Source organism: Dipteris shenzhenensis, chromosome 33, assembly GCF_047967505.1.
Source record: "Dipteris shenzhenensis isolate YYH24624 ecotype China chromosome 33, Dip_SZ_1.0, whole genome shotgun sequence".
NCBI classification, from domain to species: Eukaryota; Viridiplantae; Streptophyta; class Polypodiopsida; order Gleicheniales; family Dipteridaceae; genus Dipteris; species Dipteris shenzhenensis.
In genome coordinates this window covers 10,471,155-10,615,333 of record NC_141628.1, presented here as the reverse complement: position 1 = coordinate 10,615,333, position 144,179 = coordinate 10,471,155, and the positions used below count along the sequence as shown (strand labels likewise).

Below are 144,179 nucleotides of genomic sequence, written 5' to 3'. Positions count from 1 at the left end.
GCCAAGCTAGTAGATTGGGAACTGGTGGAAACATTGAACTTTAGATATCATCTAATCGCTAAAAAAAAGAAAGGTTTTGTGTTTGACCATATTCCTAAAAATTGGCCATCTAATTACATCATTTCTAATTCATGGAGAGGGAATTAATGGACGATGGGGTATTGAGTAAGGCCTCTTCCAAAGCAATTTACAGGAAGCTTTTTTTGAAGTAGAATTTAAGATGGGGTTGAATGGTGGTGAGATAAATTAGTGAATGTTTGGAAGGCTTGTCAAGTCGGTAAAACCAAGTTTATTTTGTGGAAAATATGCATAATTGGTTGCTAGTGAGAGGGCATCTGGCTAAATGGCTTGATGCGAGTCCTTTGTGCCCCCAATGTGGGCCTATTGTGGTGACTTTGAGGCATCTCTTCTAGATTTTGCCCATAATTCGAGAATTGAGGCATGTGGCAAGGCTCAAAAAGGGTCGTGAGAAGTTCGGGTTTGATGATGACTTTTGCTTGTGTTTCTATCCATAGAAGAGGTTAGTTTTCCTTGGGTTAATAACCCTTGATTTGCTTCTACTTCAAGGCATAAGCCTCGAGTTGTTTACCCATAATCAATTGGCCAATTTTTGGACTAGTTTTCATAATATAAGCTAGCATTACTTTTTCAAAAAAGGTTTTAACCTATAACTTTGCAAGTGAGAAACCTAGAACTTTCCATCTTGTAGGTTTTCCCTAAAACTTTTGAAGCATAAAGGCCAACCGTATAACTAAAACATGAAAAGTTTTTGAAATTACAAAAATAAATTCATCATACAGACTTGAAAGCAGTTTCATTGTACATCGTTTGTCGATTTCCAGTAACACTGCTCCCACTCCTTTCTTTTAGCATCAAATTTTACATTATGGTCAAGAATGATTTGCATCATCCTTCCCACATATCTCACTTAGGATTTCCCCATACCCTTGTTGATTTATTAAATATCTCCATTTATCTCAACCATAGCTCCCCCTTCATTACCACAAAATTGATTGGAGTTACCCCCAAACATGTCATGGGAAATTTATTTTACAATGATGCTTTGCAAACTTCCAGGGTAATTATCATGAAGATGCCATCAGTATAGTTTGCTACAGCTCACTATGATAACTTGAAGATGCACTAAAGCTAGGATTTCTATTGATATCATGATCAAGAATAAGGCATTCATCCTTCAAGACCATGGCCTCAAAAATGTAATTATATACTAAGAGAAAAAAGATTGGGCATAGCAGCAAAGCTTTTGTAATTGAACTCAAATTCATATTGGCCATTTCCTTTAGCTCACCTCTCATAGCCAATGCACAACTCCATCAACTAGCTTAGTCATCAATACAATCACCTCTACTCCCACCCTAATAAAATCTTGCAGTGAGCTCAAATTAAGAAACACTTGCTACAATTTCACCTCACATTTAAAATGTCAACTAAGATTTTGGGTAACTTAGTGTAAAACCTAATAACCCCTTCATGGGTTTTGAACTACACGTTAACTTCAAGCGTCGTCTTTATTTTAATTGCTTGGGAAAAACATTTTTCACTAGCACCCAACCACACCTACCCCCTTTCTTATGACTTCTCGACAAGTTTTCCATAGTTTGGCACTCGTAGCAACTTGTTCACATGCCACTCTATGGCCACTCAATGCACGTTCATCATTGGCTCCTACAATCTCAAGGATTATTGGTACTCCATCTATTTCTGGCTGCAACTCATTTTGCCCTTTGCCTTGGCCTTCGCTTCACCCTTTGCTTTATTGTACCTTCACTTTGGGGTTCCATTATCCTCGGTTCTTGTTGAAAACATGTTCTCATGATCCTTGCTTGTTCCATTTGTCATATGTTGCTTGGTCTTTTCAACCCATCTTGGAATAGGGGTTGAGGCTTAGTTCTCTAATACTAGGACACTTCATTTCAAATTGGGCCTTTATGCAAAGACTAGGTCTCTCTCTATCTGGGCTTCATCATATTGACTATGATGTCTAAAAAGAGCATGCGATTCTTGGCCAATACTACCCTCTTTTTAGCCTTCTATATATTGTGTTTTATTGCTCTTGTCGAGCTCTATTCTGTGATCATGGGCATTTTGAGAGAGATAGGGGGCAATATCTCTTGTTTGCACTTATGTGTCCCCCATTTATGAAGCACCTAGCAATGTTTGAGCTTTTACCTGAGTCATAATTGGTCGACGTGGTAGTGTCTAGACCATGTTCTCGTTTTCATCTTATTAAGTAAGGTTATTGGCCATCTCCATCTCTACCTTCCTCTACTTTTTCCTATGTCAACTCTCTTTGGCTTTGTTTATGGTGATTGGGTGCTCTTGGTTAACTTGCTTGGCTCGAGCTTTAAGCCTCAATTTCTCCTCCATAAGTAAAGCACAGAACTCCTCAAATGACAATGGTTAGCACGTTGTTCATGGCCTCTACTTGACCATTTTTTCTCAGATAGTAAGTGGTAGAGTTCTTATGATCTATTAGATACTCCTTCATCATGATTTATACTGTCAAATTAATGAATCGAATCCCTTGATTTGACATGAACCTAGACAGGATATACATAAAAGACCTTGTTGTGCTTTGGAAAATGTTGTCCCTTAAAGCCTTTTCTTCAGTCCATCACTTGCCACCACAATGTACTTGTTCTCGTCTTGGATGCATGGGGACTTTGAATGGTCCAATGAAATCCACCATGTAGTATTTTCTTGACTATGGCTTTGGTTGAGAATGGCATCCCACAACTCTTGATGAGATTCAGTCATTGCCTCATCTTTTCATGTGAAGAAACACCCTTTCATGTGAAAGGACATTATCCTTGGAGGATCATATCCCCACCTATCCTATAAATATGTCCTATAATCAATGTGTAAAGGGACATTTGTTGATGGAGCTTCAAGGAATGTTGCTATGGAGGGACATTGGATGATTTCCTCATAGTTGTCTTTGTTCCATTAAGATCGATTTTTACTTTTAATGCATTTTCAATTGTTAGAAATGTTAGCAAATCAAGTAACATCTTTCATTAAAGGCAAATTAAGGGAAAAAAACTGAACAAAGGTTTATGACTTAACTATCTTTAGCTCCTATATTCATGAAGACAAATTTGGCAACTTTCCTTAGATATTGATGTTAAATGTTGGTGTTCTAAGTTGTACAAGATAATTGTGCAACAAAATATCCATCTTAAAGAATTGACAATCATCTTAAAGAATCAACAAACCCAGTTTCATAGAGTAAAAACTAAATGCCTAATCATGAAAGAGATACACTTTTGAAAACGTTTAATGGTAAAATGTGAGTATGAATACTAATAGTAAACCTTCAATTACTTGAGGCATATATTAAAGGTCATTACACCATCAATATTATAAGACAATCAAAGAGAGCTCATTTTCAAATTTCAAATTACTTAGTTTCTACCATGTTGATTCAATCTCATGGCTATGCAATTGATGTAAGCCTAAATAAAGATGTTTTGAATGACATTTAATCTGATTATAAAACACTCATGAACACATGATTGAAACTAATTCTTCATTTCAAATTTCATATAATAAATTATGAATTAGAAGGTTTGATAGATAAATTCCCAAAAGATTTGTCTTTGGGATTTCTTTTATGACACTCTTTCAAATAAAGGGTGATTTAAAGTAAGGATGAATAACAATTAGTCTCTCAAAAGATTTGTCTTAGGATTTCTTTTATGACACTCCCATGAATTGCCTATGCACTCAACTATATACCAATAGTAGTCCCATAAGTTATCACACAAGATTCACTTCCCCACCAGTTTGTTTCCCCAAAAAACTATAGCGTCCTATTTGATTGATAGAAGCACTAGGATTCAAATCATTTTCCACACTAGACCCAATGTAGAGGGTAGGCCAAAGACATCACCAAACAAGCATCTTCTAAATGAGTCCTTGAATTTCAAGTCATGCACCAGTCCTAACTCATCTAATAGCATAACCAATAACCCACCAAACAACAGATAGGGAAAAATTTTAGCCGTAAACTAGTAGAACACAAAAACTTGACTAATGTAAACATTTGGCTCAAGACTTCTTGGATTGGAAACACATGAAAGAGAAGCCTCCAAAGGGAAATCAACGACTATAAAGGGTGGGTTACTACTCAATTTTATATATCTCCTACTCAACTAAGTTGAATATAAGTTGCTTCCTACAGAATCACAATGTTTGTCAACCCAACATTTCATCCTCGTTTCATCAAGCACAAAAAGAATAAATTAAAAGAGTGCCTTATCTAAAAAGGACAGTTGAAATTGCTTACTCATCTCTTCAAAAGAAGATAATTTGGTCTTTTTAAGAACAAATAGTATTCTTGAGGCAGAATCGAGTGTCAAGTGCCTGCTGAGTGTCATGGATAGATTATGTTGGGCCTTAGTTCATAATGTGGTCTCCCTAAAACCTTTGTAATTAGAACCAACCTGGCCCCCCGTCGGACTGGTTTAGAGATTCACGTAAACCTTGTCTCTTAAGAGGTCAAGTTATTAGATATTTAGGGGCCCCATTGGGCTTAGGTCTCTCAGTCAAGCAAAGGTTTAATTTGTTCGTGGATAAGATTAAAGGAAAGTTAAAGGCTTAGAATGGCCTCTAATTGAGCTAGAATGCAAGGGTCTTAATTATTCAACATATCTTGTTAGCGACTATGGCATTTCTCTAAATCAAATTGGGATGAGTTCGAAAGGCATCTCCGTTCATTTCTTTGGATTGAGTTTGCATGAAAGAGAAAGCTTCATCATATCCAGTGGGATCCACTTAAATCCCTAAAGCGATGCCAAGAGGGTGGACTGGTGTGTAGAGTAGTTGGCTGAGCGGATGCCCCTGAACTGAGGGGGAAAGGACATTTTGTAGGTTGTCCTAAATCGTCTTCTGGAAAGGTGGCCCACAAATACAGTGCCTTCACCACAATGGCAAGATGACAGTCGGGAAAATGCACCTCAGAAAAATCTCCACTAGGATAATGTACCATAAGATATTGTAGGAAGTCTCAACTCAATGGCCAACCTAAATAAAAAATGGGGGTGGAGAAAGGCTAGGCCTGGTGGGCTAAAAGGATGAAGACCATCTAGAAGAGTTGTGTTGTAGGGAAGGCAAGACTTTTGCTTTGGAAGGTTGTTCATAAATGCTTGCTAGTTCGAGGTAAGATCTCAAAACACCTCCCAGTCTCTCCTATTTGCCATCTATTGAACAAGCATTAGAATTCATGAATCATTTGATGTGGCATTGCCCTATCACACGTGAAGTGTGGTCCAAAGTAGAGAGAGCCATTCATGGATCATTCTAGGAAGGATGGTGAGGGTAAGGTGACGATGATGGCAATGCAGGTCAAGGCCCTCTTCCAAGATTTTGGTTGGATCCTATCTCCCAAAACCCCAATGGTCAACAAAAACCTCTTATTGATTGGCAGCCACATTAATCCATAAATTCTCTTATTGCTTGTAGTGTTGGTGGAGGGCGTGTGGCCCATTTTGTACTTGGTTCTTTTGGGGCCTAACCAGTCCCCTAATATGTTCGACACTTTTTTTTTTCAAAGAACAAAATAGTATTCCACTTTTTTTTTAATAAACCAAAATCCTGTCTTAAGAGGGTTGGTCACACCCACAAAAAAGACTTGATTTACAAAAATTGGTCGTAAGAAAAGAGGGTGAAACCCACAGCCTATGCTATAAAGCAACCTAGACCCTCAGATGGGCCACAAAAAGCATTAAGTTCCTACTGATCACTGGATCCTTAGAGGTCCCAACATACCTTTCACCTAAATCAAGACGGCGACCTCATTGTCGGATATTACTTCACCCTTGAACACCACAATGTTTCTCACATGCCACACTTCCATCATCATTGCAACACGTATATAAGGCGAGCATGCAATAACAGCCGATGGTAATCTTGCAGCTTCACCTAGTAGAACTAGTCTCCACTTGGAGCCTAGATAGAATCTGGCCATCAAGCCCAACTCACAAATCGAGCGTTCTACCTTCCTCCACACTTCACATATGGTCTGGTAGTGCCATAAAAGATGTCTTATTTCCATTGCCCTATTACACATTGGGCAAATTGAAGAAACTAGGAGATGCTTGGCCAACCTGGCGCAGACTGAGATCCATTGATGAAGAACCTTCCATAAGAGAAACCAAGCCTTTCGAGACACATAGCTCGTTCAGATGGTATTAAGGCATGGGTGCCACCAAGCCTCGCCTCTTCTCAAAGACCATTTTTTGTTCAGGTCCTAAAACAAAGGGGTTTCCTGTAGTAGATGGCGATAGACACATCTTGACATGATTTTCATGAGTTGGGTTTTCCCTAGAATCCATTGATCCTCCCTTAATGACTCAGCAGGGAAAAATAGTATTTTCGCTTTGAATGCCCAAATTATGCAACTTCTTGGCCCTATAATATGAGGTAATATAGATCACTGATTTTTCCAAAATGGCATCTACCATTAATCTGCCCTTTCCAAATAATTTAGCAAAGTCTAGAAAATAAAACTCTTGCAATCTATACAATAAGCCCTTAGCTCCACTAAGATTATTTAGAGTAGTTTTCTCAAAATTCCAATCAAATTTTTGTTTTGGATAGGATACTAACCAAATTTGGTCTTTCTCCCCAGCGAACTAGAACCATAGAAAGTTTTTCTAACCTACAAAGACCCAAAACGATTATAGACCCCAACAACCAACTACATAAAGGCATCAATAATCTCTTTATTGTTGCAATAACAATGTGGAGTCTTTTGTAAAGGGCTAAAGGCCTATTTCTTCTCCAAAAGGCATTGTAAGCCTAGAACAAAACCCCATTTCTAAGCATCTTTCACTAACTTGATCAAAGGCTAAGTCACAAGGGAAAAAGACAAGGGTGTGAGAAGGCATCCATACCTAGTTGACTGATAAACATAATTCAATGGGATTTATAGAGTTATTCAACTTGTTATTTGGAAAACATTAATATTTGGCTGACCTACCCCATCTATAAGAACACTTATAATTTTGTATAGAGAAAGTAATAATTTAAAAAGGCCTCTTCATATAAACTTTCATTCTTTATTTTGAAGCATGCACTTAAGAGATTTTGAGATTTCTATAAGTAGCACATTTTTCTGATTAAATTTTAGGAAATGGTGCTCTATGTGTGCGAATTTTTAAGAGGTATAATAAGAACACATAAAACAATGGAGGTGGAAATCTATCAGTATTAATACATTATTCAGTCTTCTTTTTAGACATTTTCAAGGCTTAATAATGGGTTCATACATTACGATGATCATTTCCCTATTTAAGAACCTTGTTTAAGAATCCCTAGTTTCACCACCAAACCATGCTTTGATTGCGCATTTCGACAAGTTGAATATTGCTCCTCTTTTTTTATCAATGTCCTTAGAATTCATAACTTTTTTGTTGGTTCATGATCATCACAATTTCTCAACTGCAAGTTGGCACTTGAAAACTTTAAATTGCAAGCCAGCATATGACAGCTCCGAATTGCAAACTGGCACATGACAACTAATCAAGTTCATATGAAATATATAATGTATATACTTGATGTGTATAATAGCATATGGGATCAACGTATTTATTATTTTATAATTTGCATGGTTGTCACAAATTGTATATTTTTATATTTAAACCCTTACAAGTATTTCTTTTCTTATATGCGAAGTCAACAAGTATGGTATTGAGGTTTAAAATTTTTATGGAGACCTTGTAAATAGTATGTATGATACACATCCTCCTAGACATTAGTCGTCCAAAATATAGTCATGGGTGAGATTTACGAAAAAGGTCAAACTTAAGAATGATTGGTATTGCAAAGGGGTGGAATATTTCAATGGAGGGTGAAAAACGTCTAGATATAAGGTTGCCTTAGATAAATAGGGCAAGCCGTGTATTCATCAATGAGAATCATTATGAAGTGATTTTGAATACATTTGCATTATTCTCAAGTGTGGTGATTAAAAGGGGGTATTAACTTGGAATCTGAAATAGAGTGAGACTAAAAAGGTCACTCTAGACGCTATGGGGAAAATAGGAGGGGAGGGGAAGTCATGTAAAAGATGTCCTCAAGAAGTAAACCTTCATAACTGTAAGTCCATTTATCGAGTGGATGCTTTTTAATAAGATTACTTCTAATTCTAAGCTAAGAATTTGACTAAAGTGCTAACTCACTTTGTTGGAAGATGCACCATAGAAAGGTGTAAAACAACTCCTTTGTAACCTTTCAACCTCATTTACAAATCAATAATATTTTCACCTCAAGCTGTAACTTGTTGTGCATTCTTTTGATTCAAATTTAAAAGTCAAGGGTCTTGTACAAATTTATGGTGGGGTAACATTGTGGGCGAGCAAGAGTTGTTTATTAGGGCCCTTTAGCACACCAAAAATGTAATTAAAAAAAGGGAACAAAAATAAAAAACTTTGTCCTGTATGAGATCTCGATCCAAGAGTTTGGGGTCACAACATGTGCAAACGTGAGTATGATGTGAGGCACTAACAGATGACAGGCTTGCGCGATCTCAGGAAACACGGTTTGGGGATGGTGAAGGCTACGGAGGTGGGAAAGTGTTGGGGGAGAGAGAGAGAGAGAGAGAGAGAGAGAAAGATCAGGAAACACGGTTTGGGGATGGTGAAGGCTATTGAGGTGGGAGAGAGAGAGAGAGAGAGAGAGAGAGAGAGTATAGGAATTTCATTTTAAGACGCCAAGTTCTATATACTAATACGAAGTAGAGGCTAGGGGGTTTGGGTGGCGGGAGTTAGGATTGGAACGTGGGTTGAAATTCAACGCGGGTTTGATTTTGGGGGGTTGGGACCCAAGGTGATTAGCAGAGTCCAGCTAAGAAGGTGACGGGTCACGCGCAAATGACTATACACAGCCGCGTTTTTGGCGAGACTCTCGAAACTAGTTACTGAAGAGCATCGGGCTTGGCGTTATCGGCCAACTGCCCTGACAGCTGACTATCTCTCGATTTCTACACCCACAGAAATTTTAGCAGAACAAAACTGGCGGTCCTCGATCCCGAGATTCTTCCCCGTGTGACTGCGAAACAGTTTACTTAGTACTGTATGCCCTTTGCCGCGGCCGCTAATTTAGCGGCAGCCGCCAAATTAGCAGCATTCCTGGCGCGCACTTTCACAAGGGCCCCCCCTTCACGTTTCACCATCGTGCTTGCCACGCACATGCCGGCCTTCCACGTGTCCTCCTCCCGACAGCTGTTGTCCAATCCTCCTGCACGTTGGATCCCCCTCCCTTTCCATTTCCCCCTCTTGCTTTCTTTTTTTGTCCAAGAAATAGCCCCCACACCTCAACTACCCTTATATTCTGACTTTATGCTAACACTTTTCATGTTCTTTGTTCTTTGTCTTCTTGATCACGGTGGAATATTTGGCTATTCCTCACACCTTTATGCTTGCACATGCACCCCCTCCATGGAAGGCAGCAAGCTAAGGTAGTTGATTCTTTGCCCTCATGCCCATCATTAAACCTCGATTCCAAGATGGCCCTTTCACACTCCACCTTGTCCCTACCCTATTTATGTTCCCTATGACATTCAATATCCACATCCGTTGTCAATTACCTAAGGAGGATGACCACAAAAAGAGTCATGTGCATGTTATTAAGCTAAGCAAAGAAAAGGGGAGGTAATCAAGGGGTGGATGGGGGCTAGGAGAGGTAATCATTTGAAACAAGCATGGGACTAGGGTGAATGAGACTTGCTTCAATGGCACCATGTTGACATTTGTCCCTAAACTCTCTCTTTCCTCCTTTATATTAAGGTTGCTACCCATTGAATGTTGGATCACATTGATGGAGCTAGTCTTAGTTTGTACCTCTGCACATATGTTTTGGTGAAAATAAATGATGTAGCCACCCTTTAGTGAAGGCTCTAAGCATTGAGCTATGTGAGCCATATGGTCCAGTTAAGGCTTTTCAAGCATTGGTTTGATTGAGCCATGTGCAAGGTGACGTAGGGGCCAATTAATGGAATAAAATGAAGGATGCCATTTGTCCCCATTATGTTTGGGTGCTCATGTTAAGGGCCTATGTAAGCCCTTACAATGCCCTTTCTCAAGGAGCTCGCACTTTGAGGATGTAGGAGCATAACATGTGGTAAGCTATTGAGACACATATCCTTTTTCATGGAGCCCTTTTCCTTACGACTTGTATCTTGCAAAAATCCTCCAAAGAAATCACAAAGAATATAGCATCACCACCCTCACTTTATGCAAACTCTATTATTGAATATACCTACTTTACAATTTTATACAAGAAATACCCTAGTTGGGATGACTATGATGTTCACATAAAGTCATGCCCATCATTGAGAACTCGAGATTTGCAACAATATCACACCCCACCTTATGTTCAAGGTCCTCTATTGCATGCTCTCAATGTTGAATAATTGCCATTGTGGCTGTCATTATAGTTTACTTGCACAAACTTGTGCAGGCATGCGCATATGCGTGCATATGTGTGTGCACATGTGCATGCATATGTATGCCATGTGTGTGAGCATGTGTGCATGCATCCATGCGTGTGCATCTACCATATATATGTGTGTCCGTGCATGCACCGTAATGTATGTCACATTTCATGCATGTGTGCATGTGAATCTGCATGTGCATGTGCATGTGCATGTGCGTATGTGTGTACGTGTGCGTGTGTGTGTGTGTGCGTGTGTGTGCATGTGTGTGTGTGTGTGCGCATGTGCATGCGCACGTGCGCACGTGTACAGGTGTGTGTGTGTGTGCACGCATGCGCGTGTGCGTGCATGCATGTGTGTGTCTGTGTGCGTGTGTGTGCACATGCATGCTTTCGTTCACTTTCAAATTGCAATATATGCTGGATAGCACATTTTACCAAGAATGGATAGCAATTTCATATAGTATTGTTTTGAAGTTCATTTCTTAGAAGCAATAAAGATGTCGATAAAGAAGAAACCATAATTTCAAAGTCATGGTAGGGCAAATTTTGATAATGAACTTTTGTCCTCTCGAGAACATACAAGAGATGAGCAATTTGTAGATGCTTCATAAAATTAAAAAAGGTAGATTTTTATCTTAAGAGATTGCCTTTGGTTTAGTTTTGAAGAAAAGCACACTCTCAATATATAAGTATCAACTTATATCATGGGTTTCTATTGAAAAAGTATCTACCCTCAACCATATTTATACTGTAAGGTGAAAAGTATGATCGAAAGCTCCTCAATGTTCCTTGACAAGATCATCTTAGATGCCTATCTTTTGCTGTTATGTAAGTGTTACCCAAAAGGAACAGTTTTATAGTTGTAGCTAATCTTTTGTTTTGATTAGATTCTACATACGCATTTTTATTTCATTTCTTGTAATATCCAAACACTTGAATCATGTCATTTATAGCTATGTCTTGTCAATCTATTTTGCATTATCGCTATTCATATTTATAGAATGCCTGTCCATAGTTTTATTTTGTTCTTTTAATATCCAAACACTTGAATCATTTTGTCTCCAGCTTGTCTTGTCAATCTATTTTCCATTATAGCTATAGTAATATTTATAGAATGGCACTCCCTTAAATAAGCATCTTATATTTGTATTAAATGTTTTAGATGCCAAAGAAGGTCATAAAAAATGTTTAAGAATGTCCTATGGCAACACTACTTGCACCTACTTTGTCTTCTCCTATATAATCACCAATGCTATGCCTTCTATTGTTCAAGTTTTGATGGCACACATTGAGCATCATTAACTTCAACATCCATTACTACCTTCCTATACAAGTAATATCCACAATTTCAAGAACTTCCTAATTTTTTGCTGGCGCACACACATCGCTATTCCATAATCATAAACTCTTTAAGTCTCATTCCAAGTCTCACAGTATCATCCTACACCATTTTGAAGATGAATTTTTTCAATGATATTGTTCTCGTTAAGTGATAGATATAATATAATATGATGTGGGTTGTAGGAAGAGAAAAGGGTGAAGTCAAAGAGTGCTCCATCTCAATGGATGAGTCACCACATGAGATGGCCAGGATTGACCAGTGCCACATGGGATGGAGCTCTCAATCCTACACAAGAGAGGTCAACTCATGCATTGGCCTCACATCAACAAGCCTCTAAGTCCATCCTTTCCCTCCTCCATCTTGAACTCTTAGCTCCATCTCACCCTTAAGAGGCCCCCTTCTCCCTTTTTGAACTTCCACCCCACCAACTTGCTCACTTCCACCTTCCCTAATCTCTCATTCACTTCCACCATGGAGCTCTACCCTATTCTTGGATCCTCCTCTTCCATCCTCACACCCCTCCCTCTCCCTCTTCCATTTGGCTTGGGGATGGCTGGTTTCCCTTTGTAATTGGATGAGAGTGCCAAACTCAAGTCCAACTCTTATGAGATGGTATCCACCATGGGTCATATGTATGCATTTAACTCCATGAGTGTGCAATATTTTGGGTTGATTCTCTCTTTCCTAGAAATTTAGTTGGAGAGAAGGAAGTTATGGTGTGGTTGTGGTTATTTTAGGTTTCTATCCTTGTGTACATAGGGATGCTTATGGGAACATGATGTAGTCATGAGTCTAGATTCATATGACTAATTTTGGTATCGAATGGTTTTGGTATGGTGACAGTTCCGTAACATAAGTCTTACATGGATTTGAATTATTGTGAGGCTACCAATGAGCAAGACTCCTCGAAGCTTAAGTTTCTAAGAATGCATGTATTTTTCTTTATTTCAACTAACAAGGGCCACAAGTACTTCCCATTCATATTGACATTTTGATTACCATCCAGTGCACTTTGTGTTGTGATATATTGTAGAGTATCATTCCCCCCTGTACTTTTTAAAGTTTCTTTTAAAAAGTTGAGATCACCCTCCCTTTGTGCATGTCCTATAGATGAGGGGCCGAGAGCCCCTCGTTTTGTGTTTTTTGAGTCATAAATTCTTTTGTGAAAGGGACCAAAACCCCTCTTTTGGGTGGAGTTTCTTTTCTTTCTTTGAGTATAGGAAGGCCTGAAATGCCCCACTTTGTTTTGGGTCTTTTCACACAAAAAAAGGCATAAACTTCCCCCCCCCACACGCCTCTCTCTCTCTCTCTCTCTCTCTCTCTCTCTCTCTCTCTCTCTCTCTCTCTCTCTCTCTCACACACACACACACACACACACACACAATCATGCTTAGCCACTTCTCCCTCGTCCCATCTTAACTACCCTTCTGTTGGCTCTTTCCCACAGCTTCTGCAGAGGAAGAACAGGGTATTCTCAATATCTAGGGTTCTGAGGCTTTTTGTCACCTACAGATATATCAGTGTCGTTGTTTGTGGTATAAGTGTAGCTTAGGACCTCGGGTCGTATAACGGTGAGAGTCGTAGGCTTAAGCATGGTAAGCAAACATAGTGCATGCATGTGTGAAAGGGATGTGCATCATCATGATTGGGCATTGGGGGGTGTAGGGTTTAGGAAGAGTTTGAGGGGTAGAGGGAGGTTCCAAGGTTTAGAAGGAGTTACAAGGTTTAGAAGGAGTTCCAAGGTTCAAAAGGAGCATCCAAGGTTCAGGGTAGAGTATATGGCGGAGAACTCTTCTCCCTCGTAGATCATGGAGGTCAAGGGTTGAGGGACTAAGGGTTTAGGGAGCATAGGAGTGGGAGAGGAAGAAGGTGCAAGAGCAGAAGGGAGGAGGAGAGGGTGGAGAAGGGAGGAGGACGAGGGAGGAGAAGGCAGGAGGAGAGGGAGGAGAGCGAGGAGAAGGGAGGAGGTGAGGGTGGAGAAGGGAGGAGGAGGGGGGAGGAGAAGGGAGGAGGAGGAGGGAGGAGAAGGGAGGACGAGGAGGGAGGACGAGGAGGAGGAGGGAGGAGGAGAAGGAGAGGATGGGTTGCAAGGTTGGAGGCGAGGGGAGGAGGAGTTGCAAGGTTGGAGGAGAGGGGAGCAGGAGTTGCAAGGTTAGGACATGCTTTTGGATGTGGAGTGCAAGAAAGCATGGACACTTGGAGACAATTGCTTGGAATACCAGAGTAGAACTCAACACAATGCCCCAAAGAGTGTGGGCTTCATTCCATTATGGGGTATTTATACAAGTTGGAGAGCTTTTCTCTCTGCATGTAGGAATTGTAAGACATTCTCTCTCTACATGTACAACTTGCATCTAGAAGTTGCATGTAGGAGTTGCAAGTTGCATGTAGAACTCGCATGTAGAACATGCATGTAGGGATCACATGTAGGAGTTGCATGTAGAACATGCATGTAGGACTTGCATGTAGAAGTTGCATGTAGAACATGCATGTAGGAGTTGCATGTAGGACTTGCATGTAGAACATGCATGTAGGAATTGTATGTAGATTTTACATCATGTAGAACATGCAAGTTGGATTCCTAAGAGAGATTTATTCCTAGCCTTATGCAAGTACAAGCGGATCTTTGCTGCTACTCTACACACACATTCCGTGCTACCTAAGTCCATGTTGGCATAGAAACAACACCTTCCCTTCTCTTCTTCACCTGCCCTCCTTTCACCTACCTAAGTCCATGTTGGCATAGAGATCACACCTTCCCTTCTCTTCTTCACCCGCCCTCCTTTCTCATCTCCCTTTCCCCCACCCCCTTCTTCCCCCTCCTTTATCTTATCCACTCTTGGCCCCTCTTGTCATCCAATTCCCCCTCTTCTCTATACTCTTTCCCCCCTCCCCCTTCGTGTTGCTCCCCCTATTGTCACCTTGCCACTACATCCTGCTTTCATCCACTCCCTTGCCATCCCCTTGTATTGGTTGTCCTCCCTTCCCTTTATTTCACTCCTTCCCTCAATTTCCCTATTCACTCTTCCATCTTCCTCTATCACATTCTCTAGTTGCAACCTCTCCACTTTTCATTTCGCACCCCCAATTGCATATGCTACCACATTGCACATCTACCTATATTTCTTAGTTCTTTACAAAATAGCTAGTGTTAGGAGGAAAGAGTACGGTAAATATTGTACATTTTTTTTGGGTATGTAACATTGGTAGTATCTTTAAGATTCAACAAAGAATACTTTAACCTTTCAATTTTTGCAAAATAAGTCTATATTGTTTCAGATCAAGCAGGGAAACATGAGCCAAATACGGTATATTGGTTCATATCTACAAATTATGCACGGACATCTAATTTGGTATTTGAGGATCAAGGGGAGGCGGAGTGGAGTACACATGAGATGACTAATTCTGAACCACATTTTATTGCAATGAAATCAAACTATATACATATCATATACATGTTCACCCCTTAAGCTTAGGTTTGGGGTTAAGACTTTTCCATATGCCCATCCCTAGGGTGCAATTTACAACATTCCCAACACCCCATCTAAATTGCACTAAATAAGTAGAGGTTGCTTGTACAAAATCTTTTTGGATTTTTGGTGTACATGATAGCAACCAAAACTAAAAAAAGAAATTTGAAAATATTAGAGCTTTCATGATACTTGAACGTTTTCTTTTCAAGGACAATTCAATGTCAAATTCATCATCATCATCCTCATCACTTGATTTTTCATATTTTTCATCTGCAACATATATTGATGGCTTACATTGTGCATTGGTATAGCGCTCAATATCGTTGAAATGCTTTTCCTTGCTTACCAATACACAGGCAATTAAGCCATCCATAGATCCAGTGACAAATATATCTGTAGTTTCAAAATTAAGGCAACCGAAGTGTATTTTATATTGTCCGCATGTCTTATTTAAGGCATTCTTCAAACATGATACATGATCCATGGTCAAGAAAACCACAAGAAGGAATTGCACTGGGGGAGAAGCGATTGTTATCAAGCTTTTCAACAAACACTCAAAGCGATCCTCATTCCAATTTCTACTTCTGCTTGGTCCATACATTACATCCAAAAAGGCAACCCCTATTGCCATTGGCTCTTGGTACACATTATGTATAAATTCCATTCCCTCCATGTTTGAACCAACTGTGTAGAACCTCCAAGGCCGGGTGGAATTCGGTCCATGACTTGCACCTTCACTTTGTCCCATAATCCACCTCAGATACCCCTTTGCAGCATCAGGCAATGGTGGAGTTTCCTTGCCCTGTTGAAGCTTCACTTTTAACCATGAGTCAGAGCAACCACGAATCCGATGATACAATTCTGGAGTAATTTTAAAATGTAATCTGCACTCATCCCAATTTTTTAACATTAAAGAAGGCCGTTCTGCGGATATAAACATATAAAGTTCTTCTTATAGTGCAGCATCTCTCTTGATCTGCATAGCTCGTCCTTCAATATCAAGAATCATGGCATCAGTCTTTGTTTTAGCTATGACTACTCTACCTTCTTTAATGTCATTTTGAATTTGACCAATTTGATCATCACTTAATCCACGCAGGCATCTAAACATTGAGACAGTGGGTTGCCTACGGCATTTTCCATCTTGTGAATATTTGCCTACAATGTAATCCTCAAGGATGGAGATCCAACCATCATAAATGGCATCGCTTGTGATTATCATATGTACATCCTTCGTGGCAAAGCTATTGCCCAATGTTACCTTGCCAGTGTCAATGAAAGCCTGCAAAATATATGAATCCATTAGAATGCAATAATTACGAAAACCGACTTGTAAAAAATGATTCATAATTAAAATGTGTACTTACATCCCAATTTTCACGATCTGGATGTCCTTTTGCAAGCCCTTGTTGTGCTTTCTTGGGTCTGTTAAAGAGAATCCATTGTCCCCTCACCTGCTTAAGTATATCAATGTATGGAGATTTTCTCAAGATATTTTGAGACTCCAGGTTTGCCATCTTTGATATCTCCACACAAAAGCGTGCGGGACACTTCACTACAATCCTCGCCTGGCAGGTGCGGTAGTAGTTCTTTCTTTGGGCCGTGCTGTTATCATCATTAGATGTGAATATTTTAGCAGCATATATTGAATGTTGTCCAGATAGTATCCAGTAGTGGCACTTGGTTAAATCCTTTTTATCTACCCTTTCCAGGGGCTGCTTTGTTTCAGGATTGAAAGGCATTAAATCCGCTACAGCAGCAGGAGGCCTAGAGTTATAACCGAAGTCTGCAGCAAGCTTCTCCACATGCTCTTTGTTCAACCCTCTATATACATAGCTTGGAGGAGCTTTTTGACATCTTGTAACTGGAATTGAAAATGTTGCATGCAACCCGAATGGGTAGTATTTTTCATATTCCACCAAGCCTGATGGTTTCTTTTGCCCTTTTTTTCCTATGACCTTTCCACTTCGCTCCAATTCACTACCACTGCTTCTTTCCACAACTGCTAGCATACCCTCTGGAGGTGTTCCTTCTTGTGGTACATCAACTATAGTTAGCTTTCCTTTCTTTGCCCCTTCTCCGCTACCACCCGGTGCTTGAACCACAATCGATTTTCCTTTCTTTGTTCCTTCCCCACTATCTTCCCCACTCTTACGCTTCTTTAATGTTGCTGAAACTTTGCGATATGATTCAATGATTGTTGTCACTGTGTCAATTTCATTTCCATCAATTGATTCAACACTTATCCAGCCTCTTGAGTGCATGTTGTCATCTACATTAGACTTCATACGAGATGCTTCATAATCGCTGGGATCTAAGAGAAACTTCTTATTTTGATTTATAATGATCAACAATCCAATATCTCCCTCTTTTCCAACCACATCTTCAGTGATTTGATGTACCGATCCAACACAAGTGTATGCACTTTTATTAGGTAACAAAACAAATAAGTGAACTCGTGTCAACTGTGCTCCCTCAATACTATATATGTCAAAGTACCAAGGTATGCTTTTTTCTGCAAATCCACTTACAACTTTCTCAACCTTCTTCACATTTGTGTCTTTCCTGTAAAAAAACCCAAGCAATATACAAACTATCATCTTTATAATCTTTAATGTTAGACAAAACACATTATCGATAAACATATCTGAAATAGAATCTAGAATTGACACTAGACATAGTAGTAGATTTGGAAAGCACTAGATTCTAGGGAGATTTGGCCGCACTAGGGAGATTTGGCCGTGCGGCCAAATCTTATGGGCTTCTTTTAAAGCACTGGAAGGGGAGGTTTGGATGTGTGGCCAAATCATATGGGCTTCTTTCAAAGCACCAAAGTTTGGGGAGATTTGGCCTTGTGTCCGGATCTTGTGGGCTTCTTTCAAAGCACTAGGGTCTGAAGAGATTTGGCTGTGCAACCAAATCTTGCTAGCTTCTTTCAAATCAGTCAAATCTTTCTAGCTTCTTTTAAATCACTTGGGTTTAGGGAGATTTGGCCGTGTGGCCAAATCTTGCTAGCTTCTTTCTAATCATGAGGGTCTATGGAGATTTGGTCGTGCGGCCAAATCTTTTCAAAGCACCAGGGTTTGGGGAGATTTGTGTGCGGTCAAATCTTGCTAGCTTCTTTCCAATGACAAGGGTCTATGGAGATTTGGCCATGCAGCAAATTCTTTTCAAAGCACCAGGTTTAGGGAGATTTGGCCGTGCGGCCAATTCTTTTCAAAGCACCAGGTTTAGGGAGATTTGGCCGTGCAGCCAAATCTTTTCAAAGCACCAAGTTTAGGGAGATTTGGCCGTGTGGCCAAATCTTGCTAGCTTCTTTCTAATCACGAGGGTCTATGGAGATTTGGCCGTGCAGCCAAATCTTTTCAAAGCACCAGGGTTTGGTGAGATTTATGTGTGGTCAAATCTTGCTAGCTTCTTTCTAATCATAAGGGTCTATGGAGATTTGGCCGTGCGGCCAATTCTTTTCAAAGCATAGGTTTAGGAATATTTGGCCATGCAGCCAAATCTTTTTAAAGCACCAGGTTTGGGGAGATTTGGCCGTGTAGCCAAATTTTTTCAAAGCACCAAGTTTTCAAAGCACTAAGGTTTGGGGAGATTTGGCTACGATGCGAAATCTTTCTAGCTTTTTATAAGTCACAAGGGTTTAGGGAGATTTGACTGTGCGACTAGCTTCTTTCTCATCACAAGGGTCTTGGGAGATTGGCCGAGCAGCCGAATCTTTTCAAAGCAGAACGATTTGGGGAGATTTGGTTGTGATGCCAAATCTTTCTAGCTTCTTTTAAATCACCGGGGTCTAAAGAGATTTGGCCATGCGGCCAAATCTTGCTAGCTTCTTTCTAATCATGAGGGTCTAGGGAGATTTGGCCATGCGGCCAAATCTTGCTATCTTCTTTCTAATCACGAGTGTCGAGGAAGATTTGGTTGTATGGCTAAATCTTTTCAAAGCAGCAAGGTTTAGGAAGATTTAGTTGTGATGCCAAATCTTTATAGCTTCTTTGAAATCACCAAGGTCTAGGGAGATTTGGCCATACGGCCAAATCTTGTATGTTTTGAAAGAAGCCAGAAGATTTGGCCGCATGGCCAAATCTCCCCATTTAAAATTTAAAATTCAAATTTCAAATCTAAAGAATTCAAAATCTTAGATTCAAAATTTAAAATTCAAAATTCAAAATTCAAAATTCAAAATTCAAAATTCAAAATCTTAGATACAGAATTCAAATTTCAAATTTAAAGATCTGAAAGTCAAATCATATATTAAAGACCCTACTTTCAAATCACACTTCGAGATTCCTACTTTTACAAGAGTCTTTCTTTCAAATTGTGGTGTTTTGAAATGGAGAACATGCATGAATTAGGTACACTTTCGATTTCTTTCGTTTTCTTACTTGGATGATTGAGTAGCCATTGTTGTTTGTGAGCTTGTGCTGTTTGGATTTCGTGAAGATGAGATCTCGTTTGGAAAGAGCTTGTACTGTTTGGATTTCGTGAAGATGAGATCTCGTTTGGAAGGAAACCTGCCACTGAAGGCAAGAGCAGGCCAAAACTGTCCAGAGGAAGAAGAAACAGCACGGAGGAAAGGTCGAAACTATGCGGAGGAAGAGGAAATAGGTCGAAATAGTGCCCCGCAAGAAGAAGCAGGCCGAAAATAGCATCGTGGGGGGAAGGAGTAGCGTCGCAGGCATGGTGGAGGGAAGGAGCAGCGCCGCGTAGGGGAGGAAGGAGCAGTGTGGTGGAGGAGGGAAGGAGGAGTGTCGCGGAGGGGCTGCAAGAAGAAGCAGCGTGAAGGAGTGTCGCGGGGCAGCATCGCAGGAAGCAGCAGCGCAGAGCAACGTCGCGGAGGGGCCGTGGGAGGGAATGAAGAGCGCCGCGAGGGGAGAGGTAGTGGGACCATGAAGGAGCATCACAAGAAGCCGCAGAGCAGCGCGGTGGAAGGAGCAATTCCCCCCAAAAAAGCATGTTTTGGGGGGAAGGAGCAATCCACCCAAAAGCATGAAGAGAAAAAAAAAAAAAAGACCTCTTTCTAATCCAACTATTGTGTGTGGAATCTATGGAGAGTTGAATTGGTAATGGAAGTTTAAAACCTACATAGTTAAGTACACATTGTTAGGAACAAATTGGGATGGGGAGCCTCTCGGGACCTCTCATTTTGACATAGTTTTGAACTTTTTTGCTTGCAATTAGCTAAGCAAGGGGGGAGGAGTGTTTTCCAAGAACTACCCCATCTAAGACGTTGTCCTAAAGCTCTCAAACCACCCTACGTACACATTGGAGATCTAGGAAGGGAGAGAACAAGGTGAGCCTAGCACTTGATCCCCCATGAAGACAAATTTACTTTTTATGCTTGGTTTAAAAGGTTTGTTTAGCTTTGCCTTTTAAAGTTTTGGTTTTTTAATAGTTTTAGATTTTCTAGTTTGCTTTTAAAGTAATAGTATGATTTTAAAGTGTAATAGCATGAATCATGAAAAGCATGTACGATTTTTTTGAAAGTAGGATCTCTAGATTTGAATTTCAAAATTTGAAACTTGAAACTTGAAATTTGAATTTTTTATTTTAAATTTTGAATTTTGAATTTTGAACTTTAAATTTTAAATTTTAAAATCTGGATTTTTAATTTTTAAATTTAACGTTTGAAGATTTATCCATGTGGCCAAATCTTCCTAGTGATTTGAAAGAAGATTTGGCCATGTGGCCAAATCCTCCTAGTGATTTCAAAGAAGCTAGCAACATTTGGCAGCACGGCAAAATCTTCCCAAACCCTAATGCTTTGAAAGAACCTGGTGATTTGAAAGAAGCATGCAAGAGGAGGTTGCACGGCCAAAACTCTCCATACCCTAGTGCTTTGAAAGAAGCCTACAAGATTTGGCCACACGACCAAACCTCCCCAAGTTTCAAAGAACGCCACAAACAAATCTTCTCAGTGCTTTGAAACCGAGGTCTCGAAGGATTTGGCCGTGCATCCAAATCTTGCTAGCTTCTTTGAAAGCACCAAGGTCTGAGCAGATTTGGCCGTGTGGCCAAATCTTATTGCTTCTTTCAAAGCACTACTGTCTTAGGAGATTTGGCCATGTGGCCAAATCTTATTGCTTCTTTCAAAGCACTACTGTCTTAGGAGATTTGGCCATGTGGCCAAATCTTGTTGGCTCCTTTCAAAGCACCAGGGTCTGGGGAGATTTGACCATGTGGCCAAATCTTGTGGGCTTCTTTCAAAGCACCAAGGTCTAAGTAGATTTGGATGTGTGGATAAATCTTGATGGCTTCTTGAAAGCACCAGCATCTCGGGAGATTTGTTTGTGTGGACAAATCTTGCTATCTCCCTTTCAAAGCACCATGGTTTGTGAAGATTTGGCCATGTAGCCAAATTTTGCTGCCTAAAATTCAAAGCACCAAGGATTAGGAAGATTTGGTCTTGCAATGAAATCTTGTAAAGCATTTTCATCCTAAGTCACACCATCAGATATCAATATTGAACTATAACAAATGCTATGTACTATGCAGGTGCCACATTGAAAGTGGGGGTTAAAGTCAACTTGCTTGTCAGTGGAAAGATTGTTGCCATTGGGACAATATTCTCTACATCACATGATGACATGTGCCAAGGTGTGCCCTTGGGAGAAAACAATGTATCGGTGGCGATCGATATTTGTATGGATGAAAGTGCACTTCTTCCATTTCCTACAATGGATGCATTCTTAGTCTATGAGGCTTTGGGTAGTGTTGTTTGTTGGAAAGCACGATCAATGAGTTGTGTGGACAATGTCAATGGAGCTATTGTACCAATGAATGATATAACATCAGATACCATTGACGTCGAACCTCTATGTGAATATGATGAGTTTTCCTCGAGAATCATGGAAGGACAAGAAAGTCTTAATATGGGATGAGCAGAAAACCAAGAGCATTGCAGAGGGTGTTGTTTTGTACGTCTACCCATTTGAACCTATAAATTTTGAGATGCTTGGTGAAGGTAATCTAGGTGTGGGAATTGAAAAGTATCATAGTGATGTATCAGGCATCGATACCATCCACTTAATAAAATGGCCCATTGCACAAATAACCTTTTTAGATGGAACTTCATTAAGAATCGATGACACCATGAATTCTTCAAGTGGTTTTGGGAAAAAGCACATGGAAGATGAGGACCCAATGGAAAAATCCACAAAAAAGAGGCGTTACTGCATGATAAAGAGAAAAGCTAAAAAACATGGCATGCCATTAGCATCATCTAGACTCACAAGGGATGCAGTCATAAAAGTATCTATGATTGATTGTTGTAAACAAAATTGTTGTCAATTTGCCGATCATCAAATGATCTCCAAATTAGAGTATTGGGGCCAAAGTTTGGAGGCTCGCACCAATTATGTATATGACACTCTTGGGGTTGCTTGTCGAAAAGATGACAATGGGCAGTTCAAATATGTCTTTTCATTGAATGGTATTCAAGTATGTTGTAGAGCATGGTATGAAATGCATGGTATTCCAAAAACAACATTTTATCGATACAGGGAGCAATTTGAAATTGGTATACGAAGGTGCATACATGGTAATAAAGGAATCGTGCGGAGAGGTTGGGACCACACAAAACTGGGTAGAGCCATAATCCAAGATTTTGTGGATAACAATTCTGAGCGTATGCCACACAAAAGTAGAACACTTCAGGATGGATCAAGGGAAACACAATTGGTGATACCAGATGTATACAAGCAGGTTGATATTCTCTATGAAGTTAACATGCAATTAAAGCATAGTTTGGGTTGTAAGGAGATGTCAACTTCCACATTCAACCGCATATGGAACTCTGAATTCAAGCATGTAACTTTGTCAAAAACAAGTGAATTCTCTAAGTGTGGTTTATGTAGTGCAATCAAGGCTCAACTTGCAGCGACAAAATGCCAAAATGAACGTAATAAGTTGATGGAAGATAGAAGAAAACACATGTTACAACAAAAAAGTTGTAGAAATGTGTACTACACTTGGCGCAGATTTTCTGAAATGTATCCTCAGACATACTTGTGTATTATCCATGATAAGATGGACCAAAAGAAGACAGCCATCCCTAGATTACGCAATCGTTCAAAGGACACAGACAAGTCCTTTCAGCTCCCAGTGGCTTTGACTGGCATGATAACACATGGACATGGTCAAGGACGTTATGGTCACTTTTCTTTATCCTTGTGGCCGTCGGATCCTAACTTCACAATTGGTTCATTGGCTTTGTGTTTGAGAAATCTTGAAAGATTTGATAACCATGCACTTGGAGATTTGGTACATGATGGGATGCCAAGGTCTGACAACACTCTGCTAAACGCACTAACCTCAAGAGAAGCATTGGATTCTCACTATGTTTCTAATGGCAAGCAGCAACTTCATCTTGGAGCAGTGGGTGGAACATTCAAAGACCTTGGATTTGGAAGTTCCCATCAAGAAAATCCTTATAAGAAACTACCCGAACACCTATTGTTGCAGTTGGATAATTGTGGTTCTGAAAACAAGAATAGGTACTTGTTTGCATACCTATCATTACTTGTTGCTCGAGGGATTTTCAAGTCAATTCAATTGGGATTCTTGATGGTTGGGCATACACATGAGGATATTGATGCAATGTTTAGCAGGTTTTCAGAGAGGTTAAGAACTAGCCAAACATTGACATTTGCACATCTCATGGATACTTTTAGACAATGTGAGGAGTCTTCTCCAACGCCATTTTTGGTAACGGAAGTCCCTGATTTCAAGAGCTATGTTGATGGATGCCTATGCGATGGGAAAGATTCTTTAGTGGGACACTCAAAGCCTCTCCAATTTCGGTTCTTTATGCGAAATGAAGTTCCTATCATGCAATATAAAGTGCATCCACGATCATTAGATTGGCAACCAAGTGAAGGTGGCATTGAGTTATGGAAGAGACATCCGGATGGTCATCCAATGCTACCAAGTGGAGAGCCGCCTTATGTAACCATGTTCAAGTATGTGAAGGATCACTTAGATGTGATAGTTGGTATCAAGGAGTATGTACGCTTTTGGGAAAAATGGGCACACCTGCAAGGTCCAGATGCATCTTTCACAAAGTTTTACAAGCCAGTAGTGAAGTACTGGAAGAACATGATTGATGAGCTTGATAAAACAAACAATAGTGTAGAGGGCATGTACGAGAGATTTTGGCCAAAGACGCAACATATTGATTGTGTGCAAGTATTTGATAATGAAAACGATGAGTTTCAAGGAATTGAAGAGTTGAATGATCATTACTGTGGACCTCAAAGGAAAAAGCCAAAACAATCATTTGATCCAATGGTTGATGTACAAAAAGGACACTTTCTTTTGGTCCGACCAGCAGAAAAAATTTACCCAATTTGGCTAGGCATTGCTCAAACTGATGTACAAAAGGATAATAAATCTAAAAATTTCAAGAAGGTTTTCATACAATATTGGGCACCTATATGCAAAAGACACAATGCAGAAATTGAGGAGGTGTATGCAGATTGTTGGAACAAGATTTGGATGTGCAATAAAGGTGATCCTCCACGTTGGGAATCTGTTGATGCTATTGTATGGTCATGGGTTCCAAAATGTAACCTCTCAAAGAAGGTTTCCTCGAAGAGCAGCAACCTCCCCATCAAGGTGAAGATACCAACCATTGCACGCAAGCGAGCTTTATCCAATTTGGCTCATAGAACAGATTCCGACTCTGATGCTGACTCCACAATGGAGTGAAGGTACTTGAAAAGCATGACTTTTTTTTCCTTGCACAACAATAATTTATTTGAATACTGACAAATATTTGGAAGGTATGACATTGATCTTTTTTCTTTATCTTTTTTTTTGCAGACCATTGCTTTGTGGTTGTGCAAGTTTTGGACACTCGACAAAATATCAAGGACTAGTGTTGCATTCTTACTTTTTCTCCAACTAAACTAAAATGGTGTTTTTGAACACCACCTTTTTTTGAGAAGAGGCAAAAAATGCTTCGTTAAACTCAAACATATGATGTTTTTTTCTCGGCTAATGCAGAACAGGCACACCCCAAATTGTGAATTTCATATACACGGCCAAATCCAAGGAGAAAGTCAATGGAGTGCACTCAATGCATTGTAATTGTAACCCCTCAAAAAATACCATGCATTGGTCAAAATTTCAACATTTGACATTTTATTTATGTTGATGCAAACCATGCACATTTGCAAGATTTGGATGGACTCCCAAATCTATGGGAAAAATCAATGAAAAACATTGAATGTTACATAATTACAACCCCTCAAAAGTTCCCAAATTATCAGGATTTTCCCAAATTCTCTAATATGGTGTTTAGCACCAATACACAAGATATGCTATAGGAGAGTAATATATATCGGAAGATGCAAGGCTACAGAAGACTACAGAGTAATGAGACAAAGCCTTCATATAATATAGTTTTGAGGAAGAACATGTGATGACACAACATATAGAAAGATACCTTTTTGGCAACTCACAAGCAATAGATAGAGATTATTTAGTAGTAAAACCATCCTTCTCTAACAAACACGATGACAACAACAAGATAAATCTTCCAACAACTCTGAGAAAACCTATAACAACTGGTAAAGTAAAAGAATAGAGAGAGAAACTGTTGGCATCTCACGAAGCAACATAAAGACTTCCTTGACAACCTTTTGTAACTATGCATTGTTTAGCATTGTAGGAGGAATGCAATGCTCAATAACTTCCTTTGATATAGAGACTTTAAAGACAACCAATCACAATGGTAGGGTATAACAACAAAAGAGCCACAAATAAGCCAACAATTCCTAGAAATGTATCACCATTGTTATCTAGATATGATTAGCTCCATCCTAGAGAATCTCTAGTGCCATGTGCTAGAGGCTTAACCATCACCATCAAGAGTGTGTATCCATGAGAACACTATGATGACTTATTGTGAGTGTTGGAGGCTCAACCATCTACCATCAAGAGCATCTATCATGACAACACTATGAGTACCCTAGGGTGTGGAATACCCACCTTGGATTTTTTTTCTAAATTAAAATTTCCCATTCAAGCAATTTATGTACAATTTACTTAATTAGTCGAAGCTATTTCTATCCGATTCTCCTCTCTCTATGAAAAAAAAGCCAATTTTTATCATTCCTAACTCATTTAAAATGTTATAGTGGATTTGATTGATTTTTCTTATAGAATCCGAAAGGTCAAGTTCTTTAGGTAAAGCGATAACAAGCCAGGGAATACAAGCATTACCTGTCTACCCAAATTCAACTTTATTGTTCTAAAAAATGGTTGGTTTGGATGGTGCCAGGTAAGTGGAGCCTGGACTATACTTGATGGATTCGACACTTTTGTACTAATTATTTGCTTAGATTTGCAAACTCAATTTAAAGAAAAATTCTATTGTCAATCCTGTTGCTCAAGTCCTTACCAAAAAATCTTTGGATTGCAATTTTGTCAAATGTTACATCAATTTTGTTTTTTATTTGCAAATTTTTATAATTATCCAAATGATTAAATTAATTGTATGGTTCATTTATTGATGGGATTATTAAATCTAACACACCCACACAATCTATGACAAGAGGGAGGAAAGTTAATACGTTTTATATCCAACTAAAATATTATGCATCGTAGAGGAAAAGCACCAAGCCCTTAATCACCCTAACATTAGGCTTAATCCTACATGGGAAAAAACTAATGCCAAAGTATCACATGCTTCAAGCCTTTATTTTTATTTTCTCAGATTTAGAACAAAAACATATAGCAATAAACACGGTCACGTCCATAATATATATCATTAATAATGCTCATGATAGCTTTATACTATAAGTCCAACTTGGAAATGACCCCTCCACAATGTTGCCATTATGATTGTCATAAACTACTCCAAAAATTCTTTTGAGAACCTTTTTTTTTATGAGAAACTTTTCCAAAAGTAGATCCAAGCACCTTGAAACTGTAAGGGATATCAACAATAGGAATCATATACCCATTTTGCAACATTAACTTTGCCAATTCATTAGAGTCACTTGATAGAGTTACGTGCTAGCTTTTATTCCCCTTCAAAACGCTTACGTCTCACCATTTAGAACTATTTCTTTTCTAATAAGATATTTTTATGTTGCTACTTAATCAATACGGTATTACTGATTAAATAATTTTCTCATTGTATGCAATTTGAATCCTACATTGAAACACACACACACACACACACAATCTAACCTCTATTTTTAACCCATAAGTTGTGTACTTATTGGGTTGATTAAAGTTGTCTTATATACTTAGTCAGTTAATTAGAGAAGCCTTTTTGCATGCATTCTGAGAAATGTCCTTATGATAAAGTTACACGTCTAATGCTTATAGATTTACGATTATGTGTACTTACAAACTTTTTTTTCTTGGCCACCATTTTGATTTTTTCACTTACTTTTACATAAACACTATAGTTTTTTACAATGCTATAGCGACAAGTTTTCCCTATATAGATAATGGATAGCTTTTGTGGGGTTATAATTTTCCTTATATTGGTAGAGTGGACACTTGGTAGATAATGGTCAGTGTTTTGACGCTTACTTACCCTATGTACTAACGAATGCATGTCTCCTTTTTAGGACACATTTGGTACTTGTGCCCCTTGCAAGATGTCCTGGAATGGTCCATTAACACGGATCTTGTCTTTATTGCCTTTGTCAATTAAAAAATGAAGGAAGCTAGAAAAGAAGGATTGATATTGCATCATGCATACACAATTGCTAGAACATGACCCTACTTCCTCGAAAAACCAAGAAAATGTTAAACTGAGATTACACTACTCGTGACCTAACTTGTCTCTTCCATGATCTATTAATATACTATTTTGGCCTACCTTATTTGAAGAATCCCCTGTTGCAACATGCACTTGCCATAAGTTTTTTTACTCTAATTTATTCCCACCTTATTATGTGTCGTGTCACAAGTTTTTGGTGTGTAAGCAACTACTTGTTATTTGTTGCTTTACTATAAGTTCCTAACACACTTACATAGTTAATGTTTTCATACCTCCTCCATGGAAGGCTAAATGATTTTGTTTAAATACAATTGTCCCTTCTAGTGCCTCCTTCTTGAAAAACTAATTGTGCCTCCTCTATGGAAGGCTAGGCCATTGTTCCCCTTTTTTTACTGTCTATTGCCTCCTACATGGAAAGGCTTGGATTTTTTTAAATCACGCCTCCTTTATGGAAGGCTAGGAATAATGTGTTTTGAAAATATTTATCCTTATTAGTAATGCCTCCTATATGGAAGGTGTGCACATCCTTTGCCTAAATAATTCATAATACCCATTATGCTATGACACAATTTAATGTGCAGATGTATGTCTAGATAGGCCTCTTACCTTTTACTTGGAAAGCTTACCTTTTTTATGCCTCTCCCATGAAATGCTAGGTCGTTGTCTTTTGTTACAAATTTCCTTCTCTGCCTCCTATATGGAAGGCTAGGAAATTAAGTTTCAAAATTATTGTCCTTCCTAATGCCTCCTATATGGCAGGCAAGCACTTTTGTCTTCAACATTTCATGATGTCCCCTAGCCTTTATACTATGTAATGTGCAATTATGAATCTAGATGTGTCTCTTTCTCCTAGGTAAAGCAATAACAAGCTGGGGTGTGCAAGCATTACTTGTCTACCCATTTAAAACTTTGTTGTTCTAACAACTAGTTTTCTCTGGATGGTGGCAGGTAAGTGGACCCCGACCATGGAATATTGGACACGTGAAAGATTCAACCTTGACTTCTTAATGTACTTGCAAGATTTATGTACTATTGTAATATAATACAATGATTACTTGTTATAATCTTTTAAGAGCTTCGAGTGCCATGTTTTTTGGGATATTTTGTCTACACACACACACACACGCACGCACACACACACACGCACACACACATGCACATGCACACGTACACACACATGCACGCATGCATATGCACACACACACACACACACACGCGCACGCACATTCACACGCACATGCACACGCACACACGCATGCACATGCACATGCACACGCACACATTTTTGTGTATAAGATCTTGTAATCCTCAATTGTGTAGGCCTTGTAGAGGGCTGGATCATAGATCCTCCTTCTCCCCATTTTCTTCTTCTATTCCTTCAGGGGGAGTGGTCCCCTTGGCCTTAGCCGACCTTTTGGATAATGGGAGTTTCAGACGTGAAGGGGGCTCTTTCATGGCACTTATAGAGCGAACTGGGGAGATTACCTTGCTTACCCTAGCTCCCCAATTGGAAGAGAACTCATGATGGGCAGTAGTGGCACCAACATAGGCTAGCCAGTGGAGGTCTGATTTGACCCTTACTATCCCCTTGCTCACCTCGTGGGATTTGAGCATGTTAAATATCCTAAGGGAAACCACCGGGGTCAACCCCTCGAGTTCGGGTGTTGTAACTTGGAACTCTATTCTCTCTGGAACATCATTGTTGGACAGGATGTGCATCCAGTTCTGAGAGAATTCAAGCTCAGGGAGTGGTGCATACCAAAATTCATCGGACTCTTTTTCATCCTCTTCCCTCTTATAGGGTTGGAACAGCTTCAGGGATGTGTTTGGATGGTTTTGTCAAATTCCGCAACAAAGAGTTGTCCTCACAATGGGTGGTCCTTGTAGGTGCGTAAGTCCACCCGCATGATTTGCTCCTCATGCCGCAGATAGATGTTATCAGAATGCCAGTCGTGTATGAGCCCGAACATTGGCAAGAAGGGCCTGCCTAGGATGGCTTCATATCCCAGCTTGCTGGCTAAAGTCCATGACTACGAACCTAATGGGGTACATGAAACCGAATACTTTGATGTTAATACTGGTGAGGACTCCCAAGGGTTCTGCAGTTCTACCATCGGCTAACTTCACCACCAGATGGGTTTGCTTGAGCGCAAGTTTTCCCCAGTTCACCCAGCATTCCTTGGTATAGACACTCACTCCCGCTCCCCCATCCAGGATAGCATCAACCTTTGGGTGCTGATAGGTTATGGGGATAGTCACGTTCGTGTCATCACCCTTGAAGTATTGGCCTAACTTATTGATGGGAAACTTTGTTAGCTTCTATCCCTCCTGTGGCGATTGATCAACCTTAGGGCTAGCAGGTCCTGGGGGCAGGGGTCGTCCATTCATCCAGTTGGATAGGTCTTGCCAGAGGATAGTATTCACTCCCAACAAGGAGGCGATCAGCATTTTTACCTCGATCGAGAGGAAGGATGCCAACTCGATGCTATCAGAGGGTTCCTATGAGGTCTCCCTTCCGACTGATAGCAGATCCTCGAAACCATAAAGGTCTCCTTCATCCTTTGACTCATACACGACTAGCCAAATGGGCACCTTGTGCATTTATAGGGTTAGGCGGGGCTAATGGGGGTCTTGCTGATACGTGGTTCCCCCATCTATGATAGTGTGCGGAATAGAGGGCAGGTGACACTATTGGAGGGATGGTTGCCATTACATATCCAGCACCACACATTGTCTCTCCATGGAAACAAGTGGGGGTTGCTTGGCACCTCATTTGGAGACCCCTGACATCCAATGTTAGTGTTGGAGTAGCATGGAGACAAGATGGAGATACCAAGATGATGAAAAAGAGTGTTTATTCATGAGAGATATGCCCAATATATAGCCACAAGTTACATCCAAGAGTGACATCATATGTGAGCTCAAGAGAGCATACAGATCCATAAATTTCTCCCAGTATCTCTCAATCAGGTCCATGATTCTCTCAATCACACCTACTAGAACCTTCTACCACCTAACCTAGTCACACTAACAACCATGTGGTGACACACAAACCTTGTACTCCTAGGTACACCCCATTACATTAATTTGTCCTTCAGTTGGCCCAGCTGATTCAGCAAATTCGAGGCCATCTCACTCATATCTTTGCCCTTGTGCTCGTTTCTCCTTCTTGGTTGGCTCCACATTGGAAGACCTGACCGATGGTGATACCTCTGATGGGGTTGGAGTTTTGTCCGGGGTAACCTTGTCCATCATATTATCACTTATACGGATAGCCACCTTGCTGCATAGTTCGAAGGAGGTAGGGTTCATAACCATCAGGTGGTCATGCAGCTTTGGGTTTACCAATCCAATGAGGAAGACGTTCATCGCTCATCCGCTCATATGGTTTGCAATGGGAATTGAGATGCTTGATTCTAGCTATGTAATCTCGAAGGGATTCCCTATCATTCTGCTTTACCTCATATAACTAACTAATCAGGCTCCATTTATGTCCACTGCGGGTGAACCGTACAATGAAGGCTTTTCTCAACACCTCCCAGTTGACTTTTCCTTCCAGGGTGAGAGCCCTATACCATTGGCCTGCCTTCCATCCAGACTGAGACCAAACGCATTAACCATTTCTAGATCTCTAGGAGCTCCAAAGGCTTCACATATCTGCTCAAATCACTCCACGTGGGAGACCAGATCTCCTTCCCCAAGGAATTTGGTCATCAACTTGGAGATGGATATGGGTCGACTCCTTGAAGGATCGTGATCCCTTTTGGAAACACTGGTGCGGGTGGGGGTGGTGTGGCCCCCTTCCTAGTGCATTCACTAGGATGCGCATCGCCTCATCTGATAACACCGTTTGGGAAGTTGGTGGGGGCAACACCATTGTGGGCCTGACAGGACGTAGGGGTGGCCTTCGGAGTCCCAGAGGAGGTGGGTCACAAGGCATTTGCATGGAGGTTCCTTGCATTGGGTGGAACTTGGGGTGCCACATAGCCGACAAAGGTCAGAGGCACCTAGAAGGTTGGGAGTTCAAAAGACACCCCCCCTTGAGAGCCTCTCGCATCTCCCCAACTGGGGTCTTGTCCCTCATCCTTGGGTCTTCATCCTCCATGCGTTCCCACTGAGGGTGCCTTGCGAAAGCTGTGGGCCCCGGGTCCACAAAGGTGGTTTCAGTCCCTATCTGCAGTTGTCTGCGGTTCGGAACCTGGTTGTTGTTGTCCTTCCCTTCCCACGAATGGCGAAGGGGTTCTCCATGTTTATTGAATCTTTTTGACCTAAATGCCCAAACATGTTGGTGATTGTTCCTCTTAACTTGGACGCTATAGAGGGAGTAGGAGAGTTGGGGGAGCCAAACTACTGAAGGGGGCTTCAGAGGCCCTCGGACCTATGGGGTCTTGCATCTCCTTGTTTAAGCTCTCCGTCTCGTCGGAGCTAGATGGATCCTCCTGTTGTGGTCCTATTATGGAGTGGGAGCTAGGAACCGAGCTTCCAGTTTGGACCGATCCCCAACTAGGGCAAAAGGTGGGCTGAGCGTAGCTAGAAGCACTGTCCTCCGGCACAGTTCCTTGGACAATATTCTTCTAGATCTCAAGTGCATGTATAAGACCTCTAAAAGGGAACACTCTGGTTGAACTTTACTTCTATATTTTTTTGGACTACCCCAAAGGTATCCCAACGGGCGTGGGGATAGGATTATCGCGATGGTCGTAGGGATGAAGCTAAGGTGACAGTCGTAGGGATGGGAAGTGACACGTGTCGGTGGAATAGGACGTAGGTGGTATCCCCACGATCATGGGGATGAGCTAAGACTACAGGCGGAGGGACGATAAGTTCGATAGGATAATGGTATGAGGCTTTCCATCTCTCCTCTATTGTTCCACTCTTGTGTGTCAGAAATAGCACTTGTGTTAACCATATAATAGCGCCAAATAACGCTTGTGTTAGGTTGGTGCCTCCAAGTCCTAAGCCATTTGAGGCTCAAAACTTGTATACAAGGCTCAATCTTGAAGTGGTGAGGCCGGATCTTGAGCTATTTGTGGCTCAAAACCCATGAGGCCTGGAGCCGCTTGGGTTATTTGTGGCTCAAACCCTATGGAGCGTACACTGTACTTCCTCCATGGCTACAACCGTTGAAGTAAATCATGAAGCCTAATCACCATTAATCACTGATTACCCTACATTCCTACGATTGTACTCTGTGGATGTTAACACACTTGATACTTTGCTAGGAGTTGCATAGGGTAGTGACAGGATGGGAAATTAATCTCTATTGATTCAAGATCATATGTTTCATCGACTTGCTTCCAGGGAGGGGCAAAGAGTTTCGGTCCCCACAATAGGCAAGGTGGAGGGGTTTGCATTTCTGCCTCCCAAGCAATGGCCCCATATGTGTTTGATTAGTGGGAGCTTATCACAAGTCAAGTAGTTTGGATGGGTCTTCGGGTGGGTGAGTCTAGCGTTGGGACCTTGAACATGGATGCGCCTGCTTGTAGGCAACATTGCCTAGTAGTTGACGAAGTGCATCCCAAATGTTGACTCTTGAAGGTTGGAGGTGCATCAACAATTGTCTAAGAGATGCCCGCAATTGAGAGGCATACAAGGGATCAATTCATCTTCACGATCAGTGGTCACGACCTGTGGAGAGATGCAGAGTTTTCCAGGCTTCCTAGCATCCTTATTTTTTTTTCGTCCTAAGAGAAGCATGATGGTCTACTAGGAACTTGACAGGTTTTATATGGGGGATTGAGCTATGCACAGAGTGAATTCCACAAGTATCTTAAGAGGTACAATGGTGGTACATTGATCTTAGATCATTCCTCGATTGTGCTTCCTATAGAGAAGCCCTCATGGACTCCCTCACAAGGGGTCTGTATTCATGATGCCTTATTTCAAGAGAAAGAGGTGCAGTAGGTAGTGTTTGACATTAGCCAAAGTATCCTATTGAGGGTGAATGAGCTATTTGATTGGATGACGTGATCTAGAGGAGTAGTGAGGAGCTCTAGTCCCAGGCCCTTCATCGGAGCGAGAGAGCATAATTTAGGATTAAGCATCCATAGGTCACCTCAAGGGGAAGGATCCAGTCTCACAGTGGCTCATAGACCTGTATGAGAGTGTGAAGCTTTGCCCTTCATCCCATAGAGGTCCAATGAATCAAGTTCTTTTACCACTCTTCCAGAGCCAAATGGGTACAGTAAGGACAAACCACACTGTTCTTCCAAACCACCAGACCACGTCCAATTGGGACTTATTTTCGATGGTTGAGGGATGCGAGCAAGCATATGCATATGGATACTCAAGAGATCCTTGAGACTACCACAACCCTCTATTGACAGTTGTTTTAGTTTGATGAGTTGTCTCCCCAGGTTTTTGTAGCTTAAAAGTCATGTGGGAACAAATCCCGATAGTTTTCTCTTTAATCTTGAGCAAGCAGTTAGAGGCACCATTGATTGATGAAGAGCTTCAAGGCCCTCCTACCTCAGAGGTGCCTAGGGTCAGTTGGCTTTTCAATAGACCTTTGACTCAAGCTCTCTTCCTCAGTCCTAGATTTGTTTGATCTCAAAGGGAGGGATAGGTCCAACATTCGTCAGTCATGACCAATCACCTTGTCGGATGCTACTTACAAGATCCTAGCCAATATCTTGATTGTTTGGTTGAGGCCTCATCTCATTAATATCATAATAGCATGTAGACAAGTTTCGTTGAGAAACGCATCCTAGACAACATCTTCCCCTTTTGGGAATTGGTCGAAGGGCACAGGTGGAGTCTTAGCGTATCGCAATCCTTCTTCTGAGTTTCGATAAGGATTATGACAATGTGAGAGGTCCTTCTCACAGTGCATTATGTAGAGGATGGTCTTCTCAGAGAGGTGGATTAGAGGGGTCTTAGCTATGTGTGTAGGGAGTACTAGCTAAATGCTCATTGGTGGCCACACGGGAGAGACCCTTGCTCTTTCTCATTCCATTTGGTAGCGCTACCCCCTTCCTCTTCCTCTTTGTAGCAGAGGATTTTTGCTACTTTCTACGCTTTCAAACAGTAAGCCTCATCAAGATGCAGCTCCTGATCCACCTCCTGATCCACAACCAGAGAAGTACCTTTTGGATCTAGAGTTTGCAGATGACATGGCACTCTTTGTGGAGGGCACAGAGGAGATCTTAGAGGGGGTACATGAAGACCTAGAAACATATTGTGTGGCCTTGGGGCCCAAGATAAACTAGATCAAATTGATTAGTTTCCTCATGGCGACTAAGGAGTTCTAGGAGAATCATGATTGGGGAGCAATGCTTCGATTTTGTTGGTTTCCAACGGGACATATCGTGATATATCTAGGCTTCTAGATTGGCATTGACATTTTAGCAAAGCAGCAGATTGGCCTATTATTGGAGAGTGTACAGCACAAGATTATGTGATGGGTCTCGACTAATATTTCTCTAGCAAGTAGTCAACCAGATCCTCTTGATAACGGCGTGATACATAGCCTCTTGCTAGTGTTTCCACAAGGGATGCATGGGGCAGCTCAAGCGCTTAGCACACAACTTTTATGGGTAGGATCAAATGGTATGAGGAACACTAGCAGCAGCAAGGTGCTTGGCAGATGATGATCCTACCACAGTCACAAGGAGGACTAGACATCATCGACCCAAAGATGCAGAGCATGTGAAAGCTAGTGGTATGAGATCTTACCTTATTCCAACGAAGGATTCATAGGAAAAACCCCAGCAAAGGAAGTCAATGGCAACAGTACTACATATGGATTTTCTCATAGGCTCCCCTCATAGGCAAGGCTCCCCCCATGATGCGGAGAATTCACAGGGTTTGGTAGCGTTTGTTTAGCAGACTCACTCAAGACAACTCATTGTGTCCGGAGGAGCTAGAGAGGCATCCACACATGTGACACCCGTAGATGTGGGATGTGTTGGGTAGCAAGCACACATTGGTTGGGCACAATTAGACAGTAGCCTAACCGTTGAGAAGTGTGGTGCCAAAGTGCACGTGGATGCATTTTTAGAGGATAGAAAGAGTGGTATTGGGAAGAAAAAGAATGATTGGATGTGAGTGATTGTGACAAGCAATTATTGGCTAGAACCATCTAGAAGGATGAGATGGATTGGCCTATATACAAGCAGCTTTCTAAAGTAAGATGATGAGTATCATGAGGCTTGTCTTTGATCCTCCCTAGATTTTGTAACATGATATCAGAGCTCCATCCATAGCTCTTCTTCCATTCTCATCCCTTGCCATTTGACCCTTTCCATTTTAGTGCCTATGTTTTCTTCCTAATCTGAACACTAGATCCGGCTACCTTTTGCTGGTGGACATTTGCCAGGATAGCTTATTTTGTGATTTCTCCATTTGGATGCTCAGGTGTTATTTGATGTGATTTGGTCATCTTATATCTTCCAGAAGCACTCGTCTGATACTACTGTAGCACACCTGGCACAAAGGTTATCCGATTATGACCTCGATCTTTTGTAGCGTGCCCAAGAAAGACGTGTTTATGCAACCAAATCGTCACATTTTAAATATAGTCTTCTATACTCTATTTCACTAGTAGTTACTATTGCGGCCTCTACATCTCAGGATGTTCTTTATGTGCCTCCTTGCTAAGCTTGTCAAGTTGTTTGGCATGGCTATTCTCAAAGGAAGTTGGTTTTACGTTTCCTGTGGATTAGAAGAACATATTGCCAGGCTAGGCAATTGTGACGCTTCGGCGTTGATTTCCTATTTGCAATAAGGATATCTTGGAGTTGATGGTCTCCATTGTGCATAGTCTCTGAAGGAGCACCTTGTTGTCGACGATTTCTCAAAACAAGCTATGCAACGACTCTATGAGGCAATCTCGTGAAGCCTTCTGCACTGATGTGCGACCTCTGATCTTTCCTTTTTGCAAACCTTTCAGCTAAGGTTCTTGAAAATAGCCATGTGGCACACTGCAATCTTCCATGAAGCACACTTTGCATATTGCACATGAACACACAATGTCAAATTAGTGAAACTTTGAGACTTAATCCATTAAGAATTGGCATGAGGTTCAAAAGACAAAAGTCCTCAAATTTTTGAGCTCTCGTAGGCAAAATTTTTGAGCTCTCGTAGGCAAACGAAGACCACGTACACATTGATGAGAAAGGCTTTATGGGAGTCAATCAAGCCAAGCGAGGTGAGAGCGCACCAAGCACCACAAACAATCACAACGCACTTGGCATAATAGCTCAAGGGCTAGGGGATGAGGTTATACATCACATTGCAGGTATCAAAGATGCAAAACAAGCATGGGAGGAACTGATGAATAAGAACATTGGAAGTGTGACTAAAAGCTCAAAGGTGAATCTATTAATGCAATTATTTCGGTTGGATAAAAAAGAAGAAGACACAATGATGGCACATATCAACAAATTCAAGGCATTAAAGCAACAATTGGCAGGTAAGAAAAAGATTAAAGAAGATGAAGCTGCAGCTGTACTTCTCAATAGTGTCGACAAAAAATCCATATGGTACTCTAATATCCACACTCAAAAACTTTGATAAAAGTCTCAATGAAATTGAAGTGGCACTGCTGGAGCATGAAGCAAAAGTAAAAGACAAAGTACTCCCTATCCCATCAGGTGATCAAGCACTCTATGTCAAAGGAAGGAAAAATAACTCAACTCCACTAAGAGGTTACCATTGTGGGACGCTTGGGCACACCAAAAACAAGCACAAACCAAAGTTGGAATGCACATTTTGTGGAAAGATTGGACATGTAGAAGAGCAATGCTATCACAAAAAGAATCAAGCCAGCTACTCCAAAGCCAAAGAAGTAGTCGAGGATAAAGAAGGGCTTCTATAAGGGCCATGGTATGTTTTCACCCCTCTTTCTCTACAAAAAGTGTTGTAATCCACCGTCTGAGGCCATATGACGCACTCAAGGTGGAGACAAAGTAGCTACAAGGCCAAAGTTGCATGAACACATAGGGAGAGTGAGGAAGAGTGAAGATAAAGATTGTAATCTCACATCAACCACCTTGCTGTAGCTGCGTTGGCACCAAGGGGGGGTGTTAAGAAGTGTGATGGCACATGGATGCATTCCTAGAGGATAGAAAGAGTGTTATTGAGAAAAAAAGAATGATTGGATGTCAGTGATTGTGACAAGCAATGATTGGCTAGAACCATCTAGAAGGATGACTTGGACTTTGTACTTGGCCTATATAGAGGCACCTTTCTAAAGCAAGATGATAACGAGTGTTTTCCTCCTTTCATGAGGCGTGTCATTGATCCTCCCTACAATTACCAACTAGGTCTTTTGGGACTTGTAGATGCCTTCCCATAGAGGTAGAGGCACAAGAGCACTCACTTTCTCATTTGAGGGACGCAGGCACACATATGACAAAGACTTGAGTCCGCAATCCCTAGGGATTGGTGGGAGGGATTGTGCAAACCCTCATCGCCCCCACCACTAGTACGGGCAATTCACAAGGATCAAGGTGCTTGTCAAGATTCAATTTGTGCAGTCGTCCCTTAGCTTCTTCCAACATAGACTTTATAGAGCAGGGCCTAAAGGCTTTCTCTAGCAAGAGACTATCAGAGACTTGGAGGCAGATGGGTTTCAGATTTGCTTGAGTGTAGAGAGTCAGAGTAGAAGGCCACTTGGGCAAGAACTGGATCCCTAATCTAGCAGGATAAGAGGTGTGGTGGCGCCTTTGGTTATAGGAGGGCTGGCTTTATAGAGAAATTCAATGAGATCTGGGAGCAATTATGGCCAATCCCATAAAGCACTCAGACAGAGTTGAAGAGGTGCCACAGAGTTGAAGAGGTGCCCTTTTTCTCTTAAACCACTTGGATTGGGGGGACCGACTACAGTTGAAGGTGTTAGCTTGGTCCCCCTCACAAGAGGGCCATTGTTTAGAGCAGCAAGTCCCCTTGGAGATGATTTCCCACTTCTGGCCACTTTTCTGGGCTAGCCTTAGGCCCTTGAAGATCTCTTACTTCTTTCGGATGGTGTCCCATAGAGGCCTTCCCATTGGTTCGTGGTTGAAGCAAATGGATCATAGATGCCTTTGTTGTGTAGGCACGGTCCTTGAGACGATTTCACATTGTCTCTAGGGCAATCTGGCAACACAAAGGATATGGGAGCCCTCCACCATGCAAAGGATGAACAGAGACTTCAATTGGGGAATGGTTGCTTCGCTATCAAAGGAAGGACAGGCCTTCTCTATTGCCCTGACTCCCTAGCCTATATGATTCAAGGCCAACATGTTCTCACAATAGAGGTGTACGATGTGACCCTTCACCTTCACCAGAGTACAACGTTTGGGAGACAATGTCCCAACATCACTCCTTGGAACATCTGGGTGGCCCTCTGCAATTTTCTAATGGGAAAGCATCAAGTTCCTCCAACAACCACCCTATTCGCCATCTGGCAGGTATCATTTACACTCTACACGTTGTATGGGAGCATGGGACTCCAAGTTTTCTAGAGCGACCGACAACAAGTGGGAGCATTTCTACAAGGCTTGGCTTGTAGGTATCTTTCCTATTATCACCACGAGAGGTATTCACTGGTTGTATACACCTCCTCCCTAGTTGTTAAACATTGTTCCAAAGATTCCCTGGCCAGTGAGTTGGATTCTCCGAAAATAAGCTTTTTCTTCCCCTAACATCCAGTGTATCTTTACTATTTTCCCACATGCTCAACACCCTACGAATTGCTAATTTGTATGCCTAATTCTCAAGTTTTAATAGAAGTTTTGTTTCTTTGAAAAAAGAAAAATTAATGCTTGTCAATCAATTTTTGATAGGACTATAAGATTTTATACCACCCCTATGGCCATTAGTTTCACCTTATTTGTTTGAAATGAACCTTCTGAATAACTAAGGTGTGGCCCCCATGTCTGCTAGACATTCACCTTCATTATATGGTACTAGGACTTGGCGCTTTATTGTGGATTAGCTCAAAACAATCTAAATGTATCATGACTTGCAAGGCTAGGGCCAACCAACCCTCAAAAGTTGTGCCCCCACCAGGGTGAAATAGGTAGACCATTGGGGCAGACAATATGGGCTGCTAGTCGACCAATTTTCCCCTATTGGGTTGGCCAGTTCAAGGGGCTCTAGAGCCCTATAATCCTTAACACATTGGAGCAACAAGAGAACCTTGCCTTGCGCCTACATCCACGAGGCGGAGGAGGGAACCATTAGCTGCAAACAAAGGGCTTGGAGAGCTGCCCACCTAGACTAACTACCCAAAGCGTAAGGTGGAGAGATCACTGGAGGTAGAGTATACATAGCACGAGGTGTTAGTGAGAGCGTGGCAGATTCGTGATGTGGAGGCCATGGCTATCATTGTGGGAACCACGGTAAAATCGATGCTTCCTCATATTTAGACGGTGAACACATCTTTCAAGGCTTGGACAACATTAAGGAACATGTATGAGCTCAACAACGAAGTGAAGACCTTGGACCTCGAGATGGAGCAATACAACACGACATGGAGAAAGGAGATTCTTTATAGGACCAAACCAAGATGAAGGTGGTGCAAGATCAACTGGCGCCAGTTGGTCCAAGAGTGAGCTAGGGATGCTCCCCGGTTGCTATAATAGTTTTGAGACTACTATGATTACAAGCCAGAGCACGGCACCGATAATGTTCCAAGGAGTTGATCCCACTGCTCTTACTGCAAGAAGCTCGAGAAAGAAATATGAAGGAGCCGACGAGAAAGCCTTGACAGCTCAGGATAAGAGCAAAGGCAAGGGTGGCACATGTAAGCCAAAGAAAGACAAATCTGATGTAGAAGACAAATCTGATGTAGGAGCAAACTCTTTAGATGAGGAAAACGAGGAGAAAGAAAATACTTCTATTGTGACAAGCGAGTACATTTTGCAAAGGACTACATAAAGAAGGTTGATTGGAAGAAAAAGGGAGCTAGCTTTGATTCAAAGGAGGCTAATTCAGCTAATGTGACGGTCAAAGAGGAACTTTTCTTGGTGGCATCTCCCGAGTGTTGCCGAGATTAGATATACAGGCCCTGGTGTTACGATGAGGATGCCTAACATTGAGAAATGGTCCAATGAGGAGTCAGAACTTTGTGAAGGTGAAGGACAATGATGAGTGCCTAGAGTCATCCCGATGCCCTATTTGTATTACCAACATGAATGATTCTTTGACAAGACCTACAGCTTCATAGTTGGACAAAGGCTATGACAAAGAGGAGGGACAACAAAGGACTAAACAAGGATGCTGATGGTCTAGGTACTCTGCATTTATGCTTGAAATATTCTCAAGTAAGCCATTTGGTTACAAACCTTGCCAGATAGAGAACTGAGTTGAAACGGACCCTTAGAGTATGGTGCCTGAATGACTTCAACCTGTTCACCCATCATGAGGGAGATGGTAGTTGTACACTGGGACCCAGAGTGCTCACATTCGAAGGAGGGTTAGTGACTAAAAGAGGTGGTGCCATCAAGTGCTACCTTGAATGGACCTTTGACTGGTGTACCTACGCGAAACCAGACTTGGCAAAGTCAAGTGGAAAGATCACTGGACAGAGAGTCTACATGAGCTCAGGAGGAGCACGCGATCTCAAGGATCTAGGAGTGCCAAGACGATAGTAATACAACTTTTCGTAATGATTGAGGATCATTGTTTGGTGGGACTCTGGCCTCGTGGACAAAAATGTACTTTTGTTGGTGCCACATCTCTCTTGGATCTCGTCTATTTAGTGGCTTGCACACACACTTATGGTTGTGAAGTACACGTAAGTAAAGAAGCATTTGATTCCGAAAGGATCATTTCTAACAATTACACTAGATATTAGAGTAGTTACTACTTCCACAACCACAACACTCACTCTCTCCCTCTCTCAGGCTCGTGAGTCACGACTCAATTTCTATCCAAGCACGACAAGTACCAAGAGCTATGAAAAGAGCTTGTGAATCTCACAGAAAATGGTGGATAATGCGCTAGTAATGTTATTTAAAGTCAACAGAACCATCAAGATAGATCATATTACCGCTGGTAAGATTAATAAACACAACAGTAATTTACAGTGTACCAACAGTGCTTTTTGGTCGATTTTACCATTACCACCGTCGTCACATTATACTCACGCTATTTACAACTGAAGAATACGTCAATGACACATTATACAAACTTGAACATTGAAGAAATCTCTGGTCCCAAATCATATTAATCATTGTAATAGCACCTACCTTATAGATTATAAAAGCTTCAAACACCATATAGCAATATCAAGATGTAGTCATGCAAAAGAACATCATAATCCCATGCATAAATGTAAAACTATTGAAGCACTCCTTCCTTAGTAGTCCACAAGATTTAGCTCTCCTTAATTTAGCAAAAGCTGGGCATATCAAAGTGGCCCTCCACCACCCCCACACACTATTCAACCATTCGTATGTACTGAATTGTTCCAGATTATAACTATGGAGGAGTTTATTAAATCATTTCATATGCTTGTGAATGAATCATCAGTGTCCTTTCAGAATACAATACAGAGCATTTTCAGCAAACTCAGTCAGAACTAAGGCCCCCAAGAAGCTGGGCATATGGAAGTGGCCCTCCACCACCCCCACACACTATTCAACCATTCTTATGTACTGAATTGTTCCAGATTATAACTATCGAGGAGTTTATTAAATCATTGCATATGCTTGTGAACGGATCATCAGTGTCCTTTCAGAATACAATACAGAGCATTTTCAGCAAACTCAGTCAGAACTAAGGCCCCCAAGAAGATAAATTAAATAGTAGCATATTACTTTTGCCAGCGATGATACAAAGGGCTTGGGGCTAGCATGTCACCCCTACGAGCAACATGTTCAAACAGGCCATACAAAGGGCTTCTGGGGAGACGATGGGTGGCTTTATTGCAATGTGCACACGGTGTTCACATGAGCTTGACAAGGGAAATGCTTCCTCCAAATACTTGTCCACCCATACGAGCATTCTGCACAGTTTCCTCTATATGTCCCCCAGTGTTCATTTTGCCAACCTCAAGAAAAGTGTCGCCTTATTTTGGACAACAGCCAACCTCAAGGAAAGTGTTGCCCAATTTAAGGCTTCATAAACATGTTTAGCCAGATAAATGCACTTGATAGAGTTTATTTTTATGTGCACTGCCACACACAAGCATAAAAAATTCAAACTAAGTTTACTTTGAGCATGATAAAGAGTAACCCTCCTACCTGTAGGGATAGAAGACCATTTTCGAGCAACCCTCCTACCTCTGGGAATAGAAGACTGCATTCGAGCAAAGGATCAGTAGACCTCATATTATGTGAATGGACCCAGTATTTCCTTCTTTTTGTGATGATGCGAACCCAGCCTTAATACCCTGAAAACATCAGAATCTGATAACAATAATTTAGTCAAATATATATGCTGTGCTTCTCAATTCATTGAGACACTAAATCCATGACGCCTCCATCCAGCATTTATATCACAGCAGGTAGTTTCAAATCTCAGTTGAAAGCCCATAGGCCTGAAACTCTTCCTGTCCTAGCCTTCTTATCCAAGAAAGAGAGCAAGTAAATGAGGCTCGTCATCCATGGCTCAAATAATCCTTTTATTCACGAGGGAGAGCAAATCACCCTCATTTGTTCTTTACCAGAATGACCGCTTCTTCACAGCATGCCAGAACTAAATCCCGATATTCAAAATCTGCATGCTGCAGAATCTCCTTCACATTTTCAATACCTAAATCCAACCGTATTATCTCAACGCAGCTGGCGGCTGACTCAAAGCCAGCCAAATAGAATACATAAAACTCTACACTAAAAGACTTGTCTATAGCATACCATTATGATGGAACAAATATTCCTAAAAGCTGAAGGAAATTTTGGAAATATACAGCTGAACTCTCCCAAATTTAGATTCCAAGGGAGGATTTCTAATTTGGAAATTTCATGTAATTCTTAATATACATTATCACATAATACAATGATGGCTTCTAAAGAAACACATACGGTACTAGCTAGGGAGAATCGATCTTATCAAGGGGCCCATTTTCTCCCACTACTCCATTTGGAGCTCCAGAACCACCAAATTGATTATGACCCGAGGCAGGTATAACTGACATGGAACGCAGATCTTGCACTGTTGCATTGCAGAAAAAGCATCGCTGATTGTTGAGCAGATGTCTAGATATACAGCGCCAGCAAGACTTGTGGTTGCAAGGGAAAAACAAAGTATTTATTTCACATGCATAACAGATGCTGCATATGTCTTCCTTCTCTTCTCTTGCTGAATTGCCTGTTGTTCCAACCACTGCAATTTTTATTTAAATGTCAAATTTTAGATATATCAAAGAAAGTCTCAAATGCAAAAAAGCCTATGCAAATTCCAAAGAAGTAAATCAAGATACCATGGTCGTAATCCAGTCTGGCCGTGAATGAATCTTCATCCAGCTGTCTCTGCCTGACTGCTGAGGCCTCTGCTTTCAGGTTTTCTAGAAACTCCTTTAATTCAGGAAGCCTTGCAAGTGAAGGATCCCCTTTAAATGCCGCAGCCTGCAGATATGTAATGTCAAGCAAAATGGAAGAGGAGAAAAAATCACAAAATCGTCAAAGGATTTCAGATCTTAAAAATGGTGAACTTTTATTGCGTAAACCCAAAAAAGCATACCCAATTGAAGTCAAGGAGATATTCAAAATTTATTGTGGCTCCTGACGACACATCTACATTGATTATTGCATATGCCACATCATGCCGCATATGATTGGCAGATGCCTTAGCTGCAGCAAGGTTCAAAACAATACCCACAAGTGGAGCCAATATCATCGCCCTGTTGATTTTCTCTAGGGATTGACCTTGCTGCCTCAATGTACTGCAGCACCAGATCCATCAAAAAATTGACAAGGTGGTTTAAACATTAAATATTAACAGAACCTGCTTTGCATTTACTGACAAGCTAGATATTATAGGATGATCTACTAAAGGAAAGTATAGGGCACTGAACAAAGACAAGTCACACTCATCATGCCTCATCCAGACCGAAAACAAAAATTAGACATTACTTGACAAGTCTATAAATGAAAATAGCATTTGCTTGTATGATGATTAAGCTATAAATACAACTTGATACTACAGACATATCCATTTGAATAAACAGCAAACAGACTCTAAGCAGCTGAGAATTCTTTGTTACATTCTAGATACTCAAATTGAATCAAAACAAACAGTTTACACTTGCCTCTCAAAAAATGTTGCATCTCCGGTGGTTGTATGGTTCAAGACAAACACAAGCAGCTCACAAAGCCTCACAAGATTCATTTCTGGGCCACATAAGAATGCCTGTGGAATTTCTCGAGTAAAAAACTCTAGGATCCTTTCCAGATTGCAGGACAGCTCAAACATGATCGCGCACTTTCTCTGTTGCAAGTCAGCAACCTGCTGAAAAAACATTACATATAGGAAAATCAATGAGTATGAAATTAATAGGTATCATTTGAAATACATGACACAGGTGTGCAAAGTAACCAAAACCCAAACTACTTCTAAGAGGCAGACATATATACCTGGCGTAAGTCAGTTTGTTCTTGCATCTCTTTGATTGAAACTGAAAATTCCGTGATTGTCCAATTGAGAGTATTAAATAAACGGTTCAAAAATGAAGAGAACAGTTTTTCATCCTTTGTACACCGATCCCTTAATAGGCCCTAAAACAGAAAAAATAACACCGGTGTCTCAACACTTATCTCTCATATTTCAAGTCTGACTCCCAACCTATTAAACATGCATTACAAAACTCCCTTCAAGCTGGAGGTTTGCAATACAAAAAATGCAGGATAAGACTCAGTTCTCATGATATAATGGGGGAACCCAGTCAATATGGGACATACATGATACAACAAAGAAGAGGATTGTCATGCATTTGTACTTCTCCTAAGAAATAAACAGAAATCTTTATTATTGACCTTGGTCAAACAAAGTTGACTCGGTCAACTAGAATTAGTTTCATTTTCCTTTGCGTGGCATTGGTTAGTGAATATCGTGGGGACACCCACAAGGAACTAGGAATAGTTCAAGCTTAGAATGCATGCATTTGGCTAACCTCCAATGGGGGACATACTTGCTCAACTTTATTATATTCCTGTTTGTTTTGGACCATAGAGGTTAATTAACTTATGTTTGCCCATACATTAATTGTTTTATTTGGGTAATTAATTTATTTTAAGCTATGTCTAAGAAGAGTGCACATTATTTAAGAGGGTATGATTCGCCACATGTGAGACCTACCAACAAGCTGTAGAGTGGAAGAGCATACCTAGTGCTAACTAAAATATTATAAATGGTCCCTCTTCCCCCTCCCCCTTTAGTACATGCCTTCATCTTTAATGCCCCCTTCTTAAGTAGTCCCTCTTAATTGAAACTCCTATCCCTTATATACCTTTTTAAGACTAGAATAAGTCCAATCATACAAATTAGAATTCTTTGTTAAAAATCTACATAGAAAATAAAAGGAAAAATGGAAGAGAAGAAAAAAGAGGTAATGGCCCCTTCTTAGTAGTCCCTCCCCACTTTATCCCTTAGTTTAATCATGCCCTTTCCTCTTCCTTTTCACCCCTCTTCTCTTCCCAACAACAAATTAATGGGAACTTACCATTTTTTAATGTATGCGGGGACATACTGGGTTAAAGTATATATCTAGATGAATCCAGGAACATGCTTAGACCATCTAGCTGATATAGGGAAAACACACCACTTAAGATAAAAAGAATTTATTGCAATATCAGCAAGCCACAACATGGACGAAAACTTCACACGGTGAAATTTCGTATCCGCTAACAGCAGAAGTATATATCTAGATGAATCCAAGTACATGCCCAAACTCATCCTCTTAAAACACAACAACAAGCAAAAAAAATGCCTAGCCCGTCTAGCTAATAGGACAACGGACCACTTAAGACGAAAAGAATTTATCGCAATATCAACAACCCGCAACATGGACGAAAACTTCACAAGGTGAAAGTTGCATATCCGCTAGTATGGCAGAAGCATACATCTAGATGAATCTAGGAACATGCCCAAACTCATCCTCTGAAAACACAACACCAAGCGAAAAATTTCTTAGACCGTCTAGCAAATAAGGCAACGCACCAATTAAGATAGATAGAATTTATTGCAATAGCAACAAGCTGCAGCATGGATGAAAACTTCACAAGTTAAAATTTGCATGTCCGTTAATACGGCAAAAGCATATATCTAGATGAATCCAGAAACATGCCCAAACTCATCCAAACTTCACGAGATGAGCATTGCATATCTGCTGGTATGGCAGAAGCATACATCTAGATGAATCCAAGAACATCCCCATACTCATCCTCTGAAAACACACACCAAGCAAAAAATGCTTGTAGCGCCCCACTTAAGATAGAAAGAATTCATAGCAATAGCACCAAGCCGCAACATGGACGAAACTTCACAAGGTGATATTCGCATGTTAATAAATACGGAAAAAGCATATATCTAGATGAATCCAAGCACGTGCCCAAATTCATCCTCTTAAAACACAACACCAAGCAAAATAATGCTTAGACTATCTAGCTGATAGGACAACGTGTTAAAAATGGGGAGAGGGTGAGAGACGAGATCTGAGGCACGAACTGATGTTGATGGATTGTGTAATCACAGCAAGTACATAGCCTCATTTATAGGCTGGGCAAGCCTTATCTTCCCACACAGACACCTCATAGATGAGGTCACACACAAGAGAATCTAGATCCTATAATCTAGGGGAGGAATCACACCTACCACATGAGGTGGCACAAGTGACCTCAAGACTCTTCACACTCACACAACTGTAGGACACTCCTAGGACTCTAGGACCACACACACTAGGACTCCGATTCCAACAAACCCCCCTTCGGAGCTAGGGTGAGAAACTATGACATCATCCAGACTGTGCATCCCAGGCAATCTCAGAGGCTAACAGCTGAGCATAATTCAAAGGTTGAACCAAGCACTCTCATGGCTTAGGTGTCAACGTGATCAAAGACTCAAATCTGAGCAAGGATGCATGACCAACTCATAGGTCTAGGGAGTACACCAACATCCTGGAACTCGGCCAAGCCTGATAAAGGAAAGACATAACATCCCCCCCTGTCTCCTAACTGGGTACATGGAAATAAGTGGAGCCTTTTATAGGACAAGGCACGCAAAATGACAAATTATTACATCATTTTAGGGGGACAACCAAGGCAGAGTACCTAACACACATGACTCTAGAAAGCCCACTCTTCATCTATCACCTCATGGAAGGATAGACCAAAAACGGCAGCAGTGCAGGCTTGTTCCTCAAGTCCAGAAGGTGTAGCTTCATCGTCTTCGTCCTCGCTCTGCTCCGCAACCAGATTGGCATGTTCTTTGGCTTGTACCTTTGCCATCTTCTTGAAGCAACGATCCTCTGGATGGCCAAGCTTCTGACAGTAATTACATTTAAGAGGTTTTCCTTTCTTCTTGGGCTTATTCTTGAGAAAGAATGCTTTGCCAGATTCAAAGGAAGATTCTGCTTTCTCTGTAAGCCTACGGTCCTCATCAATGAGATGAGCTACCATATCCTTAAAGCTCATATTGCGGCTGACTCTTAGGACAGCAAGGATCTCATTGTACTTGGAAATGTCTTCAATACTTGAGAGAAGTACAGCAACTTGATCATCATCTTCAACAATGGCTCGGATGGCAGATAATTGTTGGAGAATTGACCCAAGATTGCTCAAGTGTTCATTGAGGGTTTCAGTTTCCTTCATCTTGAGCTTGAAGAGTTTTTGTTTGAGAAATACTTTGGAATTATTGATCTTATTTCCAAACAAATTCTCTAATTTTTCCCAAACGTCATTTGCAGTCTTATCAAAATCCACATGGTGGATAAGGTTGTCAGCTAAAGCTAGGCCAATGATAGCCATTGCTTTATCATTTTGGTTCTCCCACCAACTGATTCTAGCATCATCACTTTGGGGTTTTGGCTCCTTGCCATTGGTGATATTCCATATCCCTTCTCGCATAAGAAGAAGCCGGAGTTTCGTCTGCCAAGTTAGAAAATTGCTCCCTGAGAATTTTTCGATGAACGAGGAGTTTTTTATGCTATCCATTGGTGGGAAGGTCTTAGCTGTTATTACAGCCAATGTCTAAATCCCTTACAATGTTTACTCAAATTTTGCAAAAAAAGCCCCAAATTTTACATGGTAGAAGCTTCAATTATGCCAAAGGAAGACACATGACAGAAAAGCCCTAAATTTTTGGGTTAGCGTTGCTGCAAAATTAGGGTTTGCAGAAAATTGGGGCTTTTCAGAATTTCCTAGAGCATAGTGTTCTAGCAATACTAGGGAAGCTTCAGACCATAAAAGCCCCAACAAATTCACCCAAAATGAGGCAAAATTCTTGAAAATCGCAATTTAGAGTTTTGGGCTCAGAAATGGGCTGGAACAAGCCGCTCTTCAGGTCGTCATGGAGCAGAAATGCTGGGCTTGAGTTGTGGCAGCTGAAAGACGACTCCTGGGCAGCAAGATAGTGCAGCATACCACCGAGTTCACAGCAGGGAAATGGACCGGGCAGGTTGGAACTGTTTGCAGAAAAGCTGCGTTGAGAGGCGATGTACGAGTCGATGGCCACAGCCCTCACAAGGTTGTCTGTCGCCGGTATATGCGAGACGCCGCCAACATCATCGCAACGACACCTTCGCAGGTCATTGGGGCAGAATGCTGCTGTAGAGCAGAGATAGATGTGCTTTGCGATTGCAATCCATCTTTATTCTGCAGTCCACGCTCGTCCGATGATCAATAGCGATGACCCAACATCGAGCATGCCGTTTGAGCTTCCCATATCTAGCCTTGAGCAGAAACATCAATGCTTAAATCTTTCTAGAGATGGTCCTCCAAAGGTGTCGCCCATCAAACTTGAAGCTTTCTTGGACAGGATCGAAGCTATCTCCATGAAAGACAGCAATGGACAATAGCGGGCAAAGCTGGATTAGTGACCAAGACTAGACAGTTGTAGCTTCATCAAGGCAGAAGAGTGCAAGGGATGACGGGCAGAATGGCGCAGCATCAGGGAAGATAGCGGGCAGAACTGGAACGGCCTGCTGGTCAGCAACGTAGAGATGGCAACGTGTGGTGGAGACATACGGCAATGTTATCGCAGAGACATGGCAGGAAAATCGTGCGTGATGAGGCAAGGCTCAGTCAGGGAAGACTTGCTCTGAATCCTGATACCAACTGTTAAAAATGGGGAGAGGGTGAAAGACAAGATCTGAGGCACGAACTGATGTTGATGGATTGTGTAATCACAGCAAGTACGTAGCCTCATTTATAGGCTGGGCAAGCCTTATCTTCCCACACAGACACCTCATAGATGAGGTCACACACAAGAGAATCTAGATCCTATAATCTAGGGGAGGAATCACACCTACCACATGAGGTGGCACAAGTGGCCTCAAGACTCTTCACACACACAACTGTAGGACACTCCTAGGACTCTAGGACCACACACACTGGGACTCCGATTCCAACACAACGCACCACTTAAGATAAAAAGAATTTATTGCAGTATCAGCAAGCTGCAACATAGAAACATCACAAGGTGAAATTTGTATGTCCGCTAATATGGAAAGCATACATCTAGATCAATCAAGGAACATGTCCAAACTCATCCTCTGAAAACACAACACCAAGCACAAAAATGTGTAGAGCACCTAGCTGATAGGGCAACACATCACTTAAGATAGAAAGAATTTATCGCAATATCAGCAAGCCCCAAGCCCGCAACATGGACGAAAACTTCAGAAGATGAAATTTGCATGTCCGCTAATACCACGTGGACCGACTTCCCCCTTTCAGTACAGCATGGATGCACCACCTAAGTCCTTCCCATGAGATGAGATTAATCGTATCATACGATTAGATCTCCTCCAGCTCCATACGTCTTGGACTTGGGGAGGGGACCAAGAGTTCCCCACCAAGATTGAATTCTATCGCGACCACTTTCTAAGAGTATCGGAGGATGGACTCATCATCAAACCCCAATACCTCAAGGACTGAGGAGTCTCGTATGCACTGAGGATCGCTATTAAGCAGATACGAGTCTCGTCACGCTATCTGAGGATTGAGGTAGGGAGGGCGGCAAGGATTCCCAGAGAGCAGCGGCTCTACGGGCTATGTACGTTGGGTGCGGTTGAGATAGAGGAGCATTTTCTATGCACCTGTCCAGCCTACTATGACATACGAGGACGATACCACTGCCTCTTCCAAAAGACACAGCTTCGCCCCACTCTCATGGCTGCACTTCTAGGACCACGTCTGTATCAGACTCTATCTGATTGAGATGCGACGGCATAGAGAGACAAGTGACACATTACTATGCATTTGAGTCAGCTCCAGTACACAATGGGGTGGAGGAGGAGCTGCTAGCTAATATGAGGGCTGCATGGATCCACTGAGAGAGCCAACACGAGTGCGCAGAGACCGCACCCCATACGAAGAGGGACCAGAGCACACACGATAGAGGTCAAGCCTATCTCTGGCCTCCTCAGAGGGGGCCACCAAAGACGAGGCATCACCCTCAATATAGCCCATCAGATCCAGAGATTGAAACGACCACGCCCCACGCCACAGCTCGAGACATTCTCTCACAGCCCACCAAAGAGCCACTACAATGTCGGGTTTCGATTTCTAAGTCTCAGCTATCAGCTTCAGCTTGTGTACTGAGTTTTGTTTGAGCTCTTTGAGCTTTTTTCCAGCATACTCTAGTTCTCAGTAAGGGCCCCAGTGCGCCCTTTGCTTCAGCTCGGCGAGGCTTGTATGAGTTACCTTTTGCTTGATGTACTTTGTCCCATAGGCCCGCGAGGCCACCCAACGACGTTAATCTCTCTCTCTCTCTCTCTCTCTCTCTCTCTCTCTCTCTCTCTCTCCCTCTCCACACACATATAGATATGTACATACTACATACATACATACATATGTATGTATGAATGTAATTTATTTTATATAAATACACACACACGTACACGCACATACATATATATATGCCTCACAACAGTGCTCAATGTATGCATAAATAAACTGGACATCTTAGTGCCCAATTTCAAAATCAGAAGTGTCATGTAAGGCTGAAAGGATTGTGGAAACTCACTTGGAAAAATGGTGAGCAAGATTCCCCGTGTATTGAAGACTTGGAAGCTCCAAACCCTGAGCCTTTGCAAAGTCTCAGCAATATATTTGTGACTGGAATCCAAAATCTATTGTCAAATGCAGACAGCAAGGCAGCCGGCATAATTTCGATTGCAGCATTGTTGGATTCAAAAGCAACCACATGCTCCTTATATTGCACTAAAACTGAGATCGATTGAAGTAGAGCATCTCTTATGTCAGAATTTGCTATTCTTGTGTCATTAAAATGAGTCACTAAAAAAGTAACCTGCACATACAAATACACAAATGGACATCAATATAACACAAAAGAGATTGAGCAAAAAATAAGAACCTTTTGTGGCATTCAAAATACGTAAGGTATTCATCATGATTATGTTTGTCAAACTTTTATACATGAATGTAATAAATATTTGTATACCTTTGTAAGACTAGAATATATCCAATCATACAAATTCGATTTTTGTTCTTCTAAAGTCCAAAAGTCTACAAAGAAAATAAAAGAGCAATTAATCATAATAAATAAGTTGCATGGATATAAAGATACATATGTATGTCTATCAGCTTGCGGTGTCTTTCTCCGTCCCCCCTCCTCTCGCTCCCTCCTCCTTCCTCCTACTCCTTCGTCCCTCCTGTCCGTCTGCAAGTCCAGACTCCACCCCTAGCCCCTACCTCATCTTCCTGGTCAGTCACCCTTGTCCCATCCATACATTCAGTACCATCCACATTGTAGTATGGGAAGTCCCCACTACTACCTCATGCCTCCCATTTCTATCCACCCCTTTATTCACCACAATTCTAATCTTCAACAATTCGTCACCTTTCAATTTGCAACTTGTTTCTGCCTCCCGCCATCCTATCTTTCCACCCCTAACTATTCATCCATCCAACCTGCACCTTACATTTTCTCCTCTTATTCTACCACATGCACTCTCTCTCTCTCTCTCTCTCTCGCGCGCCCCTGCACACACCCTCCCTCCCTCCCTCCCTCTCTGTTCCATGGCTCGTCTGCCCGCCTGTCGCCCATCTGCCCTGCCTGCTTGCCTATCGCCCGTCACTCTGCCTTCTCTACCCGCCACCTTAGCTGCAGCTAGCAACGTAGCTAGCTCCGCTGCTAGCAGCCAGCCAATAACCAACCGCGCCGCCAGCAGTAGAAACGCCACCAGCAGCTCCTCCTTCACTTCACATCTCTGACAGTCCTTCCTTGATCACTTGTTCTTTGCTCCCTGCTCACTGTAGGCCATCTTCTGGTGGTTCTAGTGATGCCCTATAGGCCATGGTATGTGCTTTGTAGGCATAAGTGTAGGCACTTATAGTGTTAGTGCCTTTTTAGGCCACATAGGACACTTAGTCCTATCTGACACCTACGACACTTAGTCCTAGGTCTAGGTACAAGTACTTTGTACTTGTGTGTTATCTTTTATCTAAGTTTTTGACGTGACTACCTATCTATCGACTCGTTTTGTACCTGCACTCTCTCTCTCTCTCTCTTCGTTTTGTACCTTCAGTGGTGTCAGAGTAATTTTTTATGGCTACAGATGCCTAGTATATGATCTTCGTGATGACAATGCCATAGTTCTCACTGGCACTTTGCAAAAAGGGCTTTATCACCTTGATCATCATCCAGCTGCACTTTCTATTGAAGCATTGGCTATTCAGATTCACAGCTTGCTGAAACTCATCTTTGGCATGGAAGAATGGGCCATCTCAATTATAGAGCTCTTGCAAAGCTACATTCACAGCAGATGGCAAATGATGTACCTCAGACTCACACAGTTTCCAAACATGTGTGTGAGGGTTGTCTTTTGGGTAAGATGCATCGATTTCCTTTTCAAAAGAATTGTCCAAAACTCTCACAAAGGAAATTGCAGCTAGTACACAGTGATGTCTGTGGCCCAATGAGGACAAATGCCATTGGGGGATATAAGTATTTCATGACTCTCATTGATGATTTCACAAGATATTGCTGGGTATATCCTTTGAAGGCCAAATCTAAAGTTTTCTTATGCTTTCAGAGATGGCTGAATATGGTTGAGAATCAATCAGGAAACAAGCTTGTCACCCTCAACACAGATAGGGGGGGTGAGTATATGTCAAAGGAGTTTGATGCATTTCTATCCTCATGGGGCATTATTCACTCATGCACTACTCCTTACACTCCTCAGCAGAATCCTGTTTCTGAAAGGAAAAACAGGTCCACAATGGAGATGGCCAGATGCATGCTTAAGGCCAAGTCTTTGCCCAATAAATTTTGGCTAACAGAGCACAGCGACATGTCACAGATTTTATGCATTTGAGTCAGCTCCAAGGCATAGCGGGGTGGAGAAGGAGGAGCTAGCTGATATGCGGGCAGTCTAGATCACTGAGAGAGAGACGCATAGACCATCCGCGACACGAAGAGCGACTAGAGCACACTCTCTTGAGGTCCGACCTATCATAGCTTTCCTCATGGGAGACCGTCTGAGACGACGGGTCAATCTGAACATAGCAGAGATAGAGGAGGCCACGCCCCCCCCAACCACCACAACGAGAGATAGCTTGATAGGCGCAGATCCGAAATATTTTCAAGGCTCACAAACGAGGCAAAATAGCATGATGGTGGCATGAACATATCAAGTGCTTAGAGCTAGAGTCCCAAGTGCATGAACCGGCTCCACATATCCAGGCTCCACGGTGGCTCTCTGATGAGATGCAAAGAGCTCACGTATCTGCATCTGTAGGGCTGTCTCCCGTGGTAGTGGAGGCCGTGGTCTCCTCGATCTCTGGATCCAATGGGCTATGCAAGGGTGATGCCTCGCCTCAGTCGATCTCCCTTGAGGAGAGCTGAAATAGGTCGAACCTCGATCGTGTGTGCGTTGGGGACTTCAACGCTAGGACAAGCATGCGCCAGGCACCACTCCTGGACTTCCAAGACGACTCTATCATGCTACCAGACATGGACCTAGACGAAGCAGGTATGACCAGGACCTCATCGGACTGACATGGGCCTGTTACACCATATGGATACGCGCTCCTTGATCTGGGCAGGATGCATGATCTCATCATCTACAACAAGCTTGACCTATGGCCCTCCTAAGGTGGTTTTACTTGCTTCCCACATGGGGGGGACACTAGTGTAGTAGATTACATCATGGGATCCCCTACCTTCACTTCATGTATCACCGACTTCACCGTAGCACCACTCCGTCCAGGAGCTGATCACACATACCTATTCTTCACTATCGCCACCCCACGCTTAGCCACACCACACACACCACATAGGAAGCACGACACCTACCACGACATACACTTTGATCACAGCCTCTCACCAGCCTACTCTAGACGCCTAAACAGACTCCTAACCTACATCGATCACATACCACTCATAGAGGACCGTGCTGCCCTAATTAGTCGCACACTCCACGAGGCTGCCCTCCAAATCTTTCCCCACACCACACGGTCCACTAGACCACCACCTCTTGGTACCGTGCAACAACTGGTACGATGCGGAGTGCAAGGCTTATCGCCAACAGCTCCGACTTGAAACCAGATGTCACCTCCCGAACACACCAGACACGGTACGCAAGTACCGACGTCTCGTACGTCGGAAGAAGCAAGCATTTCTTCGTCGAAATGAGAAGGAGCTGCTGAACATCTTGTACAGCAATAACTCTAAGGATTTTTGGTAGAGATTCCTTGAGCGTAGGTCTCCATCACCCCTCACCGACACGAGAGTCTCGCACACGTATGCACACCATCTTTATGATGTTCCACACCAGCCCACTCCAGATCTCATACACACACCTCGCCCCACCACTTGCACGTTGTTCACCAGAGCGGGAGTCAAGGACGCGACATTGAAACTGCACAATGGCCGAGCTAAGGATCACGAGGAGCTATGCACTAAGTTTATCGCATATGGGATGGACACGTTAGCCCCGATCCTAGTAAAGCTATTCAATGATGTTGTTTGCCTTGGCTTCCCCCGCTATCATGATTGGACATATGATGTCCAAGATCTATGCAGCTGTATTGGATGCGTCGGTCAACCTGTTCGCAGAGATGAGAGGGCTCAGAGCAGGGGGTCAGGCCGCTTTCAGGCGGACCATGGGACTATGGATCACATACTCACACTCAGGTGTCATTGAGGAGGCCATATCATGGAAGGAGAGGGTATATTGCTGCTTTGTGGATTTCCATAAAGCCTTTGACACAATACCTTGAGCTCATCTCATCACACGCCTACAAACACTGGGATTTGATCAGGAGATCATCTGGGCAATCATGGCACTTCATGAGAGTCTCAGGCCGAGTTCGGACAGGTACAGGTTGGACAGATGAGATCTTGAGTACCATAGGGGTCAAACAGGGTTGTCCCTTATCACCGACCCTGTTTGGTCTCTACATCGATGAGCTTGAGACTTTCATGGGGGCGTTCGGAGGGACCGGTTGCTCACTTGCCGGGATCATCATCAGGATCTTCTTTATGCAGGTGACGTGGCACTCTTGTCGTCCACACCCGAGGGGCTCCAACGACACCTGGATGCACTGCAGGCTTTTTGTTTATCCCATGATTTGGAGGTCAACCTTGGCAAGACCAAGGTCATGATCTTTAACACCTCTCGAGCAAACATGAAACGGAAGCAGTTCACTTTCGGTGGGTCACCAGTTGAGATCGTATCCTCATACACTTACTTGGGGGTCATCTTCTCCAACCCCAATCTTCACGATGAGACCAGCGATGCAGGCCAGAGTGAGCAGGGGATACGCCTCACTGGCTCGGCTAGAGAGACAATGCTTCCACTCCCACTTCCAGGACCCTCGCACCAAGGCTCTTGTCTTCGACTCCTTGGTCCGACCAGACGGTATGTATGGTAGCCCTTGTTGGAGGCCTGACATGTCAAAGATAGAGTGGACACGGGTGGAGCGCCTGTAGATCCTCATGCTCTCACGGATGATCCGGGGGAAACCGTCGTGGTGCTTCTCCACTCCAGCTAGATGCAGCCTTTCAGACCATCACATATCTACACCGGGTTAGATCATATGGGGACTGCACATCAGGGAGACAGAGGTTGCCATGGTTGGCTCTCGATTCCTCCATGAGGTTGGCAGCAGAGGGAGACGTGCGATGCTGGTGCACGGACTCACAGATGGCTTGTGAGACTAGGATTTCACATCGATAGGATACCTCCTTTTCAGTACAGTTTAGATGCCCCTCCAGTACTCCCACCCACCATCCCGATCGGGCCACACACCAACCAGGTCATTCGAGAGGATCTCCTCCAACTACACACCTTTAGGACCTGGTTGGAGCCTCAGGGAATGATGGGATTTGGACTATCATTGATAGATTCAGCAAGCAAGCTCATTTCATTCCGGTTCGCAAAACCATAAAGGCAGATCATATGGCTAAGCTTTTCATGGCACAGATCTTTAAGCATCATGGTATGCCTAAGTCCATTATTAGTGATCGAGATCCCAGAATGACCAGTCTATTCTGGAGAGCTTTATTTGATAACATGGGGACGAATTTCAATTTTTCTTCTTCTTTCCATCCCCAAACAAATGGTCAAAGTGAAGTAGCAAATTCTACAGCATTAGATATGCTGAAATGCTACGTGGGTGACCAAGGTTCAGACTGGGAAAAATACCTACCACTGGTAGAGTTTGCTTACAATAATACAGTACACAGCTCTACAGGGAAAGCCCCCTTTGAGGTCATTTATGGGAAGGTGATTTTGCCACCTATATTGAGGACCAAATATGAAATATTTGCAGCTGATCAGTTTGTGAGAGACCTCCAGACAGCTTACAGCCAAGTCCGGACAGCAATTAAAAGGTCTCAAGAGAAACATAAAAGAGCTGCAGATAAGCATACAAGACAGTTAGATCTCAAGGAAGGGAATTGGGTACTTTTGAAGTTTGAAAAAGCTAGGCTCCGCAAGTTTAAAGGCAAACAGAAAGTGTATGCAAAGTTATCTCCCGGATACTATGGCCCTTTCAGGGTTACAGAAAGAATAAATGAGGTTGCATACAGGTTAGCATTGCCAGAGCATTGGAGGATTCACAATGCATTCCATGTGAGTCTTCTAAAGAAATTCCAGGGGCCAGAGCCTACAGAACCAGTATCAGAGGATCCACCAGAAGTGGATGAGCTGAAGGAGGTCCTTCAGCGAGAGCAAATTGTGTACCATACTGTACGTAAAGGCCCTCAGGGCAAGGAGTTTTACAGGTATCTTGTAAAATTCAAGAATTATACGGCATTAGATGCCAAGTGGATGGACGAAGACATGTTATCTGATCATCCACATCTTTTGGATGTTTACAAGGAAGCTTTTCAGTTGAGGTCAACTGAATAGAAGCCGAGGGGATGTCACCACAATGTAAATATCCTAAGTCAAAGTACAGTTGACCATTTATTTGATCATAATTAATGACTTTTATATGTGTTAATTATGGTCAAAGAATTCTTTTAATGGTCAAAGGATTGACTACGGTCAAAGATACTTGACTCTAGTCAAGTAAACCTGACTTCGGTCGGGGAGACTTGGTTTATTACCAAGAGGGTTAACTGCGGTTAACCAGAGAACCACAGAGCCGACTACGGTCAGAGAGTGTTGACTTCGGTCAACGAGACTTGGCATACGCCAAGAGGGTTAACCACGGTTAACCAAGATGTGCCAACTTCGGTTGGAGAGACTTGGCTATAATTAAGGCGCCTCAACCCTTGGTCAAAGCTCCTTAATTATGATCAAGAGTGTTGACTCCGGTCAACCAAAGAATATATATATATTTTTATATTTGTTAGGTGTGCACATTAATTCAGTGGGGACGCCCACCGTGACTAGAATTAGTCCACAGTATGTTATTTGCATGCAAAGCGCTAACAATTAATGGGTGCCATGGTGGTGCACTTTAATTAATTGTTGCAAATACTAGGAAGAGTTATTTTTCCTAAGCGCTACGGAAGCCTAACAAGCATCTAGGGGGCGGTTCGCGTGACCAAGTGCTTTGAAGACTCCAAAATGGCCCTTAGTGGCATGTAATAAGACTTAGTCTAGATTTTAGACAAGTGGCATGTTGCCAATTTGAAAAATGAGCTTGAAGCTCTTGTAATGAAGGATTCACGTTTTGGATTTTGGATATGTATCAGACAGCTCTACGCTGAACTCTTGTAACAAATTCTCTTCAAGAAATAAAATACCTTCGAGGGGGTCCAGCCCGACATGTTGTCCTGGGCCCTAGCAGTGTGTAGAGAGAGAGAGAGAGAGAGAGAGCTTTACTGAGTATTTCTGCAGTAAATTGAAAAGCGTGAGGATCTGTAGAGAGAGAGAGAGCTTTTCGATTGCACCGATGGGGTACTCGGGCTCACGGCACACATCCACAGCCGCAGTAGCAGGAAGCGAGACCCTTCGAGGTCCTGGTGTCAACCGTACTTTCCACCAAGGCCCCTCCGTCTCTCAAGGTTGAGGCCGCGGGACCACAACAACTGGGCAACAGAGGGGTTCGGGAGTTGCAGTAGCTTAGCGCAGTCTCTTCTTCGGCTAGCCGCTCTCTCTTGCATATCCTTCCCTCGCCTCCCCTACCTCGAATTCACAATCCGTTGCTCCGCCTCCCACTACAACTTCTATAGCCACCTGCCCTTCCCTCTCCCCTGCCCTGCTCCCCCTTCTACCACAGCAGTCCTTTCCCCCTCCCCTGCCTCCTCTACCCCCAACTCCTCGTTAGGCCGTAGGTGGCCCCCCAAGCCTCGGGCCGGGGGGTAGGTAGGGACCTCTCTCCCCACCCTGCTCCCTATGCTGAGACTCCCCACTCCCAACAGCAGCAACAAGAAACCCGATCTCCCCATGTCGCCTCTTCGACCTCGTCCGGAATAGGTGGCCGATACTTTCAACCACTCGGTCCTAGACCGCGTCCTGGGCAGCCATTGCCTAGGGACTTCTAGAGATTGGGACCCTAGAACACTCCGGAGGTCCCCGACACGTATCTTCTATGTTTGGAGATGACTATGCAGATTTTACAACCACTGAAAGGGAGCTCTATCAGCATGGTTGGCTCCCGTACCTGTCCTTTCTGGGGGCTTCATTTCGCCTCCACCAGAGAGGAGCAGTGGACCCCGTCCTTGTTCTATTGTATGACAAGTGAGCAAATGTATTGCATGATGGAGCAGTGGATGGGTCCGCAAGGGATTGACCTTTGGCTCAACCACGGGACTCTACTAGCTATCAGCTTGACTTTTCTGCATCGAATCCGAGAGAGGGTTTGGCAGTTGCCATGATTTGTCTGCCCCCAGAGGTGGAGATCACGCATCTGACCTATTGGACGTTTCAGCAATGTGCCGACAGGTTTGGGGTAGACGTTCCTTCATGATGCACTGGGCACGGAAGGTAGGCATTGAACTGTTCATGCCCTTGGTGCGCAGACACACAGATACGGACTACTCTCCTTCCAAGCCCCCCCCCCCCCCCCGCCCGAAGTCATAGAAGTCCGAGACTGTGGTGCAGCTCCTATACACAGATGAGCCTTGCTCATTATGTCCTCCTCATCATGAGCAGCCCTTTCTCTATCTAAAGCAGAAAGAGTAGAGCCTTCCTGAACTGGTTGGCTGTCCTCTTTGACAAAAATCAAGTACGCTGAAATATGACGCTTTATTACATTGGAAATACAAGAAGCTGAAACTACAGGGATGGACTCCCCTTTCAACTTTACATCAAGTACATGATTTTTGCCTCTATGAGTTAAAGAAATCTTCTTGTTTCTCATCTACACATCAGCCCCCACCCTGTACATCCAAGGCATCCCAAGCAAAGCATCACACTCTGGCAAAGGCATAATGTAGAAGTCCTCTGCATCCTGATATCCCTGGATATGCATCCTCAACTTGCCAATGATAGGAGTGACAGGTGTGTTGAGTTCAGGGTTGGCCATATCACACATGCCGGATGGCCCCATTTCCTCAGGCTCGATGCCAAGCCTTCCTGCCATATCAGGAGTTATGAAATTTGCCTTTGCCCCAGAATCAAAGAAAAACAAACAATTCTGATTTCTGATTTTTCCCCATGCTCTGCACATCTCAGTCTTTTTCATTTCCTCTTCATCATGTGCATGTGGCAAACTCCCAATCACATCTGGAAGAAGTCCTGCAGAAGGTTTAGGCTTTTTGCCCTTCCAATCAGCCTGTTTATCACCATTCTTATCATCATCTGACCTGTCTCTTTTCTTGAATGGGCAATCATAAGAGCGGTGTCCCTCTCCTTTGCATATAAAACATTTGTTTTGCTCCATGAGTGACTTTTTCTCTTCATCAGATAACTTGGTACGGGGCTGTTTATTAGGCTGTCCACGCCTTTGACCAGCTTTGAATTGGGCTTTTCCTCCCTTTTGAAACGGTCGTTTGCCATAATTTTTATTTTCAGATTTGATGTCCTTATCCTGGTGTTTGGCAGCCCGTTTGTTGTCTTCTTTCTTGCTGTCCATAAAGCCCAAATTCTTCTCCTGCATCCATGCATATGCTGTCCTTGCATTCTCAATTAATTGAGTCATAGAACCCACCTTGGTTTTGATGCAATAATCACGTAGCTCACTAGGCAATCCACAACAGTACCTCTCTATTTGCTCTTTCAAAGATACATGCCTGTAAGAGCTCAATGGCAGCAAAACATCCCAAAACCTCTGGGTGTAATCATCAAGATTCTTGCAAAGTTTGTATGACAAGTCATGCCAGTGTGAAAGTACTTCAACTTCAAAAGTTGGAGTAAGCCAAGTAGAAGAGAACACTTGCTTAAATTCCAGCCAAGTAGCAGGTGCATCTCCATGAAGCATAAGGTTAGTGTACCACTTAAGTGCATTGCCTTTCAAAAATGTGGCAACCTTCCTCATCTTGGATGCTTCTGTAAACAAACCCCCAAGAAATGCAGCATCAAACTGTTGAAGGAATGTGAGGGCTTTGTACTTGTCCTGTACTCCATTATATGTATCAAATTGGACATGAGAACCACCATCCTTAAATTCTTTATATACATTTGATATTGGCTGTCCCAAAGATGGCTGTATATTTGCAGCATTCCCTTCACTAGGGAGAGCCATGCTTGGCTGAACATTAGGCATGGGAGCATATGCTGTGGCTTGCATGCCTGGCTGCATTCCCACATTGTCATACATGTCTTGCTTTCTATGCCCAATTGCCGGTGAAATCAACATAGCATCAAAGATAGAATCTGTACCAAAATATTCAGGTTGCTGCCTCAAATATGGCTGAGGTGGTTGAGCCACATTTATGGACTGCACATTATTATTTTCAGGAGTAGAAATACCCAAACCAAGGCCTTGTGCTGGCTGCTCATACTGTTGCACTGGATGTACTTTTTGTACCTCTTTCTCAAGTGCTCTTTTGGGCGATTCCTCTCTCTTGGAAGTCGCTTTCTAAGTCATTTTTTATGGCTGTCCCTCATAAGAAACTGATGCATGAGTGTGCGGTCCGCCATGAGAAGCTGATGCATGTGTGTACTCACTCTTTCCGTGCTTGTGCTTTCTTGATTTCTTCTTCTTCTTGGCATTTGTTTGCACAATCTGAGCCAAATTTTAAGCCAGCTGAGTCAAAGCAGTCACTGCACTTGCAAGCTGTGCATTCAACATAGTAGCATCATCTGACTCACTGCTAGAACTAGTATCACCGTTGAGCTCAGTTGTAGCTTCATGTGTGGCCTGCTCAAAAGGCATTTGTTGTGCTCCCTGCAGCTGTACACTAGCTCGATCATTAAGGCTTTCCTGCCTTCTCCTTTGAAGAGTTGTGGAGCTCTCTTGCTCATGGGTACTCACCATGTTTATGGTTGTAATATTCAGCTGTCAAAAAGTGCAGCAAAGATATCCTTCCACCAAACTACCGAGGCCCACCTCTTGAGAAAGAGTGTGTGGTATCCCGGCAATGGAACCAATGAAACCGGCCTCTAATCACTCAAAGGGCAGTGGAACTAAACCTTTAATCACTTCAGCACTTATTTACAGCTCACAAAGCATATATCACAACCATTAACCATTGCATGATCACCATTTGGCATTTACCCATTTGTTCACAAACAAAACCACTGAAAAAGGGATGGAGGCTAGAATGCCCCTGCTCAACAGACATAGACAAGTGCACCCGATTGGCCCCAAACACCGTGGCGCCCCTTTCGGTATTTCTTTATATTTCACAGTGAAATGATTACAAGTTGCATCTGGGAGACCTTCCCTGCAACTGAGCACGCAGCCCCAATTCACTAAGCCTTCGCAAGGCTTTCAAGCATAGAACACCATCACATAAGTGCACTTAACCCATAGGCTCAACCCAAAGGCATTCTCTTTTCCGAGTGCAATTCCATTGGCTGTCCAGATGCAATCACACTGCACCCCAGCTGCACTCTCTTTGAGTGGTTTCCAAATGGCATTCACAAAGCTTTTCAAAGCTCCAAAATAAAATCAGCAAAGTACCCAACCAAAGAATGACTCATGTAGCACTGCCTGGGCACCTGTGAGCCAAGAAAGAGGCGGCACACGAGGCCAACCAATAGCTTATGGCAAAAAGAAATTGCAGTAGCAAAATCACAACTCACCAAGCCTTGAAGACTCAAACCAAGTCCTCAATCGCCAAGAGGACATAGTAGCCAATGCCCAATTGCATTCTCAGCCAAAGAGGAGTGCAAAGGCATGAAGAAAGAGCATTTACAAGAGCCGACCAGCAAGAATTCCACTGAAAAATGCGAAAAGAAGCACTTCTGTCGCGAAGAAGTGGGAGTTCTTGGGCTCAAAAGAAGCGTGCTTCAGAGAGGAATGCATTGAGAAGGTTTTGGAGAAGTTTCATCGCCGGAAAGTCCTCCAAAACTGAGAAAAACCAGTCAACCAGCGCGTCGGACCACTCGAAATTCAACAGAAAGCTGTAGTTTTGCAAGAGGAGAGGCCCAGGAGGCGGTAGAAGAAAAAAGGTCCAAAAAAAGCCACTTTTGCAAATTCGACCAGCAAAAGAAGTGCTCAGCTCTGCCCGTTCTACCAAACGCACGGAGGGAAAAGCATATCACTACGAAGGGGAGGCAGAGGGGAAGCCATCGGGCCAAACGGAAGTCGAGGAATCCAAACGGGTGAGGAGTTATGAAGAAAAACGGAATTCAGCTGATGGAGGCTGAAAAACCAGTCCAAAATCTCAACAAAGGGAAAAGATGAGAGAGAAAACCACACATGTGAAGTTTAGAAGGCCCAGGAAGGTCCAGGAATGGCAAAGGAGGGCCTAGGAAGGTCCAGGAATGGCAAAGGAGCATGTAGAAGGCACTAGAGCCACCTGGAACTCTAGGGGGGCCATTGAAGGTACATGGCCCTCTAGGGGGCCCATTAAAAATGCCGCATCATCATTTCCCAACAACCACTCTTTTAATTCCTTGGAATGCCTTTGGGCCTAGGGATTAATTACGCTTATGTGCTAGGCACCATGCCGCATTTAATTACATATTATTAAGCCCACGCTTGGACTTTAAAAACCAAAGTTGTCACGGTCTTGTAGTACATTAAAGTACTTAGAATTTCACGACCCCGTGACAAAACCCCCCAAGAGATATTTGAGATGACCATGGTTTTTTACCGATAGCTTTTTTAGTCACACGTGGAGACTCCCTCACTCCTCTTCGCCAGGGAGATAGTTTGGGACCAAGTGCCGTTGAAAGTGAGCAGACAGGTAGAGACACCATTCATGGATGGGGAGCTATGGGAGGCCCTTAAGGATCTCCCTCCCTAGAAGTGCCTTGGGGAGGATGTCTAACTCAAGCCTTCTTTCGGAGTTTTTGGGAGTTTATTGTCACCCCGCTGAAGCAGGCTTGCCAGCAGATCTTTGACTCTGGCTCACTCCCTCGGTCTCTGAGCCGGGGCTGGATTTGCTTGATCCAGAAGGGAGGAGACATGTTCGATATCCGCCAGTGGAGGCCGATCACTCTTCTTAATACTACATACAAGATCCTAGCCAAGGTCTTGAGCTTGTGGTTGCGTCCCCATCTTCCGACATCACTCACAATACGCAAACAGGATTTTGTTCAAGACCGTAGCATCCTGGACAACATTTTCACTTTCTGGGAGGCCATAGACTGGGCCAAGGGAGGAGTCACAACCCCTAGCCATCCTTCTCTTGGACTTCGAGAAGGCTTATGATAGGGTGGAGTAGTCCTTTCTAGAGGGCACTATGCCCCGTTTGGGTTTCTCAGACTAGTGGATTTGGGGGATTTCAGCCCTTTATGCAGGGAGCTCTAGCTAGCTGCTCATCCGTGGCCACATTGGCGAGGCCTTCTCTCTCTCCCGCTTGGTATGATAGGGCTGCCCTTGGCCCCCTTCCTTTTTCCTCTTTGTAGCCGATGCGCTCGACTATGTCCTACACTCCCAGGCTGTAGGATTAACAAGGATGAGACTTCTGATCCAGTTGGAGGAGGAGCTCTTGGACTCTGAGTTTGTAGATGACACAATAGTGTATGTGGAGGGGTCAGCATCAAGCCTCGAGGCAGTCAGAGGAGCCTTGGCCATCTATTGTGAGGCCTCCGGGGCTCAGATCAACTCAACCAAATCAATCGGTTTCTTCAGAGAGATGGAGGAGGTCCATGAGGTTTGAGATTGGGGCACTACATTTGGCTTTCAGTGGATCCCGCAGCACGATATTTGGGGTGTCAAGTAGGGATCGACATTAAAACCGGAGAAATCGCTCGAGCATGCGGCGGAAGCTTCTATATTGGAGCTCAACCAAACTCTCTCTAGCAGGGAGGGCTCTTGTAGCCAACCAGATTCTCTTACTATCACTTCCTGATGGTGCTTTCATAAGGGCTAATGGGACAACTTAGGTGCCTGGTGCGCAATTTCTTCTGGGTTGGTTCAGATAGGACAAGGCCACGGTTGCTTGGCAGACGGTCATCATGACGCGCGCTCAAGGTGGGTTGCATCATTGATCCGAAGATGCACTGCAGAGCCCTTTTGGACAAGCTAGTTATTCGCAACCTTACCCCAGGTAGAGAGCCCTAGAAGCTCCTACTACAAAGGGGGCTTCTCAGGAAAATACCCCACGCAGGGGAGGTCAGTGGAAGCAGTCACATCGGTGGCTCTTTTCAGAGGCCCCTCTCACAAGAAGAGGATCCCCACTGATGCGGAGCCTTTTCAGGGTTTGGCAGAGACTACCAAGGGGACTCATACGGACCCAAAGAGGATTTTGAGCGCCGGCTGTTGGTGCAGAGATGAGACACACGAGGAGAGAGCAAGCACACAAAGCTCAAAAATTAATACTGAAGATGTGACTAAAGTCACATCATATACATGGATAAGGTTGTGCTTGCTAAGCACACCCTGCAGGTCACATGGAAGTGTGCCTGCCAAGCTCGGGGGAAAAAAACCTCCACTAGTTGGAGTTAAAAAGTGCCCCGGGCCTACACCTAAGGTGTCACCCTACACTCCCAACACATAGGTGCTAACAAACGCCCCTGGAGTGAAGTGGTGACAGTGTACAAGGCAAATGTGATATCAATCACCAAAAGGAAGTAAGTTCAGAAGCTTGCGAAAGCCTTTGAACTTCTCACGAGACAATGCTTTGGTGAATATATCTGCCACATTGTCATGTGTAGGCACATAGATCATGCTGATTTCTGAGGCAGACAATCTCTCTCTGACATAATGATAATGAACCTCAATATGCTTTGTGCGACCATGGAAGACGGGATTCTTCGCAATTGCCATCTTCGCAATTGCCAAAGCACTCTAACTGTCTGTAAAAATGGAGGTAGCAGACTCCTGTCTCATACCCAAATCAGCAAATAATCGCTTGAGCCAAACACACTCAACGGTGGTTGTGAAAGCTGCCCTGTACTCAGCTTCACAACTGGAAGTGGCCACGGAGGGTTGCTTCTTACTCAACCAAGAGATGCATGACTGCCCAAAGTAGAAGCAAAAACCTGAAGTGGACACTCTTGTGTCAAAGCATCCTGCCCAATCAGAGTCACAGAAAGCATGCAGCTGTGGATCAGCCCCCTTGGGAAAGAATAAACCAAGGTGCATAGTTACCGTGCAAATAGCGGAACACCCGCTTAACAGCCTGCCAATGCTTGGTTCCTTGGCAATGCATGAATCTGCTCAATAAGGAGACCCCAAACTGAATATCTGGCCGTGTATTGCATAAATAAATCAAACAGCCCACAGCCTGCTGGTACAATGTCTGATCAAAAGCATCCCCAGAATCTTCAATGCTGAATTTCATCGCAGTCTCCACAGGAGTTGCAACTGGCTTGCAATCTTGGAAAGAGAACCGCTGAAGCAACTTCTGGATGTACTTAGTTTGTATCAGAACAATACCATCATCCCGCTGTATAAACTGAATGCCCAAATAAAAATGCAAAGGGCCCAGATCACTCATCTCAAATGAGGAATGTAATTCAGCCTTGAAGGCTGCAATATTTTGCTCATTGGGGCCTGTGAGCAGCATGTCATCAACATATAAAACAATGACCAAAAAAACATCCTGAGTCCTTTTAACATAGAGGGTACTCTCAGTTGGACTGTTGCTGAATCCCTGGGCAACCAAATATGTGTGTATCTTTTCATACCAAGCTCTAGGTGCCTGCTTAAGGCCATACAGAGCTTTGCGAAGCCTGCACACCAAGTGTTCCTGTCCATCCTGCACAAATCCACGAGGCTGTGTAACATAAACCTCCTCATGCAAGTCTCCATGTAGGAACGCTGTTTTGATGTCCAACTGATGTACTTGCCATCCATGATGGGCTGCCATGGCGATCATGCATCTGATAGTGGTCATGCGAGAGGTAGGGGCAAAGGTTTCATCAAAATCAATACCCTTTTGCTGAGCATACCCTTTCGCAATGAGTCTTGCTTTGAAGCGGTCTACTGAACCATCAGCCTTCCACTTAATCTTGTAGACCCACTTAGTACCAATGGCCTTTTTGCCTGGAGGCAATTCAGTTAAGTGCCATGTTTCATTTTGCATGATAGAATCATATTCTGAATGCATGGCTGCCATCCAATTACTGTCCTCTGCAGCATCCTCAAATGTCAGAGGTTCTTCATCACTGCATGTGCTCTGAAAGGCATAATCAGTAAACAACCCAGATGCATGATGAGATCTTGCACGAGTCCTCGCAGGTAGAGGAGTATGTAACCTGCTGTCCCGTAATGTTTCAATCAACCACCTGGGCACCCGTTTGGATGACTGAATGGCTGTCCTTTCCTCATCAACTGCCTGGTCAATATTTGCCTCATCTATAGGCATATGTGGTTCAGCCACAATAGGCTGATTAGTTTCTGTACCGGCCTGCGTAACAGCATGGGGAATCAAACTGGAATGTTCTGAAAATGAGGGACCTTCAGTTGTCATGGGCAGCATTTGTTCAAACACATCCCTAGAGTAGACATCAGGCTGTTTTTGACAGGACAGCAATGGCTGAGTGGAATCCTCAGCAAAAATGACATCCCTGCTTGTAATAATCCTCCTGCTGGATGGATGATACAGCCAATACCCTTTGCTTTCAACACTGTACCCCACGAAAATGCATTTGAGAGCCTTATCATCAAGTTTAGTACGATGTTGCTGTGGCACATGTGCATAGGCCGAGCAACCAAATACTCTGAGATGAGCAACAGAAGGCTTCTTACCATGCCATGCCTCATACGGGGTGAGATTATGCAAGGCCTTTGTGGGACATCTGTTAAGTACATAATTTGCACACATGAGAGCTTCCATCCAGAACCTATTGGGCAAACCTTTGCCTTTGAGCATACATCTACCCATCTCCATTTCCGACCTGTTTTTCCTTTCAGTGAGCCCATTTTGCTCTGAGGTGTATGGAGTGGTACACTGATGGATGATGCCTCTCTCTGCAAGATATGCATGAAATTCCTTGGACATGTATTCTCCCCCCCTATCAGTGCGAAGTGTCCCCACTTTTTCTGAGGCATAATTCTCAACCTGAGTAATAAAATGTCTGAATTTTGTAAACACCTCTGACTTCTCCTTCAATGGGTAGAGCCACGTGAAACGAGAGAAATCATCAATGAAAGTGACAAAATACAGATATCCCCCAATAGATGGAGTCCTCATAGGACCACAAACATCACTATGTATAAGCTGTAATCTACGGACAGCTCTGACAGTCCCATCTTTGGGAATCGGTGTGCGATGCATCTTCCCCAAGATACATCCCTCGCATACATGGCGAGTCGGAGTATGTATGTGTGGCATCTCGGACACCATTTCATGGCTGTGTAAACGCAGCAAACTTCTGAAATTGAGATGGCCAAATCGAGCATGCCATAATTCAGCATTTGCTAACTGTGATGGGGTGGTGGTGAATAAAGCATCATGCAAAGCACTTTCATAGTGATCAAGTCTGTAAAGACCATGGCATAAAGTTCCAGAAGCCACAATTGTATCACCATCACTAATGTCATGTACGGTGCATCTGTCATCCAAAAACTTCACCATTAAGCCCCCACGGGCAATGGCTGAAACTGAAAGCAAATTCTTTTTGACGCCAGGCACCCATAGCACATCAGAGAGTGTAAATGCACCACCATTTGCTGCGGTAAGTACAATCTTTCCCACTCCTTGCACATGATGGGAGGAGTTGTTGGCACATGTCACCGTGCCTCCATGAGAACCAGCTGCATAAGATGTAAACAAATCCTTCTGTGAGGTAATGTGCTTGCTAGCACCACTGTCAAAATACCATACATTGGCATCACTCACAGATAGGCATGCATCATGAATAGACGGATTGTAACTGCATAACACTGCAAAAGCCCATTCCTCATCATGGGAGGATGTATAAGTGTAATTTGCAGCCTCTTTGTTATCCGACTTGAGGACATTATCCGTCACTGCCATGCTGGCCCCTTTGCTCTTTTCCTTCTCAAGCCTCTTGCGACATTCATTAATGTAATGTCCTGGCTTCCTGCAATAGTTGCACTTCCCCTTTTTCTTGGGTTTATCACCCTCTTTTTCATACTTGCCAGATGGCTGGCCTGCATCTTTCTTGGGCTTGCTGCCCCCCTGAAACGCAGCCTTACCTTTGCCTTTCTGGCTGGCAATAAAAGCCTGATCAGCCACACGCATCACGGTCCTATTATATCTGGACTGCTCCTCTTGCAAGAGTACAGAAACAAGCTCATCGAAGGTAATTGAATTGGGATTACCCTTCATCATAAGCCGCATAGTAGTGGACACATTCTGATACGTGTCGGGGATGGCCTGCAACACTGTAGAAACCAACGAGGCATCCGGAATAATCTCATCCACAGATGCTAATTGCTCCCGTAAATCCTTTACCTTCATGAGATAATCATCCATGGAATCACCATCAAGCATAGGAAGAGTCCAATTTCCTCTTAAAGTATGCCACACGGGCTTCATTCCTGACTTGGTACAACTTTGCCAAATTTTCCCAAGCTGCCCTTGCTGTTTTGCATGACCGGATGTGAGGAATAATGCTTCTTTTAACAGATAATGCAATCAAGGCATGTGCATTGGCATCTCAGCCATCCCATCGACTCTGCTCTGAAGTAGGTGATTGTGATATCTCTGTAATCCGAGATGACTCACCCTCTGAACTAGGTGAAGGAGCATTTGTTGGTGCATGTGGACGCAACTGAGTGCCATCCACAATGCCCCAAAAACCTTTGGCCACAAGCACATGTCGCATCATGTACGACCAGAGAGGATAGTTGGTCCCATCCAATTTATCTTCTGCAGAGAGCAATCCAAAAACATCCCTTTCTGCCATTGCAATTGCACAGAATTTTCCCAAATTTCTTCAAGAAATTGTATTGCAAAACTGAAAGCCCCAAATTTCGAGCTTGAAATTGCAACCAGAAAGGGGCAATAGCAAAGAAAGCCCCAAATGTTTGGACTAAATCTGCAGATCTGTCAGCAAGATTGCAAGCAGAACCAAAAAACCCCAAATTTATGAAGTAGATTCTGCAATTTGATTGCAATGTTTGCAACAAACAAAATGCCCCAAATGTGCTCCCAAAAACTAAGCCCAACAATGGCTGTCTGCAAAATGTGCCTGCCAAAGATCACCTGCAAATTTCTCCTGCAAGAAAGAACTTGTGCGCAGGTACAACCTGTACGGCCAGGTGATGTACAGACACTCAACGATGTACGGATGTTGGTACGGGCAACGCAGATAAGCTGGTACGACGCTGCTGCATGTACAATACGGGTAGGTACAGTAGGTACAAGCAGTACGGCGGATACGACAGCAGGTACAACTAGTACGTACGTCGATGGCGCAAGTACGACTAGTACGTACGACGACGACGCAAGTTTGAGCAGATTCGTCAGGTACGGTAGAGTACGAGCAGGTACGGACGAGTGGCGCAAGTCCAGTACGAAAATGACGCAAAAGGTACGGCGAACGTACGGACGACGACCTGTTTGCAGATACCCCGTACGGCGAACTGATTGCAAATACACCGGTACGACGTCAGCGCAGCTAGCGAAATGTGCAGGGTACAAATTCCGTACAGTCGTACGGACAGTACGGACAGTCTTTTGATGTACGGACTGAATGTAGCAGCACGAGCTTGGGCCGGAGGCAAGAGCTCAACGAGGCTCTGATACCATTTGTTGGTGCAGAGACGAGACACATGAGGAGAGAGCAAGCACACAAAGCTCAAAAATTAATACTGAAGATGTGACTAAAGTCACATCATATACATGGATAAGGTTGTGCTTGCTAAGCACACCCTGCATGTCACATGGAAGTGTGCCTGCCAAGCTCGGGGGAAAAAAACCTCCACTAGTTGGAGTTAAAAAGTGCCCCAGGCCTACACCTAAGGTGTCACCCTACACTCCCAACACATAGGTGCTAACACCGGCCCCTCATTTGGCACCCGGAGGTCTGGGATCAGGGTGGTTGTATGCTCGGAAAACGGATACACATAGGCTGGGGATGGAGGGCTGCTCTGCAGACCTGGACAGACAGCAGATAGCTGGGAACAAACAGAGCGTTCATCGGATTGAGCTCCACGAGGTGACCCCTTCAGCCCAACATCATCCTACCTCGGCTCTTGAGGATGGTATGTGGCAGACAGTGGCCAACATCATGGCCTATAACATCTGCGTTGTGAGTTGTAGCCTAATGATGGGAGGTCATCATGTTCCACCGGCAAACACTCTGGTTGCTATTTGGCAAGATATCATCTATACTCTGCGCACCATCTGCAAGCACGGGGCATCAGACTCTAGAATGACCGCCGAAAGGTGAAAGTGTTTCTTCAAGGCTGGCCTGCAGGTGTCTTTTACATTCTCACACCACGAGGGATTTGCGGGTACCCTTGCTAGCCGCTGTCCCAGAGATACCTTAGGCAGTGAGCTGGGTTTCTAGGATGCAGGCTGGCCTGCGCCAAGCTCGAGGGTTTTTCCCGTCGGTGCCTTCGGAGCAGCCGACTTGTATGGTTTTGTTTTCAAGCATTAATAGAAAGCTCTTTTTTCTGTTTTTTTTTATTTTTTTAACAAAGATCCTTTATGGGTGTCCAGCCTAGGCACCCGGGCTCTCTAGGACCTGCTGGAAAAGAATAGAACTTTACATAAACATTTTCTCATACGGGAGCTAGGGTTAAGGCACAGACACCCTATCCTATCTTAGTGGCTGCAACAGGTATGATATCTCTTAAATGGGAAGCATTATGCGAATTCATGGCATACCTCAAAGTTTGAGAAAATGGATGCCAGTAGGATACCACACATGCTACACAAATCACTGGATGGCACATAGAGGGGATGAAATTGATGGAATTGTGGGGCATAATGGCTGCTGATATACCAGATTTGCATGCAAAATCAGGGAGTTAGTGACACAGAAAATGCTACATAAATTTATGACAAGAACCAGAGGCCAAATGCAGTTTTACAAACAGAAAATTAATCCAATGGACAGCTATGGAATGCAAAACTACCTCGGGGAATACATATCAATGTTTAAAAAGCATCTAATCTGCAAAATGAGTACTAGCTCACATGATCTAGAGGTGTAGAGGAGCGCCTAGGTAGGCAAGACAAAGGGTCCCAAGAGAGGAAAGAATCTGCAAAATCTGCCGACCAGAGAGAGAGAAAATGTCGAGCCTATGCACACATCGGATGTCAAGCCTACTCCTCATATGTCGAGCCTTTGCAGAAATCAGAGAAAGCTATGGGGACAGCAGAAGCAAGCTGAAAAGCCTGTTGGAGCAGCCAGCCAAAAAGCTAGGAGGCTACTGAAAGGAAGTCCCGGAATCACAGCAACAGGATACTTGGACTAGCACAAGCTAGCACAACAGGTACTCACTACATAGCAAGTTTGTAACATTTTCTTTCACTAGATGTAAAAGATCACTATTTGTTATTAGTGGTCACCAGTCCCATTAATCCTGAGGGTCTCTCTCTCTTATACCGAGAAGAGCTGGTTGAGATCTGTGCAGTCATACACCTAGGGTCAGTTTTCACGATGCCTCATGCAGCCAAAGCAAGGCTCACACGAGGGCAGGGAGCTCTGGCTCGATTAAAGCGACAGTGATTTCAGGCATACTTCCAGGACCCTCCGATGAAGGGATGGCTATTTGATACACTTGTGAGGCCAAACAGCCATGTATGCAGCACCCTTCTGGGGGAGTGACCTATCGATGACCGAATCGTAGAGATTTGAGGGCCTTGGATGAACCATTGGCAAAAAGGCTTTGGAGAGACCATGGAATGCTGATAGCATACATAAATGTCAAAGTTCTTGACGAGGGATATGAGTGAACCAGACATTTAAAGATTTCCTATGTGCATACATATGGTAATGAATGCTTATGTTATATGACTATTTGCCTAGAGGCAAATCGTTAAAACATATGCTATAGTAAGGTGAGGGGGCCAAATTGGCTTATGAGGAAAGTGAGAAGTGAGGAAGCCTAGTATACTTGTAACGTTTTTAACAACATTCTAAATCCACTTTCCTTGCACTTTTGACTTTTCTTTTACATTTGAGCTCATACATTAAAAAAATATATGCATTCCTTATTCTAGAAATCCCACTCACATGATTGTGAGCCACAAGCTTCTATGATGTTTCTACTGCCCCCGTTAGCACTCAAAAAAGGTTCAAGTCTAGTGTGCGACAATATGTGAACTTTAGTGCTTTTACACTTCTATATACACTAACATATCACCACCCCAAAAGCAAAGGACACACTTACACATGCAAAAGGCTAATGCTAGAGTGGAGAAATATCCTTACACAATTCTTGCAAGCATATTTAGACGCCAAGACATTAAAGACACCTTATCAGTACTTTAGCACAATCATGAACATAAGTTCTCCATGTGGATAAGATATTACAACCTTCAATCCTAAGGTTAAGCATATGTATCTTTAAAACAATTGCCTTTCAATAAGACGTGAAACTTAGAATGATAGCATTTGCGGTTTGATTAAAAGAGCAACACTCACCAAAGGCGAAAGTCCTTGTTGCAAAAGGGCTGTGGGTGAAACAAATGGTGGATCACTTCGTCGTAGTGCATGAAAACAATCTAGCTGTAAAAATGCCACCAGGAATGAAAAAATTTAGTACTAACTGTAGTCTGTTAATCACATGAGTATGGAACATTCACTCAATAGCTAGGAGTACATGTTATGGATAAATCAAGCTAAAGAATGCTTGAGTTAAACAAAATCTTCGACGGATGCATGAGGATTAAGTAGCGAAATTTCGGAAAGACACCCTTCTAAGCTATTTAATGAACACTTATTGATCAGACCCTTATGAATTAATGAACACTTTAATTGGGAAAAACACCCTTCTAAGCTATTTAATGAACACTTTATTGATAAAACCATCAAAAAAAGAAACAAACGACGTATAAAAATAGGTCCAAGTCTTAAAAATTTCAGTTATCCATTATTTGAACCCTACTCCCTTACGGTATTTTCTAGTCAATTTGGTTGAAAATGTCTTGGTTACAAGTAGGGGTCATAATTTGCATTCTCAATGTAGACCTTATTCATGTAGAGATCGCTTTACAACAAACGAAAATATGTATTTATTGAGTGTTTTTACAACTTTGAGGCTAGTAGCAAAAAGTAGGATATTTTATTGAAGGGCCCTTCTTGTTACTCTATGTGAACGCGCTTTTTAAAGAATTTAAGGCAATTGGGGCTATAAGGGGAAGTTCCACTCGTACTCTCCATTACATCCACTTGTCTCTTCCATCTTCATCCCTTCAAGAGAAAAAGAGTGTTCAAGCATAGTGTGCAATTGCACTTTGCTTCTTCACCTCCTGTCTCTGCAAGGAAGGCTACTACTATCCTGTAGAGAGCATGGTTTCCATAAATTGGACTGTGGTGGAGATCCATTTTCATCCTGATTGGGCTGTGTTTATACAGACCTACTTTCTCTCTCCATCTCAGCCCAGCTCCTCTCCTCCATCAAGCTGCCACTCAGCCTCTCCCTCAGGCTGCTCCGAGGACCACGTTTGGCCCCCATCTTTCTACCAGCAAAGAAAACACACAAAAACAGAAATATTACGAAAGATAAGAGGGAGGAAACAACAACAAAGACAACTCACACTTGACGATATGAACAAACGCAGAAACAGGAGCAGCCTCCAGGTGGATAGCACAGCCACACAAAAGCAAGCCACAAAGGCCTCTACACAAGCGGCCTCGACTTCCACATTGACCCCCGTACCGGACTCCACATAGACCCCTACATCAACTCCCATAGCAGCCTCCACATCAGTCTCCACATCATCACCATGACCAGTGACATCACTCTTGTCACCTACCTCAGCCCTAGGGGGAGCAGCACCATTGTCTTCGAACTTGGTAACGCCAACATCAGAGGTGATAGTGTCACCAGCGGGACCAAGGACTGCCCTTGCATCCTTCCTCTCAACGCTACCTCTCAGCCAGCCACCCTTCCCTTCATCAGCAAGTCTCGCCATGCCCCATGCCCACACTTCAGAGGCCCACCTATCCCCCACTCCAGCCACCCACTATCAGCCCCACCCCGCCACATTTGTACAGCTCCTTTTGAGTTCCAGCTGCCACGGGGGCCTGGCCTCCCCAGAACCACCCCACCCGGTTCTTGGGAGAACCTCTTGGTGGAGTTACATAGTGTTCGAGCACGAGAGGGTGAGCTGACCCGCTTCTCTGAAGAGCAAGCCCACTTCGCCCAGGAGCTGGCTCGCATCATACACGAGCAGGGGGGGCTCATCCACAAGCTCAGACAGGATATTATGCAGCTTAGAGAGGAGATGACCACCTTGAAGACAGCACCAAGGGGCGCCCAAGCAGTTGTAGAGGCTCAGATAGCCCCGATACAGTCGGCCATGATAGGTGGGTGGATATGGCGAAGCGGTCACCTGCAAAGGCAACCGTTTCGGCCACTTCTTGGAGCAGAAGTAGAGGGCCAATAAGGCCCTCAACATCAGAGTACGGGGGGTCCCCCATACAGACAACATGCCCATGGATGATGCGATTGCCTTTGTGACCGCTACTTTGGGAGTCTTAGAGCATGCGATTGATGGGGCCTGGCAAGAGGGCAGAGATCCCAATTGGGAGCAGCCACTTGTCATTCGATTCCGTGACACCCAAGCGAAACTAGCAGCGCTCCGACATAGATCGCGGCCCTATGGGACCATCCAGAGATATCTTATGGATGAGGATCCCTGACACCCCTACAGATTGAGGAACGACGTGCCCTTTTGTAGCGGCGGGATGTGGCCCGCAAGAGGGGAAATGGGCTGTTGTTCGTGAAGGTAGACTCTTGACCATCCCTTGTCAGGCACATGCCTGCTCTCCAGCATAGGGGGACGTGGTCTATGAGACCAAGGATACCAAGACCCTATCATGTACCATTTGGAACTGTAATGGTAACCTTATGGTCAGATCCAGGGAACTTCTCGGAGTCATACACATGACGAGACATAGTCTTCTACAGAAAGACACATCAGAGTCCAAAGCGCCCGCTGTCGATCGTCAGCAGCTACACATGGGAGTCAACCTTCAGAGACGAGACAAGGGAGACAGCCGGAGTACGAGGGTCTGGAGGAGTGGCAGTACTTTACACATCATCTCTCCTTGGAGTCATCTCAAGCGGAGAGGAGGGATGTTTCTTATGGGTCCGGATCTGCCGTACAGCTAGACGTAATCTTTATATAGCAGTATGCTACTTTCCGCCTGAGACATCCCACTTTGCTAGGGATATACGCGAGGAGGGCGAGATATCCCCCCAGACATCCTAGACTTCTCGAGCCACAAGGACATCCTAGTCGAGGACTTCAACGCAAGGATGAGCATACGTCGGCACCGCTTCTAGACTTCCGAGATGATGCCATTTTGCTGCCAGACATTGACCCTGATGAGGAAGGCTTGGCACGGGTATCCGCCGCTGACAAACAGGGACCAATCACATGTTACGGTCACGCATTTCTAGATATGGGCACAATGCACGATCTTGTCATATATAATGGCCTTAAGCTATGGCCCTCCTCAGGTGCTTTCCACATGGGGGAGGGTCTAGCATAGTTGACTACATCATGGGATCCCCTACCTTTACATCGCACATCACTGACTTCTACGTTTCACCACCCCTCCCAAGGGCAGATCACACCTACCTTTGTTTCAACATCTCCACACCCCGTCTCACGGCACCATCCATCACTTGGATCACACACACCACTTATCATGATATACACTTCGATCACGATCTAGCACCCGCATACTCTACACGGATGTATACACTACTCACGTATATTGATCACATACCCCTACTAGAAGACCGTGCTGCCTTGATAAGCCCCACTCCTCGAGGCTTCCCTTCACGCCTTCCCATACACCATGTACTCCACTAGACCCCCACCTCTTGGTTCTATGCCTTGCAATAGTTGGTACGATGAGGAATGTAAGGCTCTTCACCGACAGCTCCAACTCGCGGCTAAACATAGCCTTCCGAGTGAACCAGACACGATACGCGAGTACCGTCGTTTGTACGCCACAAGAAGCAGGCATTTGTCCGTCCAAATGAGGAGTTACTGAACCTTTTGTTCAGCAACAACTCCAAAGAGTTTTGCAACTGTTCCTTGAGTGGAAATCACCTTCACTTCTCACCGACACTCAAGTCTGGCACACATATGCATGCAGCCTCTATGATGTTCCTCATCAGCCTGCCCTGGACCTCTCGCAATCACCCCGCCCCACCAATTGCACTCTGTTTACCAGAGGTGGTGTCAAGGATGCAATATCAAAGCTCCACAATGGTCGAGTGAAAGATCACGAGGGACTCTGTACTGAGTTTATTGCATATGGGATTGACATCCTGGCCCCGATCTTAGCAAAGCTATTCAATGATGCAGTTTGCCTTGGCTTCCCACACGCATGGACCCTTAACGCTATCACTTATTCACAAGGTTGGGGATCCCATGAGCCTCGAAAACTACAAGACCATTATGATTGAGCATGTCATGTCCAAGATCTTGCATATGTACTTGACACAGAGGTCAGCCGGTTTGTAGAGATCAAGGACTCAAAGCAGAGGGGCAGGCAGGATCCCGGAGAGACCATGGGACCATATCACATATTCACACTCAGGAGTATGATAGAGGAGGCCAGATCACGGAAGCAGAGGGTGTACTATTGCTTTGTGGATTTTCACAAGCTTTTGACATGGTCTTGCGAACCTACCTCATTAGGCCCCTGCAGGAGCTAGGGTATGACCAAGAGATCATATGGGCAGTTATGGCACTTTATGAGAGAGTCCCAGGTCAAGTTCGAACAAGTGCCGGGTGGACAGATGAGATTATGAGTACCATTGGGGTCAAACGAGATTGTCTGTTATCACCAACCTTGTTTGGCCTTTACATAGATGAGCTCGAGACCTTCATGGGAGCACTTGGGGGGTTTGGGTGCTCCCTCGCCGATACCCTGATTCAGATCCTCTTGTATGCCAATGATGTGGTTCTGATGTGCTCCTCTCCCGAGGGCCTCCAGAGACATTTGGATGCATTGCAGGCTTTTTGTAGGTCACATGATTTGAAGGACAACCTTGGCAAGACCAAGGTTATGATCTTCACCACATCTCGAGCAGCCATGTACAGGGAGTAGTTCATATTTGATAGATCCCCGATCGGGATCGTCTCCTCATATACTTACTTGGGTGTTGATAGATCCCCGATTAAGATCGTCTCCTCGTACACTTACTTGGGTGTTGTCTTCTTTGGCCCAATTTTCACCATGAGACCGGCAATGCAGACTCGGCTAAGCAAAGGATATGCCTCAAGTGCCCGACTGGAGAGACAATGCTTCCATTCAGACTTCTAGGACCCTCGAACCAAGGCTCTTCTCTTTGACTCCTTGGTTCGACCACCTGGCATGTATGGTAGCCTTGTTGGGGACCCGACCTCTCAGACACAGAGTGGGATCAAGTAGAGCGACTACATATTCTCTTGCTCTCACGGATGATCCGGGGGTAACCATCAGTGCCACATCATATCATTCGGTAAGCATCGGTGTCACATCATATCATTCAGGCCGGGTTTGGCGCTTCTGCACTGCAGCTAGATGCGGCATTCCAAACCATTACTTATCTACACCACGTCAGAGCGTATGGAGACTAACATCAAGGAGACATAGGCTATCATGGCTGGCTCTGGCTTCGTCCATGAGTCTTGCAGATGGAGGGGACGAGAGAGTCTGGTATGCACAGACACGTAGGTGGTTCAAGAGATTGGGGCTCCACATGGATAGATTACCCCCCTTCAAGTACAGCTTAGATGCTCCATCTATCCCACTTGGGTACCATGAGAACTAGGTCATCCGAGAGGATCTCTTACAGCTACACACATTTAGGACCTGGTTGGAGCCGAGAGAGCTTCCAATGAAGCTCAGCTTCTACAGAGATCACTGCCTTCGCATCTCTGAGGAGGGCTTCATTGTCCCGCCAGAGTACACTCGGATTCGCTTACCGCACTCATTGAGGATCTCCATCGGGCAGTTTCGAGTATCATCGCACCGGCTCCGTATCGAGAGCGAACGAGCTCAAGGGGTACGCAAGGAGTACTGCATATGTACACTATGCAATCGGCAAGAGGTTGAGTCAGAGGAGTACTTTGTACTTCAATGCCTCGTGTACTACGAGATCCGTCGTTGCTATCATTGTCTCTTTAGAGATGGCTTCGAGCCCCTCTCCAAACTCCTTTCCCATCCGAACCAAGGGTGCCTTGCTATTTTCATTCATGAGGCTGTTCAACATAGAGAACACTTACTCAGGATACAAAGGCAGGCCTCAGACACACTGCCCGACTCTTCTCAGAACAAGATCATGGAGTTCTTCCACAGTCAGATCGTAAGAACCACACAGCCACCGACTACAGATGCATTAGGGACCCAGAGCCTGAGGCACGCCATACTCGACAGCGGGCAGACACGCAAATCACATTGAGTGACCTCCCATGCTTGTTCAAACCTGGGACACGACCCATAGGTGTTACAGTAGCCTTGGTTAGGAGCAGAGCCACTGCCAGGAGAAAAGACGGACAATGCCCACAGACAACCGCCAACGCTCCATCACTGGCTACGCATCAACAGGACCCCGCCCCCTCTCGAGCTCCCTTTGACATTTACACCCTGTGAGGTCGCATTATACTGGCCAGAGCCGGCATGGCCTGGTAACCTGGATTGATCGACATGATGATGACGATTGTGGTGATGTCATTTTTTTTACTGATGATATGACTACGCACTACTTAGGACTTAGCATCCAGCATGGGCGATGATGCTCGTTTGGTAGCTCCACCCTTTTTGCATGTTGTATAACGGTTTCTACCGGTCTCATAGACCCATCGGTCTTTCGTAGACTATAATAAACTCTCTCTCTCTCTCTCTCTCTCTCTCTCTCTCTCTCTCTCTCTCTCTCTCTCTCTCTCTCATGCATGAACTAATGCCACATCGGTAACTTACACCACCTCCTGAGCACCTAGCTGCTCCCGCTGCCCCCCTCCCGCCATCTCCTCCTTCCCGCAGCCCCCCCGCCTCCTCCATCATCGCTCCCCTCGTCGCCGCCTCCTCTATCTCTCCACCCCCCCCTCCCCATCTCCCCTCGCCTACCCTCCCTGCCTCTCCCGCCTCGTCTCCCCGCACTCCCCCCGCCTCCCCTCTCCGCTTCCTCCGCTCCCCCTCCTCCTCCCCTCCCCATTGTTCCTCTCGCCACCCCTACCACCTCCACCCTTTGCCTCCTGCCACCCCTACCACCTCCCCCCTCCGCCGCCTCCTCTCCTCCCCCCCCCCTGGGCGGCTTCCTTCTCCCACCTCCTCCTCGCCTCTTGCCCTCGCCTTCTCTCCCTCCTCGCCTTCTCATCCCCCTCCTCCTTCTCTGCCTTCTGCCCTCCTTGCCTTCCTCCTTCCTCTTCCGTCCTTACCCCCCTCACCCAGCCTCATCTCCGCCTCCCCCTCTGACGCTTTTCTCCCCTTTCTCTTCTTCCTCCCTGCAGAGGGAACATTTGCGCTTGTTAAGGCGAAAGAAAACCTTGGTGTTGACCCTTGGTCTGGCCAAAGGGGCTCTACGGCAACACCCTCGAATCCCACAACCGTCAAGGTTCTTCTTTTCCCAGCTGACAAGCAACAAGTACAGCCGTTCAGTCCCTCCAAGACAAGGCGCTTGTGGGCAGAATTGTGGGCCTCACGCCTACACGGAGACAGGTGCGACCAGGGGAGCTTGGCATTAGAAGGAGACCACATCCAGGAGGTCACCATCTATGGACGAGGCGTTTTCCTCATCCAATTGAGCTCCCCCGACACTGCCTCAACACTTGTGGAGCAGAGCCCCATCCTCCTTGGCCCACATCTTGTTTACCTCTTTCCTTGGTATCATGAGTTCACAGTGGAGGACATGGATACGACACACCATGTTCCACGTTTCTCGGTTACACTCCGCTTCCCAGGGATCCCCAAGGAGTATCGAGCCATCCTCCCTTTCATTGGTCGGACATTTGGTACAGTGCTCGAGTCCCCGCTAGAGTCGGCCGCCTCAGTTCTAGCAGACGATGGAGTCCCCAGGATCAGACTAGTGGTTGAGAGCCGAGAGTCCCTCCCAGAGTTGATCCTTCTCGAGACCCTTGAAGGGGGCACAATTCGCCAGAAGAGGAGATTTATGGGTTACCAGGCCAGTGTCTTTGGTGCAGACAAATAGGTCACCTCACCAAAGATTGCCCCCGTGGCCTCCCTCGTGCACCTCCCCCCCCCTCCGCAGAGTAGACAGAGTCAGCAGGCCCAAGCCCAACGTCCTCACGCAAGAGCAGCAAGAGTCTCAGACCCCTTGGGTTACTCCCTCGGAAGGGGACTGGACCCAAGTTAAAAAGAAAAAGAAACCAAGCAAGCAGGCCCGCAAGTGCCGCAGGCAGAGGACCAATCGGAAAGAGAGGGACAGGATTGATCGAGAGGCCCCGAGGGAGAGACAGCAAGATCCACCTCCTTCAACGGCAAGGGCCACCGCCCATCCAGACGGTCCTCCAGCTTCAGAGGTTCATCCTCCGCATCCACCCTTGCAGCAGCAGCGAGCCCCAGGAGCTCTAGATGCGGCGATCGCGAAAGCCGCAGACTCTAGCCCGATGGGGGCTGCAGAGAAGCTGATCCAGAGCCCCGGCGAGCCTGATCAACAGGGGGCCCTTGTGGTGGTCCTTGTCCCTCCTCTCCCCCCTCCTCCCCAAGACCCTTCCCCCTCTTCTTCACTCCCCCCCGCCCCCTCCCCCCCCCCCCCTTTAGCCACTTCAACAGCAAGTTCTTCCGCCTCGACACCCCTACCAACTGGCAAGGGAACGATGACGCCCCCTTTTGCTTCCTCTTCGCAACAGCAGGTCCGTTCAAGGAGGGATCTTGAGGGACAAGGCTCGTCTTTCCAGTCAGCGGCTCCTAACCTCCACCCTGGGCGTCCCTTACCGCGGGACTTATGGAGGTTAGGACCCTGGAACTATATGGAGATTCCGGACTCTTATCCTCTACCATTGGAGGTAACGCTCATGGTCCTTCAGCCCCGAAAGGGGGTTTGATCAGTGCAATGGGATCTCCAAACACCCCGTTTGGAGATTTCCGTTTGCCTCCATAGGGTTGGAGGTCCCCGAAGGTGTTCGATGCTATTTTGGGGAATCACATTACACTCATGATGGATGAGTAGATGGGGCCACATGGACTAGACCTTTGGTACGCCCATGGTGCAGAGGTGAACTTTCAGTTGAGCTTCACGCACGAGAAGCCGGTGTGTGGTTTGGCGACAGGAGTTATGGAGGCAAAGGTGGAGCAGGCACACTTCTGGCCACTCCAGAAGTGTGCGGAGCTGTTCAGGGTGGAAGCCTCCTTCATGATGAAGTGGGCACGGAAGATCAGTATTGAGCCGGTATCCACACCAGTATGGCGACGCACAGATACTGACTACTCGTCCTCTAAACCCCCGGCAAAATCACACAAAGTAGTCTTTCTGGGACAGGCACCCACTCACAAGAGAGCCTTGTTCCCGACTCCCCTGTCCTCATGAGCTGGACCATAGTGAGTTGGAACGTACACGAGCTCCACGACCGTGTTCGTAGCCAACCGCAGTACCTCATACTCCGGCAAGAGTTGCAGAGGACAGTGGTAGGGCGGACAGTGGACATCCTTATGATTCAAGAGCACATGTTTTCAGCTTTAGACATCAGACGACGCCATCACCTTCTCCCAAGGAGAGGTTCAGAGGAGTGATCCCCTGTGGTAGGACAGAGTGGAGGGGTCTGCATCTCAGTCTCACAGACTTTGGCTCCAAAGGTCTACGATCAAGGCGAGCTCATTCCAGGACGTGCAGTTTGGATGGGAGTTCGGATGGGAGAGTCCAAGGTCGGGATCCTGAACGTGTATGCCCCAACATGTAGACAGCACCGCCCGACCTTTTGGAGGAGGCTGTCAAAGTGTCTTCCGGATGTAGACTCCTGGATTGTTGGAGGTAACTTCAACAACCTGGAGTTTGGGGAAGACAAGCAGGACGGAGCCTCATTCTCTAAGATGCCAGCAGCATATCGTAGCACCTAGGAGCAGTTCATTTTCATGATTAGTGGCAGAGACCCGTGGAGAGAGCCATATTTCAGCAGGACACCTGGCAGCCTTCTCTTCTCCTTTGGACAAAGGAGACACGATGGATTGCTAGAGAGACTAGAACATTTCTATGTTGGGGACTGGGCACTACACAGAGACGGATCTACCGGGATTCTGACAGGTACCACAATGTCAAAACGCTCTCCAGTGGTACTTCACTTGGATCAGCCCTGCCGAGGTCTCCCCCAGAAGGGAGTCCACATTCCAAAGGATCTTCTGTAGGACGAGGAGATTCAACGGGTCATGGCAAGGATTTAGGAGCACTCAGAGACGCCACCGTGTGAGGGCTAGGCTGCGTGGGTGGCAGATGCAATTCAAAGGAGCAGTGAGGAGCTGCAGGCTCACGCCCTTAGGCGGAGGAGGACCCTTCAGGAGCGAGAGCGGGCTTTGAGGAGAGACCTCGCCTCCATCGAGATGCTCACAGAGCGGGACCTAGTGTCTCAGTGGCTTAGTGACAGATTCAAGAGCGCCCGTCTCGAGCTTCAGGACACAGGGGTGTGGTAGGTTGAGTTCTCCTATCATTCCTCCCGGGCCCGATGGATGCAGCAGGGGAACAGGATGACGAAGCAGTTCTTTCATACCACTGGGCCCCGATCGGCAGGCACACAACTACAGCATCTCCGGGACTCGCAGGGCATCATGCACACTGACCCGCATGAGATTCTGGACATGACCACCGGTTTTTACAGCCAGCTCTTTCAGACGGAGAGGACGACCCCAGCTGGTCTTGTGGCCCAAGAGCTAGTTTGGGATCACATTCCGCTAGTAGTCTCGCAGGACTTACGCAGCAGACTTAAGGAGCCTTTCACAGATGAGAAGCTCTGGGAAGCCGTCCGGCCTTCTTCCGGAACTTCTGGGAGATACAGTCTAATGAACTTCGATGTGCTTGGTCCACGCATGGTACACTGGATTCTTGGCAATGGCTATGCAACTCTAATTGTCGCACATCGGCACTGTTGCGTCTTCCTGACACACGTCCATGTCCCTCCAAAATCCACCTCAACCACAGTGTCTCACAAGCTGCGGTACATGCGGCTCTGTACTCGGCCTCTGTAGATGAAAGGGCCACTGTGGGTTGCTTCTTACTCAGCCAAGAGATGGCACCAAATGCAAGTAAGAAGCAATACCCTGTTGTTGATCTTCTGGTGTCAGCATCACCCGCCCAATCACTATCACAGAACCCGCCTAGTTCGATGCCTTTGATGTAGGTGATCCCATAGGTGCAAGTACCCTTTAGATACCTCAACATCCGTAAACCTGCATCCCAATGACTCTTCCTGGGAGAAGCAGAGAACTGGCATAATAGCCCAACTGCATAACAAATATCAAGTCGAGTATTGGTAAGGTAAAGCAAGCTTCCTACCAATCGTCGGTACAAAGGAGTATCGACCGGCTGAGATGTAACACTTAGCTTGAGCCCGACCTCCATGGGAGTTACTGCTGTCCTGCAATCATCCATCTGGAATCTCTTCAGAAGTTCTCTGCAATATTTCTCCTGTGAAATGAAGATCCTGTCTTTGGCTTGCTTTACTTTTATCCCAAGGAAGTAGTGTAATAACCCAAGGTCAGTCATCTCAAACTCAAACATGAGTAGCTCCCTAACCTGGGAAATCTTCTTGGCATGGTCACCTGTCAAGATAAGATCATCAACATAGAGGATGAGTACCAATCGCAACCCCTTCTCAATGAACAAGTAGAGGTTTGCCTCAGAAGGACTCCAACTTAGCCCAATCTTCTGAAAGAATACATCTATCCTTTGGTACCAAGCTTTGGGGGCCTGTTTCAGCCTGTATAACGCCTTCTTCAACCTGCATACCTTTAATGGGGACCCTGGATCTTGAAAGCCCTGTGGCTGCTCGACGTACACCTCCTCCTCCAGGGTTCCATTAAGAAATGTGGACTTCACGTCCATTTGAAAAATAGGCCAATGGAATTGGGCAGCAAGGGCAATCACTACCCGGATAGTAACCATGCGAGCTGTGGGAGCAAAAGTTTCATCAAAATCCATGCCTTCAGTCTGAGCAAAACCTTTGACCACTAACCTTCGTTTGTACTTATCCAAGCTGCCGTCTTATTTGTATTTAAGTTTGTATACCCACTTAGTGCCGATGACTTTCCGTCGTGGGGGTCTGGCCACTAAGTCCCAGGTATTGTTCTTCAGGATAGCATCCATCTCTGCCTGCATGGCAGCCTGCCATTCTGGATTGTCCTTCGCCTCCTCAAAGGTCCTTGGCTCTTCAAGCTGAGCCACCAACACAAAATTCACGGATGGGGTCTTCCTAAGACATTGGGACCGACACAATCCGGAACTGCTACTCTCAAGTATATCAGTGACCTGAGACTCTTCATATGTTCTTAGGTACCATTGGGGCAACCTCTTCTACTTCTCAGTGGGAGGAGGAACTGGAACTGCTTCTGGGACATCCTGCTCTTCCTCAGTACCTTGTGGAACATCAGCTTCCGATTTCATCACCTCTTGGATGGTCAACCTGGGACGGGATGGGTTCGAGGATTGAACAATCTCATCCTCCTCAATCTGAGGCTCCTCCTGGGGTTCAGGTTCCTTTTCCTCAAAGATGACATCCCGACTGATAAGGATATGCTTCTGTACTCGGTCGAAGCGTCGATAGGCTTTGGATTCTTCGCTATACCCAACAAAGATACATTTTCTGCTCCGGGAATCAGGCCTGGTTAGAACCAAAAATGCGAAGATGAGTGATAGAGGCCTTCTTACCATAAAATGCCTCATATGGAGTCTTGTCCTTGACGGCCTTCGTCTTGGTCCTGTTGAGGATGTGTACTATTGTATTGATAGCTTCACTCCAATAGGCTTTAGAGTTCCTTCCTCGTAACATAGCAAGCCCTGTCTCCATAGTGGTTCTGTGCTTCCTCTCGGCTACCCCGTTCTGATGGTTGTACGTGCAGTGGTGAGTTGTCACTTGATCCCATGCTTGCGACAAAATGTGTTGAACTCATTGGAGGTGAATTCTCCCCCCTTGTTTGTACCGAACATCTTGACATTCTCCCCTGTCTCCTTTTCAACTCTGGCCTTCCAGTCCTTGAATTTCTCGAAAGCCTGTGACTTTTTAGCCAAGCAATACACCCAGGTCATTCTACTGAAATCATCCACAAAGAAAAGTGAGTACCTAGATCATGCCCACGATGTTGTAGACATTGGGCCACAAATGTCGGCATGAACCAACTCAAGTGATTTGCTAGCCCGAAACGAGGCCTCTTGTGGGAACTTGTCCATGTGCTGCTTGCCTTCTAGACAAGCTCTACAGACACCATCATTGCCTGTAATGGGGGGAAGTCCATCCACCATCTTCGACTTTGACATTTCAGCCAAGGTTCCATAGCTGATGTGACCGAAGCGCTCATGCCAAAGTTTGGACTTTCCGTTGTCTTCATGAACCAACAATGCACTGAGGCGGTACAGTCCGTTTTCTTCAACTCCTTGGGCCACCATCTATCCATTTGCTTTGGATGTCACACTGACCTTGCCGTCCTCAAAGAGAACTGACATGTTGTTCTTGTCCATCTGACTTACAGACAGTAAGTTCTTGCAAAGGTTGGGTACATAAAGTACTCTAGAGATATCCTTCTCCTCACCCACGGTCGTAATGAAAGAAGTGCTACCAATGCCCTTCACAGGCCATGTCTGGCTATCCCCGACAGAAACTTTGGAATCTGGGTGTGTACTTTCCATGGTTTTAAACCAAGTCTTTCTGTTAGACATGTGCTTTGAAGCACCGCTGTCAACATACCAACCCTCTTTTCCTTCACTGACTGCATACGTTGAACAATGTTCACTGATTAAAAACAACTATCCAGTCGTCACATTGGCAGAATCATTCTTAGGCTCTTCTTTGTTCCTGGATTCTCTCTTCTGCTTCTCATCCGCCTTCTTCTTTCGGCATTCTTTGGCGGAGTGGCCAAGCTTTTCACAGTAATAGCACTTCATTTTCTTCTTTCGGTCAACATCCTCTGACTTCTTGAACTCCTTTGGCTTGCCTTTTCCAGGCTTGTCTTTGGCCACTAATGCCTTCTCGTCGGTTTGCGTAAAGAGTTTCTCTCGAGCCTCCTCTTGAAGCAGGAGTGGGCCAAGCTCCTCAAAGGTGATTGGCTTAGTCCGTTGACCCGCAGTGACCGTAGTCACAAAACTTTTGAAACTCCGTGGCAACTTTGTGGAGTGTGAGCAACGCCAATTGACTCGAGTCCACCTTCTGACCAACCGCTACGAGCTGGTCACGCACAACTTTCACCTTTGTCAGATGGTCATGCACACTATCACCCTCGTTCATATCAAGATTATAAACTTGATATTGGAGAGTAATGATACGGGCTGTATTATCGGCTTCATACAGCTCCTTCAGTGTGGCCCACGCCTTTGAAGACGTCTCTGCCAACTGGATATGAGGAATCATAGCATCTGATGTCGTGGCAATTAGCATTGCTAAGGCTTGAGCATCCCTCTCCTCCCATGCACTAAGTTCATCCGCATCTGCTTCAAATAGTACATCACCTCTTTTGTCCACAATGTCCTCCGGCTTCATCTCGGTCCCAATCACTATCTTCCATAGCTTTCATGCCACCAGATGGCTTCGGATCTTGACTTTCCAAATTGGATAGTTCGTCCCATCCAACTTTCCAGCTTCACCAAAATTGGGAATGAATGAAGAAGGAAGATGACTGGAGGAGGAGGAAGGACGAGTAGTGGGTGTAGAGGCTTCTGAATGCTGATCCATCTCGGTGAATAGTAAACTGAAAAACTGAAGCAAAAAAGATGTACTGACCTCCCGTGCTAGCCTGAGCTGAAAACAGAATCGCCTTTCTTCCAAGGGACTCCTTCCTTCAGAGAGTGCTTTGATGAAGAAGAGTTGAGAGCCTATGGCTCTGATACCATGTTAGAAAAGAAGAGAGAATCACTCAATCCTCCACCCAAGATCTCTCCAACTCTCACACACTCAACTCAGATAGATGATCACAGATGCAACAAACACATACTCAGATATAACAGCAAATATAGGCGGAGAGAGAGAGTATATTCATCCACCGGATGGTGGGCAGAAAATGGCTCCAAGGGAGCAATACAAAACACAGCAGAGTGCTAGAGAAAACTGATGGACTCTCTCTCACAAACTGCACCAGATCTGAGTGCTAAACACAGCCTTGGAGAAGGGCTTTCAGTATCGCACTGGATGCTGGGCTGAATGGAGAAGTGGGCCTTTTATAGGCTCTGCCCAGGCCCCTTCAGATGACCGACCATCAGGGTCGGTACCCTGTCTGGTGGCCGACTTCATGGGCCCCATAAACCAACCAGGGTTCGCCCTGGTCGGTGGCCCTGGTTGGGCCGACTTGACCAGCCACAGGCCCCTATATAAGGGTGCCCTGGGCAGCCAGTCTGCACTGCTGCAGGAGCCTCCATGTGAGGCCTAAAGCCCCCTTACACTTGCTGTTGCAGGCTGTGTCCAGCCCGTGTGCTGGTCGCCTATATCTGCCATGCTATCCTCCCTCTAGTTCTGGCCTGAGTCTCTCTCCCAGCCCTCCTACCTCTCACTGACCCTTGTCCCCTCAAATCGGGGGCTCACAAGTGGGCACAGTGAGAATCTAACATTCTCGCCCTCCAGGGGCGGCCTAGCTGAGCAAGTGGATGAGGTGCCCTTCTTTTCCTACACCACCCGGATTGGCAGGAGGCTTCAGATGGATTCGTCGAGGTGGACCCCCTCGAGGGAGAGACATTGGGTGACTCAGAGAGTGCCCCAAAAGGTGCTCCAAGTTCTGGACGCGGTTGTGGTCCAGCTTGCAGCCGAGGAAGATCTCATACTTCTTCTGGCTGGCCGCCCATTGAGGCTTACCCATCGGACCGTGGTTGGAGCAGAGGCGAGTGGAGGGGCAGTGCCATTGCTGCTCCGAGGGTGTCCTGGAGAGTATCTCGCATTGCCTATGGAGCTGCCGTAGCGCAGCAAGGATCTGGATGAGAGCCCCCAGGATTATGACACGTTTGTAGAGTCTTCATAGAGACTACACCTGGGGGATGGTGGCTTGGTTGACAGAGGGAGGACATGCGTTTCAAATTGATGAGATCTCCCCAGCCTACCGGATACAGGGTCACAGCATTCAGAGGATTGCACTCCATGAGGCAGTCCCTCCTAGCAACCTAGCTCCTCCTCCTCCTAGGGAGGACAGTGTTTGGGAGGTGGTAGCCAGCATCACGGCTTGGAACATTTGGGTGGCCCATTGCAGTCTTGTGATGGGTGAGCACCTGGTTCCACCCTCGGCTACCCTAGCCATCTGGCAGGATGTCATTTACACTCTACGGTCCACCTGGGAGCGTGGGACTCTAGGCTCCAGGGCGACTATCGAGAGGCGTGCTTGCTTCTGCAAGGCTTGGCCTGCAAGTGTTTTCTACATCTTCACTCCGCTAGGGATTCACTGGCTATATAGCCCCCCCACTTGGCTGTTAGCCCTAGTTCCAAAGATCCCCTAGGCAGTGAGCTGGGTTTCTCTGGAACAGGCCGGTTCGACACCGACCGATTTGTTATGGCAGTGGATCATCTCAGTAGATAGGACTAGTCGAGCTGGAGCCACTGCTTCAAACAACATCGAATTTGGACATGTGATACTTATTCTATTAATAAAAATGTGCACACACGTGTCTAGGTCCTAGGGCCAATAGGAAGGGAAGGGTGCATTAAGGTGCATTGAATGGTAGATGCATGGGTCATAGGCTAAGGGTAGGTGTAAATGGGAAGATGGAACTGAGTGATCTCAAGGGACATTAATGAAAGGGTATCACCCTTTCATTATAAATCTCACGTAGCATTCTTCATTCACCTTGCATTCATCCGCCATCTCTCTCCCACCTGTTGGTGAACTGAAAGGAAAGCATGGAGTGAACACAAACTGAGAATTCTTGCTTATGGAATGAAGAAAGGTGAGGTCCTTAAGTAGGCACCTCTTACATGATCACTGACATCACTGATGACCTCTGAGCTCCACAATCATCTCCTCAATCAGCTCCTAGATTCTCTCAATCATCCTATGTGGCTTCTACCACCACCTAACAGTGCTTATGGGCACCTAACTGTGCCTCTAGCACACACACATAGAAACCAAGGTGTACCTGGGGCATACACCTTGAGATATCCCATCATACCCCCCCTCAAGGGAATGCCTCAGGCTATGTCAAGGATACATCTAGTCTCATAGTTTCTCATGCCATCTCATGGTGGTCAAGGATAAATCTATGGCTAGGTTCTCATACTAGCAAAGGGTTCCCAAGGGTGTGAAGTAAACAAAAGGGATATAAAAGACCTTCCAATGGTTATCTCCCCTGCATGTACATGCATACAATGTATGCACGAGGTACCATGGAGCAAAAACACATACACATGGCCTACATCATATGGTGACCAGAGGTGTTTACAAAACACACAATAGTTTATTTCATTCATTTTGGAGAACTATCCAGGCTGAGTACCTTGACTCAACAAAAAGAGAGATCTGGAGCATACATGGAGATGATTCAAAAAGCATAATCTTCATAGGATGCCTCATCTTGTGGAGGCACATCAACTGAAAGTAGATTGGCAGTTTCTGACTTTGAAGTTGCTTCCTTTTTTGATCTACAAAACTCTTCATGATGATTGTTTTTGCCACAGTGTTTGCATGGATTGATCTTGAAGCAGTCTCTTGAGAGGTGATTAGTCTTCCCACAATGATTGCAAGGTAAAAACTTGCCCTTCTGGATTTTTATGGCATAGGCTGTGTCATTGCCTTTCCGGAGTTCCATGTGCCTTTCTTCTTCTTGAAGAGCAAAGATAAGACCTTCAAGATTAGGATTAGGAAGATTTTTCAAAGTGGTAACAACATGATCATAATCTTCAGGCATACTCTTAAGCAACACTGCCATTGCATCATCTGTAGTGACAAGAGAGTTGATAGAAGCAAGTTGAGTCATGAGACTCCGCATGTAATTGACATGGGTAGCCAAAGGAGTGCCACTAACCATCTTCAATTCAAAGAAAGCAATCTTAAGTGACAATTTTGCGATGTGAGAGCTAGCACCAAAAATAATGTCAAGCTTCTGCCAAGCTTCTGAAGGAGACTCTAAGTCAGAGATGTGATGAATATAGTCATCTCCTAAGGCAAGAGCAATGATGCCATAGGCTTTCTCCTCTCTAGCAGGATCTCTTGCCGGGTGTGTCGGTGCTGAGGATTCTCCAGCATTGGAGGCTGTTAAAGAAGAAGTTGAAGCCGGTTTGACAAGCCCCCAGAGGTTTTCCCTCATCAATGCAAACTTAACCTTCATCTGCCATGTGTGAAAGCCCTTACCATTGAACTTATCCATATTTAAGATGGTAGTCATGAGAGGGTCTAACCCAAGAATTGGGCAGTGTCTTCTCTCTTACAAGGCTAGAAAAACAACTGAAAAGCTTCAAAGTATAAGCATTTAATGTAGCAAAGACTTGTGACCAAATTTCATACAACAAATCAATGATGCTTTCACTTGCATGCTTCACAGAGGTGGCTAAATGAAAGCTTTCCAAGCAAATCCAGGTGTAGCAACTTAAAGCAAAGCTGTAGCCACAGTTGTACTGATGCTATTTAACACTTTAAAACATTAGAAATGCTAAAGTAGCATCTAATGTAGCATCACACTCACAACCTTGTCAAAACTGTCCAAAACAGAGGCCTGAACTTGGAGGGCTTGTATCTCACTCTCCAAAGCAAAGAAAAAGGGGCTTCTTGAAGCAAAAGAAAGCTCACATATAGGCGAATTTCTGGTACAGAGGTTAGACAGAATTTCGTGCGATGTTGCTGGCTGGAGCGTCGTCAAAATCAACTGGTTTTTGCTTGTTTTCTCCTTGAATATGCAGCCATTGCTGCTCAGATTTCAACACAAGATAGCCCAAGGTATGGAGAAGCTTCCCCTGAAAGGAATTAGAGAAGGGTGGAGCAGACATAGAGAAAACGCAGAACAGAGATTCGACGATTTTCGTGGAATGGCGACCAGCAGCAACGTTGATTCTTCAATTCCTTGCAGGTGAAGGTTCGCCCATTCGAGGGGTATCTCCAGCAGGAAGGGCTTGGAGAATGGCGGAGAAACGAGGGAGAACAAGCTCTAGCAAGATTTGGGAAGAAAGGGAAGAAATGGTGAAGATGAAGAAGAAGAAGATGGAGAAGAAGAAGATGATGTAGCACAAATGGGCTCAAGGAGGATCAAAGGGCTCTGATACCATGTTGGTGAACTGAAAGGAAAGCATGGAGTGAACACAAACTGAGAAGTCTTGCTTATAGAATGAAGAAAGGTGAGGTCCTTAAGTAGGCACCTCTTACATGATCACTGACATCACTGATGACCTCTGAGCTCCACAATCATCTCCTCAATCAGCTCCTAGATTCTCTCAATCATCCTATGTGGCTTCTACCACCACCTAACAGTGCTTATGGGCACCTAATTGTGCCTCTAGCACACACACATAGAAACCAAGGTGTGCCTGGGGCATACACCTTGAGATATCCCATCACCACCTTGCATGTAGGTCAAAAATAGAAACACGTACTCTCACGAGGGCGCTCTTCCCCATTGGAGGGCCAATCGGCATTCAAATTCTGCAAGGATTGCACACATTTGCATTCTTGAGAAAGTTGGTTCTTCACAATTTGTAGCTTTCAGCTCTCCAAGTATTAAATCAAATTCTCCCCTGATTGGGGGAGGGGGCCCTCAGTGGGTACAGGGAGTTTTCGTCTCTATTCTCTCTCTACCCTCATCTACTCTCTCTCTCTACGGTGCATAACTCTAATTCCTCTCTAAAGGTTTAAAGGTCTTGCTGTGATTACACGATCAGATAACCGTTGCATGTTACATGAAGATGGAAGAGGAAAGATTGTGATGGAAAAAGGTGTGAAACTCCCACATGTAGGCCCAATCGACCAGCCAGCCCCAAGGCTGATTGGCAGCAGGACCAAACTTGACCTGGCATGTGGCAGGCTGATTGCCACATCAGTAGCCAACTGCTATGTCAGCCTGCCAACATGCATCATTCTACATCAGCATCAACTTCCATGTCAACATCTTCTGCCACATCAGCTGCCATACAGTCCACATGGCTGTATGTCAGCAGCCCACGATTGATGCCATATCAACACCATATGCATGGGCCAAATCAGCACCTTGCGTGCTGTGCACAGGTAGCCAAAATGTAATGTCATCAACTTGGGATGGTTGTGTACCACCTCTACATCGCATGAAGATGATATGTCACCCCGAACATGCAGCCCATCTCATCAGGATGATGGATGGTAATATGAAGGTCAGCATCTAAGATATGGTAACAGAGGGTGGAGGTCAATGAGTGATCTCAAGGGACATTAATGAAAGGGTATCACCCTTTCATTGTAAATCTCACGTAGAATTCTTCATTCACCTTGCATTCATCTGCCATCTCTCTCCCACCTTGCATGTAGGTCAAAAATAGAAACAAGTACTCTCACGAGGGCGCTCTTCCCCATTGGAGGGCCAATCGGCATTCAAATTCTGCAAGCATTGCACACATTTGCATTCTTGAGAAAGTTGGTTCTTCACAATTTGTAACTTTCAGCTCTCCAAGTATTAAATCAAATTCTCCCCTAATTGGGGGAGGGGGCCCTCAGTGGGTACAGGGAGTTTTCATCTCTATTCTCTCTCTACCCTCCTCTACTCTCTCTCTATGGTGCATAACTCTAATTTCTCGCTAAAGGTTTAAAGGTCTTGCTGTGATTACACGATCAGATAACCGTTGCATGTTACATGAAGATGGAAGAGGAAAGATTGTGATGGAAAAAGGTGTGAAACTCCCACCTGTAGGCCCAATCGACCAGCCAGCAGGACCAAACTTGACCTGGCATGTGGCAGGCTGATTGCCACATCACTAGCCAGCTGCTATGTCAGCCTGCCAACATGCATCATTCTACATCAGCATCAACTTCCATGTCAACAACTTCTGCCACATCTTCTGCGATACAGTCCACATGGCTGTATGTCAGCAGCCCACAAATGATGCCATATCAACACCATATGCATGGGCCAAATCAGCACCTTGCGTGCTGTGCACAGGTAGCCAAAATGTAATGTCATCAACTTGGGTGGTTGTGTACCACCTCTACATCGCATGAAGATGATATGTCACCCCGAACATACAGCCCATCTCATCAGGATGATGGATGGTAATATGAAGGTCAGCAACTAAGATATGGTAACAGAGGGTGGAGGATTGACCTCCAACAAGATAGACCGTCGACTTGTAAGAAAATGTAATATTATCTGTGGGTAAGAGTGATCCTTTATGAGAGGGTGTACAAGCATAGGTATCGTATAATTAAGGAGTATCCCTCTTTAGAAGAGACTGTATCTCTTCCATAGAAAGCTCTCTTGTGAAGGGCTCAATGTCTCATAAAAAAGACAAAACAAAAGGTTATAAGACGATTCAAAAACATCATAACATTCCTCCCCCCCATTTAAAAGAAGACTTTGGTGGATAAGGTGAACCTCTGATGTCGAGGTCCCTACTCTAACTATGAGCCTCATGATCTATATCTCTAACTACAGAAATCTAATATAAAGAGGACAATGGAAGCTGATATAAGAAAAGTATGATCTGACTCATGTCTAAGAACCCCTAGACATACAAGTAACGTCTGTGCAAGACCAAAAAGATCTATGGGACCAATAAGTAGCTTGTACATCAGATCTCCAAAATGGGAATGCATGAAGTAGTTCCACCATTATTATAAAGTAACTATTTTCTAATGGTAACATAATATGGTTTTCATTGCATCTGTTAGTCTTTAGGCTTAGATTTTGAATTCCCGAATAAATGCTTTCCCTTCTCTCAGCCCATTTGCCCTCCTTCCTGGCTTATTGGTGAGCTCCATGGCTTTTTATTTAAGCAAGGTCTGAGTGAGTTCTTATGATATCCAGATTATAGTGCCCTTTATTTTGTGAGTTTGCCTCAAAATCTCTACCTTTGCTGCCCTGTTTCTACAAATGGTTTGAGCATGTGACTCCTTTGATAAGACCCCACATATGTTTCTGCAAATGTTTCTATTAATGATTTGAGCATGTGACCGCTTTGATAAGACCCCACATATGTCATCATACTCCCATTCAGCATTGGGTATTTCTCTATGAGGCTGTTGAGCTTATCTTCTGTAGGCTCACGGAAGCAAAAGGATGCACAAGAGTGGAGCACGAAGTGGAAGCCGTCACATCAACTAGAACAATGAAGAGAACCCTAGGACCTAGTGTCCTAGTGGTACCACTAGTACTAGGTGTCATAAGACACTAAAAGTACTAGGTGACCTAAGTGCCAATAACTAAAGCTACATGGCACATACCAGGGCCCAGAGGGCATCAATACAACCGGGAGAAGATGGCCTACAAACCCCCCTTCATGGTACGGACTGGAGTATTCTGGAAACATCTCCAAATACCTCGTTTTTTCTGGTCATGGTGGCACATGTTCATCCAAAAGAATATAGCCACCTATGAATGTACAAGGTATGTCAGATCATTTAACAAAGGGAACCAAGTGTAAAGCCTGTCGAAAAACTTCGAACTTGGGACGAGGAAGTGCCTTTGTAAACATATCTGCTATGTTGTCCTCTGTGGGAAGGTAGGACAACTCTATGTCTCTTGCTGACAACCGCTCTCGAACATAATGATAGTGAACTTCAATGTACTTGGTACGCACATGAAACACTGGATTACGTGCAACGGCCAAAGCACTCTAGCTGTCAGTGTAGACCATAGTGGAGGATGTCTGGCGAATACCAAGATCTGTAAGTAACTGTCGAAGCCAGACACACTCTACTGTAGCGGTGAAGGCTACCCTGTACTCAGCCTCACAGCTGGATGTGGCAACTGTTGGTTGCTTCTTGCTAAGCCAAGAGATACATGAACTGCCAAGCAAAAAACAACTGCCGGTATATGACACTCTGGTGTCGGAACAACCTGCCCAATCACTATCCGTATAAGCATGCATGGTAAGTGAACCCTGATCACCATAGAAGAGGGCTAAATCCTAAGTGCCTCTGACATATCTGAAGACTCTCTTCACTGCCTACCAATGCTGTGAACTGGGCATGTGCATCAACCTACTGAGCTGGGATACTGCATAGTGTAAGTCAGGTCTAGTGTGGCATAAGTAAATGAGACATCCAACAGCCTGCTGGTAAAGAGTGATATCACAAGGTGGGTTCCCATCATGAGCTGAAAATTTGAAGCCAGGGTCCACTAGAGTACAGATTGGCTTGCAATCCTCAAATTAAAAACGATCAAGGAGCTGTCCAATATACTTGAACTGTGACATCATGATACCCCCCCTCAACATGAGCAAACTGAATGCCCAAATAATATTGCAGTTGTCCCATGTCTGACATTTCAAAAGCTTGCTGCAAATCAGCCTTGAAAGCTGCAATATGCTGAGTATCAGGGCCCGTGATCAGCATGTCATCCACATATAAAATCAGCACTAAAAAATCAGATCCACTCCCACGGACATAAAGAGTGGGCTCTGTGGGGCTATTCTAAAAACCAAGGGACAGTAAGTGTACATGAGTTTTAGCATACCATGCCCTAGGTGCCTACTTCAAACCATAAAGGGCTTTTCTCAGCCGGCATACCTTGTTTTGAGAGCCAACAACCTCAAAGCCAGGAGGTTGTGTCACATGAACTTCTTCCTGCAGATCCCCATGAAGAAAGGCAGTCTTGATGTCAAGCTGGTGCACTTGCCAATGGTGACGGGCTGCAATGGCAATCATACATCTAATAGTAGTAATCCGGGAAGTGGGAGCAAAGGTCTCCTCAAAATCAATGCCTTGTTGTTGGGCATACCCTTTTGCAACAAGATGGGCTTTGTGTCGATCTATGTTGCCATCAGATTTCCTTTTTAATTTGTAGACCCACCGGGTACCAATGGCATGCTTGTCGGGAGGGAAATCTACTAATTCCCATGTGTCATTTTTGGCAATAGATTGTAGCTCAGCTCTCATTGCATCCATCCACTCTTGGCTGTCCAAAGCATCTTTATGGCACAAAGGCTCTTCATTGCAAGCTGTAGCAAGGAGTGCAAACTCAAGAAAGTAACCATGCATCTTTCTATTCCCTGATCTTGTCCGGGCAGCAAGAGGTTGATCTTGTTTGCTGTCCCTCAATGTGTCAAGAAGCCATCTGGGAACTTGCCGTTGCTGTCTATTGACAGCTCTTTCTTCAATCACTGCATCATGAATAGTGGGATCATTTTGTGCTGGAAGAGGAATCTGCAAATCAGCATGGGGTGCCGGCTGATCATTGCTTGTTGGAGGGCCTGCAGGAGGCTCATGTTGCTGGTCAAAGTCTCCCTCTGAGGGAAGCTCAGGTAACCAAGAGTCAAAGGCATCAAACATGTCAACTTCTGGCTTAGCTTTGCAGTCCACAAAAGGAGAAGCCGAATGTTCAGCAAAGATTACATCTCTACTGACAATAATCTTCCCAGTATTTGGTTGATACAACCGGTACCCTCTGCTCTCCTGGCTGTAACCAATAAATATGCATTTGATTGCCTTATCATCAAACTTATGTCTCAGCTGAGATGGTACATGAACATATGCAAGAGACCCAAAAACTCTCATGTGTGAAAGTGAAGGCTTCCTGCCTTTCCATGCTTCATAAGGTATAACAGTCCTCAATGCCCTTGTAGGTCATCTATTCAGCACATAGTTGGCACACATCACTGCATCAAGCCAAAATTTATGCCTTAAGCATGCATCTGGCCATCTCCATAGTGGACCTGTTCTTCCTTTTAGAAATAGGATTCTGCTGAGAAGTGTAAGGAGTAGTGCATGAGTGAACAATGCCCCGTGAAGACAAAAATGAATCAAACTCCGTTGACATATACTCTCCCCCCCTATCTGTGTTGAGGGTGACAAGCTTACATCCTGATTCATGAGAACACTTCAGATTTGGCTTTTAAAGCATATACCCAGCAATATCTTGTGAAGTCATCAATTAGAGTCATGAAATATTTGTACCCCCCAATGGCATTTGTCCTCATTGGGCCACAGACATCACTGTGCACTAGCTGCAATTTCCTTTGTGAGAATTTAGGACAATTCTTTTGAAAAGGAAACCAATGCATCTTACCCAAAAGACAACCCTCACACACATGTTTGGAAACTGTGTGAGTTTGAGGTACATCATTTGCCATGCCCTATGAATGTAACTTGGCAAGAGCTCTATAATCGAGATGACCCATTCTCTCATGCCAAAGATGAGTTTCAGCAAGCTGTGAATCTGAAATAGCAAATGCTTCAATAGAAAGTGCAGCTGAGTGATAATCAAGGTGATAAAGCCCCTTTTGCAAAGTGCCAGTGAGAACTATGGCATTGTCATCACGAAGATCATATACTAAGCACCAGTATCCATCAAATGTCACTCTAAAACCTGAAGTGGCAATGGCTGAAATTGAAATCAAGTTGACTTCAATTCCAGGCACAAAAAGAACATTTGTCAGAGTGACAGGATGGCTTGAAATGGATGTGAGCTGCACATCTTCAATTTCTTTTACAACATAGGAAGCATTATTAGCACATGTGACAGTCCCCCCTCAAGGTGCATTAGCTAAGGAATGAAACAACTGTCTACAAGAGGTGACGTGCTTGGAAGCACCACTATCAAAATACCAAGACTAAGCATCATTAGCAGTAAAGAATGCATCAACTTTGGAGGGATCAAAGGAGCAATGGACAGCCCATGCCCAATCATCCTAGAGAGCATTTGCATGTGAGGCATCTGTTGGCTCATGGGATTCAATTGCATGTGAGGCATTTACTGTCAATCCTGCTTTCTTCTTCTCCGAAGCAATGCGCTTCCTGCATTCTGAAATTTCATGCCCTGGCTTGCGACAATAATTGCATCTTTTCTTCTTCGACTTATCTGCTGTATTTTGAGATACATTGGAGGAATTGCCTCTGTTAGGCGCATATTTAGGCTTGCCCATAGGCTTGAAAGCCTTGCCTTTTCCTATCTGCTGTGAAGCAAATGCATGATCAGGAATAGTAGCTTGCCTATTAGCACGACTTTGCTCTTCCTCCAAAGCAAAGTGACTAACTGATCAAAGGAGTAGTGGTCTGGATTACCCATAGCCACTAGTCGAAGGGTTGTAGCAAACCCTTGATATGTATCTGGTAGCCCATTCAATGTGGTACTGACAAGCTGAGAATTTGGCACCATCTCATCAATATTGGCAAGTTGTTCCATGAGGTCCTTGACCTTTGTCAAGTATGCATCCATAGAGTCACCTTCATTCATGCTAACTTCCTGCAATTGCCTTCTTAAATATGCAACACATGCCTCATTGCAAATCTGATAAAGAGAAGCCAATTTGTCCCAAGCATCCTTTTCTGTCCTGCATGACCAGATGTGTGGACTAATGATTCTCTTGCATGATAAAGCAATACAGGAATGTGCATTTGCATCTCTTGCATCCCATCTTGTTTGTTCCTGAGTTGGAGGAGCAGCAACAGGGGTGCTAGACGATAAAGCATCAGGAGGAGTACCCTCTGCAGAGGGACCAGCATTAGGGGCAGCCACTGTAGCATTGGCTGGCCTCAGATCAACCCCAGAAACAATGTTCCAAAAATGTCTTGCAACAACAATATGTTTCATGAGATAAGACCACATCGGATAGTTGGTGCCATCCAACTTATCATCTTCACGAAGAATGCCAAATAGATAGCCTCAAGGCTTGCAACTGCAAAAAAAAAAAGGACTTGCTGTCCAAATCTGGAAAAGCCCCAAGTCCTAGTGGTACCACTAGTACTAAGTGTCATAAGACACTAAAAGTACTAGGTGACCTAAGTGCCAATAACTAAAGCTACATGGCACATACCAGGGCCCAGAGGGCATCGATACGACCGGGAGAAGATGGCCTACATCTTCTGCATGACCTCCAATATGTCATCCATCTAATAGCCCCCCAATACACATAACCACTGCATTGTTACGTTCCATGATCTCATTTGTCCACTTTATCTGAGTGCTGGTTTTTCCTAAACATTAAACAAGCCGAGGTGTAAGGAGCGACGTAGTACTACCTCTTGGAAAACTTCTTGCTTGCCCATACCTTCACATTCATAGACTTTCTTTTCCATTGCAGCAAGTCACAACTTGAGTTAATCTCCTATTGTAGCTGAAAGATCTGCTCTTCTGATCCTAAAACGCTTATAGGACTGTTACAGTGTCTCCGGTATGTCTTCTCAAAGGGGAAAACTGTAGAAGCGCAGGAAATGGTGGAGTAAGAGTGTTTGCCTGTTGGGGTTGAGACAGTAAGGACCTTGCTTCTTATTCGCCCTTCTCACATACCCCGTGGCTGAAACTAACCTCTGACTTAGGCCAACGGTTCAGCGAGGTTAGTTAGGCCAACGGTTCAGCCCAACTCAGGGTTCATGATTACACCCTGTGGCTTGTTCAGACCTACAATGACTACGACAAATCTACGACAACAACAAACCTACATCTTACGAAACAATTTCCTTCAACTAAGAAAATATATGAGTACCTACTCTAGAAAGAAAGCACCTAAATTTTAAAACATTAGCAGTTTGAACACTGGTTTTAACCAGCTGCCATGATATTTAAATAATACAGTTCGGCTTGAATCAATGTCACTAAAACAATGAGAACTAGAACAGAGCTAACGTCCATTGCAGTTAGCTATAACAGGCCGTAACAAAGATAATTTTTCAAGGCTTCCTTGTTAAATCTTCTGAAAACAACATATCTTCTGAATAACCATTGACACATTTAGCAGAATCTGAGACAAACATTAATCCTGCCTAAATCAGTTATAGCCCTTTCAACAACGAATAACGTGGACATAAATTCAAACAGAAACTGCTTTTATTCAATAAAAAATATAAATGCCTATTTTAAAAATACAGGAGATAACACATCAATTTTGCAGGTGGATTACAACACACACAACATTTGACAAGAATTTATTACCTACCAAGGTTTCCACATAGTACTCCGGGACATAGCCAAAAATTGCATCCCTGTCACTAAGCACTAACAGTAGTTGAACAATCCACATGCATGTAGCAAACATACCCCTCTGCTTCCACTTTGAAAACAAAGATACACGGTACCTACAAAAACCTTACATCGTGAGAATTGATGCATTGAAAAAGGTTGCAATACACCTCCAGCAAATAAACATACAGCTCTGTGAAATCATGTTCTATTGATGATACTCGTTTTCTTTCAATCTTTTGACTCTCTCACCCCTGCAAAAATGAGAATTAATTTGGTTCAAAGACCCAGGACCCAGGTATGGCCATCACACCTAATCACAGGTCACAACAGGCACATGCATGGTAAAAAAAGTTAACCCCCATCAATCAAATTTTCAGTTACTCCTCCCAAAATCCATATGTTATACATCTACTCAAGAGCATAGTTACACTCGAGAAACAAGACTCGTCAACTATCACAACATTATTTGATGACAGGTAATATCAATGCAGGGCCAAAAAATTAATATGGCTCACGTCACTCACGTGGACATCCCTTTTCATAGCCTTAAAACTTGGTTCGCTCCATTTACAGTATAGCAATCCCCAAGACAGCAGCTCTATGAGGCTATGTTTGGGTATTTGATGGCTCAGCTTTCCATATTGATCCTTGCGGCTCATATTGTGGACGATGTGAAAGCCATTGGCTTATGTGTGAGGGAAGTGGCTGGCTTTGTGTAAGATTACTCTACACACTGAGCAAGTAAACATTGGAGATTTTGAAGGTTTTCTTTGTTTTTTGAAGGCTTTTAGATCAATGCTTTCAAACCACAAGTTACAAAATCAAATAAGTTTCCAATGAGTGACACACAAGGGAAATACTCAAAAATTTAAGTAGAAAAGCAAAAGGCTAAGAAAGGATTGCTATAGCAAAGTAGAAAATAATTTCGTGAGCCATAGAACAAAAAATGCAACTGTAAAGTGTAAAAATGTTAGAGAATAGGAGGGAATGAATCACTCAAACCTCCACCCAAGATCTCTCCAACTCTTACACACACTCAACTCAGATAGATGATCACAGATGCAATAAACACTCACTCAGAAATAACTTGGACGGAGAGAGAGAGAGAGTATATTCATCCACCGGATGGTGGGCAGAAAAAACAGCTCACAGGGACCAATACAAAATACAGCAAAGTGCTGGAGAATACTGAAGGACTCTCTCTCTCACAAACTGCTCCAGAACTGAGTGCACAGCACAGCCTTGGAAGGAGGCTTTCAGTCTTGCACTGGACACTGGAAACAATGAAGGAGTGGGCCTTTTCAGGCACTGCCCAGGCCCCTTGAGTTGACCGACCAGCAGGGTCGGTACCCTGTCTGGTGGCCGACCAGGTGGGCCCTAGAAAACCGACCAGGGTTGGCCCTGGTCAGTGGCCCTGGTTGGGCCGACTTGGCCTGCCACAGGCCCCTATTTAAGGGTGCCCTTTGCAGCCAGTCTGCGCAGCTGCAGAAGCCTCCAAGTGAGGCCTAAGGCCCCTTATATTCCTGCTGTTGCAGGCAGCAACCAGCCCATGTGCTGGTTGCCTATGATGCCGACGTGAGTCTCTCTCTTTCCCCAGCCCTCCTACCTCTACTACCCCTTGTCCCCTCAAATCGGGGGCTCACAGGTGGGCACAGTGAGTTTCTAACACCCCCCCTCAATGTCACAACTGTGGGCCAATCCCCATGCGTTTGATGAGGTGCACCATCTGTTCTCGAGGGAGTGCCTTCGTGAAGAGGTCGGACAAGTTATCGGCAGTCGGGCAGTACATGAGCTCGATCATGTCGTCGATGATGAGTTCTCGGACAAAGTGGTAATGAACTTTGATGTGCTTGGTCCGCGCATGGTACACTGGATTCTTGGCAATGGCTATGCAGCTCTGATTGTCGCACATTAGCACTGTTGCGTCCTCCTGACACACCTCCATGTCCTCCAGAATCCACCTCAACCACAGTGTCTCACAGGCTACTGTACACACGGCTCTGTACTCTGCCTCTGTAGATGAAAGGGCCACTGTGGGTTGCTTCTTACTCAGCCAAGAGATGGCACCAAATGCAAGTAAGAAGCAATACCCTGTTGTTGATCTTCTGGTGTCAGCATCACCCGCCCAATCACTATCACAGAACCCGCCTAGTTCGATGCCTTTGATGTAGGTGATCCCGTAGGTGCAAGTACCCTTTAGATACCTCAACATCCGTAAACCTGCATCCCAATGACTCTTCCTGGGAGAAGCAGAGAACTGGCATAATAGCCCAACTGCATAACAAATATCAAGTCGAGTATTGGTAAGGTAAAGCAAGCTTCCTACCAATCGTCGGTACAAAGGAGTATCGACTGGCTGAGATGTAACACTTAGCTTGAGCCCGACCTCCATGGGAGTTACTGCTGTCCTGCAATCATCCATCTGGAATCTCTTCAGAAGTTCTCTGCAATATTTCTCCTGTGAAATGAAGATCCTGTCTTTGGCCTGCTTTACTTCTATCCCAAGGAAGTAGTGTAATAACCCAAGGTCAGTCATCTCAAACTCAGACATGAGTAGCTCCTTGACCTAAGAAATCTTCTTGACATGGTCACCTGTCAAGATAAGATCATCAACATAGAGGATGAGTACCAATCGCAACCCCTTCTCAATGAACAAGTAAAGGTTTGCCTCAGAAGGACTCGGACTTAGCCCTATCTTCTGAAAGAATACATCAATCCTTTGGTACCAAGCTCTGGGGGCCTGTTTCAGCCCGTATAACGCCTTTTTCAACCTGAAGACCTTTAATGGGGACCCTGGATCTTGAAAGCCCGGTGGCTGCTCCACGTATACCTCCTCCTCCAGGGTTCCATTAAGGAATGCGGACTTCACATCCATCTGAAAAATGGGCCACTGGAATTGGGCAGCAACGGCAATCACTGTCCAGATAGTAACCATGCGAGCTGTGGGAGCAAAAGTTTCATCAAAATCCATGCCTTCAGTTTGAGCAAAACCTTTGACCACTAACCTTGCTTTATACTTATCCAAGCTGCCGTCTGATTTGTATTTAAGTTTGTATACCCACTTAGTGCCGATGACCTTCCGTCGCGGGGGCCTGGCCACTAAGTCCCAGGTATTGTTCTTCAGGATAGCATCCATCTCTGCCTGCATGGCAGCTTGCCATTCTGGATTGTCCTTCGCCTCCTCGAAGGTCCTTGGCTCGTCAAGCTAAGCCACCAACGCAAAATTCATGGATGGGGTCTTTTGAAGACGTTGAGACCGACGCAATCCGGAACTGCTACTCTCAGGTAATTCGGTGACCCGAGACTCTTCCAATGTCCTTAGGTACCATTGGGGCAACCTTTTCTGCTTCTCATTGGGAGGAGGAACTGGAACTGCTTCTGGAACATCCTGCTCTTCCTCAGTATCTTGTGGAACATCAGCTTCTGATTTCGCCACCTCTTGGATGGTCAACCTGGGGCAGGGTGGGTTTGGGGGTTGAATAATCTCCTCCTCCTCAATCTGAGGCTCCTCCCAGGGTTCAGGTTCCTTTTCCTCTAAGACAACATCCTGACTGATAAGGATCTGCTTCTTTACAAAGGTCGAAGAGTCGATAGGCCTTGGATTCTTCGCTATACCCAACAAAGATACATTTTCTGCTCCGGGAATCAAGCTTGGTTCTGTCTTCCTTGTGCACATGCACCCATGCGTTAGAACCAAAAATGCGAAGATGAGTGATAGAGGGCTTCTTACCATAAAATGCCTCATATGGAGTCTTGTCCTTGACGGCCTTCGTCTTGGTCCTGTTGAGAATGTGTACGGCTGTATTGATAGCTTCACTCCAATAGGCTTTAGAAAGGTTCCTCCCTCGGAGCATAGCAAGCCCTGTCTCTGTGGTGGTTCTATGCTTCCTCTCGGCTACCCCGTTTTGCTAAGAAGTATGTCCTGTGGTGAGTTGTCGCTTGATCCCATGCTTGCGACAAAATGTGTTGAACTCATTTGAGGTGAATTCTCCCCCCCCTATCTGTGCGGAACGTCTTGACATCCTCCCTTGTCTCTGGCCTTCTAGTCCTTGAACTTCTCGAAAGCCTGTGACTTTTTAGCCAAACAATATACTCAGGTCATTCTACTGAAATCATCCACAAAGAGAAGTGAGTACCTGGATCCTGTCCACGATGCTGTAGACATTGGGCCACAAATGTCGGCATGAACCAACTGAAGTGGTTTGCTGGCCCGAAACGAGGCCTCTTGTGGGAACTTATCCCTGTGCTGCTTGCCTTCTAGACAAGTCCTACAGACATCATCCTTGCCTGTAATTGGTGGAAGTCCATCCACCATCTTCGACTTTGACATTTCAGCCAAGATTCCATAGCTGACATGACCGAAGCGCTCATGCCAAAGTTTGGACTTTCCGTTGTCTTCATGAACCAACATTGCACTGAGGCGGTACAATCCGTTCTCTTCAACTCCTTGAGCCACCATCTGTCCATTTGCTTTGGATGTCACGGTGACCTTGCCATCTTGAAAGAGAACTGCCATTTTGTTTTTGTCCATCTAGACAAGTCCTACAGACATCATCCTTGCCTGTAATTGGTGAAGTCCATCCACCATCTTCGACTTTGACATTTCAGCCAAGATTCCATAGCTGACATGACCGAAGCGCTCATGCCAAAGTTTGGACTTTCCGTTGTCTTCATGAACCAACGTTGCACTGAGGCGGTACAATCTGTTCTCTTCAACTCCTTGAGCCACCGTCTGTCCATTTGCTTTGGATGTCACGGTGACCTTGCCATCTTGAAAGAGAACTGCCATTTTGTTTTTGTCCATCTGACTTACAGACAGTAAGTTCTTGCAAAGGTTGGGTACATAAAGTACTCTAGAGATATCCTTCTCCTCACCCACGGTTGTAATGAAAGGAATGCTACGGATGCCCTTCACAGGACACGTTCGGCTATCCCCGACAAAAGTTTTGGAATCCAAGTGTGTACTTTCCATGGTTTTGAACCAAGTCCTTCTGTTGGACATGTGCTTGGAAGCACCGCTGTCAACATACCAACCCTCTTTACCTTCACTGACTGCATATGCTGAACAATGTTCACTGATTAAAAACAATTGTCCAGTCGTCACATTGGCAGAATCATTCTTACGCTCTTCTTTGTTCCTGGCTTCTCTCTTCCGTTTCTGATCTGCCTTCTTTCGGCATTCTTTGGCGGAGTGGCTAAGCTTTTCACAGTAATAGCACTTCATTTTCTTCTTGCGGTCAGCGTCCTCTGACTTCTTGAACTCCTTTGGCTTGCGGTCAGCGTCCTCTGACTCTCTGTCTAGAAGGCCACTAATGCCTTCTCGTCGGTTTGCGTAAAGAGTTTCTCTCGAGCCTCCTCTTGAAGCAGGAGTGGGCCAAGCTCCTCAAAGGTAATTGGCTTAGTCCGTTGACCCACAGTGACCGTAGTCACAAAACTTTTGAAACTCCGTGGCAACTCGTGGAGTGTGAGCAACGCCAATTGACTCGAGTCCACCTTCTGACCAACCGCTGCGAGCTGGTCCCGCACGACTTACACCTTTGTCAGATGGTCATGCACACTATCACCCTCATTCATATCAAGATTATAAAGCTGATGCTGAAGAGTAATGAAATAAATTTTGTCAATTCAGTACTTTCAAAACAATTAGTGGTGGATTGGAAGCCGTGGTGCTTGGTAGTTTTATGCAAAAAGGCTTATTCCTGAGCTCTAATAGACATGAGCGATTATTGTGGCCGACACAAAAATACTAGAGACCTGCCAATAACTTTTGCTAGTGGTTGGGCATGGAAGATTCTATCTGACCTTGCTAGAAGTAAGACATTCCTAAAGACTTAGGCATGTGGAGGTGGTTTATTTTAAGAGCGGTGGATTTTCAAATTTCAATAGTCGTGTTGAGTGAAGTCATGCGGAAACCAACTAGCCTCTAAACTCCGTAGCGCCACTATGCCTTGTCCTCTCTTTTGTGCTTGGAAGAGTTCATACTTTTCTCATGCACCTCAAAAGCGCCAAACCATTTAGCTAAAGATGTACCTTAAAAACACCAAGGTTGATGTAAAGGCAAAACCCTCACACATCTGGTAGCTTCTAGTTGCAAACCAATTCATAATTCACCGCACAAGCAAACAAAGAGGTTTTGGCATGAGAGGAAAGAACGAAATGACAATAGGATCACACCTCTTAAGAAGAAGTTAACATACTCAACATTTACAACCTCTTTTGTTTAGTCATCTTCCACATTTTGGAACCGAAAGAAAGCCCATAAATATTTACTAACAATTTCACAAATGCACCAAGCCAATGTATGCTTACAGCCATAGGAAACCATAACCTAGAAATAGCAAATCAAAATGCTGATATCACTGCCTTGTCAAATGCAATTCACCAAACTCGGTTAACCCAGACTTACAACAGCAATTAGGATATTAAAGACTAATACTTACCCATCACAAAGCAAACCAAATAATAATAATCAACAGTTTATGTCATACACCTACCAAGTGCTTTGCCTCACACAATCAATCAGATCTTCTCTGTATACAGCCCTTGCCTCCTTTAATCGCTTCAAGAGGTCACTTGATGTCTTTTCCGTGCGGATCTGCCTATCCGTATCATCAAGTTGTGTAATGGACTGTACTTGATGTTGCATGTAATAGGATGCCTGCCAACACACATTTTAAAAAGCGCACTTTTGTAAACCTAGACTCAATCACAATCAAAAAACGCATCCACACGCAATTGATTCTCTTCAAAAAAATATAGTAAAAATTTTGCATCCTCGGACATCGAGGCTCCTTGCTTCCAACCCCTCTCAAACCCCCCCCCCCCCCCCAAAAAAGACAATTGCTTCGCCCTCTTATATTCTTTTTCCCATTGCTTCCCTCCCCTTGTGCACGCTAAATATTCCGCTCCCCCTGGCTACAATTTCCCACCCTTCATTGCTTTTTCTGCTCTTCCCTCCCCTATCCCCCTTTCTTCTACCCATCCCCTCTTATTTTTCTTCTCCTCCCTCGCCATTGCTTCTTTTCACCCCTCCCTTTGCTCGTCCCTCTCTCCCCTATTCGATAACATGGTAAACCAACCATGGCATGTGGTCAAACCAATCCTCCAAGTGCAATCGAATCACCATGCATTATGCCTGCAAGATCATATTAGATTGATTTAGGATCACAATAGAAGAAGCTAGCGAACTCGCCTTTCAAACATAGGCTCAAGACCTTGAACCACCCCTCAAGCCTACGATTTGGATCATCTTGAACAAGGTCGCTTCGTATAATAAGAACATATATCCTGTACTCTAGGCCCTCACCCATAAGGTTAACATCTGCTCTTGAGACAGATCCTCCCCGCAGTTGATCCAAGACAATATACTTTGGGAAAATGTCTCCCAGAAAACACCCATCTCAAACCCTTGGTCTATATTGCCAGATAAACAACCCCACCATCCACTAGCATGTGTTACCATGCATACCTAATTGTGCCACATGGCTATAGATAGCATGTAGGCCACATGGTGGCAAGAGACCAATCCTACAGGTCACAACTAAGATAGTCACAACCTACAATCCCAACTGTCCTAGCTGCCCTAGCTGTCCTAGCTATCCATAGAGTACCAACTGCCACAATTACAACCACCCCGTCAGGTGAGCTGAGGTTTATATATATCTAGATGAATCCAGGAACATGCCCAAACTCATCCTCTAAAAACACAACATAGTGCAGTTTCAATCTCATGATAGTCAGTCATAAGGTTGAAAACCATGTCCTAGCCTTCACAAGACGCAGTAATCCAAAGGCCTGACACACAGGAACGAAAAAGCATACTGGCACTTTGTTTCCTCTTTCCCCATTTCTGTTGGGCAGGATAAATTATTTATATTATGAAACACCTCAAGTTCTGATTACACCTGGTTCCTGTTTCCCATTTCTCCTTCCCCATGCAGCATATGCTTCAAGAATAATCAGTGCAAATATTAGCAAAGGAAAAGTTTACCTGCTTGAAGTTGGGAGCCACACCTAAGTGGTATAGCAACACCATGGTATCCAATAACTCTTCTTCCCGAACAGCATCAAAGAGAAAATAATTAGAATTCATTTTATTTAGAGTGGAAAATGGCATGCTCCTGGAGCCAGAATCAGCCCTGCCACTTGAGCTAGGTTTTGCGTCATCATCATCAATGCAGCTCCTCCTCCCATGGTCAGGCCTTGCAGCTGTCCCACTTTCACTGACACTATTCACATGTATATTGAAGCATTTACTAAGAACTCTGGCCGATCCCTTAGCACAGGTGTTTGGGCTTGAAGACACTCCAGAGCAACAACAGGGTTTTTGTTTTCCAAGATGTGTGATGCTCTTTTCACCGTCTTCCATACAGCCCTCTTCCCATTCAATATCTTCATAATCTTCTGGGGCCAGAACGTTTGCCTTGGAAAGGTGACTGAAGGTTCCACCAAGCCTTGCGAAATCATTAGCATGAGGATCAGAATCCAAGAACAACCGCACCTTAAAACCTCTTTTACCACCCCTGTGCAAAAATCCAGCCATGTCATCCTGTTCCCTTCCAACAGCTTTGGAATTGATTGAACCCAAACCCTCTGATAGAAACCGGAGTAACACCGTGTATGCCGTCACAAGCACAGAATTATCTGACAGGCCAGGTGGAGGCATATTTCTTGCAGCCCCTTTGTTCTTGCTAACCAGATGTCTCAGAAAGGACATAAAAACTGAACCTGATGGATGCGTCGAGCTTAACTTTGGAACTGACCCCGGTACAGATGAATCAGAATCAGTTCCCACAGAGGTCTCCATGGATGGAACGAACTCCAAAAGGTAATGAGACAGCTCCCACTGCAGCTCCTCCACCTGACCACAGCAAGATACTTAGTACGAGATCTCAGACAAGACTTTAATGGGACAGCACTCAAACTAAGTCAAATGCAACAAGCAATAGATAAACCTGAAGTCCAAACAGCTTTGGTGAGAAATAAATATAATCAAGATGTACAGAAACATCTGGCATTATACTGAACTGAACAACATCCCTTGTTCGAACGTTGATATATAAATATCATAGAAAGGCCCAGGTTATTCCCAGGCTTGTAGTGGCATGCGGTCCTGGCTTCACAAATCTCCACTTGCAATGATTTCAACCATACAGTTTTTAATTTAATAAAGGAAAAACGAACAAGGCAAGTGGGGGAAGTGGGGCGGGAGGGCGGGGGTCCTGTCTATATCCAATGTCCTCTTCATAGTAAGAGTTAGATGTCTCATCTTTCCCTTATATTTCTGCCAATTCTGTTATTTCTGCTATTCGAGTTTCTCTGATTTCGTCCAAAACTACCTACTGCTAGTAGTTAGTAGTACAAGTCCTGTCACAGTGACTCCCTGATTCTCCCTGTGTGCAGGAATTTTACATTGCAAGCCTACATCTGACGCGGCTGGAAAAGCAAAGTGACAGCAATCTGCAGTTTGGATACACCAAACTCATCCATATGCACTTCATTCTGGTCGCCCTAATCTCTAGAAGCTGCTCCTAGAGTTTGGTGGTGATCGGAGCTCAAACAAAGGAGCTGTGAACAGATTCGACTGGCACGGACTTCTGCATTTGCTGTGATCTGCAGTTATACAGCTCTGATTTGCATCAGCCTTGTTACACCTTGTTGCCCAACTACATGGATGGTGCTGACTGAGTGCGCTGGAGTTTGAAGAGAGAGCCTATAGCCAGCGCAGGACAGAAATAAAGTGTTCTGATTCTTCTCGCAATTCAGGTGCACTCTTACTGATTTCTACTCCTGTTTGGCTCATTGATTCCTTCTCTGCCTAGTAATTCCGTAATCAATCAGGAATTTTCAAATTTCTCCCCAAAAACTTGACCTATGAACTAGGGCAGAATCTATATTCTGCAGTTTTGGAATTGTTCTATGCTTGTATATTTCCTGAGCTCACACAGTGTGGTGTGGGGTGTGGAATCACAAACTTCTTAAACTTATGTGCATAGATGTGCAAGCCAGTAAATAGACAATGATCAGAGACAAATATAGAAGCAACACTTTATATTTCTGTCCGTCCACAAAGTAGGACAGGATACAATACCAAAAGGTTCTCCTACTAGATGTCAAGCACTTCTAGATCTCTGAGCCCGCGTGCTCCACCTCGAGTGTATGTAGACTCTCTGTCTAGAGTGTTCTTCTCAACCTTGCTGCCCTGAATGTCAGCCTAGGTAGGCTGCCCTCCAAGCTCAGCCTGCAGCTCTTCCTTCTCTCCTGGTCTCCGGGAATACGCTCCAAGAGTAGGTCTCCTGCTGCTCCTGACTGCTTGTGAGTGGCTGCTCCAAAAGATGTATTATGAGGCCAAATGCCTCCTCTTTTATAGGCCCAAGGGGCCCTGAAATGGACTGACCAGTAGGGACGATTTTTAGGTCTGTTTGGGCCGACCAGTCTGCCCCCCCCCCAGTCTGTAAAACCGACCTGGTTGGGGCTTTTCTTCAGATCCGCCTGGCCACGTGGCAGCCCGCCATAGGCCCAGGCTCTCTGCTCACCTGCTGGCCCTGTTCCCGACCTGTTGCAGGCTCCATACAAGGTCCAAAGGCCCTGCCATGCAGGCGCCTTTGGCCACTGCAGATTCCGCCATCTGTCAGGCTTCCAGCAGCCCTGTTCTCCATCCCAACAAGCCTCCGTACAGTCCCATACAGTGGGGCCGTACCCTGCTGATGTCATCATGCCCTTCACAGGGCCCTGTTGCAGGCCGTATGCCTGCTCATTAGTTCCGTCTTGCCAGGCCAGATCCCGGGCTTCATATGAAGCCCCCGCCATCTTTCCTACACAAGGTCTCTTGTGCTGTCCACATGACAGCTCATGTGCTGCCCATGTGGCAGCCCCATTCTCTGCCCATGTGGCAGTCTATACATCCCTAGGTCCACCTCCCCCATGCTCTCCTCATATGGGGGCTTACAGATGGGGAGGTGACCATTCTAACAAGGGGGGGGAGGGGGCTGGGAGGGAACTGGGGAGCGGAGAGAACTGGGGTGGCAAGGTGTACAGGATTACATCATGGGATCTCCTGCCTTCAAGTCGCAGATTTCTGAACCTAATCATGCCAGTAGCATACCATTCCCACTTCCTCAACCCATACAAGAGACACACAGGCCCCTTCCACATACCATCAGTACGATTTCGATCACCCTCTAGACAACATCTTTGGTAGTTATCTCGCCACTCATAGATGACAAGCCAAATATCGATGTCAAAGCCCTCCTCGTTTCCAATTCTGTTCAGGTAGCAGCCCAGCAGTCCTTCACCTGGACAGTCAAAACACAGGAAAGCCACTTGAAGGGTCCGCAACCTGGAACAGTCGATATGAGGACGAGTGCAAGCGCTTAGGCAACGCTGGCCTCTAAGACCAAAAAAGACACCCGGAAAAGAATCGTGCCGAAGAAGTATTTAGTGCAGCATAAGAAACCCTAGGTTTCTTATCCATCATGAAGAAGACTCTTGAGTATACTGCATTATAGTAACTCCAAAGAATTTTGGGTGATGCTCCTGGAAAGGAGGCCACACTGTCCCCTCCAATGCCCTGAGTCTTTAGAAAGCTACATTCCTAACCAACCCATGCCCGACCTGGACGACATATTGGTGGCACAAATCAATAGCAATTGCAGTTTCTATGCAAAGCTTGAAAATAGTACCAGAACATTAGATGAAAATTGCAATTTGTTTCCAATATGAGGTCTCCATCTCAAGCAATCAAAGATTCGCCTAGCACAATGATTTTGCACAAGGATAGCTGCAATTTACATGGATTTATTGACCACAAGGTATCGATCTTGTGCAAGAAGGACAAAGCAATTTTCAAAGATTCGAACCAAATCACTTGCACCGTGAGCAGAACGTTGATTGTAAGAAACCTACTAGTAGAAGCAATTCTAGGGACTTGAGACAAATACTTGGAATACCAAAGTAGACTCAACACAATGCCCCAAAGAGTGTGGGCTTCATTAAAGTACAAGGCATGTGTTGGTCAGGAAACGGGCAGTGTATTGCACACACAACAATCAGCCCATGTGGGTAAACAATTTTTGTTGTAGGGCCTAAACTAATGATGACTTAGCCTTTGAGGGTTTTTTCCCTTACTGAGGATTGCTTTGTGGAGGGATTTGAAACGCTAGAGCTAGCTAGTAGACGAACACTTGATTTGGTTAAGCTAAAATTGCATATGCTTTTTGTGAAAAAGCAAGATTAACTTTTGATTTTCAACATGCTTGGGTGACTTGCTTTCTGTTCTAAATTTACCATCAGGTTCCCTCTTGGCCTCATGCACTTCCTGGAAGTATTATAAAGCTTAAGGGAGGCAATTCGCCTTTCATCGAGCAATTATAAAGGATCAGGGAAGTGTTATACCTAAGGGTCAGGAGGCAATTCGCCTTTCATAAAGCAATTAGCACTTTTGTAAATAAATTTCCAAATTATCCCAAGCTAATAGTTTATCAGCCTATAGCCTCTTCAAAGCTTACGACACTAGAGCTTGCCATTAGCCCCTTGTTGGAATATGAATGGTCACCTCCCCACTTGTATGATTTTAAGTTGTGAGCCCTCAAGTGAGGTGTGCATCAGGGGGGTGGACCAGAGAAAGAAGAGAAGCATGGGGCTGTCATGGGCTGTCATGTGAGCAGCACTTCTGGGAACATACCTGGGAGTCAAGGTGGGCATCAAATGAAGCTGGACAGTACAGATGGCGATGCACTTGTGGCATGGATCTGGCCTGACAGAGGCAGATCTGGAGCAGCACAGCAAGGGGGAAATCCGGGTGAAAGGCGCCTGCATGGAGGGACTGGGGGCAGGTATACGGCCTGCAACAGGGCCCTGGCAGATGGCGCAATAATGGCAGGGGGCAGGCAGCAACTGGGTCGGCCATCAGACCTGCTCGGTTAGGGTTGGTTGGAGCCAGCCAACCAAGGCAGAGGATGGACAGACCATAGGGTCTGGGCCCTGCATGGAAAAGAGGGCCTTAAGGCCCGGTTTTGAGAGCCCCATTGGGGTGGTTTTTATCAGCAGCAAAGTCGGCCAGGGAGGGGCTGATTGCATTTCCCCTTCTCCTGGTCAGTTATTTTGGGCAGACCTTGCACATACACATGAATATTGTGAAGTTCACACACTTGATGAAGCATTGATTCCATAGTGAAACACTTCGGCGTGTAATTCCTGGGCTAACTATCAGTCGTCTGCTGCAGGATACCCTGTGTGTGAGAGTTCACTTTTCTAACACCCTATGGTGGGCATTTGACTTACACTCTCTACACCTTGCACTCCACATGCAGAAAGGATAGGAGGACTCTCACAAGCCATCTAAGTATCAGGATGCCTTTAAAAGACCCATTCTCCAAAATGCTTACATAAAAGCAACACATTGTGTTGCAAGGTCTAGAGAACGCTTAAAATCTGATGATTACAGTGATAGCTTGTACAAGTAAAATGCCCCATATGCCTATACTTCACAAAGCCACACGTAGGTGGCACAATGCCGCTCAAAATGTTAAGTTAGCCCTGGACATCGCCATCTCTAGGTTAGACTATTCCTATATCCCAGATCCATCCAGGTCCTAACTTCAATTGGCCTTAACCCTGCTTAGAGTCTCATTGGGAATGTAATATTCCCCCTTGAAACAAATTTCTACTGGCGGCAGAAAATCAAGGCAAGAGATGTAATCATTGAATGTGTTCTCCTAACCCCCAATTCCCAGATGTAATTCCTAAACACAATCTTTATTACCCTCTGAACAAAGTATTACAAGAAGTATAAATCTGGAACCCACGGAGCAAAGTCAAAATCAATTCATCTTTGAGCCTACTTACTCTCTAATCCCAAGTTGGGTAAAACATTTTATAGCAACCTCACTGAAATTTCCTAATCCTTTACAGATCAACGATGACCACTGGGATTATTCACAAGGCTCCAATCAAGTACTCAAGATACCTAGGTATTGCCATCGTTGACCATCATGAATACTTCTAAAACACACACCTCCCATCCTGGTCTTTCTGGTTGACTTCGAGTTTTCAACAAAGGACACACAACCACCATGTCACAGTCTACAGACAAATATCACTACATGTGAAGTCCAAATCATATGTATTAACCAGGTCAATCTCTAGCAAACTTTCAGACTATCCTCAGTCGAGCTCTCAACTACTACTTTTTAATTAACTCAAAAAAATTACTCCACTTTTGGAAAACAGCATAAAGTATCATCATAATCAAGATTGACCTTGGTCATCAGACAAAAAAGACAACTTTTTGAAAGGGCAGAAAAATTTATTTCTTCCTTTTAACTTTCTGGTTTTTGGAATCTGCAACAACAAAAGGAAAGTATCAGACAGTCCCAACGCAAGAGGATAAGCCCACCTTCCCAATCATGTTTGACAATGCCAAAGCAGTCTGTCTCATATTATTCTCAGAACATGAGTCCTCCCGTGAGCCAGGCCACCAAACGGTTGGCATCAATGTTTCGAGGTCATACTTGTTTGGTCCTTTTCGCGACAGCAAGCCTTCTAAGCACACCTCAAACCCTTCCGAGCGCCACCAGTGCATCAAGATGTCCTTCCTATGCAGAAAGTGACATGCCAAAGCCAGATACGGATATGAACCTGTAAATGGACACTCCATGAGGATGATAGGAGATGTTCTGCACCCAAATGCGAGTGCTTCCATAACATGGAAAATGCAAGCACTGGTGCTTCCCTTGTCCAAGAATGATAGTACAAGATCCAATGCCTTATCTGTACTTTGGGCATCGTGTGGTGGTTGAAACCTATAAACTTCCATCAAAAACGGAACAAAAGCCCCCCAAGTCACATACTCTGCTCGAATTCTTGACACAGACGTAGTGAGAACCTCACTCTCTATAGAGAGCAAGCTTGCAAATGGCCTGCAAATCTCTCTTTCAAGGAGAGCAGAATCTTCTCCAAGTGGTTTCAACCTTCTCAATCTTTCAACAGGAGACATGGCAGCAACCACCTCCCTGCTATCCAGTTGCACAAGTCGTTGCAGGCATCCTAAAAGATACTGAGCTCTGCTCAACGCAGGAACTAAAAGCTCACCATCCTTTATTACTGGAGGAGCTTGTATGGGTTTAAAGCCTTCCACTGGATACTTAAAAGGCCTTCCACCAAAATTAAGATCGCATCTCTCACCCTGAGACAAGGAGATGGCAGGATAGTATGGCAGCCTAGGCTCTGCATTTCCTACCTCTGTAAATGCAATGCCGAGGGAGGTACCATTTCTCAAGAACGAGATCTCACCTAAGTCTAAATCAATGCAGCAGCCAATCACATCTCCAGGAACCCACGGCTGGCCATACGGATGCCAAGAAACACTCCATTTTCTGACCCTTCTTCCATCATATGCATAAGAATCTGTTGAGTCACCTACACCTTCTTCTCGTGTGAAATTACAAGAGCGGGTGGCCCATCCTAGCTGTTGGATACCAGCAGTCTCGAGAGTCACTTCGTACAACCATTTCCCCTTGGAAACACAAGCATTAGCCTGCACACTGCTGAACATAGCCTGACTTTCCACAACCAAGGCTCCTCGCATAAACTTGATGTCTCCCACTGCACTCTTTTCATCCATGAAGACTGTAGAATCGCCTGACTCCACATTCATAAAAGAAATGCCATCCCTGTAGGAGCAAGCTGTATCATTTTCAATATCCCAAAGACTGCTCAGCCTCGTTTGTAAATATAGCTTGACGCTGTCCTCGTCTATGTTATCCCCCACTGTGAAAGCCGACCCCTGGCCTGAAGCCACATCCAACACGTGACAAATCGTTTGTTCCAGAAGTGACGCTCTGCTTTTCTCACGGGCACAGCCTACTGTGGTTACGAATTCCCCATTGCCCGTATCGTCTTCAAGAAGTACAGATAGACCTGCAGGATGCCCCCTTGGGCATGGCTCCCTGCCGAACCAATCCCTCATATTTGTCGCTTTTGCCATACCTACATGTTGAGCGGCTCTAACACCAGTACAAATATTCTATTACATCAAAATGTCATGGGAAATGCTACATTTAGTGACAGCCTGATTGCTCCCTTCCATGGATAGGAACCTAGCAATAGGAATCGATTATTCAGCAATCCGCCATGGAGATTTTTCAAAAGGGAATCGATTCACGTTTTATATCTGGAAACTGATTCTGGAAGAGGCGCGATCAAATCTCCAACGTAACAGCCAGGCTTTCGGAGCATTGAATAATAGGAGCAATCCGTTTGCACTTAGATCCCCGGATTGAATCGGAAACCCCCGGGGGTCGAATGAGAAATCACCGATCCAAGACACGAGGCGGAGGGGACGGGAAGCCCCTCGGCTTGTCGTCAATCAAAACCCCAGACGATAAGACCCGAAAATCGTTGCCAAAATCAAGCGGAAAACGCCACGAAGAAGCCAGGGGGGGAACGCAACCTGCGAGGTTGTAGCGGTGGCCGTCTGCTGAAAGGGGGGGTAGCAAATGCAAGCGAATCTGAACGGGGGGAGGCGAGAGATGGCTCGAAATGCGCAGGAGGAAAGGGAGAAGAGGATGGAAGGGGGAGAGGAGGGGAAAAGTGGGGGAATTGGGAAGAAATCGAGCGAGAAAGGATGGGATTGGCGATGGCGATGGCGAGCTTGCAGAGGTGTTTGTGTTGTGCAGTGGCTACCTCTTCGTCTTCAAAACGATGCTCCGCCTTTCTGAGCCTAATCCGAGTTTTTAACTCCTAATCCCTCCCTTAATCGCTTTTTACTCTGCCCATAAACCCGGCATTACTCCCTCGATTCGCGTTTACCCTTCTTCTATATCCGGCATTTGCATTTTAACCCCTACCACCCATTCAACCCCGGGTGCAACCCACCCTAGTTTATTCCTTTCTAAGCTTAACAACCCTCAGTTGTTGTTCTCTCAGACGAAGCGTCGGACGTCCATTGCCATTGGATGCCTTGTTCGACCAACGCACAAAGGTGAGCTTTATGACACACGGCCGTGTTTCAAGAGAAATCTATTGGGTTCCTGAAACTCTACTCACCCTTCCATCCACTCACATTCTTTGCCATGTAACCTCGCCACCGGGTGACGTGAATGCGGGGGAAAATCTGTTTGGTTCTTGAAACTCCACCATCGTGTTCATCCAATCACATTCTTTGCCATATAACATGGCCATCGGCGGGTTGTGTGAACAGCACAGCAAACAACCATCTTTAAAGCTTAGCTATGATGCACCTTACCTAAAAATGATAGCTTACCCTTGGCCTTGACAAATGCTAAACCCCCAACACCCGAGACAAGCTAATACTATTTTCATGGCACTGCTTCTCAAATATGTGCCCCTAAAAAACTTTTAATGAAAAATCCTAATAATTAGTGGTGTCCCCATGAAAATTTGATAAATTAAGCTAAGATATAAGGGTGCCCAAATCATTGGTTTACAATTAACCTAAGTTAGTTCCCCCAAAAAAATTTAATGCAGCTGCTCCCACCCCCTATCGCTTTATCGTTCAATTTTCTCTAAATTGAAAACCCTATCGCTTTATCTTTCAATTTCCTCTCCTAAGTTAATTTACCAAGAGCCCACCACGCTCCCTTCCATCCCCATACACTTTTCTCAGTAACTTTTTCTCCAAGTGCCCTCCAATCAATACCCTTGAATTCAACTTTCTTGTGGCATCCTCAATGCACTTATGCAACACGTTTCTCCCATTTTCCCTTCGTGCTCACCCATCCCAGTTCTACCTCGTCATTGTCACCAACTTGCTCCACTCATAAGTCCCCTCTCTTTCCTTACCAACTCTTGCTCACTTTTCCCTTTCAAAGTCCCCTCTCCAAATTTGCTTGTGCTTAATACTTACCAAGTTCACATGCATGCAATCACCTTCTTCATCACCCCACTTGCTCCCTTTTTCCCTCTTCTAACCTTAGATTCTCCCTCATGCATGACTTCCTTGATTCTCATGATGTTGCATAAATCCAAGCAAGATGCTTCTTTCTCTTGTCACCTTTGGAAATAAATGCTTTTTTTTTTGTTATAAAAATTGCAAATTTACAATATTATAGGCTCTTTATCCAAAAGTTGAGGATGATTGGATTCATTAAACGCTTTCGTTGCAAATGGTTGTTTTTTTGGATGTATCTTTTTTTAAAATGAAATATTTTGAGGACATAAGACCTAGAACGTTTTTTTCCCCCAAGAAAAAAGGATGTTACAATGTACTTACAAATGTGATTTGATGATCTTGTACTTATATAAAGAACCAATCACCTGTTGTGCATAATAGAAGTTAATACTCAAACTGTGCAATGTTTGCAACCTACTATGTAAATAGATTGCAACAATGCTCTAAATTTGAGCACATTATAAATTAAGAGAAAAGGCAAGCATTTTCAAGCCCACATAAACTTTCATATATAACAAAATTAACAAAACGAAAGAACCTGTCACATCATGGGAAATTGAAAATGTCATCAAGATGCCTCTTATGTCTAAAGGAAGTTTTTATATATTATCAACCTTCTGTAAGCATGTGCAACATAAAACCGTATCATTTTTCAAACCCTAACGCATTGTCCACATTTAACCACCATGCCCTACGTTCTTCAAGAGATTTCACTCTCTCGTGCTTTGCACCCAATTAGGCCACACATCTTGGCTTTTTATTAAAACTTTATTTCATTTCTATGCAACAAAAAGGTTTGTGAATGATATCTCATCACCATGGTAGGCAGCTTAATAAGTCTATACCCTTGTCTCTTACTTCTTTGCATATATGATAGAATTTCTATTTGATACGTGAGATGGTCATCATTATTTCATGTGGTTTTATTATGAGCACCTAGGATTCTCCACTTGAAAGGAAGGACTTTACCAAATTTGCATTCCTTTTCAAGGGATCCCTGAAAAGTTGTCAAAGATTTGGCAGAATTCACTTAAAATCAATCCCATGGTTCAATACAATTATAATTTAGTATGGACTTTGACAATAAAGTACTAAATAAAACTTAACTTTCCTTGGGTTTTAGCATTTTTGGCACGTTTTAGTGATAAACAAGGGTATTTCTATTTAAACTGATTCCAAAACTCCTTAAGATCAATGGTCGGTTTAGAGAAAGGGTATCTCATGTGAAGTATCAAGGGGACATAAACTATATACATGCACATTGCAAATGATGTTATGTATTAACTTTAAAATACATGCACATGCAAAAAACATCAATCTTGAAATTAAATTATGCCTATGAACTGATTTTTGTAATCATTTCACTAGTGGCCTTTAATCTTTTGTGTGAGCATAGCCTGACAACATACATGTAAAGGTTTTCAATTATAGGAATGCAAACTTTTTAAATACTAAAAAGATAATATTTTTCTAGATAAGCTAGTTTGCTTTATATGGTGCTAACATGTAACACTTTCTATAGTTGTGACTTGTACCCAAAATGGTTACTATTCCAAGTAAATGCAAAAGATTAACACATACATGCTTGAGTGGCAATTTTAGAAAAAAACCACAAACCAAGCATCATGCTAAAGTTGGAGTTTTGTCCCTTATTTCTACATTAATTCACCATATATCAAGCCTTTGCGAAAAAAATTGAATAGGAAAGCCACATTTTCAAACATGAGGTTGTAAAATCATTTTGCGAACCTGTTTGGTCTGATAAAGTGAACTCTCAAGCTTTGTTTACAAACATATTGATGGCATTCCTTTTTTCAAGTTATTCTACAACAGGTTTGAGAAAATTTTGCCTTTGTCAGGTTATAGCTATGGATAGCATGCACACAAGAATGCAACTCACTTTAGCTTCTTCTATTAGAGAAGCTAGTTTGATGTTGATGTCACATACATCGTTGGTGATAGCAATTGCATTCATTGAAATTATGATCGATGAAGTCTATTGCAAACAAATGCACCTTGTTTCCAAAATATGGATCAAACTTTCATTGAAATATTGATTTCTTTGAGCCATATTCATAATAATTATTAGGACAGAAGGTTTCGATAGATATAATTCGAAAACTATAGCCACATTGGAACACCCTAATATGGGATCCACGGAACACAAACTCACACGAACAGGAATACACAGAGACTCAAAATGCGAAGAGGAGACACATCTCTACGAAATCCAAATACGTGAATAGATAGAACATGGAATGAATCCACAAGAGATATTGTCGCATGAAATACAATGTGCAGTTGCAATCGTCATGCTTGCTCATGCGGTTGCGGGTACTTGCACCCCTAGGAATCCTTGCTAACTCTGCAATAACCCCGTGCACACTGTTAATGCCTTAACACATGGCACTCACGATAGACTGTGCGTATCCACAACTGATGACTATTGCATGATGATATCATACCAAGTGCTGAGCAAGTGCATTATAATCGTTTTGGGCTACACCAAGCCAGAGAACTTGTGCAATACTGAGTAGTCTCCAGACATCCATAACAAGGTCTATAGCAGGATCCGATGTGATTTTGTCTCTTCTTGCGGTCTCTCTGACTCCCATTGGGCATCACCATACTCCAGAGCACCATTTGCTACATTCTTCGGGTTCTGCTGAGAGCATCATCTTGCTCTAAGGGATCTCCACCAGTGAGAATGGACCGCCTAGGCCATTGGAGCAGCCTTATTGTCAGCACTAGGGCCTGTAGAGGTCCTTGTAGCTATCTTCGCATCATCCTACTCTAAGGGATCTCGGCAGCGAAAATGGACCACCTCGGCCGTTGGGACAGCCTTGTTGTCAGGACTAGGGGCTATGGAGGTCGTTGACCGGACAATTGTTGAGCCTCCGCATGCAAGTGCCAGATCTACCATAACAATGCACTAGCAAGGTGCAAGTCACTGAACTAAGGATCTTAGGGATATGTCTTGAGCGAGAAGAGCTCTATTTGCACCTCCTGGATCCACTATCTCTTGCAAAGGATGCTCGCTTGAAGTTTGACTACAGTGACCATAGCTCATGGTAGCCTCAAATGCCGAGTTTCCCAATAATGCGGGCATGAATGGGTGGGTTCGCACCCACCCCGCATATCTAAAAATGGTGAAATTGTGGTTGTCAATGTGTAACGCCCTAAAAGAAAGGTGCTACAAGAGATACACAGAATACTCACACGAACAAGAATACATGGACTCAAAATGTGGAATGGAGACATCTCTGTGAAATCTGAATACGTGAATAAATAGAATCATGCAATGAATCCCAAGAGATAATGTCGCATGAAATACAATGTGCGGTTGCAACTGTCATGCCCGCTCATGCGATTGCTGGTACTTGCGCCCCTAGAATCCGTGCTAACTCTGCGATAACTCGATGCACGCTGTTGATGCCTTAACACACATAGTATTTTGTACAAAGGTTAATAACCTCAAAATATTATGTGAACTATCACTTCAAAGTAATCTATCCCATGACAGGAACAACTATATGATATGAAGCTAGTTTCACATGGTTGTCACGTACACCCGTGAAGCGACCAATAGGTGGAAGACCTTTTCAATATAGGCATAGCTAGTGTATTACCATGTATTCCATATTCTGTCCCAACAAACAAATGTAAACAAGATGCATATGTTTGCAAGGAGCAAAGTGTACATTGTGAGATATGTTATGCAAAGTCTCCACAACATGTCCATTCATCACAAATTTGCACTATATATGTTTTTCCTATAGGGTTGTAATCACAGCTTGTGACTAGGAACTTTCATCAACATCCAACTAATGTATTAATATAGGGGTAACTAAAACCAGCAACTTGAATGAGTGATCAATGTGCTATGCACAAGATTTTAAAATAGAAGAGCATCAATTCACTTTGCAATGGGTGGAAGTGGGTGTAATTGTTTTATCTACTTTTGTTGTATGGGCCTTGGTTTCGTGGAGTCATTACCTCCATTGATGTTAAAAGGACCATGGACATGATGAAGAACCTAATGCACACAATTTTGTCACCTCGAGAGGTGGATTCCACTTGCATTGGCCATGTAGAAGTGGTCCACGAATAATTCTATTGTTGGGTGACCATGCATGGGAGACATCATCTGCAAGAGTTAAAGTTAGTCAAATTAGCATGATTGTGTTCTACACTAAAAGAGCTTCAAATATGCCTTTACACCTTGAAATTTGGGTAACACATGAAAAAGTTACATGATTTTGAAAGGATTTTGGTTTTTATATTTTAGTGTATTTTTTTTAAATAACTCCCTCATCCAAAAGACCCCCCCCCTTGGGTCTCTAATATTCTGAAAAATATGTACAAAACTTAAAATATTTCATATCTTTTGAAGTATAACATTATGCTTTGTGGTAGGGAGGATTGGAGGTTGTCATATTTTTCCATTGCATATTACAACTACCGACCCTACACAGCTGTATGACTCTATACTAGCTATGGCGCATGGCTCTGTGGCTCGTGGCCTCGACAAAAGCATGTATTTTTTCTACGTGAAGACCTTTGTAGTGCTCCAAGGATCACCGCCAATAGAACGCCGCCCCCATGCAGTTGTCTAGTTCTTTCCTGAAAGCTACCAAGTGTCCACGCTATGCTCCTCTCTCCAATCACATAAGACCTTTAGCATGGTCCAATGACAAAGTGTTGCCAACTAGGACTAACCAATCATTTAGCCACTAACTCACATTTCAACTCCTAGAAGGATCACCCTTCCAACAATCTCTCCCTTGATCCGAGTAGGGAGTCATCAAAAAATTTCAACAAAAAAGTTGGCTCATTCCTGCCATTACAACTGAACATTCAAAGAGAAATGAAGCTTCATAGCTCCATGAACCAATAGACATCATAGTCTACACAAATTACTGAATTTTTTCGAGCATCATAGCTCAACAACGAACCTAAGCATCATAGCTTAGTTTGCCTTACGTAGAAAATTCTCCCCAAGCATCGTAGCTTATCGTTTTGGCATCGTAGCCAAACAAGCTCCTCAACCATGTTCTCAAAATGCCCAATCCTGATCTGGCATGCTATCACATACTAGTCCATCCATCTCCTCTGATGTCGACTCCTCGATCATACAAGCCTTGGTCTTCTCCTTCTTCATCTCCTCATCTTTCTTCTTCTTGGCACAAAATCTCTCAATGTGGCCAGGCTTGCCACAATAATAGCATGTGCGAACATCTCTAGTTATATTTCTTCTTTCTTTCATAGCAAATGCCATATCATGAGCATAGAGATCCACTTCTCTTTTCTCTTCACTCATGGGAAGTCCCATGCAGTCAACAAAGTCTGATTCATCATCCATTCGCAAAATTCGTGCTATCTCGTTGAATCTGGAGGAGGGAAGACTTTTTAAAAGTATGGCCTTCTGGTCATCATCCTCAATCCTGGAACCAAGTTCTTGCAACTGCTTCAAGAGCGCCTGCATGTGATTTAGAAATGTCGCCACATCTTCAGTGTCACCCATATGAAGATCATACAATTGTTGTTTGAGATTTGCTTTTGAATGTCACATGTTAGTCCTGAACAAAGCCTCTAGAATTGTCCAGTTTGCTGCTGATGTCTTTGTCATCTCTAGATGATGAAAATATTCCTCCCCCAAAGCTCGTCCCATCATACCAATTGCCTTGTTGTTATTATTCCTCCAAGCTCTTTCTCAGCTTCTCCTGTAGTCGGTTCCTTCTCTATCCTGGACACAACCTCCCACAAGCCCTTCTCCATGAACTTGGTTGCTAGCTGCCAACAAAATTCCTGCCTGTGAATCTGATAACGGATGCCTCTGACTTCTTTTGTGAGTACATGCTCTCTATCTAGCATGCATAGCCTGAGTCGATCAGTAATTGAGCACTTACAATAGCCAGCACTTCCCAATGGAGTTTTGAAATGCTAATGCACTTTACTACTAGGCTTCTTAGTCTTCCATGCTAGCACCCGACCACCGATATCAAGTTTGACAGAACCGAGTCTACTAAGTCTACTCATAGATGATGGGTTATCTCTTCTTAGCTCTCATAATCACACTACTTTGATACCAGTGATAGCTTTGCAACAGGATCTTCACATAAATCAATTAGACACAAAAATAAACTGACTACTTGTATTCAGCTTTAGCAAAACGTGCCTCAATACTATGGGATTTGTTGGCTTTTACATAGATTGCAAAATGACTCAACTACGAACCCTTTATAGTTGCATGACTCTATACTAGCTATAGTGCATGGCTCTGTGGCCGTGGCCTTGACAAAAGGACGTATCTCTTCTACATGAAGACCTTTGTAGTGCTCCAAGGATCACCACCAATAGAACGTTGCCTCCATGTAGTCGTCTAGTTCTTTCCTGAAAGCTGCCAAGTGTCCACACTGTGCTCCTCTCTCCAATCACGTAAGACCTTCAACATGGTCCAATGACCAAGTGTTGCCAACTAGGACTAACCAATTGTTTAGCCACCAACTCACATTACAACTCCTAGAAGGATCACCCTTCCAACATAGAACATAGATAAAAGTGTTTCGATTGCTTAGAGATAACTCTCTTTTTGCAAAAGAATCCAAATGTGATTTTTTTGCAAAAAAGAAGTAAAGTACTTGGGACAGATTATTGTAAGAAAACAATACAACATATGTGCTCAACAGATCACAGGATCTCATACGCAAGAGAGAAAAGCAGATAGTATGGAGAATCAAAAATTTGATTACTATAGAATTGATACAATAGATGGCGCTGCCTCCCAGCCATGCGCTCTTGTGAAAGAAGCTTCGATGGCGGGCTAGAAACAGTAGAGGACGGAGGTTGGATGCTAAGGAATTAGGGTTGCTATAGCCAGTGATGAAATGGGCTTCACGGGCTTGCTCTTATATAGCCACCAGTTGTAGTCGGTTAGACCCAATCGGGTGACCGACCCAGTCTGCCCAAAACGGTCGACTGGGGGTCGGTCCCGAAATAGGCCACCGACCACATGATAGAACCGGTGCGTAAAATAGAGCAACTGACCTACGTTCACCATTCGGCCCACAGCCATCTAGGATCATCTAGGACTCCAAATGAGCCCCGCAACTCGAGAGTGGGCTTCCCCGGGAAATGCTCTGTCTACCCTTTGCGGTCAGTCATGGGATGCCTTCCCGCACTTGCATGTAGCCTAGTTGGCAGTGTGCCAACTCCGTCCAGCCATCAAGCCACACATGGCCCCCATCTGGTGTCCAAACTAGGACCTACCGAATAACCGAGCTACTCAAATGCCTTCTCCTCATATGGGAGGGCTTACAAGTAGAGTTGGCTGGTTTTTGCGTAGTTACACGAGAGTGGAGCATTGATATCTAACACCCCCCTCAATGTCCACCCGCAAGTGAACTTACTTTTTCGGCCCAATGCCAAGTCGATGAAGATGCCTCTCTAGCAAGTCTCTTCGAATAGCCTTTGTGAAGATGTCCGCAGCATTCTCTGTAGTCGGACAGTACACCAAGTCGACCTCTCCATCCATGATGAGCTCGGGTACAAAGTGATATTGAATCTCAATGTGTTTTGTGCGAGTGTGGAACACAGGGTTCTTTGCAATCGCCATGCAACTCTAATTGTCACATGATAATTGCATAGGCTTGTTCTACACTGCACCCATGTCCCCTAAAATCCTTCTCAACCACACTGCCTCGCAAGAAGCAAAGCATGCTGATTTGTACTCAGCCTTGGTAGAAGAAAGAGCAACTGGAGGTTGCTTCTTGCTGACCCATGACACAGCTCCAGATCCAAGTGAGAAACAGTAACCTGTCACTGATCTCCTGCTGTCCACGTCTCCTACCCAATCCGAGTCATAGAATCCGGTCAAGATGTTGCCCTTGGTATAGGTGATGCCATAATCAAGTGTACCTTTGATGTATTTCAGCACCCACATCCCTGCCCTCCAATGGTTCTCCCGGGGCTTATTGGAAAACCTGCTTAGTACACCAGTTGCAAAGCTAATGTTCGGCCGCGCGTGCTGCACAAGTAAATCAAGCTGCCCACTAGCCTTTTGTACTTCGCTTCGTCCACCAGTGGTGATGAATCCTTGTTTGAGAGCTTCATGTCAGCCTCCATAGGGGTACCAACTGTCTTGCACTCAGCCATGCCAAATGCCTTCAGTATCTCTCCAGCATACTTCAGTTGTGAAATGAAGATCTATTTCGGCTCTTGCCAAACTTTAATCCCCAAACAGAAATGCATCAGTCCGAGGTCTGCTCATTTCAAACTCTCTTCCTAGCAAATGCTTTGTCTGTGAGATCTTCTCTTCATGGTTCCCTGTTATGACAAGTTCGTCCACATAAAGGACCACGATCATACACTTGCTTCCTTCTCTGAAGATATACAAATTTGCATCAGATGGGCTCCTCCTAAACCCATTTTGCAGAAAGTAGGCATCAATTCGTTGGTACCATGCTCGTGGGACCTGTTTCAGCCCGTAAAGTGCCTTCTTTAGTTTACAGACTTTACCTTCTGAACTGGGGATCACAAAACCTGGTGGTTATTCCACGTATATCTCGTCCTTGAGATCTCCATTCAGAAAGGCGGATTTTACATCCATCTGAAACACGAGCCAAATTCCCTGGGCTGCTAAAGCCAAAACATTGCGAATTGTGGTGAGTTGAGCTGTGGGAGCAAAAGTATCATGATAATCAAAACCATGTACCTATGTGAATCCTTTTGCCATGAGTCGAGCCTTCTACTTGTCCAACATGCCGTCGGACTTGTACTTGGTCTTGTACACCCACTTGGTGTCGATTACCTTGCGTTTTGGTGGATGATCCACAAGGTCCCAAGTGTTGTTCTTCATTATGGAGCCATACTCAGACTGCATAGCATCCATCCACCTATCATCACCCTGTGCCTCTTCAAGACACTTGGGTTCATCAACACGGATCACTTCTGTCATCAAAGCATAGTTGACCAAGTCTTCCTGTGCCCTTCTTTGCTCCTCTAATCTCTTGGACCGGCGGTGTTCGGATGGTTCCTCCTCAATGGCTAGAGGTTCTCTGCCATCCAAAAGCTGCTTTACCCACTTCGGAAATGGCCGTTGCTGTTGTGGTTCTGCAGGCTCTTCTTCATCTTCTTTATCTTGAATCCTCCCAAGCACCGTTGGGGGAGTTCGATCTGCTGTTGGTGGTGGTACTGGATGGATATCCTGGTCCTGGTTGTCTGGGAAGGAAGCATCCTCTTCCAATTGATGCGACTGTTCTGAGAAGACCACATCGCGACTTACTATTACCTTCTTAGTAACAGGGTTATAGAGATGGTAACCCTTTGCCTCTTCATTGTAGCCCAAGAAAATACACTTCCGGCTCTTCGATTCCCATTTGGTCCTGTTAGCATCAGGGACATGCACAAAACAGTCACATCCAAAAACTCTGAAATGTGCAGCTAAAGGTTTCTTACCAGAAAAGGCCTGCAGTGAAGTCATCCCATTCACAGCCTTCGTGTAGCTACTATTCAGAATGTAAATTGCCGTGTTACATGCTTCAGCCCAGAAAGTCTTTGGCAAATCTTTCCCTTTCATCATACTCCTACCCATTTCACAGATGATGTGCATCTTGCATTCTGCTACTCCATTTTGCTGTGATGTATGTGGCAGGGGTTTCTGCCTCTTGATCCCATGACTTTTGTAGTAACTTTCGAATTCAATTGATGTGAACTCTCCACCTCTGTCTGATCTCAATTTCTTCAGCTTCCTCCCCGATTCTTTCTCGACCATTACATGCCATTCCTTGAACTTACTAAAAGCCTTGTCTTTAGTCTTTAGGAAGTATATCCATATCCTTCTACTGTAGTCGTCGATCAGCATCATGAAGTAGTAGGAACCACCCAAAGCTTCTATCTCCATCTTTCCGCAGAGGTCCGTGTGAACGAGCTCTAGAGGAGCCTTTGCCCTACTGGCCTCTTTAGGAAAGGGCTACCGATGCTGCTTGCCCATCATGCAAGCTTCACATACATCGGGCAGATCTGTAATTTCGGGTAGGTCTGCAATCATTCCACTTTTATGCATCTCCTTTAAAGAACTAAGGTTTAGATGACCAAACCTCTCATGCCACAGCTTAGTATTCTTGACATCGGCTCGAGCACTGAAAGCCAAGAGTTCGTAGATGTTGTGCTGTATACCATTACCAATGACCTTCCCTTGAAGATTCAGAATCTGTGCACCATTCTTATTGAATTGAACTTTGAGGTCCCGATTCATGATCGCAGAAACGGACAACAAGTTCCTCTTGATATCTGGCACATAAAGAACATTGGACAACTGTTTTACAACTCCATCTGACTTGAGAGCTATTGTACCTTTTTCTTTTGCTGGACATTTTGCATCATTGCCGACTGCTACCAGGATGTCATTTCCTATCGATTGTAGAGAGATATACCAATCCTTCCGACTGGTCATGTGGCATGATGCACCACTGCCAATGATCCAAGGTTCATCTGCAGGTACATGAACTGCCTCCGTGCAAATCTCCTCAATTGCTACGAATAGCTCTATTGGTACTGCCTGCGCGCTGTTGCTGGACTCTTTCTTTACTTCATTCTTCTCATCTACAATCTTCTTTCAGCACTCATTCTGCTTGTGCCATGCCTTGTTGCAATAGAAGCACTTGATCTTCTTCTTTCTCTTTTTATCATAAGAAGAAGATGGGTTACCAGAGTCCTTACCCTTACCTTTCTTTGATCTAGCGTAGAAAGCCGAATCTTCTCCAGCCCTCGTCTTTTGATGCATCTCCTCCTCTAGAAGCATCGCGCTGAAATCCTGAAAGTTGAGGGGCGGATTTTTGTTTTGCGTATTCAGCACCGTAATAAGATCATCGTACTTTGGTGGGAGAATCCGTATGCACCTTCATGCTAGATTCTTGCTGGTGATGGTGATGCCAATCGCAGTCATCTGATCGCGCAATTCTTCACCTTGGTGATGAACTTTTCTGCTGCTTCAGACTCAGTTTCTCGTTTGCGAGTTGAGTCTCCAGATTCTGAATCTGCGTCTGATTCGTACTAATTTTTCAAGACCGTCCATGCCTCCTTCGCTGTGGTGACATGTTGAAATAACGCCACGATGGAATCACTTACACTGCAGAAAATAGAACACAACGCATCTGCATTTCTTCTTGTCCATGCGAGAATCTCATCTCTAGTTGGTACTATCTGTTGTCCTGCATTGGCTGGATTCGGCCGGCTTCACTCCACCCCAGTAGCAGTATCCCAAAGCTCGTATGTGCTTAGGATGGTCTTCATCTTGAACTTCCAGAGTGGATAGTTAGAGCCGTCTAACTTTCTGCTTTCGTCGAATAGTGGGATTTGCAGTCTTGCGGGCTGGGCCATCTCTCACAATCTGCTCGCAAACAGAAACACACTACCAAATCTTCTTGCTAGAGTCCAAGCTCTGATACCATGTAAGAAAACAATACGCATGTGCTCAACAGATAACAAGATCTTGTATGCAAGAGAGAAAAGCAGATAATATGGAGAATAAAAAATTTGATCACTGTAGAACTGATATAATAGATGGCGTTGCCTCCCAACCGTGCGCTCATGTGAAAGAAGCTTCGATGGCGAGCTCGAAACAGTAGAGGACGGAGGTTGGATGCTAAGGAATCAAGGTTGCTGTAGCCAATGATGAAATGGGCTTCACGAGCTTGCTCTTATATAGCCACCAATTGTAGTCAATTAGACCCAAGTGGGTGACCGGCCTAGTCCACCCAAAATGGCCGACTAGGGGTCGGTCTCAAAATAGGCCATCAACCACACGATAGAACTGATGCACAAAATAAAGCAACTGACCTATGGTCACCGTTCGGCCCATAGCCATCCGAGATCATTTGGGACTCCAAACAGGTCTCGCAACCCGAGAGTGGGCTACCCCAAGAAATGCTCCGTCTACCCTCTGCGGTCAATCATGGGATGCCTTCCCGCACTTGCATGTAGCCTAGTTGGTAGTGTGTCAACTCCGTCTAGCCATCAGGCCACACATGGCCCCCATCTGGTGTCCAAACGAGGACGTACTGGATAACCGAGCTACTTAAATGCCTTCTCCTCATATGGGGGGGCTTACAAGTAGAGTTAGCTGGTTTCCGTGTAGTTACACGAGAGTGGAGCATTGATATCTAAGAATTATATCCCAAGAAGGGATTTGTATGGATCCGAAAAGGTAAGACCTATATTGGAATGGCCAGATCCTACAAATCTACAAGAATTACAAATGTTCATAGGTTGTCTGGGTTTTATAGGAGATTCATCCAAGACTATGCTAAGATTGATGCTTCGTGACAGATCAGCTTAAGGGAAAGGGAAGTACCTTCTTATGGGGTGAACATCAAAAGAATAGCTTTCAAAAATTAAAAGTGGCAGAAGCCAAGAGCTATGGATCAGAATAATTAAGCAGGGTTCTTCAAATAATAAAGAAAGAAGAAAATCATTGGAGGAGCTCCCGTCTCTGCAGCTGCCCGTCGCCATCACCCAGCCCTGTGGCAGCACCTTGCTCCCTTAACTATGCCCACCTCCCTTGGCAATGCCCTGCTACCTTAGCTGCACAGGCTCCCTTGGCAGCGCCCTGCTCAGATGCCCCCCCTTCAACCCATCTAGCTACACGTCGCGCCCCCCCTTTAGCCTGCTGTTTGGTTGTGCCCTGCTGGTCATGCTCCTTTGCCCTTCAAGTCACCTGTTCAGGCCACCATCTAGGCTGCCTTTCAGGCCCCTCCCTTGTTGTTGCCTACCCCCCCCTTGCGTTTCAGGTTGGGCTGCTTCACGGCCCTCTCCGGGGCTATTCTGCTCGTGTTCCGGGGAGCTGAGTTCCTGGGCTATTTCCAGGCATTGGCGGAGCTTTTGCTTCAGCATTGAGCATCATGTTTTTCATCCCACGCAGGCTGAAGTTCGGGGCATTCATTATACAGGTTTTTGGGGATTTACTTGTGGTTGGTTGCGAGTTCTTGGTGGGTATTTTCAGTAGAGGTAGCTCCTCCCCTTAGGACAGCGCAAGCTGAGACAATGGAGGACACTAATGCCACTCCCGTCGCCGAACCTAAGGAGATTGAAGTCACAGTTTCTTTTCCTCCCGACATTGTGTAGATGATTGAAGTAGCAGAGGAGGGTTTTTGTTTGACGCACATCATTGGCTTTCTACCTGGTAGAGGCCAATAGTTACGTAATTGGGTGTACACCAGCATGGTCTCATTGGGTGTCTCAGCTACGGTTTTTCGATTGCTTTGCAAAGGGTACTTTTTTTTTGGCCTTCAATCTGTAGAGCAGGCTCAAAGAGTACTTATGAGCTCACCGATTCAGTTTCAAAGCAGAGTCATCAATTTGTGGCCTTGGCGGAAGCACTTTAGTTCTACTTCCCCGAGACCATGCCAGGTCTCGTTTTGGATGCTTTTCCCTGGACTTCCTGATGAGGTTAGCTCTTGTCGCAGAGCTGTGGAGCATATGGCTAGTGTGGCAGGTACAGTCATCCCATCAGGTGCTAGACTTTCCTATGCTCAGTCACTTGCTGGTACAGGTGTTACAAGGGTCAGACTCACTTCAGAGTTCCCCCCTCCTCGACCTTTGCCTAATTGACTTTGTACTCCACGGGAGATGGGGTCCAGATGCAGCAGAGGGTTTTGTATGAGGGTCTTCCTAATTAGTGTCTTTTCTATCGAAAGAGAGGTCACTTTATTAGGGATTGCCCCAGTCGTCAGCCTCGATCAGAGACTCCAGATCCACCTCATCCTATGAGTGACCTAGAACCTACAGCTCAGCTTCCAGGGGTCTCTGAGCCTGCTTCGACTCATTCAGTAGAGCGAGAGGAGACTCCTTGAGGGGAGCCTCTAGTGGACTCAGAGGACTTGGAGGTGCCTCCAGCGGAACAGCTTTCATGGAGAGCTCGAAGGAGATGGAGACAGAGGGAGAGTCAGCAGTACGAGCAGCCCCAGGTACGAGCTCACAGATGGCAAAGAGTTGAGACACATGTGCAGGAGACCCCGAAAAAGGGAGATGTAGAGGACCACCATCCGCAGGCAGGTCTTGACACTATGCAGGAGATGGTAGCTCAGGGAGTTGAGACACACGTGCAGGAGACTCGGAAAAGGGGAGATGTGGAGGACCATTCACAGGCAGGTCTTCACACTGTGCAGGAGAGACACTAGCTTAGGATTTGATGACTCTTGACACTACTACCTCGGAGGTTTAGATTTTGGTTACTGAGACACTTATCCAGCAGGAGACTGCTCAGGCTGCAGTTACGGTGATAGATGCCTCTTCCCAGCCGTCCATTGAGAGAGTGGTATTTCATGACATAGGTCAGAGTCAGAGCCCCCGTCCCAGGATCTCATGCGCTTGTATCAGGTTCCCTCGAGACCTCTTTCTCTTCCCCATCGCACATTACCTTTTTTTGTTGCTATGCGGAGTGTCCTTTTAGACACCCCTCCTAGTATAGCCTCATCCTTGCAGCTTTTCATATTTAGATCTTTTGCGAGTGCGGTCACAGATTTCGCCTAGTACCCAGATAGGTGTGAGGGTTGGGTGATCCTAGCAGATGAGATCGAGCGAGATTATTAGTCACCCATGCTTACAAGCACCTCATCGCAGATTCTTCCTCTCCCTCTCACCTATTCCAGGAGCAGAGTTAGGATGGCTCAGCCCTTTTCAACTCTTCTGACTCCTAGACTTGACCCCAAGATGGTTGACAGAGATTTGCCTGTTGAGTTTTGGCCCTTTTTGGCTCAAGGGGTTTCCACAGACTCCCTCACTCGATTGGAACTTCTCCTGGTATTTTGTCGACGGTCAGAGGAGGTAGAGGAGTACTTGGGATCTGTTACTCTCTCCAGAGAGGGGCACATTCTTCGTTTCTCCGCAGGCAGCTTTCGATCTCGGGGGAGCGAAAGTTGGTCAGCTGAGTTACTTGATAACGAGATTGCTAGACATCTCATGAGTATGACTCAGTTTTCTTCGGTTCGCCGTATTGTCGGCTCACAGATTCATTCTTACCCTAGGACTCTTCGACCTGGCTTCAGTGGCAGGGCCTTTTTGTTTCTGTTCTTTGAGGTTCAGGGAGACTTTGATTTGCCCAGGAGTGCTGGTTGGTTTGACTTTCAGCTCCTCAGTTTGCGCCAGAGTACTATTCCTTTGGATGGAGCCATTTTACATGAGTTGGGGCAGATTTGGAGTTTGATCAGGGATCATCGACTTTGGATTTGTGTCGTTGCCACTGGCACCCCCTCACTTCCATCTGATGTCTAGGTTGTCCATCATTTCTTGGAATGTGAGAGGACTGAACGGCCACAGATTTACCTCAGATGTAGATGGTCGATCAGAGATTGCAGTTGCTCAGGGACTCCCTTCAGTTTATTTCCTCAGGGTCCCCTCTAGATATTGTGCTTATCTAGGAGCATAAACTCTCCCAAGACAGGATTGACAGATGCAGATCCTTACTCAGAGGATAGTAGAGCCGGTTATATTGGAGCCCATCAGATGGCACGAGGGGGGGAGTTTGCATTTCAGTTTCAGCCAAGTGGGCCAAAAATCCCATCTGTGGGCTAGATCCGTGGGAGCATACACATTGAGAACACCAACTCGTCGAGGAACAATATGATAATATTCTTAGTGCATGTATCCCCCAAAAACACAATCTCGAACTTGGAATTCCAACAAAAAACTCGAATTGGGAATGAATCTATAAGGAAGAATAGAATCAATCTTACGCACTAATACATAGCTGAAATAAGTCTCACTTATAGCAAAAAAAATAAAGTGACAAAAGGATAGTTTATTCACTCAAGGTAAGATGCCATCGCTAGCAAGTCGACCAATAGCTGTGGGGTCACTGGAGCTTGGACTTGACTATTTCTAAATGTCAACAAATATATTATTAAATAAACTAAGTTAGTATTTAGTTACCAAACAAACATGTACCTCTAATATTAGCCACCATCGTTGAGTCAATGGTGGTGAATGCAAATGATTCATCCATTATGTTGCAATAAAGATGCACTGTGTCAAAGTATATACTTAATGGGAAGAATCCAACCACTACCATTCCTCCATAATTCTATGCCAAGGAGAATGGTACCAGGTATATTTTTGTTTAGTCTACAAACATCTTGCCAAATGAATATAATTTAATGAGTGAGAATCATCTCATGAACCTTGGTGGTGTTCATAAACACCTTAGTATCTCTTACCTTAACCATACCTATTCATGTGAATCTTTCGTCATGTCATCACCCTCAATGGTGTCCATATCCCAGGAAGCCCTGGACTTAATGGAGGTATGCAAGATTATAGTTGATGCAATGAAAAAGCGTTTAATATTCACAAAGTGTTAATATGAAATATGTATCATTGCCTTAACTATGTTGACACATTATGTAAACGTGCCTAGAGCACTGCCCCCAAGTGGCTAAGTATAATTGCTATTGTTGTGCTTTCAAAGGGCATCAAAAATAGAAAGTTTGTAGTAGCTAGAACTCTGCCCCTAATGGGGAATTGCTAACAAAATTCATACACAACAGTTAAGAACCAAAGTCCACAACTTGTAAGAAAAAAATGAATTAGCCAGTATTGAATGTGCAAATGAGTACATATCATTTATAAAAAATCATAGATCACAAGTAGCTCCTTAAATGTTGCAAGATGTCAATGTATGACTGGTTCTTTAGAACCATTTGAGCCTCCATGTTAGCCATTGATGATATCTTGCATCTCACACTAACCTTTGCTGTAAGCATTGAGTGCTAGCCTGCAAGAATCCAATAATTATATTCCCGCAATCTTTCCTTCTATACCTCATCCTTGTGCATTAGAGTGTTTGAGTGCATGTGGAATGGCATGAGATATGTGCATGTTACCGGGTGTTTTGACATAGTAGCAACTTTGTGGACCAATTCATTTACATAGGAAAGAGTCAAGTATCTGTACACATGTTGACTTGGCGCTTTATGGAAATTCACAACCGCAATCGGCACCTTGAAATCAAGCCCAAACGGGAAGTACTCTACATAATCCATAAATCCTGACAAGCTAGTATCATTCTTCTCAAAATTTTCAATTTTGTTTTGAATTGCTTTATAATCAATATTCTTCAAAACTTTCTCATGTGGCACTATTCTATCTTCTATTCCAGACACATTTGGCTTGTGCCCAAGAGTTCTTGTATCCCCAGTTATCTCTTTCTCAATTCTAGTTGTGGCTAACACCTTCTCTTTAGTCGTTCCAGTGCTAGATAGTGGACTTGACTCTTTCTCCTTAGCCTTCTCTTTGCCTTTTTCTCTTGATATCTTATTACTCATGGCATTATCTTCCTTTAAGGTCTTTAACACTGCAGAAAAGGCATCTGAGATTTGATTGTTGTCAATGGTCCAGCCCTTGGATTGCATCGAGTCATCCATATTGGATATCATCCTGTCATTGCCATAGCAAGTGGGATCCAAAAGGTACACTGTGCAACCACCGGGACGAACCTCAAGGCAATCTATTTCTTGGACTTTAACTTCCACTATCTCTTTAACCTCCCCCACATCTTCAAATAAAGCTTCTAGGAGATTAACAAAACAATGGATCCAGTGCCCTTCTACACAAACTCATACGGAGAACGGCACCAGTGCAATCTGTGGAGAATGGCATTAGTGCCATTCTACATAAACTCACATGGAGAATGGCACCGTTGCCATCCTAATCCATGAGAGTTTGTGGAGAATGGAAATGGTGCCATTGTATAAAAAATATGATGCATAAATCTTTCAGTTTAGCATGGCACCGCTGCCAATTTACTCCTTACATGTTTTAACCTGAATATGTTATTACAGGATTTCTCCTTGGAATCTCCATTTTCTACAAACTCTCATGGATTAGCATGGCACCAGTGATGCCATTCATATGAACAAGCTCACATGAGGGATGGCACCAGGGCCATTCTCATCCAGGAAAGTTTGTAGAGGATGGCACTATGGCCAATGTCTAAAAACTGTTATGCATAAATATTCCACATCTGTTTCCATCTTTCTTTTAGCATGGAACTGCTGCCAATCTACTTAACATTAACATAGAATGAGAGTTCCAAACTAACTTAGATTGTGGAGAATGGCATGAGATTGGTACCAGTGCCATTTTACACAAACTCTCATGGATTAGCATGGAACCAGTGATGCGATTCATATGAACAAACTCATATGAGGGATGGCACCAGGGCCATTCTCATCTAGGAAATTTTGACATAGAATGAGAGTGAAAAACTAATTCAGACTATGGAGAATGGCATTGGTGGGCACTGTTGTGATTTTGTATGTGACTCAAACCAATGAGACTGGCACCAATGCCATTCTATACAAACTCACATTGACAATGGCATCAGTGGTATTCTAATCCATGAGAGTTTGTGGATAGTGGCACTGTGGCCAATGTCTAAAAAATGTTATGCATAAATGATCCATGTCTATTTCCATATTCCTTTTAGCAGGGCACTACTGCCAATCTACTTAACATTAACATAGAATGAGAGTGCCTCAGATTGTGAAGAATGGCATTGATGGGCACCAGTGCTATTCTACACAAACTCACATGGAGAATTCTCTAAAATCTAACCTTCACTGGGCACTGATGTGATTCTCTGTGTGACTGACACCAATGAGATTGGAACTAGTGCCATTCTTATAGAGAATGGCACTACTACCATCCTAATCCATGTGAGTTTGTGTAGAATGGAGCTGGTGCCATTGTATAAAAAATATCATCCATAAATCTTTTAGTTTAGCATGGCACCGCTGCCAATCTACTACTAATATGTTTTTATGTGAATATGTTGTTACAAGATTTCTCCTTGTAACATCCATTTCAATATATACCATAGCCAATCTCACTAGTGCGAGTCACGTGAAAAATGTCACCAAAGTCATTCTCTAAAATCTAACCTTCAGTGGGCATTGCTGTGATTCTCTATGTGACTGACACCAATGATATTTTACATATCTTTGGGGGTTTACCTTGGGCAGCCTTGAGAGTTTGTGGAGAATGGCTCTGGTGCCATTGTATAAAAAATATCATGCATAAATCTTAAAGTTTAGCATGGCACCGATGCCAATCTACTCCTTAAATGTTATAATGTGAATATGTTATTACAAGATTTATCCTTGCAATCTCTATTTCAATATATACCATAGGCAATCTCACTAGTGTGAATCACATGAAAATTGGCACAAGAGGCATTTTCTAAAGTCTAGCCTTCAGTGGTTGGAAACTACTGTGATTCTCTATGTGACTGACACCAATGAGACTGGCACTAGTGCCATTCTAATTTAGATTGCGAAAAATGGCATTGGTGCCATCCAGATGAGATTGGAACTAGTGATGCCATTCTGATAGACAATGGCACCAGTTCCATTCTAATCCATGAGATTTTGTGGATAATGGCACTGTGGCTAATGTATCATAGCTTGAAGGTTGAAGTGGCTCAAGGGATGTTTAGCATGGCACTACTGCCAATCTACTTAACATTGACATAGAATGAGAGTGACAAACTAATTAATATTGTCGAGAATGGCATGAGATTGGCACCAGTGCCATTCTATACAAACTCAGACTGATAATTCTCTAAAATCTAACCTTCAATGGGCACTGATGTGATTATCTATGTTATTGACACAAATGAGATTGGCACTAGTGCCATTCTGATAAAGAATGGCACATGTGCGATTCTAATCCATGAGAGTTTGTGGATAATGGCACTGTGGCCAATGTCTCAAAAATGTTATGCATAAATGTTCCACATCTACTTCCATCTTCCCTTTTAGCATGGCATTGCTGTAAATCTGCTTAACACTAACATAGACATAGAATGAGAGTGGCAAACTAATTTAGATTGTGGAGAATGGATTGAGATTGGCACCTGTGCCATTTTACACAAACTCACATGGAGTAGGATGGCACCACTGCCATCCTAATCCATTTGAGTTTGTGTACAATGGCATCGGTGCCATTATATCAAAAATATTATGCATAAATATTTCAGTTTAGCATGGCACTGCTACCAATCTACTCCTTACCTATTTTAATGTGAATTTCTTGTTACAAGATTTCTCCTTGCAACCTCCATTTCAATATATACCATAGCCAATCTCACTAGTGTAAAATCTAACCTTCAGTGGGAACTGCTGCGATTCTCTATGTGACTGACACAATTGAGACTGGCACTAGTGCCATTCTGTACAGACTCACATAGAGAATGGCACCAGTGGTATTCTAATCCATGAGAGTTTGTGGGTAATGGCATTGTGGCCAATGTCTAAAAAATGTCATGCATAAATGTTCCCACATCTATTTCCATCTTCCCCTGTAGCATGGCACTGCTGCCAATCTACTTTACATTGACATAGTATGAGAGGGGCAAACTAATTCAGATTGTGGAGAATGGCATGAGATTGGCACTAGTGCCATTTTGTACAAACTCAAATGGAGATTTCTCTAAAATCTAACCTTTAGTGGGCACTGATGTCATTCTCTGTGTTACTGACACAAATGAGATTGGCACCAGTGCCATTCTGATAGAGATGGCACCAATGCCATTCTAATCCATAAGAGTTTGTGGATAATGGCACTGTGGCCAATGTCTAAAAAATGTTATGCATAAATGTTCCACATCTGCTTCCATATTCCCTTTTAGCATGGCACTACTGCAAATCTACTTAACACTGACATAGACATAGAATGAGAGTGGAAAACTAATTTGGATTGTGGAGAATGGCTTGAGATCTATACCTATGCCATTCTACACAAACTCACATGGAGTAGGATGGCACAGGTGCCATTCCAATCCATTTGAGTTTGTGTAGAATGGCACTGGTGCGATTGTATCAAAAATATCAATGAATAAATCTTTCAGTTTAGCATGGTACCACTGCCAATATTCTCCTTACATGTTTAATGTGAATATGCGGTTACAAGATTTCTCCTCGCAACCTCCATTTCAATATATATCATAGCCAATCTCACTAGTGTCAGTCACATGAAAAATGGCATCAGAGCCATTCTCTAGAATCTAACCTTCAGTGGGCACTGCTGTGATTCTCTATGTGATTGACATTGAATCTACCTGTGTGGCTAATCTCCCTCATAGCTTGAAGGTTGAAGTGGCTAAAGGGATGTTTAGCATGGCACTACTACCAATCTACTTAATGTTGACATAGAATGAGAGTTGAAAACTAATTTAGATTGTCGAGAATGGCATGAGATTGGCACTAGTGCCATTCTGTACAAACTCACATGGAGAATTCTCTAAAATCTAACCTTCAAAGGGCATTGATGTGATTCTCTGTGTTACACAAATGAGATTGACACTAGTGCCATTCTAATCCATGAGAGCTTGTGGATAATGGCACTGTGGCCATTATCTAAAATCTAACTTTGAGTGGGAACTGATGTGATTCTCTATGTTACTCACACAAATGAGAATGGCACCAGTGCCATTCTAATCCATGAGAGTTTGTGGATAATGGCATTGTGGCCAATGTCTAAAAAATGTTATGCATAAATGTTCCACATGTGCTTCCATCTTCCCTTTTAGCATGGGACTACTGTAAATCTACTTAACACTGACATAAACATAGAATGAGAGTGGTAAACTAATTCAAATTATGGAGAATAGGTTGAGATTGGCACCTATTCCATTCTACACAAACCCACATGGAGTATGATGGCATTGGTGCCATCCCAATCCATGTGTGTTTGTGTAGAATGGGATTGCTGCCATTGTGTCAAAAATATCAATGCATAAATCTTTCAATCTACTCTTTACAAGTTTATTGTGAATATGATGTTACAGGATTTCTCCTTGCAACCTCAATTTCAATGTATACCATAGCCAATCTCACTAGTGCCACTCACATGAAAAATGGCACCAGAGCCATTCTCTAAAATATAACCTTCAATGGGCACTGGCACCAGTGCCATTCTGTACAAACTCACATAAATAATGGCATCAATGGTATTCTAATCCATGAGTGTTTGTGGATAATGGCACTGTGGCCAATGTCTCAGAAATATTATGCATAAATGTTCCACATCTACTTCCATCTTCCCTTTTAGCATGGCATTGCAGTAAATCTACTTAACATTGAAATAGACATAGAATGAGAGTGGAAAACTAATTCAAATTGTGGAGAATGGCATGAGATTGGCACCAATGCCATTCTGTACAAACTCACATGGAGAATTCTCTACAATATACCCTTTAGTGGACACTAATGTGATTCTCTATGTTACTGACACAAGTGAGATTGGCACCAGTTACATTCTGATAGAGAATGGCAATTCTGATAGAGAATGGCACCAATGCCATTCTAATCCATGAGAGTTTGTGGATAATGGCACTGTGGTCAATGTCTTAAAAATGTTATGCATAAATATTCCACATCTACTTCCATCTTCCTTATTAGCATGGCACTGCTGTTACCAATCTACTTAACACTGACATAGACATAGAATGAGAGTGGCAAACTAATTCAAATTGTGGAGATTGGCACTAGTGCCATCCTCCACAAACTCTCATGGATTAGGATGTCTCCCAGGGTCTAAGGTAAAATAGTTCCTATGCATCCCATGATCAAAGCTGAAGGTCTAGTAGTTATGCTATAAATCCCAAAACAAAGGACTGGGGACTAGGGATAAAATAAAAAGGAGGTACATAAAAAATTATATCAATCTCTTATGTGAGAGAACAAAAATCTATGTTTGAATGTGGTGAAAAATCGGGGTGTGGTTGGAGAGAGAGAGAGATAGAGAGAGAGAGAGAGAGAGAGAGAGAGAGAGAGAGAGAGAGAGAGGCATCTGGTTAGTGCATAGGATGAGAATGTTAAGTGTGGAGAGTCGCTGTGGGCACCATGGACTCCATGGGGTGTGGAGAGCATGGAGACTAGAGAGTCGCAGGTTGTGTCAATGCACGAATCTGGATTCACTGCTGCACAAAAATCAAAGGCTAAGGTTGAGCCAGATGAAAGACGGCTAGCTTGGAGCACTAGTCCAGCCATTCAGGAGACTTTAAAGTTTGTGGTTACCTCCTGGTCCTCGTACTTGACAAACTGGTCAGATTTCCCAGCTTGCCGCAACCTTTTTGGTTTCCCTTCCTCTGCCTTTATGCAACAGTCCGGTTGTTCTAGCCGAAAATGGCTCCTCCAATCCCTAGCCAATTTGTCGTTCATGTAGCAATTTGGGTTCTTTGGAGGATTGTTGAGATTGAAAGAATAGGGGAGCACTCGAGAGGGCTCATGCCATGATGGGTTATAGCGATAGAGAGGGCTCAAGGCACGATAGCACGAGCTGTAGGGCACAATAGTAGGGCTCACGGCATGGCACGGCAGCATGGCGATATGAAAGGGCAAGGCGATAGAGAGGCCTAAGGGCACGGTGGACAGATCAAGTGTGATGAGCATGATGGACGAGCACAAACGAGCGTGATGGACGAGGAGCTATGACCTCTTGGAGCACCAACGAGCATGATGGCAAACGAGGAGTGGTGCGCATGCAAGAAGAGGGTAGGGCAGAGCTATGAGCATTGAGAGGTAGGGTTTCTTTTTGGCAATGTTTATTCGATTAGACTATTTAGAATAGGTCTATTAGTCCCCTTGATTTATTTAGAACATTAAATCCTAGTTTAGGATTAGTTTATTAAATCCTAGTTTAGGATTAGAATAGAACATTAGTCTATTAAATCCTAGTTTAACATTAGTCTATTAAATCCTAGTTTAACATTAGTCTATTAAATCCTAGTATAACATTAGTCTATTAAATCCTAGTTTAGGATTAGTCTGTTAAATCCTAGTTTAGGATAAGAATAGAACATTAGTCTATTAAATCCTAGTTTAACATTAGTCTATTAAATCCTAGTTTATGATTAGTCTAATAAATCCTAGTTTAGGATTAGAATAGAACATTAGTC

At 44.2% G+C, this 144,179-nt stretch overlaps 1 protein-coding gene across 4 annotated transcripts; it reads right to left on the bottom strand.

Moving 5' to 3' along the window:
* Window positions 1–42,482: 42,482 nt before the first annotated feature.
* On the bottom strand, window positions 42,483–118,999 carry LOC147879671 (E3 ubiquitin-protein ligase RKP). 4 transcript variants are annotated; one of them, XM_087372096.1, is made up of 11 exons: window positions 116,711–118,999; window positions 110,306–111,175; window positions 108,810–108,973; window positions 102,290–102,428; window positions 74,595–74,678; window positions 52,127–52,411; window positions 45,520–45,660; window positions 45,195–45,394; window positions 44,627–44,828; window positions 44,367–44,511; window positions 42,483–44,269 (listed from the first exon to the last, which is right to left on the bottom strand). In XM_087372096.1, exons 1-11 carry the CDS (start codon window positions 118,298–118,300, stop codon window positions 43,977–43,979), a joined length of 4,113 nt encoding a protein of 1,370 aa, XP_087228222.1. In that variant the 5' UTR covers window positions 118,301–118,999; the 3' UTR covers window positions 42,483–43,976. The 4 variants fall into 4 exon arrangements, with proteins under 4 accessions (XP_087228222.1, XP_087228223.1, XP_087228224.1 ...); XM_087372097.1 differs by having other exon boundaries at window positions 45,195–45,391; XM_087372098.1 differs by lacking the exon at window positions 45,520–45,660.
* Window positions 119,000–144,179: the final 25,180 nt, after the last annotated feature.

Bases quoted from the DNA above. Each gene is read 5' to 3' on its own strand.
- LOC147879671 (XM_087372096.1), bottom strand. From the start codon at position 118,300: ATGGCAAAAGCGACAAATATGAGGGATTGGTTCGGCAGGGAGCCATGC. The intron at 74,679-102,289 runs GTAGGTAATAAA...GCATTTTTACAG, and splicing joins AGTACTATGTGGAAACCTTG to CTAGATTGTTTTCATGCACT. The intron at 44,512-44,626 runs GTATGCTTTTTT...ACATATCTGCAG, and splicing joins ATCTCCTTGACTTCAATTGG to GCTGCGGCATTTAAAGGGGA.